The sequence below is a fragment of the Eleutherodactylus coqui genome, chromosome 10, assembly GCF_035609145.1.
Source record: "Eleutherodactylus coqui strain aEleCoq1 chromosome 10, aEleCoq1.hap1, whole genome shotgun sequence".
Lineage (NCBI taxonomy): Eukaryota > Metazoa > Chordata > Amphibia > Anura > Eleutherodactylidae > Eleutherodactylus > Eleutherodactylus coqui.
Genome location: NC_089846.1, coordinates 37,654,452 through 37,798,630, shown reverse-complemented (window position 1 = coordinate 37,798,630; position 144,179 = coordinate 37,654,452). Strand labels below are relative to the sequence as shown.

The 144,179-nt window shown below is 44.4% G+C and overlaps 2 protein-coding genes across 3 annotated transcripts; one reads left to right on the top strand and one right to left on the bottom strand.

Annotated features, from left to right (window-relative positions):
• Positions 1–4,150: 4,150 nt before the first annotated feature.
• On the top strand, positions 4,151–15,999 carry PDCL (phosducin like). 2 transcript variants are annotated; one of them, XM_066580829.1, is made up of 4 exons: positions 4,151–4,243; positions 6,761–6,921; positions 13,086–13,267; positions 15,277–15,999. In XM_066580829.1, exons 2-4 carry the CDS (start codon positions 6,768–6,770, stop codon positions 15,823–15,825), a joined length of 885 nt encoding a protein of 294 aa, XP_066436926.1. In that variant the 5' UTR covers positions 4,151–4,243; positions 6,761–6,767; the 3' UTR covers positions 15,826–15,999. The 2 variants fall into 2 exon arrangements, with proteins under 2 accessions (XP_066436926.1, XP_066436928.1); XM_066580831.1 differs by having other exon boundaries at positions 4,185–4,247.
• Positions 16,000–33,460: 17,461 nt separating this feature from the next.
• Positions 33,461–106,739, bottom strand: PTGS1 (prostaglandin-endoperoxide synthase 1). The gene is made up of 11 exons (XM_066580828.1): positions 106,634–106,739; positions 106,485–106,553; positions 79,182–79,298; positions 73,099–73,239; positions 70,976–71,119; positions 58,100–58,281; positions 52,960–53,043; positions 50,879–51,125; positions 49,414–49,700; positions 46,576–46,723; positions 33,461–33,935 (listed from the first exon to the last, which is right to left on the bottom strand). Exons 1-11 carry the CDS (start codon positions 106,638–106,640, stop codon positions 33,580–33,582), a joined length of 1,782 nt encoding a protein of 593 aa, XP_066436925.1. The 5' UTR covers positions 106,641–106,739; the 3' UTR covers positions 33,461–33,579.
• Between the last annotated feature and the right edge of the window lie 37,440 nt (positions 106,740–144,179).

The window sequence follows — 144,179 nt, the reverse complement described above, 5'->3', positions numbered from 1 at the left end:
TTGAGCATACAGACATAAGATTAGGGCCACAATGGGAATGTTTCTGAACATAGGAGAAACAGGGGGATCCATTTTGGGGTGCAAATCCTCACTTTCAAAATTGACACATTTGCAAAAATATGAAATTTTATTTTTTCTCCTGAAAAAAAATTTGGGGTCAAAATACTCATGACACCCCTCAGTGAATATATTAAGGGGTGTATTTTTTAAAATGGGGTCATTTGTGGGGGTGTCTATTATTCTGACACCTATGAGCCTGTGCAATCTTGGCTTGGTGCAGGAAAACAAAATGTTCCTCAAAATTTTAATAACTAATGTTAAATTTGTACATCTCCCAAATTGTTAAAAAAAAACTAACGTTTTTCAAATGTGATTCCAGAATAAAGTAAACAGATAGAAATATATATTGTATTAAAAATATGTACAGTATGTTTGCACATATTTGAGGTATTGCAGTTGAAAATGTAAAAAATCACAGTTTTTTCAAAATTTTCTGAATTTTGGCGCTTTTAATAAATATACACATATTCTATTGGTCTATTTTTACCACCTAAATGAAGTACAACATGTGGCAAAAAAAACAATGTCAGAATCACTTGGATATGCAAAACCTTTACAGAGTTATTGTATGTTAAAGTGATACTTGTCAGATTTCCAAAATTTGGCTTGGTCATTTTAAGGGTGGCTTCACACGAGGGTGTGCATATGCGCGCACAAAAACACACGTCTATTATAACCAATGCATTCCCTATGGTGTGTTCACATGTCTGTGTTTTACAGGCATGTGCCTCTAAAGATAGGACATGCGTACACCATAGGGAATGCACACATTGCCTTCAATGGAGCCGCGACTGCTGCCGGCAGCTCCATTAAAGGCATTGGTCTACCGGCAACCCTTAAAGGAGATGTCTCGAGGAAGCAGTGATTTTTTTTTTTTGCCCAATCCCCCTAATTAAACATACATTACTAATTACCCCTGTAAATGACTTTCCTAGCTGGTTTGTACTTACCGTTCCAGCGTTTCAGCAACTTATAAAAGTTTCCCCAAGATGGCCGCCGGCTCTTTCCCCGTCGCTCGCTGCAGCCCGACGTGCGCGCTCCCGAGACGCTGCCAGCTGTGTCTCCATGGCAACCGGACGCCCTGCAGCCGCCGACCAGACGCCGCGCAGCCGCCGACCAGACGCCCAGCAGCCGCCGACCAGTCACCCACCGCCAGGCAGCAGGTAACCAGCGCTAGCCCCCGGCTCCCCAGCGCTACGCTCCCGGCTCCCCAGCGCTAGACCCTCAGCCCAGGTGAAGGCCCCGGAGCCCAGCGCTGGGCTCCGGGGCCTTCACCTGTCAGTGAACATCACCCCCGACCCATCACTTACCCCCCTGGCCCAGCGCTAGTTCCCCCCGGCCTAGCGACAGCCCCCCCATCGCAGCGACAGCCCCCCCCGGCCTAGCAACAGCCCCCCCCATCGCAGCGACAGCCCCCCCCCCCGGCCTAGCGACAGCCCCCCCATCGCAGCGACAGCCCCCCCCGGCCTAGCGACAGCCCCCCCATCGCAGCGACAGCCCCCCCGGCCTAGCGACAGCCCCCCCATCGCAGCGGCAGCCCCCCCCCCGGCGCATCACAGCGACAGCGGCGACAGCCCCCCCCGGCGCAGCGGCAGCCCCCCCCCCCGGCCCATCACTTACCTGGACGGCAGGACAGCTGGACGGCAGGACAGCTGGGCGGCTTCTCCGGACGGCAGCTCCAGTTTCTGCACCTTCCTCTAACAGAGGAAGGTACAGAATGGCCGCTCCAGCGCGCTCCCGAGCAGTGACAGCTCGTCTGCGCATGCGCAGAAGAGCTGTAGCGGGGAGCACACTGAAGCGGCTCGTGCTGAAAGGAGAAGACCGGACTGCGCAAGCGCGTCTAAAAAAGCAAGCTGCCAGCGAATTTAGACGGAACCATGGAGACGAGGACGCTAGCAACGGAGCAGGTAAGTGAATAACTTCTGTATGGCTCATATTTAATGCACGATGTATATTACAAAGTGCATTAATATGGCCATACGGAAGTGTATACCCCCACTTGGTTTCGCGAGACCACCCCTTTAATTGTTTTTCAGGGAAGAGCTTTAACTATAAGCCCTTCCCTGAAAAACAAGGCAAACTATTGTAAAAAAAGAACAAAAAACACATACTAACCTTTCTTCAGCTGTCGGGGCTCAGCCGCGTCCTCTCTGCGCTGTCCCCGACTCTGCAATGCAGTTCTTTGAGCAGCGGGGAATTAAAATCCCTGCCTGCAGAAAGAGCTGTTTCTGATTGGCTGAGGCGCTGAGCCAATCACAGGCAGCTCTCGCCTGTCATTTATTCATTCATTCATTCACCGAGAGTTGACTGTGATTGGCTGAGCGCCTGGCCAGGAGCTAGTGCACTGAGCTCCCGCCCCCACTTCGCCCCTCACCACTGTTTGCAATGGGAGGGGCGGAAATTAGCTCCGCCCCCGCCCCTCCCATTGCATGCAGTGGCGAAGAGGGGAGGGAGGGCAGGAGCTCAGTGCACTAGCTGCTGGCCAGGCCCACCTTCTCCCCTTGCAGAGAGGGACAGCATATATCGGCCGGGCGTGAAAACCTGACTGATATACGCCCGTCTGAATAATCACATGAACTCAGAAAAAAATTCCATGACAAAAAACAAAAATCCATGACACATCAGAAAATTCCATGACATTTCCAGGTATTCCATGATGTGTACGAACCCTTCATGAGAAGATCAGGGAGGAGAAGGTGGGGTAAGAAGGGGGAGGAATAGGTAAGTACTGATTTATTTTTCTAATAATAAAACCCCTTTCACCCCTTCCCGCCCCAAGACGTGAGGGTACGTCATGGCAGGGTGGTACTTCCCGCAAAATGACGGACCCTTACGTCATAGGTCACACTCCCTCTGTGAAGTTGCCGGGCTCTCGCGATATAATCGCAGAGAGCCCGGCCTGTCGCCATGGCAACAGGATGCCAGATACTGGCGTGCTGTGTTGCCAGAGCCTGTGATCGCTGTATAAGCGATAAGGCATGGCAGGGCAGTAGTACTGCCATGCCTTATCACAGCGATCATCAGTACAGTGTTGTAAGTCCCTCAGAGGGACACAAGTTGTGTAAAAAAAAGAAAAGAAAAATGTAAAAAAACAATGTTAAAAAAAACCCTGTTTTTGTGCTTTTTCTAATAGCATAAAAAAAGGTTAAAAAAAATTTAAAATGCCACATATTTGGTATTGACGCCTCCGTAATGACATGTACAAAAAGTTGATCATGCTTTTTATTTTGTACGGCAAAAAAGCGTTAAAAAAAGCTAAAAAACTAAGGCAAATGCTAATTTTTAGCATTTTGCCTCCTAAAAAATTCAATAAAAGTGATCGAAACGGCCGTATATTCGCCAAAATGGTACCAATAAAAACTACAGCTTGTCTCGCAAATAATAAGCCCTCATAGAGCTCCGTACATAGAAAAATAAAAAAGTTACAGGACTTTGAATGCAGCGATTTAGAAAAAAAAAGATTTCCAAAAATGGGTTTTTATTGCAAAAAAGTGGAGTAACCTCACAGTGAGGTGAGATTAGTGAGATCTCCACCTATCAGCGCGTTATTCCACGATTTAAATGCAATAAAAATGAAACCTCCTGATAAAAGTTTTAAAAACTTTTTTTTTTCGTTTTTATTTCATTTGATGCCACTCAGAAATCGTTTGACGTTTTCCAATACATTCTATAGGCCATGAAATGGTATTACTGACGAGTACAATATTACTGTAAAAACAATAAATATAAAGAAAAGCTTTTATTTGTTTGTTTTTTTTCTTTATTTAAGAAAAGCGAGGGCAGATAAAATGAAAACGAAAAAGAGGTTCATTTAGTTCTTTCAGGAGGTTAAACCTCCTCGGCCAAACCACGTGACACTCGTCCCTCTCCTTCCACCTCGTAGGCATATTAGCTTTTTCCTTATTCAGCAATTCCAGCAATCTGATTGGTTGTTCGGTGACTGAGCCAAACCCAAACAACCAATCAGGTTGCTGGAACTGCTGACTAGGGCAGAAGTCTTGTGGAAAAAGTTAACATAAGCCCGCAACGCTGAGACAGAATGATCACGTGACCGTTCGCTGGCGCGTGACTTCTACGTCATGCCTAAAGCACCGCCTCGCCCGGTTCCGTCACGTGACCTCCTGTAGTTTCCGCTCTTCTTCTCAGCTAGTTCCGGTGGTCGGTGGACGGAGTTCGTGATAACGTAGGTAGAGAGTGATGTGTGTACTGCCATATTATACAGCCCTTCACTCTTCGGGGGATACGGCATTATATACCGTGTTTACCTCCGGAGTAACCCTTTAGTGACCGAGCTCATCATTGCAATCCCATTTATTTGGTGACAATCCTAGTAATTTCTACGTTGTTGGTGTCACATTTTGCGCACACTGCGAAGGTTCTGCGACGGTGACGTATAATCCGCCGTAATCCGTATCTCCTGCGATTATATCACCAGCGCTGTACAGTAGATATACGGCTCGGCCTGTGTGTGCGATGCTGGCCACACGAACGGCTCTGTGTGTTATGGTGAGGCCTTGGCGGCGACACATATTGCGCAGTCAGTGATCGCAGAATATCCGGGATACTGCAGAGCCGAACTGGCAGCGATTGCGGGAAGCGACAACCCTGATGGATCTTTTACGATTCTCAAGTCGCGGCAGTTTGTGCGTCGCAGCGTGATTACCCGCGCTTTCCTTTGGTTCCAGTTTTTCTGTTAATTTTTTTGGGCTGCGCCATGAGTTTCCGTGCGGCATCATAAACCCATCCGTTCTGTGCGATTATGCGACACGCAGAATTCACGCGTCGGGAAAAAACTATTATTTTTAATGGGTTAATTTTACGTTTTCACAAACGCGAAATGTAAAAATCTGCAGCGCGTCCTATTTTTTTGGGTGAGAATCGCCCATTTTGTGCTATCGGTTTATGAAAATAAGGACCTTGCGCTCGTATGCCGTGCGGTTTGCCAGCGAGTGCGACGCGGTTTTGGTCGTTTTTTCCGTTTCACTATTGGAATGAAATGCAAATCTCTTTTTTTTTCCCCCCTGTGCGTGAAAAATGCAAATACTGCGGTACAAATCGCGTGCGTTTTAACGCGGAATTGCATCACAGAGGCGTGAAAGTCACAAACAAGTGCGACGCAGGTCTGAACCGTTCCTTTAACCCTTCGGGGCTGTCCAAGGTAGCTGTGGTTTTTTTTTGTTTGTTTTTTTTTTTAAATCCAGTTTCCCCCAAACATAATAAATTACGCGGTCTCCCCTCCTCTTGGGACTCCACGCAAATGTTTTTTGCGTGCGCTGGTGAACAAACCCCATTGATTTCAGGGGGTCGGGTCACGTGCGTATTGTCAGTGTGCGTTTTTGGCCGCACAAAAAATATAGAACGTATTTGTTCCATCGTTCTGCGCATTTGCGCACCAACGGGCATCATAGAAGTCAACGGGGGATGAACTGATGCCCACGGAAAACGCAAGGAGATGCATAATTCTGCTGAAAAAAAGAACACCTCTGGAACGAATTGGCCATTTCAATCCGTGCGTCCGCTCTGCAGGCGACAAAGAACAGTAAAATACGCCGATACCCGTGCAAAAAAAAAACTTGTTGCAAAAAAGCGCTTATGCTCGTGTGAAGCCGGCCTAGCGCGTTCAGGCGTATGCTCACTGTGTATCAAGTTCGCCATTTTTGTGCGCATAATACGCCGTCCTAATAAAAAAAAAATTGCGGCGTCTCCTATCTTGGCGCACATTACTCGTGCCAAGATAGTGTATGGTGATTGGCGGCTTGCAGCAACTACGCATGTCACTGTGTACGTGCTCGCGCGCATCTGATTACGGTCATGTGAGCCGGCTTACAGGCTGCAGCCATCTGTACGGGACGTCACAGGCTGCTGCAGCCAATCAGAGGTCAAGCGCTGCGATCTGTGATTCATAAACTGCCCTTGTAAGCCGTAAATGGACCCGTTGCGGCGCCGGCCGTGCGGGGGGGGGGGGGGGGGGGCGGGATATAGGATCAAGCCATTGCTTTCAGCGGGCTCCTTCACATGCGCGTATTTTGTGCGCACGTTTTTGGTCGTGCAAAAAAAGATAGAGCATTTTCTATTTTTCTGCGCATTTGCGAACGAGAGGTCAACGGGGAGTGCGCCAATGTGCGAACAATTGCGTAATTCTGCAGGGGAAAAAAAACACCCCTGGCACTAATTGGTCATTCGAATCTGCGTTTGTTTGCCACGCGAAAAAGTACAGCAAAATAATCCGATACGCGCCCAAAAAAGCCTCGTTCATAGCGTAAACGGGTTGCGCTAAAGCATGCGCAGCTGCACTTACGTCTGTGTGAACCGGGTCTAGGCTGACAAGTGCCTCCTAGTGTACAACTGCATGCGCCAGATCTAATGCTCTAACCTAATTCATGAGACTAGAGGTGATTTGTGTGTGCCCCCCCCCCCCCCCTCCAGTGCCAGCGTGGATGCCCGCGCTCTCATGACTCGGGCACTTTGCAGCTAATAGTAATAATGGATTTAGATATATGCCAGACCTTTGTATTTGAGGCAAAAAAACTAAATCTGAGCATCTGGCCGCTTGTCTTGTCTCTATGGTAATTTATCCCGGATTGGCAGACCCTAAGCCCTGGAGAGCAGCGCCCACATGTGCCCACCTTCTGCTGTCCTCTCATAATGATCTGCTGGTGACTCCAGGCTGCACACTGATCGGCCCTCTTCTCTATTCTAGTGACATAATGACCACCCTGGATGATAAGTTGCTGGGGGAGAAGTGTCAGTACTACTACAGCAGCAGCAGCGACGACGAGGACAGCGACCAGGAGCGGCGAATACGACAAAGCAATGCCGGAGAGTCCGACGGAGGGAAGGAAGGAAGTGCAACCAATACAGGTGACTACATGATTTAGCCAGTTACTGACTAGAGATGAGCGAGCATACTCACTAAGGACAATTACTCGAGCGAGCATTGTCCTTAGCGAGTACCTGCCCACTCGGAAGAAAAGGTTCGGCTGCCGGCGCGGGTGACAGGTGAGTTGCGGCAGTGAGCGGGGAGAGGGAGAGAGAGATCTCCCCTCCGTTCCTCCCTGCAGCTCCCCGCCCGCCGCCGGCAGCCGAATCTTTTCTTCCGAGCGGGCAGGTACTCGCTAAGGGCAATGCTCGCTCATCTCTATTACTGACTTGTTTCCTACATTGTTCAATATTATCATGCCATCGTTTTACATTCTGACTATCAAGAACTTTCTTGGGGGTTTGGGGCGGGGAATGCTGTGAACAAATATAACTAACATGGCCAAAATGACTAATTGCCCATAACCCACCTCACTAAAAACAGGATAGAAAGTGATCAAAAAGTCTTATGAATCACCGGAAAGTGTTAATAGTTTATTGTTGGCAAGTAACACAATACAAAGGGACTGAACCAAAGAGTAAATCAAATCAATATTCGGTGTGACCACCCTTTGCCTTCAAAATAGCATCAATTCTTCTTGCACACAGTTTTTGAAGCAACTCGGCAGGGAGGTTGTTCCAAACATCTTGGGGAACTAAGCACAGATCTTCTGTGGATGTTGGCTTGCTCAAATCCTTCATGTAATCCCAGACAGACTCTATGATGTCTTGAGCACCTGTCCCCATTTTTCTGCTCCTCCGTTCCTGTTTTCATGCGCAGTTGAGTTGCTTGACTCGGTTTCTGCATGGCTTTTTGGCTGAAATTCGTCCATGAAGACCACTTCTTCCTAGACCTCTCTGAACGGTAGATGAGTGTACCTGGCCCTGCTAGTTTTTGCCAGTTTTGAGCTGATGGCACTGCTGGATATTTTCCAGTTTCTATGGAAGCAAGCAAGATGTGTCTTTCATCTGCTTTGGAAAGTTTCCTCGGCCGGCCAGTGGATCTACGGTTTTCAGCGTTGCCCGTTTCTTTGTGCTTCTTTAAAAGAGCCTGAACAGCCCATCTTAAAACCTCAGTCTGCTTTGAAATCTTTGCCAAGGAAAGACCTTACTGATGCAGTATAACTATCTTATGTTTTGTTGCTGTGCTCAGTCTTGCCATGATGTGTGACCAGTGACATGAAACTGTCTTCCACAACCTCCCCACACCAGGCTATAGTCCTACATATTTTCCTGACTTTCTGTAAATATTGATTTGATTTAGATTTTAGGGAAGGGACTTATTCCACAGCACTTTCAGTTAATGTATTTATTACCCCCTAGCAAGCTGGGTACTCATTTTACCGACCTCAGAAGGATGGAAGAAGTCAACCTTGAGCCGGCTACCTGGACCCGCAACCTTCAGGTCGTGAGTGAGAGCTTAGGACTGCATTGTGCTGCCTTAACACTCTGCGCCACACAAGGCCCCCTAAAATAAACTACCGTATATACCGGCGTATAAGGCGACGGGGCGTATAAGACGACCCCCCAACTTTCACCTTATACGCCGGTAATACAGTGGAGAAAAAAAAAATCATGTCGCTCGCTCCTCGTCCCCGGCGCAGCATTGCTTTCTGAATGCGGGACTTTAAATCTCCGCCTCCAGAAAGCTAATACACACGCCGTCAGCCAGTTACAGCCATTCAATGACAGCATTGAATGGCTGTGATTGGCTAAAACACACGTGCGCCTTCAGCCAATCACAGCCATTCAATGCTGTCATTGAATGGCTGTAACTGGCTGACGGCGTGTGTATTAGCTTTCTGGAGGCGGGGATTTCAAGCCCCGCATTCAGAAAGCAATGCTGCGCCGGGGACGAGGAGCGAGCGACATCCTGCCGGAGCGCGACAGACCGCCGGGGGAGGTGAGTAATAATTTTTTTTTTTTACACTTTTTTTTTTTGTATTACCGGCGCATAAGACGACCCCCGACTTCAGAGCAGATTTTTCGGGGTTCAAAAGTCGTCTTATACGCCGGTATATACGGTATTAACACGTCTATTCCTGAAAGCATATTTTCCGCACCTGCCTAAAACGTTTGTACAGTAATGTAACTTTGGTATCGACTCAATGGAACTGATCCACAGAATTAATTTAACGTATTTATATTTGCCAAACTGTAAACAAATTGTTAAAAATGCGGAAATTGCAGATTTTGTTCATCTTGTCTTTAGAAAGAAAGGGAATAAAAATCAATCAACAAGTTAAATGTTCCCCAAAATGGGACGATTGAAGACTAGAGCTCATCCCGCAAAAAAACCAAGCCATCATAAGGCCGTTTGTCCACGGCCGCGACGGAATATCGCTAGCGATAGAAAAATCGATTTTAATTTTTACTTTTTTTTTTTCCGGAATCGCCCATTAGTTCCTATAGGAGGGAATACAAATCACAACACACTCTTATGTCAATATGCGTTTCATGCGAGTGCAATGTGATTAAAAAAAAAAATAATTACTATTAAAACGATGTGTGATGATTCACACGTGGGCAGTGATGCATTGTGGTTTTCCCGCAAAACACGTCACAATCGCAGGAAAAATCGCCAAGTTACAAGTGTGATATCGGTCCAAGTTTCTTAGACTAATTACACTCACCTGTATAAATATGGCCTAAACTTGATATCTCCGTAATCATGAGAATGTTATCACATTATGTATTCTGCAAACTGAACACCGTAAAAATAAAATACCAATGGCAGAATTTTTTTTCCGGTTCCCCTCTTCCCCCTCACCCCACCAAAAAATTATGTAATAAAAGTTATACAATAAATTAAATATACCCCCAAATGAGGCCATCAAGAAATGGAACTTGTCCTGCAAAAAACAAGCACTGGTTAACAAAAAACTTTTAAGTTCTAAAAAAAAAAAAAGTTATGTTTCTAGAAACATGACGATGAAAAAAACTGAAAAATGTGATTGGTCATTAACCCCTTCCCGCTCCAGGGCATAAGTTTACGTCCTGGCAGCGGGGTACTTCCCACAACACGGCTTGAACTTATGTCCTGGGGATAGCGTGAGATCATTTATGATCCCGCAGCGGGGGCCTGCTGTCAGTCATAGCCGGCATCCCGCTGCAACAGTGGGGGTGCATCGGAGATGCGCCCCCCGCTGTTAACCCCTTTCCTGCCGCGATCTATGTAGAACGCGGCATGGGAGGGTTTCACAGAGAGATCGCACTCCCTCTGTGGTACTGGCGTCCTGTATTGCCATAGCCTGTGATCGCTGTATAAGTGATAAGGCATGGCAGGGCAGTAGCCCTGCGATGCCTTATCACAGCGATCATCAGTGCTCTACTGTAAGTGCCCCAGAGGGACACAAATTGTGTGTAAAAAAAAAAAATAAATAAATAAAATTAAAAAAAAATAAAAATAAAAATATAAAAAAAGGGAAAAAAACTTTTTTTTATGCTTTTTCTCATATTAGCATAAAAAGAGGTAAAAAAAAAAATTAAAACCCCACAATACTGTACAATACTTTGCACATGCTTTTGACTGTACGCGGAAAAAGTGTTAAAAAACCGCGGCAAAATGCTAATTTTTAGCATTTTGCCTCCCTAAAAACGCAATAACAGTGATCAAAAAATCCGTATGTACCCCAAAATGGTACCAATAAAAACTACAGCTTGTCGTGCAAAAAATAAGCCCTCACAGAGCTCCGTACATCAAAAAATAAAAAGTTACAGGACTTTGAATGCAGCGATTTAGAAAAAAAATTTTCCAAAAAAGGGTTTTTATTGCAAAAAAGTGGAAAAACATAAAAAACAAAAAGTAAGAATTTTGGTATCGTTGTAACCGTACCGACCCGCAGAAAAAATGGATTGTGTCATTTATGCTGCATGATTAACCCCAAAAAATCTATGGCAGAATTGATGCGTTTTCTCTCCCTACGATCGTAAAAAAAATAATAACAGTTTTACAATATAGTCTATGTACCCAAAAGTGGCACCGATAAAAACGACAGCTCCCCACGCAAAAAACAAGCCCTTATACGGCCGCGTCGACGGAAAAATAAAAAAGTTACGGCTTTTGAAAAATGGAGAAGAAAATCCGCCAAAAATCGTTGCGTCCTTAAGCCCAAAATAGGCCGTGTCCTTAAAGGGGTTGTCCTGCGAAAGCAAGTGGGGGTATACACTTCTGTATGGCCATATTAATGCACTTTGTAATATACATCGTGCATTAAATATGGGCCATACAGAAGTTATTCACTTACCCCCTCCGGTGTTGGCGTCCCTGTCTCCATGGCGCCGACCGAAGCCTTCTTCTCCCTGCATTAGACGCGCTTGCGCAGTCTGCCCTCTTCTGTCCAGCTCCGGCGTGCTCCTGTGCAGCGCGAGCACGCCGGAGCGGCCCCTTCAGCGCAAGCGCGTCTAATCCAGGCAGAAGGCGGCTTTGGTCGGCGCCATGGAGACGGGGACGCCAACACCAGAGGGGGTAAGTGTATAACTTCTGTATGGCCAATATTTAATGCACGATGTATATTACAAAGTGCATTAATATGGCCATACAGAAGTGCTTAACCCCACTTGCTTTCGCAGGACAACCCCTTTAAGGGGTTAAGGCCTAAAATGGGTCGGTCATTAAATGGTTAATCTTTTTCCACAAACCGTGTAGAATGCTATAAGATGGCATATTCCTATGTAGTATTACTGAACGCCTTCACTGCTCTGCATGCTGATGCTTCTGTGGTCTCTGGATGTGAATGATGACGTGGCATGGCGACACATGAGCACTACGGCCGCTCACTCATTGGGTAGGTGTAGCGTCAACACCAATGAGGTCACCCCTGTGGCTAATGACTTGGCCGCAGCGATCACCTTGTGACAACACATCATCGGAGGCCGGGCCACTGGTCTGCAAATGTAGCCGAAATACTCTCTTCTGTCACCAGCCTTAGGGCTCATGTCCACGGGCAATTCATCACCACGTGCCATGCAGTGAATGGAGTCTATGAAAGTAAATGCACTTCCAGAGAACCATTCCCATGTGCATATAGATATGCACGAAAATTAGATCTCGGCGTACCACGCAGTGTGAGCCCCATACTTTTGTATGGGCAGCACTATCCATATGCAACCCCTATGAAACAGAGTAGGGAATTAAAAAAAAAATAAAAAAACAGTCACACTGTGCACGACCACGTGTGTGAGATACGAGGGCATGCGCAGTACACTCCCTGCCATCCGTGGTGTCTGCCGGCATCACAAGCACCGGTGAACAGGAGCCCTTGGGGTATCTGTTGCGGAGCGTCCGTAGCAGATCCACAAAGCAAAAACGACATAATTTGGTGTGAAATTCACGCCGTCCTTTGAAGAGGTGGACTCCGCGCCAAAAATCTGCTGCGGATTTAAATTCTGCATAAAATGTCCATTTCAGCAGCCGTTTTTTTTTTTTTCTACAGCACGAGAATTATATTTTTAAAATCTCATTTACTTTTCTGTTACTGTAAATGCCGCGGATTTTTATAATTTATGGCTTTTTAAGATTGGAAAAGTTTCACTTCTTCATTGAGAAACAAGCATCCATGTAATCCCGATGATTTATCAGTAATCGGGGGGTGATAGGTAGAGATGAGCGAGTATACTCGCTAAGGCACATTACTCGAGCGAGTAGTGTCTTAGCCAAGTATCTCCCCGCTCGTCTCTAAAGATTCGGGGGTTGGCGGGGGAGAGCGGGGAGGAACGGAGGGGAGATCTCTCTCTCCCTCTCCCCCCTTCCCCGCTCCCTGCCGCAACTCACCTGTCACCCTCGCCGGCCCCCGAATCTTTAGAGACGAGCGGGGAGATACTCGGCTAAGGCACTACTCGCTCGAGTAATGTGCCTTAGCGAGTATACTCACTCACCTCTAATGATAGGGCATCTCACATGCAGCGGCGCTACCCACGGGGGGCTAGCTGGAACTGCGAGTTGCACAGCTTCATGGCCGGCACTCTGCTCCAAAGTAGGGAAGTATGCTGCAGGCCTAGTAGTAACATGAAACAGGTCAAGGACAGCCAACGCCGGCTCCTGTCTGCTATCGTCTGGCATCCTATAAATCACATCCAAAGCAGCACTGCTACGATTTCATCACAATGTGTCAAAATTTTGTGTTCCTTTCTCACAAAACTCCATTGTGATTTTATTTTTTTTAAAGGTCCAAAAGGCGTTATTAATGACTGGAGGCGTTACAAGCAGCTGGAGACTGAGCAAAGTGAGGAGCAGAAGAAGGAGCTGGAGCAGCTCGTGAAGAGGTTGTCGATGACGTGTAAATCTCACAATGAGGAGGAGAGGGATAAACAGAAGCAGAAAGAAATGGAAGAAAAGCTCCAAGGGAAGGTAACACCAGGGCTTGTGTTTTGCTTTAGTTACGGGACCTCCAAACAAGTGAGTATGAGCTACTGTCGGCCTGTGTGCACACGGTCCCCAACATGGCTCTGAGTGGGAATGTGCTTACTAGTTACTAGTCATTCCTTGTAAGCTCGCAGAAATGGAAACGACTACCAAGTAACTTCTCCCTCAGTGTAAACAGGAGTCGTTCAATCTTTGAGTGACTGCCTGTTTGTAGAGAATGGAGGCGGGTGGCAGGAAGAGATGTCTGGCGCTCTCCACCTCCATTCTCTGTGGGAAAGCACACAAGCAATAGTCGTCCGAACGACTATCAACTTTTCCCATACATATTTGATCCAGAAGATGGAAAACCAGAACCATTGGCCTAATTAAAATTAACTTGGAGCGGGATGGTGGTTTGGGAAATGATGATTCTTAATACCATAAGTCGTTCTAAATAAAAAATAAATCTTGCTATTTGTATAGCGCCTATTTATTCCACAGCGCTTTGAGGTAATTTTATTTATTAAATATGATGATGGGGTGCATCAGAAGAGGTCAAGGGGCACATGATGAGAACATTGTTCTTCCTCTTTACAATTCACTGGTCAGATCACACATAGTATAGAAGAGAGAAGGTTTCTACACAGTCATAGAAGAGGGTTCTTTACTGTAAGAGCAGTGAGACTATGGAACTCTCTGCCTGAGGACGTGGTGATGGCGAATTTGGTAAAAGATTACAAGAGGGGCCTGTAGGCCTTTCTTCAGTGTAATAATATGACATGTTATAGCCTCTGATTAGTTCAGAAGGGTCGGTTATCCGGGGATTATTCTAATTGCCAGACTTGGAGTCAGGAAGGCTTTTTTTTACCATTAAATGAGGATAATTGGCTTCTACCTCATTGTTTTTGTTTTTTTTGTCTTCCTTTCGATCAACATAGGGGGATAACTTGCTGAACTAGATGGACATAGGTCTTCATTTAGCCTAACACAGTGTTACTTTAACCCTTTGCTGTCCAATTTTGGATTCAGGGTTTCCTAGTGGTCTTTCGCTTTCTGCCTTTTTACAATGGCGCCATCTGCTGGCTAGAGCCACGACTGCAGTATGTGACATGCCGGAGAGGTCCCCAACACCAGAGCGGCCAGTAATATACAGTAAGAATACCCTGCCGGACGTCTTCCGATATCAGAGCTGTACAATTAGAATGTTGGAAGATGTCAGACAGTGGATTGGAAAGGGTTAAAGGGCTACACCGGTGACTTTTGTTTTTCATTCATTATGGAACAAGCCCCCCAATATAAATAAGTGAGCTAGTATTATCTTGGTTATTACTCCTTTCTATCTGAAACTCCTGGCCTCTCTCTCCTCAAATGGTCATGGGATCTCAATTCTGACCAGCTGAGATTTACTTGAGTTTGTGTTCAGTCTCTGGTCTGTTTCTCAGTTTGTGCGATGCTATTATACGGACCTACCTCAGAAACTGCTTAGAGAGGGGGCGGGCAGACACTTCTGTCACAGTTACAAATAATCAAATAGTTCCTATCTCACAGTTCTAATAGAGGAGATCACAGCTCATCCTCCTGACTGTATACTTATGGGTCTGTATCTTGTTTAGAAGAATATAGACAGTAATAATAATTAAGCTGTCCACCCAGCAGGCAGAAATGGTACAACTTCTAGCTAATGCTGTGGATCATGGATTAATATGAAAGTAAAACCAAAAATCTCAGCATCACAATGGTGCCTAATCGGCATCAGACAGGAGGCTGACCTGCATGGAAGTGGCTGTAATACACAGAGGAGACATCCAGAGCGTGACATGCAATTAAGTGATGGGGGCAGGAATGGAAAAATGTGTTTTTGATGGAGTAGTCCTTTATTTTTGCCTGTGGTGGCGCTGCAGGGGAATTGAACACTTGCTACCAAGTTCACCACAGATTGCAACTGATCGATGTATCACAGTTCATGTATTGGTCCTACAAGAATCTTACGGTTTCTGATGTTCTTTGTGTTTAAGATGACGATGCAAGAATACAACCAGCTGAACAGAGACGACGATGAAGACTTCTTAGAGCAATACAGAAAACAAAGAATTGAGGAGATGAAGAAGCAGCTCTGCAACTCTCAGGTGTACAAGCAAGTGTTTGACATCAGCAGCGGGCAGGAGTTCCTGGATACTGTAGATAAAGAACACAAGAGCATCCTGGTCATCATACTCATCTACGAGGACGAGATTCCGGGGGCAGAAGCCGCCACTGGCAGCATCATGTGCCTGGCATCCGAATACCCCGGGGTGAAGTTTTGCAGAGTAAAGAGTTCCCTTCTAAGAACCAGCAGTAAGTTCACAGAGAACGCCCTGCCGGCGCTGCTGGTCTACAAGTCGGGAGAGCTAATCGGCAACTTCGTTCGAATAACTGATCAACTTGGGGAAGATTTCTTCGCCGTCGACCTGGAAGCGTTTTTGCGCGAGTGCAGTTTGTTACCGGAAAAGGATCTTCTGCGCACTTCTATCTGTAATCCATCCATTCATTGCTATAGCGACGACAGCGACCTGGACATAGACTGAATGCTGCATACCAGCAAATACCTGCCCTCCCCTGACGGGTTGTATATAGATACAGCTTTGTTTATATGTTAATTTATAATAGTTTATACGATAAAAACAGCCAAAAATTGGTGTATTCTGTTTTAGCATAATCTTTCCGTTTATTTCTAGGTCAAATACATTATCCCAATTTCATCTGCTTGTCGTTTTCAGAATTTTGGCTAAATAAACTCAAGAAAAGTGGAAAATGTGCTGCAGGTTAAGGGGACATTCCAGGACAAATCGCCCAACTGGTAACGCCTGACCATTTTTGTTTATTTTACGAAACTTTGTGCATTTTTTCCATTACTAAAATATATATATATAAAAATCTCAATTTACCTTGGGTCACGAAATACAAGGTGGGGGGGCATTTTCTGAAGGCCGCGGAGAACCATAACTTTTAATAGGCATTTTTCTTAACACTTTAATAATTCCACTACAAGTTAACGCTTTCCAATCCAATTTCCCTGCCACCCGCACACTTCCCAGCTCTTTTTGGGTGGAAAAGTCAGTTGTGGATTCCTTAGAATTACTCTACACAAACGCATAAAAATAAACATGATGATGAGTTTTTATTAGCAATTTTTTTTTGAAAATTGGATGTGAGTTATGAGTGTTTCACATCAGGAAGATTATTTGTAATAATCCTGTAAATATAACTAAATTAATACAAAATACATTTATTTTATAAAACGATTAATGTCCAATTTATCTAATGTTATTTCTCTAATTCAGTGCCATATAAAAGCATCCTATAACTGCTTACAACGTGTATAGCGCATGTTTCTAACACTATGCAGAATAGAGCTCCGACATTGGAGCTCTGTTCTGCACAGTGTAATATACATATGCAGAACAGCCTCCAACATCAGAGCTCTGTCCTGCAGTGTTAGACTCATGTGTCAAATCTCGTCCAATATGGGAGCCATGCAGGGAAATCTCAATGCCGGATGAGGTCCAACACTGGATTGGAAAGGCTTAGGCCTCATGTTCAAATTCCACATGCGGAGGCTGCAGCGGAATCCGACCCTGCCTGAGGACCGTGCGCACCTGTCTGTGTCTTTTATTTTCTTCACTGCAGCTGTGTGCCGAAGGGCCGGCCGGCGTGTCACCGCACATGCATTGTGGAGTTTTGTTTTTTTTTCTTAAGCTCCTACTTTCCTGCTGAATCAGCAGCCCGTCGGACGGCTTCCATTGACTTCAATGGAAGCCGTCGGGTGCGAGAACCGCACTGAAATAAAGCATGCTGCGGATTTGTTTTCCGGACCAAAAGGTCTGCAAAACAAGTCAGCATGCTTTAATTCATGTGCAGACGCTATGCTTCCCTATGGGTGGCTTGATTTGCAGATCTTCCGCGTGGGTCACCCGCAAATCGGATCCCCCTGTGGACATTGGGCCTTAAAGTAAAATTGGAACATTTTTTTTCCCCACCCAATTCGTGATGTGAAGTCTACTCAGGTGTATTGGGTCACAATTTAGTAACAAACAAATGTGCAAAGTTTCGTAAAACATCAGAGCTGGTCGTTTGTTACTTTGGGCTGTTTGCCCCGGAGTCGCCCTAAGAGAGTATTCACACATCGCGAATTTGTTTCAGGGTTTCAAATGCAAACTGTGAATTTAACTTCCACAACAAAGTGCGGTATGACGTTAGTGAACGGGTGTTATCAGACCTCATTGCCTCGTGGCAGAAAAAAAATCTGCCTGCTTTCTAGTCCTGCTTTGGATCTTCGCATCCCTTGATGTTCTATATATCACGGAAATGCTGCGGATTTCATTCATTGCAGCGAGTGACATCCGTGGCTCAGTCCACATCCAAGTCGTATGAATTTGGTTGCAAATGTTTATTTCCATGATGTGCAAAGATACTCCGAGGCTTAGTGCTCTGTGGTGACAATGCGTGCGCAATTGTACATACGCCCAATGCGAAGCCACCCTCGGCCTAAAGAGATTCACCACTGAAGTTTATACACACGGCAAACCTCCATGTCTCTCCTTATGGTGCCACAATACATCTTTTACACAGGTGTATTTTCTCTGTACTTTTTACACACATGATATGGACAGCATCATTGATTTGCATTGGAGTATTGAGACGTATGATTTTAGGCTGACTGTCCACGGGCGATGATCCGCTGGCGATAAATTGCCTGCGGATCACGCTCTCTGTAAAGCTTTCCATAGGATTACTATGGAAGGCACAGCGCCATCGGCGACGAGCGGAGAATCATAGCGATTCTCCGCTCGCGGGATTTAAATCGCTACATGTTGTGATTGCTGCAATTCTCCGCGGTCAGCTATCTATTAGATAAGGCTCATCTCGGAGACCTGTCAGTGCTCCCCCCTCCATCGCTAGCAATATTCCGCCTCGGCCGTGGACAGGGGGCCTTAACACATGTCAAAAAAAAAAAATTGCAGCATCTCCTTTTTGTTTGTCTGTACCACAGACCAGAATTGTCCATTATAATCTATGGGATTGCAAAAAAACACAGCAAATACGTAGTTGCATGTGTATTCACTGCATTTTTAACGCAGGTTGCCAGGAGACTGTGGGGAAAATAAAGTGACAGTGATAGGTTTTGCATTGTTTTCCATGTGCGGAAAAAAAAGTGAATATGGATATAAAAACGGCACATATGCGCCAGAAACGCAGATGCGCACACAGTCAAAACATTGCGGTTCTTACTGACCATTATTGCATAATACTGTGACAATTAGCTTTATAGAGAAGACTCTCGTTTGGCTTATATACCTGATCATGTAGCAAGCACTGTTACAGGGGCCGGGCATTGACATAGGGTTTACTATCCAATAGGTGGCACTAGAGCGCCAGCTTTCTTTCTCCAAGATGAGCTTGTTCATACACCCTTGTTTCCAGGGAGCATTGCCTGGCCTATGAGACCTTCTATACCAACTTGGTGGTCTCCACTAAAAGATGCTTATGTAATAGTGGTCAGAATAGGATGGGTCATCAGTAGTATTTGTATGGAGAACCCCTTTAATGGTATGTTGGATCATGTAACAATTAAAGGGGTTGTCTCGCGAAAGCAAGTGGGGTTATACACTTCTGTATGGCCATATTAATGCACTTTGTAGTATACATCGTGCATTAAATATGAGCCATACAGAAGTTATACACTTACCTGCTCCGTTGCTAGCGTCCCCGTTGCCATGGTTCCGTCTAACTTCGGTGTCTTCTTGCTTTTTTAGACGCGCTTGCGCAGATGCATCTTCTCCCTTCGGCTGGTCTTGGAAGCATCGGCGTTTTGGCTCCGCCCCCTTGTACGCATCATCGCGTAGCTCCGCCCCATGACGTGTGCCGGTTCCAGCCTCCTGATTGGCTGGAATCGGCACATGACGGGGGCGGAGCTACGCGATGACGCGAAAAGGGGGCGGAGCCAAAACGCCGATGCTTCCAAGACCAGCCGAAGGGAGAAGATGCATCTGCGCAAGCGCGTCTAAAAAAGCAAGAAGACACCGAAGTTAGACGGAACCATGGCAACGGGGACGCCAGCAACGGAGCAGGTAAGTGAATAACTTCTGTATGGCTCATATTTAATGCACAATGTACATTACAAAGTGCATTAATATGGCCATACAGAAGTGTATAACCCCACTTGCTGCTGCGAGACAACCCCTTTAACACCCCTTTAAGGGTGAGTTGGCCCATCTGTACATTATCAAAAGGTCTAGTTAATATATAATCATTATGAACAAACTTTAGATATCATATATTCATTCACAGCAGTGAGGCTTCTGTTGTGTATATATAGATAAAATGCGGGGAGGGGGGGGGGGGTCTGTTAAGAATTGGGGTACGGTTATTGAATGACAGACTTCCAGCCTGGTAGGGACAACGGTTGGAGATGCCCTTTTCCGTCTGAACCCTTGATTCGGGTTACTGATATACAATTAGAAAAAAAAACAGTAAGCAAACTCTTTTTGAAATTACTGGAATTTCTACATTGATTACTGATAATGTTGGCTGGTTGCTACTCAAGTCATGAATTATAGACCTACACAATCCAACTGAACTAGTGAAGACGTCAGCAGCAGGTCCTTTATGTCCTGTAGGTCGTGAGGTGCGGCCTCCGTGGATCAGACTGGATTCCCACAAATGATCGATCAGATTGAGATTTGAGAAATTAGGAGACCAAGTCATCACCTTGAACTTTGTTCGTCATGTTCCTCCAACCATTCCTGGACAACATTTGCAGGGTGCATTGTCCTCTACTGTTACAGAGTAGCACTGCCATAAAGGAGTATACTCTGTCTGTACAGTGCTAGGTAGGTTCTTGTAAAAGCAGCATCCACATGAATGCCAGGACCTAGGGTTTCCTAGCAGAACATTGGCCCAAGTCTCGCTAGTCAACTGTCGTGTCTTTCTTTTATAGTCTAGCTTGGTGCCATCTTTCCCACGTAAGCAATGCCCATGTACCCTGCAGAGGAAACTGTGATTCATCCCACCAGGCCACCTTCCCGTTCAGGTTAGGCTATGTTCATGGTAAAGTTAAAACGAGTATCTGAAGTTACCGTTCCACAGATCCCATTGATTTCAGTGATCCTTTAACTAATGATTAAATGTTCATGTATTTCAGGAACTAAGGCCGCCTGCAGACGGCCGGGTCGGATACGGCTGCGAGAACTCTCGCAGCGGGACCTGACCCGAGCGTCTGCAGAGAGCAGAGTGACACTCACCTGCTCCCGTGGCCCCGGCTCTTTCATGAGCCGGCGGCCGGTGAGTAACATTTCTATGCGGGGCTCTGTGAGCCCCGCACAGAAATAGAGCATGCCGCAGTTTGTTTGCTGCGCGAGATTTCGCGCGGCCAAATTGCAGGCGTCTGCATAGGATTGCATTTAACGCAATCCTATGGCTGCTTCCAGGGGCGGAAATTCCGCGGCAGGATTTCCGCCTGTCTGCAGGCGGCCTAACTTGTTCTTTTGTGCCCTTAGCGTGTGACGAAGGCCTCATTCAGAAAGCCACAGCGCTGCCGTATTTTGACGTCTATAATACGATTGTAAGAACTGCGGCAAGTTAATCGAACTTATAGATCAACATAAGGTTCAGCTCAACTGTCGGGGGCTTAGCTCTTGTGGCCATGATATGAATGCTACTATCTGGCCAGATGACCGTCGTCTGAATAAGGCCGTAGCCCAAATTAGATCGTATTTGAAAAGTATTAGGCCGGCTTCACATGGGGGTAGTTATGAACGCAACATGCAAAGAATAGAACCCATTGAGTTCAGTGGGTTAGTTCACATTTACATATTTTGTATGTGTATTTCGATCATGTAAAAAAAATAAATATAACATGCTCTATTTCTCTGCATATTTGCACACCAAAGGTCACCATAGAAGTCAAAGGATTGGGTTGCGCAAGTGTACGCAATAAGCAATGAGATACATGAAACTGCATAATTCTGCTGAAAAAAAGCACTGGGCCTAATTAGCCATTTCAATGGAGACATCTTTGTATGGAAATGAACATGTCTTGTGAGTGCAAAAATAACAAAAAAAGCATTGTTCATTCCACAAAACACAGTGCTCACTCAGGTGCGCGCAAACATGCTCATGTGAAGCCGGCCTCAAACTGCCCATCCACATGAGATAAAAGGCGGCTGATTTTGCCGACTGTAATTTCAAAAATTGACAGGAACGATCCTTTGTGATTGTCTATAATTGGCTAACTTGTAAAACTTCATCCGTGGTTGAACACAACGGCATGTGAACCTTCGTAGAAAGTGACCCATCCCTCCGCCAGTCTATTCGCTGCTGTTGCTGCCAGGATAACTTGTACGAATCATCCCGCAGTCACATTGCCGCCAATCGTTATCTTAGGTTTATGGCCGGCTTTAGTCCCAAAAGAAAACTTTCCCAATAATTAATTACGTTTGTGTCAACAACGTGTCCCCGTTTTGCATCACAAGTCTAATTCACACACTGTAGTAATAGTGTTGGGTATTTGCATTCACCTGCTCTGCGTATCTGATGTTAAAGGAGATGTCCCGAGGCAGCAAGTGGGTCTATACACTTCTGTATGGCCATAATAATGCACTTTGTAATGTACATTGTGCATTAATTATGAGCCATACAGAAGTTATAAAAAGTTTTATACTTACCTGCTCCGTTGCTGGCGTCCTCGTCTCCATGGTGCCGACTAATTTTCGGCCTCCGATGGCCAAATTAGCCGCGCTTGCGCAGTCCGGGTCTTCTGTAGTCTTCTATGGAGCCGCTCGTGCCAGAGAGCGGCTCCGTGTAGCTCCGCCCCGTCACGTGCCGATTCCAGCCAATCAGGAGGCTGGAATCGGCAGTGGACCGCACAGAAGAGCTGCGGTCCACGAAGGCAGAGGATCCCGGCGGCCATCTTCAGCAGGTGAGTATGAAGACGCCGGACCGCCGGGATTCAGGTAAGCGCTGTGCGGGTGGGTTTTTTAACCCCTGCATCGGGGTTGTCTCGCGCCGAACGGGGGGGGGGTTTAAAAAAAAAAAAACCCGTTTCGGCGCGGGACATCTCCTTTAATCTAATGTTATCTGAAAATTATAAGGCCGGCATGCAAATTCTAACACACCGTGCTTTGCATATCGATGAGTGCCTCATATCTCTGTACAAGGTGTGACCCGCAATGGGACATAAGAAAATGCATTAAGTGTGAAACCACCGCCCCAGAATATGCTGACCAGGCAGGAGAATCCATCTGCACCTCCAGTTGTCGATCCAGGGATTATTCTGACTGCCATTATGGAGTCGGGAAGGAATTTTTTCACCCAGAATGAGAGTAAATTGGCCTCTGGCTACTGTGTTTTTTTTTCCCCCTTCTTCTGGATCAACGGGTGAGGGTGTGGGAGGGGAGAGGGATTTTGATGTGGAGTTTCCAGCAGAATGAAGCCATTTTCAAATCTGCACCAAAATCTACATTTTTCTTTCCTGCACAATAGACCATTCCGCCGTGTCTTGTAGAATATTGTGGCACGGAGACTCAAAAAATGCAAGAAAAACAGAATACCTTAACTATACAAACCAAAATGGGTTTAGTATATTTGATAACTTTCGCTTAACCTACAGCTAATATCTGGCCGAGGTGTTTGCAGTGCAATCGCCTTGTTTTGTATTGAGATGGACATGACAGCAGCTCTTATTAGCATGTTCGCTCCCAGTCGATTGTGGATTAGGCTACCTGCATAGATCGGATTTGCATTGCGGATTCCATGGTTGGCGTCCGCAGCGTGGTTCTGCAGCAAATACAGTTTATAGCGTGCTATGTAAAATCACTTCTTCCTGCACTTTTGTGGAAACGAATTGCGATTTCCGCAAGCGGAGGAAAAAAGTCGCGGCATGCTCTCTTATTGTCCGGTGTCCGCATGGACTATTGAAGACAATGGAAGGTGTCTGACCCGCGGCCTGTCGCAATTAACACTGCAGACAGGTTGCAGATTCCATGTCATCACCTCGTGACGGCACAGGGGGAAAAAAAAAGATTTTGGAGGGAAAAAAAAAAAACGTACTGTTTTGGTCCATAGGCGAGTTGATGGGTCCATCCACAGTACAGATGAAGAAGAAAGAAGACAGGTACGCGCGGTTGCTGGCTGGGCATAGGGACGGATTCCGCTGCGGGCTCCTCCATGCAGAATCCGACCCGTTCTTGTGCAGGCGGCCTTAAACTGGTCGATTGAACAGGTGAACATGATGCACATGGTAATCATTTTCTGTGTGTTGATTACTATTACCTGCCACTGTGTTTGCTAGACTATAGCTGCTGTTCTCTTTGCAGCCAGCAGGTGGTGCTAGTGAGGCTGATAAGCTGTGCAATACTGACACTATATTTGTGTATTTTCATGTACCATAATATTTTGCATTAGGCTGCCAAAAACGTATTCTCTACGGTGGCTCAGTGGTTAATACTGTTGCCCTACTGCTGTCGCACGTCTGTAGTTGTAACATTTAAAACCAGGACCCAACAGGCCGCATTCTTATCTGCTTTAGGCCCCTGCTATAATATCCATTGGAGACCCGAATAGCAAAAATACTGGAAATGCTAGACCTGAGCAATGCCAGATGGACTTCTGGACTATAGTGGAGTCCGTTTAGGTGGACTGCCTCAAATTTTTCTATTTCATCTAGGAGTTTGTGCTGAATCTGAACAGATAGGAATTTCAAGTTTGTACGACACCAGGAAGTTAGAGAAGTAGTGGCGAGTCAGTCACTGAGTGCTTACACACACACACCCAAAATATATTATATTATATATATATATATATATATATATATATATATATAAATAATGTGTCGTACAAGCATGAGATTTGGCACGAGCATTCTTTAGGTCCAAAATAGGAAAAGTAAATGGGTCACAACTAGAGATGAGCGAGTATACTCGGTAAAGGCAATTGCTCAAGCGAGCATTGCCTTTGGCGAGTACCTGCCCGCTCGAGATGAAAGGTTCGGGTGCCGGCGCCGGGGAGCAGTGAGTAGCGGCTGTCAGCAGAAGGTAGCGGGGGGGAGAGAGGGAGAGAGAGATCTCCACTCCGTTCCTACCCGCTCTCCCCCGCAGCTCCCTGCCTGTCGCCGGCACCTGAACCTTTCATCTCGAGCGGGCAGGTACTCGCTAAGGGCAATGCTCGCTCGAGCAATTGCCTTTAGCGAGTATACTTGCTCATCTCTAGTCACAACTCAATTATTCAATGCTAATTGTGAAAGTAAGTGCACCCCTGTGTAACATAACTTCCCTGTATTGTACAAGCGTGAAATATGGCGCAAACATTCTTTAGGCCCCTATATAAGGATTGAGGGAGGGGTGGCACATTGTGCAGAGGGACATCGGTACATGCAACCTAAGGAGAATCTAACATCCCTCTATGTATCTACATATTTTATTCTTCTGTTCCTCTGAAGTAACCATGACCTCATAAAATTTTCTGCGTGAACAACGTGTAAACACCTGTATCAAATTAACCTCGGGCAAAGCCGGGTATATCAGCTAGTACAATATAATACACTGTAAGATTATATTAGTAATAATAATGTGATGTTAGTATATATAAGCCGTCAGTTCAATATCCACTGTTGTAGCCCCACCATCAGCATTGCAATTGGCAAATGTATAACCATACCAGCCACTAGGGGGCTGAAGGGAAAAAATTCCTCTAAGAACTCAGCCACATGGTAAGTGTGGTGAAGGTGGCGGTCAAACTCACATCAAACACCTGTCCTATATAAAATCTGCCTGCACATTGACATCATTTGTATTTCCTAATTCTCATTCGTAATACGAACAAGAATAGGACATACAATGAGTTTGTTCCCGCAGACCGATGGTCCGCCTGAAAAGACGGCGGTGTGCATAGCCCTATAGGTTATAATGGGTCTGTGATAAATACGCTAATGTACTGGAGCCCTAAGGCCTCGTTTACACAAGAGCATAAAAGACGCTGAAGTTACCCGCACAAAAAAACGTGGGTAACTGCGCAAAAATAGAATGGACGTTTTTCCACTAGGTAGCTTCACGTAAAAATCCATCCATGCACACGAGGGAATTTGTGCGGCTAAAAGCATAGCAGTGCGCAACGCAAGAAACGGATGCTACGCCGAAAGGGGTTTTCCTTCATCGCTGGGGACTTGCTTCAGCTTAGCAGGGATGAAGGGTTTCCCAGCAGCTGAGCTGGAGGAATTTCCCTGCAGAGGAGAGAGAGAGTGTGAGATGGAGTCCCTGGGGAACCCCCTTCAGGGCCAGACATTCCCTTCATCACAGCATGATAGCAGCATTCCCCTGCAGGGGAGAATAAGGGCTTCACACCAGCAGCAGGAAGAGAAGGAATTCCCCTGCAGGGGACAACAAGGGGATCCCCAAGAGCAGGGAGCGGGACTACAGGGCTTCCCTGAGAGCAGGGGCACACACTCCCTCTCTTCTTGCTCTGGGAGAACCCCTTTAGCCCCGCCCTGCTCTCCCTACTCTCAGGGATGCTCGCCGCAGCAGGGATACCACTCTAGGCCTTGTGGATAAGACGAGGTGGGACTTTTTTTGCTGCTTTACAAATCTTGTAAAAGAACCACTAAACCAGAGCTTTTCAAACTGGGATACTAGAGAAAGTTTTAATAGAAGTGATGTATTCCACCCAGACACTTCGATGTTTGCCCCAATCTCAGTTTTTAGCAGCATAATTGACTAATTATTTTTGCTTATTTTAAAGGGGTTGTATTAGAATTTACTTTTATCACCTATCCATGAAATGAAGTGGGAGCAGTGAGGTCTACCACTTCCAAAAACAGGACCCATGTCCCCTTATCATTGCTTCTCTCAACTACCGTGAGGTCACATTGAATGGAGTGATGATCGCACATCTATGGCCACTGTTCCATTTATTTCAATTGAGCTGACTGAACTAGTCAAGCGCTTGTACTCGGGTAACTCCAGCAGTCCCATTGAAAATGAATGGAGTTCCACCACACACGTCTGTGGCCATCACCCCAATCTCCTACAGCAAACCTGCAGTAACGACGGGGAAATCAGGGTTTGTGGGGGTGTCAGCAGTGAGAGCCCCATCGATCAAACTTTTATCCTATGGATAAGTGATACAACTTAATTTTGGTACTTGCCCTTTCATGTTCTACTGGGTCTAGAGAAAAAGAGGATACTCGGAGATAATCTTTTAGAAGAAAGGTCAGTCTTCATAAACGTGGGCCATTGTGGTTGTAGGCGGTTGAAACACAGAAGAGTGCCACCATGCTTGCAGCTTTGTAGCCAATCAGATGAGTAGGTTTGCCTATTTGTCATGTAATTGACAAAGGAGAGGTTTACAGAAAAAGTCCTGGCACATATACAAATATATCCCTTAGGGCCCTGTAGACACAGGAGAGTCCCTGTTTGGCATCCTCCAGCCAAGTACACAGTGGCTGACCTTTTTTTCTAAACTGCAGAGACCTGTAGTCTTCTCCAGAGCCATATGACCAGAGACTTGAAAGTCAACTACAGTGCAGTCTCAATGGAATAGATATCACCGACCTGGCAACTTAAAGGGGTGGTCTCGCGAAATCAAGTGGGTCTATACACTTCTGTATGGCCATATTAATGCACTTTGTAATATACATCGTGCATTAAATATGAGCCATACAGAAGTTATTCACTTACCTGCTCCGTTGCTAGCGTCCCCGTCGCCATGGTTCCGTCTAATTTCGGTGTCTTCTTGCCTTTTTAGACGCGCTTGCGCAGATCCGTCTTCTCCCTTCTTCTCCCTTCGGCTCCGCTCGGCAGCATCAGCATTTTGGCTCCGCCCCCTTGTACGCATCATCGCGTAGCTCCGCCCCATGATGTGTGCCGGTTCCAGCCTCCTGATTGGCTGGAATCGGCACGTGACGGGGGCGGAGCTACGCGATGATGCGTACAAGGGGCGGAGCCAAAATGCCGATGCTGCCGAGCGGAGCCGAAGGGAGAAGAAGGGAGAAGACGGATCTGCGCAAGCGCGTCTAAAAAGGCAAGAAGACACCGAAATTAGACGGAACCATGGCGACGGGGACGCTAGCAACGGAGCAGGTAAGTGAATAACTTCTGTATGGCTCATATTTAATGCACGATGTATATTACAAAGTGCATTAATATGGCCATACAGAAGTGTATAACCCCACTTGCTGCCGCGAGACAACCCCTTTAATATGAAGTCAGATCCCTATACCTGCTCTATGCCGTCTCTACAGAAAGTTCTTCTCAGTATCAGTGGATGAAGCTTAACGTATATGGGTAGGATAGCTAGACTACATGTGGTGGCTGAAGGCCACAGAATAGACTTAGTATGTAATAGAGGCTAATCTTCAGGAATTATTGAAGTTCAGTATAACATATGAATTTTTCCATTGGGTTGTCAATCATGTGGTCCAACAAGTGTGCTGCCAGAAAATACCTGCTAAACTCTAGATCAAACTAGAGAAACATTATCTTAGTGCATTGACTTGGTTTGCATAATTGGAAGCGGCTTATTACACATCCATGAAAAGGGCTCTTATAGTCACTGGAAAAGGGAAGCTTTTCTCATTTGTAAGAATGCAAAGGCCTCGTTACCTCAACATTAACATTGCCGTTAAATGACTGACATTCTATATTAAGATTTCTCAACTCCAGTCCTCAAGTAACCCCAACAGGTCGGGTGCTCAGGATTTCCTTAGTATTGCACAGGTGATGGTAATTTCAGGATTGGAGAAACGGTGTACTTTAGGATATTGACTCTTGCAATATTTCACACAGGTATAAAGCATTACAGGCAACGTATTACACACGGGCTGGAATTATGCTGCAGGACGCAGCCAAATCCGCAGATTCAACACCAAAATCTGCAGGCCTAACTGCGGCTTTTGATGCAGAATTGGAGGAAGTTTTAAGCCAACTTTCGATTCTGCAGGTAGACTTCGGACTTTGGTGGGGAATTTACTGCAGCCCATCCACCTTGATATACGAGGAGCTGAGAGACTCTGACAAGAACAAACTATTATCACTAGACCACTGTTCAGGCATCTCTAGAACAGCAGGTCTTGTTCTTGGTATGCTGAGATTAGTACCCATCAAAAGTGGTCAGAAGAAAGACAATCGGTGATTCAGTGACAAGATCAAAGGCTTCCAACGTTCATTGATGTGTATGGGAGAAGGGCCAGCCTGTCCTGTCCAATCCCACAGAAGAGCTACTGTAACACATTCTTCATGAAGATTTCATCCCCGAGTGCTGGATTTAGGGTTTCATACCAGTTGCCTAATGAGAATGCCCATTCTGATACCGGTCCACCACCAAAAGCATCTACAATGCGCACATGAGCAACAGCACTGGACCATGAAGAATGGAAGAACATGGTCTGGTCAGGTCAGCCGAATGGTTTAGTTCACATCATATGGCACATTCTTTCTATAGTTCACATCATATGGCACATTCTTTCTATAGTTCACATCATATGGCACATTCTTTCTATAGTTCAGGATGAGGATAGGGGCATTGTAGTTAGCACTAGTGCCTTCTGTTTAAATCTGACCAAGAACAACATCTGCATGGAGCTTGTATGTAGTCCTGTGGGTTTTTTCTTCCTATGCATCTTTATATGTTCATACATTTGACGAGGAGGAGGTAGCAGCATGATGGCTCAGTGGTTAGTGTCCTAGCGCTGCAAGGCAATAGTGCCAAGTTTCAAGTACTTCTCTGGCCCCTAAACCAGGGGTGCCCAACTCCAGTCCTCAGGGACCACCAACAGGTCATGTTTTCAGGATATCCTATAGAGAGAACACCTGTGGCAATGTCTGAGGCGTCGACAATAATTACATCACCTGTGCAATACTGAGAAAATCCTGAAAACATGACCTGTTGGCGGTCCCTGAGGACTGGAGTTGGGGAACACTGCCCTAAACCACCAGACTTTTAACACAAGCATCTGTGGGATCACCTCAATCATTGTGTTCACCCTATGGACCCTCCCCCACACACCATCCAGCAACTGTGGGATGCTCTGCAGTCAGCATGACTCCAGCTACCTGAGACAACCTACAGGCACCTTACCGAGTCCCTGCCAACCAGTCTAGTTGCTGTTCGGCAGTTAAAGCCCATTTAGACACAGTATCGCTCAAAAGCCATCTTTGGAGCGATAATCGCTGTGTCTATACTCCTGCCCATCGTGCACTATTCGTTCATCTCTGACTTCAAGCCAGCCTGAAGTCAGCGATGAGCCTTATCAGCGCCGCACGCCGAGTTCTCAGCAGGATAGCGCTGATAGCAGCTGAGCGAATACTATCCCGCTCAGAGTTCTCAGCGGGATACCGCTTACAGCTCTGAAAGCAAAGCAGCAATTTGCAGATAACAGCGCTCCTGCAGTCATCTGCATACAGCAGGAGCCTTCCTTTGCACGCTAATGAACTCTTAAGTAGCTAAATTAGTTACTTAAGAGTTTTTGCAAAGTTATCGCTCAAAGCGGTCACTCAAACTGCCGTTTGAGCAATCATCTTTCAGTTTAAATGGGCCCTTACTCTAGATATAATCTGGTAGTTGTAGTAATGCAACGCAACTCTGTAGTAGCATAATAGCAAGGACTAACAGAAGAAAATTCTCAAGGTGGACTCACAGGCTAAGAGGTTTGTTCATTCTTTTCTAGGACTCCAATATTGATCAACCTATCCTTAGACAAGCATTGTTTGGTGTGAAGTGGTCATACAATGGATGTATACAGTGGATATAAAATCTACACATCCCGGTTAAAATGCCAGGTTTTTGACAAGTTAAATAATGACAAAAATGAATCATTTCAGATTTCTACTTTCATTGTGACCCGTTATCTGTACAATTACATTAAAAAACAAGCTGAAATTATTTAGGTGGAAAAAAAATAATGTGGTTGCAGAAGTGTTCACACCCTCTTATATTTGTGGATTTGGTTGGGTTCAGAATTGGCCAATCACATTTAAACTCATGTTAAATAGTAGCCAGTACTCCGCTGCCATTATTTACAGGGATTCTGATTTACCCCATATAAAGTTCAGCTCCTCTAGGAGGATTTTCCTGACATTTTCTTAGTTGCATTTTCAAGGGTTCTGCTTATTGGGAGGCATCAGGCAGGGGAAGGGGAACAAAACATTTCCAAGACATTACATATACCATGGGACACAGTGAAAATGTGCCAAATGTTTAACTCCCTTCTTCATGATCAACAGTGGCTTCATTAAGAACTGGACAGCCCTCAAAAATTGATGAAAAGAACAAAAGAAAAATTGGCCTGGGAGGCCTACAGCAACAATAAAAGAGCTGCAGGAATTTCTGGCAATTGCTGCCAAAATGATGAGGGAGAACGTGTTATGGTCTGATGAGACCAAGGGGGAACTTTTTGGCCATAATTCAAAAAGGTATGTTTGGTACACAGCTAACACTGCGCATCACCAAAATAACACCATACCTGCAGTGAGGGAAGATGGTGGAAGCAACATTATGCTTTGGGGCTGTTTTTCTGCTGCTGGATCTGCGGCTTTAGTCAAGGTGGAAGCAGTACCAACTATCAGGCCATTTTGGCACAAAACTATCAGGCCTCGGCTAAAAAGCTGAAGATGAAGAGGAATTTCACCTTTCGGCACGACAACAACCCAAAGCAGACCTCCAAATCACCAAAAGAATGGCTTCACCAGAAGATGATCAAAGTTTTGAAATGGCCCAGCCAGAGTCCAGACCTGAAGAGGACAGTACACGAGATGTCCTTGCAATCTTTGACAGATTTGGAGCGTATTTGCAAAGAAGAGTCAGCAAAGTTAAGACGTGCCATGCTGACAGCCCCCCACCTGAAAGATACTGAATGCTGTCATAAAGTCAAAGAGTATCATGGGCAGCAGAAATGCAGTCCTAAGCTCTTACTCACGACCTGAAGGTTGCAAGATCAATCCCCATATGGTCCAGGTAGCCGACTCAAGGCTAATTCAGCCTTCCATCCTTCCGAGGTCGGTAAAAATGAGTACCCAGCTTGGTGGGGATGGGGTGGTGGGGGTAATAAATAAATTACCTTAAAGCTCTGCAGAATAAGTTGGTGCTATACAAATAAGATTTATTTATATCAACAAAGTAGGAGTAAGTGCGTGCAATATTTTTTTCCACCCTAAAAGATTTGTTTGTTTTTAATGGAATGGTACAGGTAACGGGGTCACATTCATGGTGAATGATTCATCTTCGTTGGATTTTTTTTTTTTTAATTGCATTTTAAACAGGAGTGTGTAGACTGTGTATAATTATTTAATACACTAGCTTAAAATCCCCTTTTAGTTAAAATCTGGGTTAACTAAAGCCCACAATATTAACCCCTTAGTGACGGCCCATTGCCTTTTTATGTCCTGGCTTTGTCTCCTAAATGGCTTAAAAAAAATAAAAAAATTTCAAATGTGCACCCAGAATAAAGTAAACAGATAGAAATATATATCTTAGCAAAAAAAACTGTACAGTATGTTTGCCTATATTTGAGATATTGCAGTTGAAAAGGTGAAAAAAATGACTCAAAATTTTCCCAATATTGGCACTTTTAATAAATATACACAAATTCTATCGGTTTATTTTTACCACCTAAATGAAGTACAACATGTGGCGAAGAAACAATGTCAGAATCACTTGAATATGCAAACACTTTACGGAGTTATTCTATGTTAAGGCGACACATGGGAGATTCCTAAAATTTGGCTTCACTCATCACTACGGGGTTAATACACCATCAGGCCAGCTTACTACTGACTAGAGATGAGCGAGTATACTCGCTAAGGCACATTACTCGAGCGAATAGTGCCTTAGCCGAGTATCTCCCCGCTCGTCTCTAAAGATTCGGGGGCCGGTGGCAGCCGGGGAGCCGCGGAGGGGAACTGGGAGGAACGGATGGGAGATCTCCCTCTCTCCCCCCCCCCCCCCCTCCCCGCCGCAACTCATCTGTCACCCACGCCGGCCCCCGAATCTTTAGAGACGAGCGGGAAGATACTCGGCTAAGGCACTACTCGCTCGAGTAATGTGCCTTAGCGAGTATACTCGCTCATCTCTATTACTGACCCAACTTGTTTTTTTATATATATGTATAAAATTTTCCCTCTGCTAAATACTCAATTCTTGGGGCTCACTTAGGTGTATGTTGTGCATATACGGTAATATGCAGTGCTAAAAGCCCATTGATTTCGATTGAGCCACTTACACTTGCGTTTTTTCCCATGTATGTGAAAAAACAAAGCATGTCCTATTTTAATACACACCAATGTAGACTATGGGGATTTAACATACACATGTACATGCGGTATTTGCTGTGTAGTGCGTATTTTACGCATGTGAAAGATACATGTGTAATATGCAGTGAGTGAGCCCGTACGAGGAGCCGACTCAGAGCTCAACAACAGACTGGGTCCACCAGAGCGAGTGATTGGCTCTCTGCTCTACCTATAGAGGGTGCTCCCAAGGAGAATTGTACTCCCCCTCTGATGTCTATAAACCCTGAAGGTCATCATGAGACCGCCATTTTAAAGGAGATGTCCCGCGCCGAAACGGGGTTTTTTTTTTTTTTAAACCCCCCCCCCCCCCCGTTTGGCGCGAGACAACCCGATGCAGGGGTTAAAAAAACCACCCGCACAGCGCTTACCTGAATCCCGGCGGTCCGGCGTCTTCATACTCACCTGCTGAAGATGGCCGCCGGGATCCTCTGTCTTCATGGACCGCAGGGCTTCTGTGCGGTCCATTGCCGATTCCAGCCTCCTGATTGGCTGGAATCGGCACGTGACGGGGCGGAGCTACACGGAGCTACACGGAGCCCCATAGAGAAGAGGAGAAGACCCGGACTGCGCAAGCGCGGCTAATTTGGCCATCGGAGGGCGAAAATTAGTCGGCACCATGGAGACGAGGACGCCAGCAACGGAGCAGGTAAGTATAAAACTTTTTATAACTTCTGTATGGCTCATAATTAATGCACAATGTATATTACAAAGTGCATTATTATGGCCATGCAGAAGTGTATAGACCCACTTGCTGCCTCGGGACAACCCCTTTAACATCTCCAACCTTCATGAAAGACAACTGTGTCAGTAGGTAGAAAAAAAAGTCTTGAAATAGTAACAAACTGGGTTTGATACAATTTAAAATATGACAAGAAGTGCAGTGGAATAATCTTAAGATACTTTGTATTTGAGACAACTTCATAAAGTGGCAAGAATGAACTTTATATTGTTAAATTCCTGAAATGTACAAAAAATTCCTAGCCCCTTTTCACAACACAACACTTACTAAAGCTCATCAGTGGTCTTTGTTCCCTCAGATATAGAACTTTCTTCAGCCTTCGGCACATGAAAGGCGACAAACGGGCACTTCTTGATATTGAGACACACTAGCTTCTCAATGGAAGCAGTCTTTACAATATTGAATCCCGTTTCTCCACCAAATGTGCTGGGTTTCCAGTATTCGGGAGAACATATAGGATTCCCCATAAGTCCTTTGAGTGAAAACGGTGCTCCTATTTCTATCATACTTTCTCCAAATATAGCATTTTGATGAGTTTTTTCCAAGAGCATGCCGGGGTAAAATTCCAGGGCATCTATATCGCCATACAAAGATTCAAGTTGGGATGACATTTCTGTTTCTCCTATGGGAAATAAAAAAAATAGAAAAATTAATAGTTTGAAGTTTTCTTCAGGTCTCAGAGGGTCTGCTTTTGACATTTTCATGAAATAAAAGGCAATCTGTGGCAGATTGTTTCCGGTTACCCCAGAATCGAATCCTGCAGAGGACAGACATAGAAAGTTGACAGTATTCCAAAGAGAATCCACCCATTTTACTTACAAAACATTAGGCCGATGCATTTTAAATGAAACGAAGCAACTTTGTGAATAGTCAGAATTCAATGCCTACAGCTCTGACGTATCTCCCTAGTTACAGACTACAAACCAGTGTAGTCAGATCCTGCAGTCACACCCTTTTCTATTTATGCCCCAATTCATAAACCTTACATTTGAAAAGTAAAGTGGACTGGAATGCCTTTTTTTTTTTTTTTTTAAAAGACCATTTTCAAAAGTTGCTTTATTTTAGGTGTATTAGAATCACAGTTTGCCCTATAAACCTGTATACAGAAGTACGTTATTATATAGATGAATGAAAATGAATAGCAATCCTTTAAGCCACCTTGAGATTGTGAGACGCAGGAATATGAACCCTATTGTCGCAGCTTGTCAGTCGCAACAGTGTCGTGGAATAGTGGCCTCGACGCAAGCCAAGACCTATCACCTTGTTATGCAGGGCAAGGGTTAATGCTCCATGGGCTGAGACTGCTGGGTGCTGTCTCTTTGCTGCATGCTGGATAAGTCATGCCTGGGAGAAGGTTGCAGGTGTGGTTCTCTAATTGCTGTGCTAGTCTTCAGGTGTGGAGTAGCTTTATGTTCTCACCCCTCCTTGTGCTCCGTGCTGCTTATTCAGCTCTATAGAGGAGTATTGGAGTTTGGAGATCCTCTGTGTTGGATGTACTGCTATGTCCAGCTAAGTTGCTACGATTTACTTTTCAGTTATATTTCTGTTTTCATTTCTGTTTTGCTTTGCTGTTCAGTTAGTCTCTCCAGGGGTCTATCTAGGGACAGTCAGGGCCCAGGAAGACGACCATGGGGCCGCCTCTATTGAGGCAATTACTCTGCTTCAAGGCAGGGACCCTCTCCCCCCCCCCCCCCCCCTGCTACGTTAGGGCCAGGCTTCTTTCTCACTGGAGTGGCGCTACTGTTCAGCATAGTGTGGTGCGCACTGTTCTACATTGCATGGTATGTCCCACTGCAGTGCTTGTGAACGTCACCCTGCGTCCGTGCTGAGCGTGGTGCTTGTGTGCCACACGAACGGGACACCTATTCTTTTGAATGGAGTCATATACATAAGCAAATTTTTCCCATATCATGGCGTGGGAAAAAATAATTGCTCCATGTCCTATCATTGGGCATTCCATTGTACGGCATGCGAGGTACACAGGAGAGTGATGCAAGGTTTCCCAATGAAAGCCACGTCGGAGGATTGCTACTTCCCCAAAGTAATGCAAGGCATTTAATACAAAAACGCCTCACATCCGCAGGGAGAAATAAAAATCGCATATGCATGAGCACGATATCGCACTCGCCCGTGTGAAATTAGCCTCAATGACACAAAAATATTTTAAAAAATATATTTCCATTACTGTATGGGATGTATTTTTTTTTTTTTTCAACGGGTCTAGTGGGAAATATGACTTAAACAACGCTTCTACATAAAACAAGGCTTCATACAACGATGTCTGTTAAAAATAAAAGCAACGATTACCGAAATGCAGACAAGCCAAGATAAACAATTTAGACTCAAAAATGGTTGTCATTAAGGTGTTAAAGGCATACCAATACTTCACTCACCAGCTTGCGTTTTCAGACTAATGCGAAACGTTTATAAATCGCAAAAACACAACTCATCACTTCTGTGGCGTAGCGATTCTCTGCGTGCCTGTCAGGCGAGTTAGAGCAGGGGTCCCCAACTCCAGTCCTCAGGGACCCCAACAGGTCATGTTTTCAGAATATCCTATGGTAAGAACACCTGTGGCAATGTCTGAGGCACCGACAATAATTACATCACCTGTGCAACACTGAGGAAATCCTGAAAACATGACCTGTTGGGGGTCCCTGAGGACTGGAGTTGGGGAACCCTGCATTAGAGGATTGGAAAGCATTTCCCATTGTTTTCAATTGGAAACCTCGCATCACACTCGTGTGCACATCGCATGCAATGTCCTTTACTGTCCCATTGACAACAATGGGCAATGCGGTCCGAGGAACGTGAAAACATAAAACATGCCACAAATCAAAAAAGAATGGGGTTTCTATTTATGCAAGATTTCACAATGCACAAATCTCGCGGAGTTTCTCAGCCATGGGAAACCAGCCTTACTCTTACAATTGCACCCAGTTTCATGCCCAAGTTCTGATTTTCAGGTGGTCTTCCAAATTTTTCTGCTGTTCTGCTGTATGCAATCCACTTTCATAAGGGGGCCAATGAAGCAAGCTTAGCATTCTGCCAGTAGTTCACTGTCCTACACCTCCTTGCCCTCACTCCCCATGCTGCATTGCATGGTTTTTGGTCCAACAGGAGGATTGCCCAAGAGGATTCAGGCATACAGTGACATTCTTACCAAATGGATTGAAAACCCACTATAATGTGTGTAGACAGACAGACACATGCTGTAAGAGCAGGATAGGCAGAGATTGTTGAGATAGCACGGTGTCTGCAGATCTGTCAGCCTGCAGCCTCTGAAGACAGCTCCTCCACATGTTGCTAAGAAAATGTCCCTGTGTCTTTGTTACTACAGAAGCTCTGTACCCAACAATAGTGGCTTGCAGAAAAGCTGGAAGAGAGACCCCTAGTGGCAGCCACTTCAAACATGTTTTACAGTGATAAATCAAAAATATTAATGCAAGTATATTACACAGACAAACACAAGCAGGTAGTTGTCAGGACATCAATATTAAAGGGGGACTAACTTTTCAATGCATAGGATAAATCACTAACCTTTTTATATTAAAAAAAACAGATAGTAACACATTTTCAATTTTTCTAATTGTAGAATTTTTTTTCATTCTGTTGTCTATATATGACTGGGGTGGCCATCTTTCCTGAGATACATTTAACAGCATTTAGAGATTTGCTTTACAGCAGCTTCATAGGCCATTCACACAATGGACAGTAGGGGACCAATTGACTTGTATGGAAGCCTGTTCTAGACATGCTCCGTGATCTGTGCAGGGGTCATTGTGCAGGAAGGCAGAGTCGATAGTCACAGCTTATATCTATTGTGAATGGTGGATCCTCTATTATCTACATATAGGTATCATCTCTGTGTAATACGGCCTGTGAGGTTAGTGAGATGACTGCTGCAAAGCTTCCTCTACAGATCAGGAAGTGACAGCCTTGTATTGGGGCCCTTTTACATGGACGAAATCAGTCAAATTCGTACTATCCAACAATTTTCTTTTTTTGCACAAAAGGTTACCAGTTCAATCATTGGCCATGTTTACACTGACCAATAATTATTCACTTGTTGGTTCCAATCTGATGTATAAATAGTTCATTTTCTGATGACATATACCATTTCTAGTTATGGAGTGTGCCTTTAAAATTTCATCATCATACATCAATGTGAAAATATGGTTACCCATAATGCCCTTAAGGCAACCTGGCAGCTCCTCACAGCAGCCTAAACATAAAAAACAAAAACACACCCGCTCATTGTAACTTACCCTAACAGCCCTATAACTTAGTTTTTGGTGCTGTGGGGGACATGACTGGTTCCCTTTAACACCAATGACTTTGACGTTTTGTGGTCTCCCTTATAACCTTCCATAGTTTAAGCCTTTGGCTTAAAGAAGGAGGTGAATCAATCTTCAGGAAACATAATGTTCTCTTTCTAAAATATCACCTATGACCAAACAAGTTATAATTAACGGTTTGCCACTCAGTTTCTTTTTATATCCTAAACTTGTCTTGAACTTTATATAACCACTTTAGTCTGACTAAAGACACAAACAAAAAGGTCAGAAAGTGCAAAATGGTAAAACAGAATCTGTATACTATACCCTTACAGATCAAGGTTACAGGCCAGATTTTGCTTCGTCAATAAGTGTAATGGCTAGAGATGAGTGAGTATACTCGCTAAGGCACATTACTCGAGCGAGTAGTGCCTTAGCCGAGTATCTCCCCGCTCGCCTCTAAAGATGCGGGGTCAGGGAACAACGGGGGAGAGCAGGGAGGAACGGAGGGGAGATCTCTCTCTCTCTCCCTCTCTCCCCGCCGCAACTCACCTGTCACCTGCGCCGGTCTCCGTATTTTTAGAGACTAGCGGGGAGATACTCGGCTAAGGCACTACTCGCTCGAGTAATGTGCCTTAGCGAGTATACTCGCTCATCTCTAGTAATGGCCATTTTGTATCTGTTACATTTAACCCCTTTGTGACTGGCCTGTTAAGCACTTTCTACAAGACAATAACCAACCAAACTTTCTTTTTTCAAATTTTTGAATGGCACCACTTTGGGGTACATGAGTGTTAAAAAAAAATCTTTTAATTTTTTTGTGAATCAGTTTTTTGGGTTTTCTGTTGGGTGTTCACCATGCAGTAAAACACATTGTCGGTATCGTCATAATTGTGCTGATCCAAAGTTTATATAGTTAAATTAAATAGTTTCTCTGTTGCCGCACTGCAAGGCCAAAAATATAGATTTTCTTTTCACTCACCGCTGTAGGACGTTTTTGCAGGACAACCTGTGGGTTTTTATCGGTAACTTTAGGATACAGCAGTTTTTTTGTCCCTCTTACCTCCCAAAAAGCTGAATAGTCATGCATTCTAAGAATGGTTCGTTTTTTTCTGCACTTTCTGTGCCACAAGTGACACATTTATAGTTTAACATTTACTACTATTACACAAAAACTTAAAAAAAAAATTACATATGCCTCATTGCACTCCAAGACCTATAAATTTATTTTTTTACATGTTAAGGGTTAAACACCAGGGATCCGTGGTTTCTTCGGGCCCCGGTTTTAGCAGAGCACTCGCTCTCAGTGGCATGGGAGACAAACGCCGGGTTTCTAATGGATGTCCATGACTGGTTTTAGCCAAATCATTTTTGCTTTGAGTCTCCTGTAGGCGTCTTTCAGACAAGCATATTTAAGCTCTGCATTCGCTAAATGTTTTGCGGACTGTAATATGGAGCTAATGTACATCTTTATGTATTCACATGGCCATATTTTTCATGGACTTTTTTAAAAATGCAGCATGACCCTTTAACCACCCCCCCTCCCCTTGTTTTCTGCCTCCTCCTTGCCATTACTTTCTATTGGACAAATACGAATCAGTATTTGTCTAGTAGAAAATAAAATTTACGGAGGCAAAAACATATTAAATAAGTTCTGAAACACTGATGACATATGTCATCTTTAACACATCCGTAATTCGAATACATATAAGCACCCCTGCACACTGGTGAAAGCGATATCAGGCCATGATTAACAGCCTGATATCACTCTCACAAAGCTTCTAAAAACCCCTGGAAGCGAGGAGTTTTCATGTGAAAACAGCCTTGCATCACTGCAGAGAATCCCTGAAAGCAATGGGAGAACATCGCGATCTCCTGCCACTACTGTCCGTGTTCAGTGATGAGGGGACTCCCCACGGGGATGAAAGAATCCCCTGCTGCAGCTGTCACAGTAGAGGATTGCAATATTATCCCTTTGTTTTCAACGGGGCTGGCGCTGCTGCCACCGACCCCACTGAGAACAAGGTGAAACCCCTGGATGCGATAGCCTCACATCCCTGAGGGCCTGAAGGAATCCCCTGCTGCAGCAATTACAGCTGCGGAAGGGGGATCGTGATCTTCTCCCATTGCTTTGAGATTTCGCAAGAGGAAAGCAGACGCTGAAATTTTTTCTTTCATGCAGCATCACAGGAGTAAAAGCATCGCAAATGAGAATGAAACCATTGACATTCATTGGTTTCATAATCGCACGTTTTTACTCACTCACAGCCCGAGAAAAATTGCCAATTTTCTTGCCAGTGGGAAGGAGCCCTTATGGACTTGTTACAATACGCTTGTCTAAAACCGGGCTTACACGGGTTGGACTATCAGAATTTCTAGTTATTATCAGGTGCAGGATAGTTGAACTGTATTATTGTTCATAGGCATGGAATGGCGTTTTGAGCTTTAAGATGGGGGTGACAAATATAAACTTCTTGTGAGGTCACTTTCATGTGACGATATTTTAGGGAGCAGTTATAAGCCAAAACCAGGACTGGGACTGTTCCATTCCCGACTTTGGCTTTCAAATAGGCTGCTTTCACATCTGCGTTAGTAATCAGTTCAGGGTTTCCATCTCTCTGCTCAGTTAGGTTTGTTTTTTAAAAAATTTTTTTCTTTTTAAACGGACGCCTTTCAGTTTGCCTTATGTTTTTCAAAACCCTAATGAAATCAAAAAAATATTCATCCAGTTCAGCCTGTTTCCAACCCCCCCCCCCCCCCCCCCCTCCCGCTCTTCCTAATGGTGTGGGAAGGGGAAATAAAACTGATTTTTTTTCTGTTTTATTTCAGCTTTTCTCCTCCAAAAACAAAAGCAGAGAGACAGAAACCTTGAGCTGACTCTAATGCAGGCATGAAAGCCACCATACGGATACAAATTGTAAAGTCACATTCATTCAGTATTTTGTATCATGTGCTCTGGAAGATTAAATACTACTAAGTCTTTTGTAAGGTGTCAACTCCCAGAAAGTTTTTGCATATTATAAGAAAAACAGCATTTCCATTTATTTGCATATTACAAAACATACGGTCTCACAAATAGAGCCTTTATTTGGGAACCGCCATGAAATGTACTCCTAGTATAAACCAATATAAAAAAAAATATAGATCTTCATTCTCTCTTAGAAATGCATAAAGAAAAATAGGATATAGCAAACACAAGGTATCTTTCTCAGTTGACAAAGGGGAAACAAGAGTATTTACAACCCAATAGTTAAAAAGTTGAGCCAAAACTCCTTCCTTTCTCTATTCTGGTCAGAGCACATGATCAGCACACTTCATTGAACCTTAAACCTGTTTTTTGTGAATTATTCACTCAAAAGGAAAACTTCCAGAAGTGTATAAGACGTTGTGGCAAATCTAATTTCTATGCGCCACTATCAGTGCTTAAATTTACAGGAGCAGCGTCCCAGTGGGGCACGCCAATGTGGAGGAGACCACGGGTAAACAAGATGATGTCACCGGTGGCTCTGCAATCTCTCCCTGCAATGGCGGCGGAGGCCTGGCTCGGTCATGCACAGTGGCAAAAAGGGTTACTATGGTTAGCAATTATCAATGGTGGTTTGTCAAGTGACCCCAGTACCTCTTCCTTAAGGAACTCAAAGGGTTAATGAAAAAATAATTGACATGAGTCCTAGTAGCTTTGATTTGCAAACTGGAGGTACTTAGTTTACTTCAGCTTTTGTAACATTCGAGAAAACAACAGGTACAGTTAGTCAATGAGCAGAGGTTTTGCTTTGTATTTAAATAACATTGCTCCAAGTTCAGTTTAGTACAACAACAAGTTAAATTTCAATGCTCTCTCTCTTTTTGCATTGAAAGGTTACTCAGTAGAATTCCCACAGTCCTAGTTATCTAGGGGTTGCTTCTAGCAGAGGATTATGCAGTTGATGAAGTTAGATTATAGATGGGCTTCTTTCACTTTCCCTTTCTTTACTTTTAACAGGGGTTCATCAGAGGCATAACCTGAAGCTCCTGGGCCCCAACTATAATGCTTTATTCATAGTACTGGGCTCCCTATATTTGGGAAGAGAGGCCTTATGGGCCCCCTATGGCTCCTGGGCCCGGGTGCAATCGCATTTCCTGCATCCCCTATAGTTACTCCAGTGGGGCTCATGTAACTCACTGTTAGGAAGATAGATCCCAAACTTTCACCTCCACATTGCACTTGAATCGCGAAGCTTGTAGATGATAGATTCCTCCTCCGGACAACGTTAATCCTCTCCACACTTTGGTGCACCTCCTCTCATGTCCTACTCCGACAACAAACTCCTCACTACTCCCTCTAACTTTTCACTTCCGGTCTTCCCTCCTGCACTCTCTCTCTAAACTCCTTCCAACATCCTGCCTTGCCCTGCTCACCTTCCCACTCTGGGCTCTCATCCTTCCCCCTCTACCAATCAGGGATAAAATGATAAGCAGCCAATCGATAGCCAGCTGTTGCCAAGTAGTTAGCTTAAGCTTGTGAAGAAAGGGGAAAAACAGGGTCTTTCAGATGTATGGCACCCTCTATGCCTCCTAGGAGCACATAGCTAGGTGTTACAGGACTGATGATTGTGTGGCTACCCTGGAGGACCCCCCGGCCACTACACAGGCCTATAGTCAAAGACTACAGCTTATTCCTGACAATTGCCGTTCCTGTCTGCTTATTCCTGACAGTTTCCACAAAGCCACTGTGAAATCATATCACCACCAATGTTCACATCATAACTGCTTTGTGTATACAAGTGGACATTGGAAAAAGCTAGACATGAATTGCACATGAGAGTAGATGTAGCATAGTTACGTAGTATGCAAGGCTGAAAAAAAAAAATATCCATCCAGTTCAGCCTGTTTACACCACCCCACCCCCACTTGCTGATCCAGAGGAAGGCAAAAAAAGAAAAAATGAGGCAGAAGCCAAGGTGGGGTAAAAAAAAAATTCTCCCTGACTCCATAATGGCAGTCAGAATAATCCCTGGATCAGCATTTGAAAGTTCCTACTTGACTCCAGGACCGATAAGCGGGAGATACCCGGATCAAGAACCCTTCTGGTTATTTATTGTCTATATCCTGTAATGTCGTAGCGCTCCAAAAAGACACTTAGTCCCCTCTTAAACCCATCTATCGATTTTGCCATCACCACATCCCTCAGGCAGAGAGTTCCACAGTCTCAGTGCGCTTACAGTAAAGAACCCCCTTCTGTGTTGGTGATGGAACCTTCTTTCCTCTCAACGTAGAGGATGCCCTCTTGTTATCGACGCAGGCCTTGGTATAAACAGGTCATGGGAGAGATCCTTGTATTGTCCCCTAATGTATTTATACATACTTATTTGGTCGCCCCTTAACAGTCTTTTTTTTTCCAGAGTGAATAATCCCAATTTTGATAGCCTCTCTGGGTATTCCAGGCCTCCCATTCCATTTATTAATTTTTGCTGGTCTTTGAACCCCCACAAGCACCGCAATGTCTTTCTTGAGCACTGGACCAGAACTGTGCGCAGTGTTCCATGTGAGGCCTGACAAGTGCCTTATATAGTGGATGGATAATGTTCTCGTCCTTCACCCCTATACCTCTCTTTTAATGCACCCCAAGACTTTATTTTCCTTTGCAGCATCTGACTGGCATTGATTACTCCAGTTGAGTCTACAACCAATTATGGTAGTACCCGCAGGTTTTTTCTCTAAAATCACTTTTCGCTAAAGGTACCCCATTTAGTGTGACCTTAAAAAAGGTAATTTTCCAATTTTACAGCAATTTATATACTTCTCTTGAAAATGGTGAAATTAGTCTTATTTCGCTACCAACAGCTTTTGAACCCAGGCAATGGTGTCATGATCACCTAATTCCCCTAGTAATCCAGATCCAGTTGTATACAGTTGGTGGTGTGCAAGATTACAAAGAGCGTTTTGCACTCACAGCCACGCAACACTGCTTCCCAGCCCCTTCTTGGAAACTGCTCAGTGTGCAGGCCTCTTCCCGCTTGTCGCACACTGCAGTTGTTAACCAGCAATTTGCACCAGTGTAAGCTCCTCCATACTGCTGTTTACCTGTCCCTATGCTGAGGGATGCGGGGTCTATACCTGCCCTTGTATTTGTATCAGTATACCAGTAAGTATGGCCGCATTCTGATTTTTTTAAATTCCTATGTCTATTTCTGTGATGTTTTTTCCGACTAATAGGGACTCTTGACCCCATCCTAGTGATCAACGAGTGTACCAATGATCAAAGATTTGTCACCTATCCCAATATAATAAACGTTAATAGGTAGACTGGAGAGCAAAAACGGAATGGAAATCTTCTCATTGCCATATAAAAATGAAAAAAAATAAATAAATAAAAAAATCATACACCTTGCCTAGTTTTCTGCAGCTCTTAGGCCTCCTTCCCACGAACGGATTTACGCCGCGTAAATCCGCGGCAAAAATCCGCTGCGTTGCACCATGCTATTAGGTTCTATTGAACCTAATAGCACAATGCTCACGATGCGTAATTCCACCGCGGAATTACGCACCGCGATTTCTCCCGTCCTCACCCGCAGCATGCTCTATTTGCTGCGGGTGAGGACGGGCTGTACGCGCTGACGGCTTCCATTGCAGTCAATGGAAGCCGTCCGTTCACGCTATCTCCCGCTGCAACCAGCGGAAGATAGCGTGAAAAAACGCTTCCCCGCCTACCGCCGCGCGTCATATGACGTGGTCGGCGCGTCATATGACGCGGCCGGCGCGTCACATGACACGGCCGGCCGCGTCAAGTGACGCGGTGGGCGTGTCACATGACGCGACGGCGGTGGGCGGGGAAGCGTCTTCACGCGATCTTCCGCTGGTAAGTATGGGGTCTCTGGGGGGCGCCGTGACGGGCTTCACTGCGGAATATTACGCGGCGGAGCCCGTCACGCTCGTGGGAAGGAGGCCTTATGCTGATGCTGCCAAGTTCCCCACTACACTCTCTTGACTCCGGCAATGTCATCCCTTCACAGGGACGTGTGACCACTGCAGCTAGTTACCAGCTGAAGTCAGAAGAAGTGTAGCGGGGGACTGGGAAGGGAAGCTGCAAGGGATGTGGAGAGGCAAATAGGACTTATTTATTAAATGGAGTGCTGAAAACATTTTACCTTAATTTTGCTCACCAGGCTACCCCTTTAACCCCTTGAGTGGCACGCCCGGAAATTTTCCGGGACGAGCTCCACTGCTCATAGCAACATAGCCCGGAAGATTTCCGGGCTATGTATCACTATGGGAGCTGCAGAGCACAATGCCACAAGCTGTGACACTGTGCTCTGCCTGCACAGACCCACAGAGAACAAAGCAAGGGCTTTGAAAAACCAGCAGAAGATATTGCCGATATGCCGGCAATCTCCTGCTTTGTTTATAGGTTGCCATAGAGACCATCGGCTTGTCAGAAGCAAGCCGATGGTCTCTGTGGCAGGGAGAGCTGGTTGTTAGCTGTCAGAGGACAGCTAGGTTCTAGCTCTTACAGCAGAGATCAGAGAAAACCTCCGATCTCTGCTGTGTTAACCCTTTACATGCTGCAGTCTATGTGACTGCAGCATGTAAAGGGCTGTCACCATCGGACCCCCGGAATGTGATCAGGGGGTCCTTATGGGTCCCTGTGGAAGTCCCCTAAAGGGACAAAAGAAAAAAAAAATTTAAAAAAAAAAGGAAAAAAAATTAAAAAAAATTATAAAAACACTTGTCTCCCTTTACTTTGTAAAAAAATCAAAAATATAATCACACATGTGGTATCCATGCGTCGTAATGACCCAGAGAAGGCAGTTAATACATTTAACCCCTTAATGACATGGCCCCTTTTTTTCTTTTTTCCCCATTTCTTTTTTTCCTCCCCCCTGTTTAAAAAATCACAACTTGTCCCGCAAAAAACAAGCCCTTATATGGCCATGTCAATGGAAAAATGAAAAAGTTATGGCTCTTGAGACGCAACTGCAAAATTAGTTGAAATTTAATGATTAGACCATTTTAAAAAACCTGCCCTGGTGGGCACGACAGGGTGGTAGGAAACCCGCCACTCAAGGGGTTAATGGGACAACACTTTAAGCTTGTTAAATTATATGTATGAAGAATATTAAAGCTTTAAAGGTGTATTCCCAAAATAGGATAAGTGATAAAAGTCTTGGTGGGTTAAGAAAAATATAAGGCGTAGTATTTGACTGACTGACTGACTGACTGACTGACTCTCACACACACACACACACACACACACACACACACACACACACACACACACACCTTCTGACCCAGTCATTACTCTTAGTATATGCCAGGCTTGCTTCAGAGAAAACTTCCTTGAGTGATACTACAAATAGAGCTTAGGGGTACACTACCAAGTCGCAGCCAAAGTCGTTGTGACCCTCTGCGTCACAGAACCAGCTATCACCATTGCTCAGAGTGCAGAAGATGCTATTAATAAAGTTTGGTTTGTCAAGTATGTTGGCTCAGAATGTGGTCTAGACCAATCTGACCTATCCCCTTCCCCCTTCATGTTCCTTACCTCGTAGATGTAAATCCCTGGGGCAGAGTTTGGCCGGACCTATCATGGAGGTACTGCAGAACAGAGGTGAGCCATCATCCTGACTGCTGTCCCTTCTAATCGACCCTTCACCACCGGCCCATTCTCATACTACCCTTCAGCTGCTTCATTCATTTCAGCGCAGCTGATAAAAATGGTTGAGTGCTTGTACTCTGCCATCTCCACCAGTCCTATTGAAAATGAATGGAGCCGCACCACACATCCATTCAATCTCCTCCTTACTGAGGGGGAGGGTCGGTGCATTGAGCTACCAATGAGAACAGGGAAATGGACCCCACTTCACTGAATGGGTGTGTGTCCCAGCATTGAGACTCCCACAGATCAGACTCATCACCTATCCTTTCGATAGGTAATAAAGTTTATTTGGTACAACCACTTTAATGTGGGCATCATGTATACAAAAACTTCATAGAGAAGAAAATTACCTGTAAAATCCTGGAAAGAAGTATATGCTTTCAAGCCAAATTGCTTACGATACTGATTGAAAGATTGCAATCTCAGCTTACGGGATTCTTCAATAACTCCTACAGCTATTTCCACGAGTCTTGGGTGCAGATTCTTTCCACCACCAATCTACAAAAAAAAAAAGTGATATATTGATAGTACACACCGTTGCTGAACAAAACTTGTAGAACTGGAGCCCATACTTAAGACTATTACTAAAATATGTCAAGTCTAACTGCTCTCGATAAATCACATCACAAACATGAAAAATATAGGCAAGTTATTGCCCCAACCCTAAAACTAACCTTCAGCACACATTGCCTTATAGTACATAAACAGCAGCTTGCATGAAAGGGATTTTCCCACCAATAACTTATTCCCTATCCTATTCATAAGGAAAAAGTATCTGATTGGAATGAGGGGGACCAACCACTGGGAACCCACCGTCAATCATGAGAACAGGGTTTAAGTGTCCCCGAACAACTAGAGCTCTGGTTACACTACTGCTCTGTTCACTTCTACGGGACCGCTGGAGATAGCCGAGCACTTGTAAGTCCGCTTTCTCCAGTAGTCTCATTGAAACCGAGTAGTGGTGCTCAAGTGTGACCACTTCATTTAGAGACACGTGAATAGTTGGGTCCCCAATGGTCAATACCCGCATTCCAACCATACATATCTCCTATTCTGTGGGTAGGGGATAAGTTCTTTCAAGGGACAACCCTTTACGTGAAGCCCCCGAAAATTCTAATCTGACATAACGAGAAATTTATTTTGTACACAGTTCTAACTAGAGAGTCACAGAGGATTGGGAGGCTGTGTCTTGGAGACTTTATACACATTCACTTGAAGATAGAAGATGGCAGAATCAATTCAGCAGCCATGAGAGTTAAGTGAATTGAGCAGATTCCTCTCCTGGATAGTCAGTACCATCATTTTTATAGACCTGCTCATTTCTCACCATAAACTACTTTTCAGAAGTATAAGGAAGTTCATATATAATGACCTCCACTGGAGAATTATGGTGACAACACTAGAAAGCCTACATCGGTGGCCAATATTAGTGGACAAAATTACGGGACACCATATCTGCACTTGTTTGAGACTTCTCCCACCACTTTTAAAACTTTTCAAGAGTGGCAAGTAGTAGACAGTTTGTCTGTGTGCTGTCAGAGTCTGTTAATGACTGTACAAGGACAGTACACTGACCCCTTACAACCAATGGAGCCATGCACTCATTCACAGTGTCCGGTGGTCAATCCAAAAAAAAAAAAAATTGACATATGCATTGCATACAACTAAAACATGGACTTGCACATGGTTCGTTTCTCACGAGCAAAGAAGGGGGAAAAAAAAGTGGTGCACACTGTAGAAACCTACACCTAACATTAAGGAAAACTCAAAATACACCAAGTTAAGAGATAAGCAACAGTTGTAGACTGGTGTTTCATATGTCAATCGTAAGCTGAAATGCATAGAGTGACAATACCAAATTTATCAATATTACCCCTTAACTCCAGTGTGTGCCATTTATAGAGGCACCATATTCCCTTATGGAACTAAACCATTTCATAGAAAGAATATCCCCAAGGCGGCATTCAAACACATCACGAGTTCTCCTGAACACTTCTGGCAAAATTCTCCCGCCAACGAAGAGATTCTAAAAATATATGTTCAGACAGAGGAATCAGGCATGGATTTTTTAGCATAGGTTCCACCTCTAAAATAACCACTGCCGACATCTACAGCTGAGCCCCAGATTCCTGCCATAGCTATGCAAATAATTGGCCATGGATTTGCATGCAAATGTAGTTTTTTTTTCTCAATGGGCAAATCCGCTTGCAGAATTTCCAATACAGTTACAGCACAGAAAAAGCACCAAGAATTAATGCGTCATACCCCAAGATTGTATAACATTTCCTCCCACTTTGAGATCATACTGGTAGACAATTTAACTTCCTGTAAAAATGTATCCAAGTGCTGAGAAACTTGATATTACGAAACAATTTCTGCAGCGCTGTCGAATATGTAGGGGCTATATAAGCAACTGGAAATGTATCACTTTGTTACTACAATTGAACTATTTTGACGACACTGTCCCTTTAAATTATAATTTAAACTGCCTACTGTTGCATTGAAAACCATTCATTACATATATGTGTCATTGGGTTGTTATTTATATACAGACGTCATTGAACTTGCTGCCAGAGACAACCGGTAACATGTAGGGATCTATTTCTGTACAAAGCCTTCTCCACCCAAGCAGCTTCCATAATATAAATAGAATGGTAGGTATATGTTCTCGCTAGAAAGGGTATAAGACAACAACTCCTACTATAGGAGATGAATTCTAGATACATGTGACTGTTCGAGAAGGTGGAGGAACTGAGGCTTTAATACCCCCCTGTGATTGTAGCATTAATTAATGCAGAGGGGGCCTATTGAATTGCAAGTTGCTATAAGCTTTATGTTGCAGAGTGTACCACCGATTCCATAAAATGGTGATATATTGTACAAGTTGCAGTGTGGTGGAAGGTTTAGATTATAAGCAATGGAACGAAACTGAAAGGGAGAAGACAGACATAGTATAGATATTAAAAAACAACTTTCTGGCTGTGAGGGTGATCAATGAGTGGAACAGGTTGCCACGGGAGGTGGAGAGTTCTCCTTCAAAGGAAGTTTTCAAACAGAGGCTGGACAAACATCTGTCTGGGATGATTTAGTGATCCTGCACTGAGCAGGGGGTTGGAGCCGATGACCCTGGAGATCCATTCCAACTCTACCATTCTAGGTTTAGAATAAACATAGACGTTGCATTTTACCTTTCCTGCTATCTGGTTTGTGAAGGACTCCACCAGAGCTTCCACCCCATAATCCGTGAGCATAGAAGTGTTGTAGATAAAGCTGCTGTAGTTGTAGAGCTGTCCTAGAATGTTGAACTGGTCAGGCATGAGAGGATGCCAATGATATAACTGGTTAAACTCTACAGCAATACGGTTACGGTACTGGAACTGGGATGAAAAGAGTAATTCCGGATCAAACTTCAACTTTAAGTAATATCCGCTGAGGTGTTGAACATAGTCTTCTACCACAATCTTTATGGTCTCTCCTAGAAAGAAAAAAAATAAATTAGAATTAAAGCACCAAGGTCTGTAGAACTACTGTATGTGGTCAAGCATCATTTCCCGCAGTTCTTTACGGATATACTATTAGTGAATTAGAAAGCAAAAAGTGGACAGAGCCCTATTGGAGGGATACAAAATATAAATAAGCGAAAGAGATGGGTGCTGCCAGCCTAGTAACGCTGGTCAACTGATACATCATAAGAGTCAATGAGCAACAGAAAGAAATGATGATAAAGGCTAGGGCTGTGGTACAACCCAATGGCATGGAGATAAGCCAGAATGGAAATTTCAGTGATATGGCATCAATGAACAATTTATTTAGAACCAGCAGATAACACATATGCTCTTCAGATAGCTGGACAATATATTTGACCGAGTTAGTTCATCATAATCCAAAATGTCCAAATTAATCATAAACTGGGGTGGCCAGCAGGAGGCAGTGCTGGCGTAGCCGAGAATGGCCCCTTCCTCTCCTAGTGCTCTCCGAGCAGATACTGTTCAGGACTCCTGTGTGAGGGAGTAGGACGGGAGTGTTAATGTGCACACAGCTCAGAGAAACAGGGAGCACAAAAGCCTGCACTACTATATATGGTCACAGGGGGCTCTATTACTACCATGGTTCCAACCAAGAAGCTGGGGGGGGGGGGGGTGTCAAGCTGAGGTCTTGCACCCAGGCCTCAAGCCTGTAGCTACACCCCAATGTAAAGTTCTCAGGCACATGGCTATGGTGCACATGCATAATACGGGGTGCAGGCGGCAGTGTTTACATGTTAATGTCAACCAGTAGGGACTTTACCATGTGGGGTTCATGCAAATATCTAGCTTGTATGCATGAAGCATTTGGAAGTCCGGTATACCATTTAAAGAGATTAAAAAATTGCATGATTGCCTTCTTTCACAAACACTGCCACACCGCTTCACAGGTTAAGTCTGGTATTGCAGTTCAGCTACATTGAAGTGATTCATATAACCTATGTACATGTGTGGCAGTTTGTGGGGAAAAAAAACAGCCATGTTATTACTGATGCAAGGAAAACCTTAATAACTTTGATCTGCAGGATGGAGGAAGTCATACTTCTGTGGGACCAATATACAATAATGATACTATCTAGAACCTTGAGAAAATCATCTTACAGTTGTACAATACTCAGCAGTTACTTACCTATGAGAATAAGTCGGGCAGTTTGAAATAACTGTTCATCATCCCAAACCGGATGCTCCTTTCTTAAGACATCACACACCCGATTGTGTTCGCGAAGCCAGATGGTGGCATACATCATCAGTCCAGGGAGGAGACCAAAAACCTCCTGTCCCATGGCAAACCTTTTGTCCTTGGGGATATTCTCTGGGTAGACCATGTGAATTGGAGCCTCAACCACTGTTGGTGGATACATATCGCCATTTATTATCTGAAGAAAAACATTTGTTATCTCTACATTAGATTGAAACTGGCAACAAACCCCCTATAAAATATTAACACTGCAATAAGTATTTATTAGGCAAGCGATGGCATGACTGAGCACCGTAGCTCAGGGCTCCACGGGGGTAAAACACATAGTGCATTTTAATATGATCTCATGCGAGATTGCAGTGCAAACTCATATTTGATATGCTATCAGCAGTACTCCGAAAGAGGAGAGCAATCATTGGAGTTTGTGTTCTCATGGTACTATGGATGCAAAGCACCACCACATACAATGTCTTACAATCCTGTTACATGGGATATTGCAGTGAGTTTTGCCAGGCATCTATATTTGCAATAAATCAACATGAAGTTAATAAAACCCGTGCTTTGGCATTCTATAAGGTTGCATGATTTTCACTCTTTAGTCCTTTTTTGCCTCAACCCTTTCCAATCCACTGTCTGATGTCTATTGAAGGCTGTACACAACTCTAATGTCAGAAGACGTCCAGCAGGGTATTCTTACTGTATGTTACTGGCCCCTCAGTTGTTGGGGTCCTCTCCAGTATGTTCCATACCGCAGTACTGGCTCTAGCCAGCAGACGGCGCCATTGTATAATGGCAGAAAGAGAAAGCCCCCTAGGAAACCCTGAATCCAAAATTGGATTGCAAAGGGTTAATACCAGTTCTGCAGTCATTCGGCCGAAGAGCTTTTAATTAGCAGGAGACCGCACAATGTTTTCTTCTCATTTGCTCTGTCAGGCCTCTTTCACACGGGCGACAGCGATATTGGTACTACACAATCGTGGTGATATCGTAGCGGTGTTCCCCACGATTTTGTAGAGTCAGTGATGCATTTTTTGTGAAAAATCGTGTATCGCTTTGCTGTTGCCAGCGTTTAAAATCGTACAAAAAACTTGCACAATTTTAATCGCAAGAAGGTTAAGCCCTACCCCCTCTAAAATAAGTGCTACCCTGAAAAAAAAAAAAAGGGGGGGGGGGGGGGGGAATACATCCCTAGCAGGCTTGGTCTGGGTCCTCCTGCTGCTCTCCGGAGCTCCACTGGGTGTCCTGCAGTCCTCATTCACCCACAGAAGATCACTTCCTAGTTGCGGAATTCTAAAATACCACCTCCAGGAAGCGATGGCTCTTATTGGTTCATCCAGCACTACTCAGCCATTTAATGCAGCGCTGAATGAACCAATGTGAGGGCTGTGATTGGTTCATCCAGCTCTGCATTGATTGATTCTTCAAACTCTGCTCAGCCAATCAGGTTGTGGAGGCGGGATTTATAAATTGGCTGAGCCGCGGCATTGGTTGGCCAATTCATAAATCCCACCTCCACAATATAATTGGCTGAGCAGAGTTTAAAGAACAAAATCACGTTGTGGAGGCGGGATTTATGAATTGGCTGAACCACGGCATTGATTTGCCAATTCATAAATCCCACCTCCACAACATGACTGGTTCTTCAAACTCTGCTCAGCCAATCAATGCAGAGCTGGGTGAACCAAATCACAGCCTTCACATTGGTTCATCCAGCGCTACTCAGCCATTCAATGCAGCACTCTATGGACAAATGCAAAGGCTGTGATTGGTTCATCCAGCTCTCATACACATAATACATGTTTTTAATGTATATTTTACTTATGGTTGACTGTTTGTAACCAGCATCTATCGCCATGCACACTTGCTTAGAGCAAGGATATAAAAAAATATATATATAATATAAATAATCAGAAAATCAAACTCAAACTCTTAAGTTAAAAACTTTTCCATAGCGATTGGCCAGCAGCTCATAACATATCCTCCATAAACAAGTATAATGTTATTACACGGACCTGATGCTTTAATTTGCCGTCCTTGAAGAGTCGCAGAGCATATTGGCGCTCCAGATTATCTCCATATACATGGCTGAGGTCAACCTAGAATAGATTGACAAGCATTTCATCATACTAATGCAATCAATTAGCAGGAAAACATCACTCTACCACCAAGTCTGATGGAGCATAATGTGAACAGTTAATGAGGATGGAACAGACAAATAGATCAAGTTAATAGATCTAGCGTGTCAGGGCAGAATATCTCTACAGAAGAGTGATCACATAAATAACAGATGAACTTTCAGCATCACTGACTACAAAATATTTATCTCTAAACCGTGAAATGTGTGTGGCCTACAAAATACGGTCTACTAAATCCAGAACATCTTGATTTTACATTTTAGCAATACACAGCAGTCTATTGTAGAGGTTACAGTAATACAGAGTGTTGCACCAGCCAACTCAGCTTCACCATCATTACCCCCTTCACCAGTTGTTTCTCCCACCTCCAGAAGACGACTCCCTGGACTACTGCCTGTTCTAAGAAGATCCACCAGGTCTACTCATGGACAACTGCCCTTGCGATTACAAGACTAATTTTGTTGCACCAGAAACCTTTATTAATCCTATGGATTCTACAACCTGCTTAATTTATTACCCAGTTTTGAAGTAACTAAGTGTTGTGCCCTGAGAGACTTCCCAGTGTGTTCTCCAAGTTTAGTAACATTCAAGATATACACCTCAAGAGACTACTTGACGAGTTCTACCAGTTTATGATGGTTGTTTATTGTTTGATGCTCATCCTTTACTTTAACCTTTCTCACAGACGCATTATGGACTCCATGTTTTCCTCTGCTCACTTATAATGGACTCATACCTATCCTGGTGGTAAGGTAGCCACCTTTAGAAAAGGTTTGCCAAGAAGAAAAACTACTGTTTTATGGCATGCCAGGTTATACATGCATATGTGGACTTTTGCACAGGACTCTAAAGTAATGTTTTGTGACTGTTGCCTAACAAATGAATTCCTGTCCTAACAGGTTGCCCTCTGTACAGTAAATATCCTGAAATGTCATTTTTTACTGCATTTATATTTATGAATATTCTGTTTGTCTGTGGGGAGAAGAGCTATGTAGGTGCCCCATAGCTAGCTGGGACTTAAGATTCTATATTTTCCCAATGCAACTCCTACGAACTTGCAAGTACACTGAAAAAAAAGATAATGTGCTGTCACACATAGCATAACCTTTCCGCTCCTCGCAGTTCAGTACAGCAGAGCGCGGCTGTGTTTTTTATATAGGGGGGAACTGTAGTGGCCCAGAGGGTCCTCCAGAATACTCACACTAACATTTGGTCCTGTCACACCTGTCTCTGCACTTACCTTAGGCATAGAAGGTGCAGTGCATCAGAGAACCACCTGTTTTTCCCTTTCCTAAATTAAGAGCTTAGTGCTGGCAATAGCTGGTTGCCTATTGGCTATATGTCATGTGGGAGAGTCCAGAACGGGAAAACACTAACATGAGTCCCTATGTAGAGGGGATGGAGAGTAAAGAAATTGCGGGAAGGAGGAGTTCAGTAGTTGGTAGCAGTCAGAACAGAAGAGTCTGCTGCGAGTTGTGGTTGGAGAAAGAGGTATGTTAGCAGTCAAGGCCATGTGTGCAGTGATTCAGCAGTCCAGCAAGAGTAGCGAGGCAGGCCCCTTTCCACTCCCTTGTTTTTCCAGCAGTGAGCAGAAAAAGAGTTGGAGGTCATCGTCCCACCTAACAGTGAGTTAAACTACCTACTGAATTCAAAGCCAGGATTAGTTCAGTGGCCATTACAACTCTCATTCCACTCCTGCATACTACACTTCCAGTAAGCCCTTCAGCTAGTAACAAGTGGGGGAAGATTATTAGTGAGGGACCTCTAGAACTAGAGAGTGAGAGAAAGCGTTGAAGACAAGTGTGAAGCAAATTGTAAATCTACTGTTTTTATCGTGTCAATTAGCTGCATCATTGTTGGCTCTGCTACACCTCTAACGCTGCACGTTCAACTGTTATTACAACAAGCTTCAGTAAAACTGCATGCTCCCAGTTTACGAATACAAGCTACTGGACTCATCTCAAGTTATTCTGCCATCATTAGACTTGCAAGTTCAGGTTGGAGTATTGGCGTCACCCGTGACAAAACAATGATTTATTTCAAACGTATCCTCATTTTATTTGTGCCACTGTGTGATAGCTAAGCAGAGCACCTTTACTGCCACTGTCGGGAGGGATTACAGAGCCACCCATCACAACCATCTTATTATCCCTGTGGTCTCCCCCACTTTGGCGCGCTCAGCTCGGCTGTTGCAGTTGTGCTGTGTGCCCAACCACCAGAGCTCTCATAGAAAACCAGACAGGTACGCAGCGTTCACAAATAAACGGTAAAAAGTCCAACAGCCAGACTAAATGCAGTAGATAAAAGATGTGGTGACACGCTCCCTCCACAGATAACGTTTGCAACATTAAACCTTTTTGGATTTCATAATTGTGTCATTTCCTTATGACCCTTTAAGCTCTATCTGTGGAGGTGGCGCAACCCCTAATCTCTTATCTAATTTTTACAGTTTATTTGTTGAAAATTTTGCTTTTTAGGCAACGTCAAAGAGTAAAAATCCACAGCGCTCATGACAAACATTTGTGATGAATAATTTAAAGTACTGAAATAAATAACCAGACCACTGGGTCTGTGCCAGGAAATAAATTTCCTAGACCATCATCGAGAAGTCCAGATTTGACCATTCTATGCAACTTTTTAAATTTAACAGGGGTGTCCAGGTTTGAAAAAAACATGACTTTCTTCAAAAAACAGCACCATGGGTTCTAATTCTGAACAACCCCTTTAAGTTCTAGCTTTCATAGAAAATGCCTAAATCCAGTCCATTCTTGCTGTTGCAGGGGAAAAAATAACTTAGCTCATGTAATTAAAATGCAGACAGACATCACACATGTAATACAAAGGGATATAAAAGTGGAGAACACCAGACTCTTCAAAAAGAAAAACCCCTCCAAGCTGTCATACTAGAAACCAGCTTGATATGGATGGATTTGTATGGGCTTAACAAGAATAATGATGCGCCCTTGTTACACAGGATGTATTTTATCTGTAAGCAAACACCACCTCCGTTTTTGTTTGCATAGATAGATTCATCCTCTCCCTTTACACACCTTGAATGGACTTTCGACAAGCCAGTTGAGGGCCAGTAAGTAGAATCAATAGGAAACAACATTTAAGGTACTTTTACACGGGGTGATCGTGTGAATAATCGCTGGATAGTCATCCTGTGTACAAGGAGCCGCCTACAGGGCACCAATTGACAACTTGTTCATTTGTCAAAGAAGTTTGTTTACACGGAACAATTGCCTAAGGCCAATTTACATGCAACGATTATCGCTCAAAAATCGTTCAAACAGCTGAAAGTGAGCGATAATCGTTACTTGTGAAAGCGAAAGTATCGCTCACTTGTCATTAGCGGTTGTTTGAGCTGACTTTTCTGTCACTTTAAACGACCTCGTTAGCACTTGGTGGCTTCTCGTGATGTGTGAAAGCTTCCCGCACAGAAGCGCTGAGCGAGAAACAGACGAGAAGCCAGCGAGTGGCCGACAGGACTTTGAATGCCCTGCATGAGGTTAGCGGTTACGTCAGCACTCATGCAGTCTTTGAAACGACCATCGGCCTGTGTAAAACGGCCTTTAGTTTTTAGGTGAGCTGAACAGGAGTTGCACATTGAGCGACTGCCTGTTTACCGTGACTAGAAGTAGGCGGCCAGAAGAGATCTCCGGCTGCTTCGCCTCTGTTCACAGAACGACTATCGCTCCTTTGTAGAAGCATACTAGCTGGAACGGCTTACCCTGTGCGAGACCTTTACAAAGTAATAATCCAGGTCCACTTGTAAATAGTTCTGGTGGCCAAGAGACAAGTTACCTTTCTAGAACCGGATATCATTTTAGCTTTTTTGTTTTATTTACATAGTAGCATAGAATGTAAGGCCGAAAAAAGACATAGGCTGAACTGCATGGACATATCACCCCCTCCCTCCCCAATGTTGATCCAGAGGAAGGCAAAATAAACCCCAATGAGATGGAAGCCAATTTTCCCCTATTTAAAAAAGGGAAAAATTTCGGAGGGTACCCCTATACCCCTACTATAATCCTTTAACAAGCGAGATTCTCGCACAAACTATTTACAAGTGGAGCAAGGTTATTGAGGAACTTGTTGGTTTTGAACCCCCCTACTAAGTTAGTGTTTCTATTGATTCTACTTCTGTGATCAGTGCCACCACTGAAGTGTTGGGATAGGTTTGTATTTTCTCACTTTTCTTGCCATACACAGCTCTAGACATGTTCAGTGGAGGCCTATCCTGGAATGCCAGCTGACGGACATTACGGTCATGGTATATGCTTGATGGGAAAGGTAAGTTTACAGAGAATGTTTGGAAAGAATCAGGTGGAATGAGGGAGGAAGCACAAGAGAAGTCTTCTATGCAAGAGTGAGAGGAAGTAATTTGAGTCAGAGAGGATAGGTTTGGACTGGCCAACAGGGGAACAGGTAAATCCCCCGGAGGGCCTTCAGCAAGGGTGGGCCTTAATCTCTTCCTCCCACCCCCTCATATTAGCTAAGCACTCGGCACGTATTGGATGAATGTAAGTCTACCAATTCCTGCCTGTAGCTTTCTCCATATACTTCAGTTTCTATATGGAGAATGAGGCAACGAGGAATTTTTGAACAGGGCTCAAGAGGTATTTGAATGTAGGTATACAGGGCCCCCCAGAATAAACTTTACTGGTGGGCCCAGTACACTCCTTATTGCCTTTAACTAGGATGCTCTGTTGGTACTTTGATAACACAAGAGTTTATTCCTTTGTGCATCTTGGGTTTCTGAAATCAAATTGTGAATCCATGCCCGCGAGCTAGGCATTCCCAACTTATCTGATGAAATACAAGTAGAGTGTGCCAGACGTAACTTGTAATTGCTGCTGGCAGATAATACCACACCCTTAAAATCAAGATGTTACTGGACTGGGATGCTCCAGGAACTAAGCAGTGTCAAGACTCCTCATTAAGGTCTATGAATCTTCTTCTCATCTTTCAGCAGGTATTGTACATGGAATGCCAAATCAGTTACATAACTTACCCCATGACCCAATCCTTTAGTGAAACCTCGGCCCATCCTCCCATAAGTCTTGAAAAACTGATGAGTGAAGTGTTGAGCAAAGAAGGCAAACATTAAATTCGTATTCTGAGGGTCAGGAATGAACTTCTCCCTTTTTAGAAAGGTCTCGACCAGCAATGTGGCATCAGGCAGTTGGAGTTTTCCTGAATACAAGAAGGTAAAATAGTGAGAATAGAGTAGTCCTATTGTGCCTGTATTGGGGTATGTTCACATATGGCAGATAAGCTGCGCAATTTACGCAGCAAAATTGAAAGTGTAGTATAGCAGCAAAGTGAATGGACATTTGAGAAGTCCCATTCACATGTGGCTGAAAAATAAATAAATTGACCTACGGCGCACATTTTAACCTGTAGAAACAAAAAGATCTGTATTTTTACACCATGTTAAAAATAAATAAATAAAAATGACCCACCGCCGACGCCAATCTAAAATGTTGCCATATCCACCCATGATATGTAGTCTGAAACTATATATCAAAAACATCAGAAAATAAAAGGCGAACCTATTCCTATACTTTATTTTAATGTAAATAGAGAATTTTTAAAAACACTTTTTTTACAAAAAATTTGCTCACACTACCCAATTAACCCTTTAGTGACGAAGCCTGTGTGTGCTTTAGTGACAGCCAAATTTTGGAAATCTGTCATGTGTCACTTAAACATAGAATAACTCCGTAAAGGTTTTGCATATCCAAGTGATTCTGACATTGTTTTTTCACCACATATTGTATTTCACTTGGGTGGTAAAAATAGACCAATAGAATTTATGTATATTTATTAAAAGTGCCAAAATTGGGAACATTTTGAAAAAAATTATCATTTTTACACTTCCAATTGCAATATCTCAAATATGTGCAAACATACTCTACAAAATTCTGCTAAGATATATATTTCCATCTGTTTACTTTCTTCTGGGGGCACATTTAAAAACTCATTTTATATATATATTTATTTTTGGTTTTAACTTGGGTACAGAAAAGAAAAAAGGGGAGAGCGGGATGTACAGCAATAAAATACAATGAGGTTTGTTCACGTATACAATTGAGCTTTGTAAGGGAGTTACACATAATAGGAGAAGTAAGAAGATAGGGGAGTAAAAGGTAGATATGAATGGGGAGAGTGGAGGGGAAAAAAGGATCGGTTTTCTAGTAGCTTGCTTTATGATCCAAATTATAAGTCGTACTAAGGCATAGAATAGGTTTGTTAATGCGAAGGGCTGGTTGGCTAATATATTTCTAAGTAGGCGGTTGTTTGTTCCCGTGAGAGACCCACTTATTCCAGATTCTGGAGTACTTATCTGGCTCTCCTTGTAGACGTCTCGTTTTTTCAAAACCATTTATTAGATTAACCTCATTCAACCATTCATGGATGTTGGGGGGGTCTACCTCTTTCCAATGTCTCGGAATTAGCATATTCGCTGCATCTAGTAGAAGAGGGAGCAGTGGGTCTCTTTTTCCTGACGCCGTCCGGGGGAGTATATTTAGGAGGAGCATCTTGGGTGTGAGTCTTACTTCATAACCCAGAATTGATTTTAAAGGGGTTGTCCCGCGAAAGCAAGTGGGGTTATACACTTCTGTAGGGCCATATTAATGCACTTTGTAATGTACATCGTGCATTAAATATGAGCCATACAGAAGTTATTCACTTACCTGTTCCGTTGCTAGCGTCCCCGTCGCCATGGTGCCATCTAATTTCAGTCTCTAATCTCCCGATTGGACGCGCTTGCGCAGTCCGGTCTTCTCCCTGGTGAATGGGGCCGCTCGTGCCGGAGAGCTGGTCCTCGTAGCTCCGCCCCGTCACGTGTGCCGATTCCAGCCAATCAGGAGGCTGGAATCGGCAATGGACCGCACAGAGCCCACGGTGCACCATGGGAGAAGACCCGCGGTGCATCGTGGGTGAAGATCCCGGCGGCCATCTTAGTAAGGTAAGGAAGAAGTCGCCGCAGCGCGGGGATTCGGGTAAGTACTAAACGTTTTTTTTGTTTTTTTTTTAACACATGCATTGGGTTTGTCTCGCGCCGAACGGGGGGCCTATTGAAAAAAAAAAAACCTGTTTCGGCGCGGGACAACCCCTTTAATGTCTTTTGTATTTCCTGCCAAAACGTGGTTAACACTGGGCATGAAAACAAAATGTGTGAGAGAGATCCCTCTGCTTTAGAGCATCTCCAGCAGGTCGGGGGTATTTTGGATCTATTCTATGGAGTAGCTCTGGGGTTTTGTACCACCTGGAAATTATTTTGTAGTTCAGCTCTTGGTATTTTGTTGAAACCGAGCTTGAGGCCTCAGTCACAAGGGCGCATCGGCACCCGTACACCGGCGCCGATGCGCCCGTGTGACTGACACCAGCAGACGGCCGTACCTGAAGACGGCCGTCTCTCTGCAGCGCTGGAGGAAAGAACATGTGACCGGCTCCATTGCCGGTCATGTGTTCTTTCCTCCGGCGCTGCAGAGAGATGGCCGTCTTTAGGTACGTCCGTCTCCTTCCTGCAGTCACACGGGCGCATCGGCACCGATGCGCCTGTGTGACTGAGGCCTGAGTGTGAGTTACTTAAAATGTCCAGGATTTCCTCTTGGGAGAATGTAGTGCCAAGATCTTTTTCCCAACTGGAGATCTAAGAGGGGTTTTCCTTATTATGGATGAGTGTTGTAGATTTTTGAGGTGATCCCCTTGAAGGGGCGAAATGTCCTGAGAAGTTTATGAGAAAGTAGGTTATGATTAGTGCTCAGAATGTCTGGTTGAAAGAGGGATAATGTGTCCCTGACGGAAAACTCATTTTTTTAACCATTTAGGAGACGTACAAATTTAACATTAATTATTAACATTTTAAGGAACACTTTGTCTTCCTACACCAAGCCAAGATTGCAAAGGCTCATAGGTGTCAGAATGATAGATACCCCCACGAATGACCCAATTTAAAAAACTACACCACTTAATATATTCGCTGGGGGGGGGGGGGGGGGGGGAGGTCATGAGTATTTTTACCCAACAGTTTTTTTTCAGGAATTAATGCAATGTAGAGGAGGAAAAATAAAACTCCATATTTTTGCAAATGCATCATTTTATAGCCAGGTGTACACCCCAAAATGGATACCAGTTTGTCCTGTGTTCAGAAACATAGCCATTGTGGCCCTAATATTACGTCCGTATGCACAATAATGCCCAAACCGAAAGGAGCAGTCGGTGGCTTTTAGAACAGAAATTTTGCTTGATGGCGATTTAGGCCCCATTGCCCACTTGTAGAGCCCTTGCGCGGCAAAAACGACAGAACCCCCACAAATGACCCCATTTTGAAAACTAGACCCCTTAATGAATTCCTCTAGGGGTGTACTGTGTGTTTTTACTAAGCAAAGCAGTAGGATAAAAATTGGGATTTTTCATTCTTTTGCAAATGGTGTCCTTTTAAAAACTTTTTTTTTTCCGTACAGCACACATATGAATGATGACTTACACCCCAAAATGGATGACTGTTCTGTGTTCAGAAACCTACCCATTGTGGCCTTAATCTACTTATAGGAGACATGGATAGGCCTGTAATGGGAACAGCCATTGGATTTCAGGGCACAACTGAATAAATTCCAGGCCACATTGTTAATTTGTGCAGAAAAAAAAAAAAAGACTCCCTAAAAATAACCCCCCCCCCCCCCTTCACCCCTTTTTTGGCGTTCCCTAGATCTTAGATAAAAGTAATAATACAAACTGTGTGGTATGTATGAAGACAGGGGTAATTACGGAGGCCCGGTTGAGATGGCCACATGGGGGAATAAAACTGGGTATCTCTCCTCTTCCCAAGTTTTTTGAGGGGGTATTTCTTGACCCCAGTGGCCGGGATGGGGTATAAAAAAAAAGTGGCACTCTGTGAGGCTTCGTAAGCTTGCTGAGGTACGGCGGTCTCACACAGAAGGCGCTCTACAAGCTGCTTCTGGAACGGCAGGAAGGCGAGCGTTCCCGGGTGCTTCTTGTAAATTACGTATTACAGGTAGCGGTCTGAATAACGCCAGGTTCACACGGCCGTATGTAGAATCTGCTTGCGGAGGCCGTCCGCGGATCCAAGCTGTGAGCTTGGCCGTACATGTAATGTACTGCGTATAACGGTGTACTCACACAGGCGGTCATGCGCAGTTCAGCTTTTTTTGTTTGTATTTCCTGTGCCATTGCTTAGTGATGACGCGGATACCGGCAGCCCGTACACAATCTAGTAGCATATGCGCTGTGGGTAGATCTGTGACCATAGAACACAATGGGCTCTATGCTGCAGATATCCACGGTAAAATAGAACAGGCTGCGTTCTGTTTTCTGCGAGTGGATTACGTAATTCCAACTCGCTAATGTGAGCGGAATTGTGTAACCAATGCATTTGACTGATCCGCGTATTACCGCGGATCAGACGCATGCGGAATCCATAATTCCTATCCGGTCGTATGAGACTGGCCTAGTGGTAGATCGCTACCTTTTGATCACGTGACTGGGGACCGCTCACCAAGGCCACCAGTCATTGCTCCTTGCTCTCAGCAACCGTTAGTAGCCGAGAGCAAGGAGATTCTAAATTTCCCAGGTCCTTCCGGCTCCTGCAAATGTGCCTGGCATTTTGCTGGCTGGTGCATGCGCAGAATCCGAGTGATGTCAGTGGAGGAGGATCATGTCAGAGTTTAAATACGAGGCTTCTGGTAAAAAGTTTCATTTCCTCTCACCGATCGCATCGGTGAGGGGAGATGAAACTTCAGCTTTTTTTAACTTTTAAGTGATCGCCATTATCCACGGGATAACTGGGACCATGTGACTGGAGACTGCTCACCACAGCCCCCTGTGACATCTTCAGGCTCTTTGCTACCTTTGGTAGCCAGTAGCAGGGAGATTTTAAATTTCCTGGGCAATCCTCGACTTTTGCGCATGCGTCCGCCATTTTGCTGACGGGCGCATGCGCAGAACCCGGGGTAAGGTCTTCAGATAAAGATCCCATTGGGGGACAAATCCGGGGACCTTAGTTATGTATTTTCATCTCCCCTTACAGATATGTTCCGTAAGAGGAGATAGAACTTAGCTTTTTAAACTTTTTATTCTTTTTTTTAACTTTACACGATCAGTGTTATCCAGTGAATAATGGTGATCATGTGACCAGGAACCGCATACAGCGGTCCCCGTTCACATCTCCCTGCACTCGGCTATCTTTGACAGCCGGGTGCAGGCAGATTTTAAATTTGCCAGGCTTCTGCGTATGTGCACCACATTAGCGCATGTGCAGAAGCTCCCGTCAGGTCCGATCACCAGGGGACAACATGGAGAATTGGGGGTGAGCATTTTCAGCTGCCTCCATAGATCCGATCCATGAGGGCAGCTGGAACTAACTTTTTTTTTGTTAGTTATATAACGGGGATCACAGGCCCGGTGACATCTCCTGCCTCCCAGCTACCTTCAGGAAGTTTCAAATTTCCCAGGGCCCCGAGCCTTTTGCGCATGTGTCTTACGTAATGACGCCTGGCGCGCATGCGCAGAAGACAGCATCAGGTTCTGGAGGACCAGATTACCGTGGGAGATAGCGGAGGACCTGGGTGACTACTCTCAGCTGCCCTGATGGTTCCGATCCATCAGGGCAGCTGAATCTTTAACTTTATTGAACTTTTTATTGACTTTAATGCGATTGGCGCCATCTACCACCAACAGCAATATGTCCTCTGTAGAATATCTGTCCCTATTGACAACAGACCACATGGTATATAGGCACATAAACATGATGCAGCTTCTCGGTCCTGTACTCAACTGTAAAATGGTCACTAGTTACATCTTGCCTATTTTATATATGGCTAGGTCATGTGATGCAGGCATCCAATGACATTGCTGCCCTTGCAGCATCCAAGGAGCGGGCCCTGTTGCGTAAATGTTCCTAAATCAGCAGCGGATTACCCAGCTTAAATAAAGTAAGTGCAAACAGAAAGTACTTTTTCAACAAGAACCGGTAACGTGCAGTCTTGTTCTTTTACCTAAACTTCTCTTCTTCCAGATAACAATGAAAACAACTTGTATGTAGTAACTTTAACAGGGATAGCTGATTTGTAGGCTTACATCTCTTGCCTCTTTTCTCGCTCTCGTGCAGTTCGGGTTTCCCAAGGCACACGTATCCACAGTCACAGTTATCTGATGAATCTCTCGCTCTTGGATGAAACTCTCTCAACTGGACGGACTCCAAAACACTTTCATACTTGTGGCCATGATCAAGTGGTTACTCACTGCTCTCACATAACTTGCAGTTTCCACATAGGAACATCCAAAACTTGCGCTCACACCCATGCGTCCACAGCATGTCCCGGGTTCCAAAACCCCCGAAAGGGCAAGCTTCTTATAAGGAGAGATTCTGACCTGGCTGAGCTCCACCCGGAGCAACAGCCCATCTCTCCTCCATCTCCATCACTCAACCTGCTCTCTTTCCACTCAACTCCTCCTGACACCTGACCCACAACTCACGTGCGAACAGACAAATTGATACATCTTCCAGACATCACCCCTAACACACCTGGAGGTGTTAATACATATAACACTAACTCATACAACACTCATGACAATGACACGAGACATACATAGAACATGCATTCTAACGTGCCGGAGCGGACCCCAAACTCTGGGCCAATACTCCCTTATTAAAGATATATATATTTAATGCCATGAAGGCACCCGGGCTGCCGATTGGCTGCACGCTGACCTCTGCAGCAGGCATTATGGGAAATTTGTTTTTTTGCCGGTTTTCACCCAAAAGCAATTTAGACCTACCCAATTCGATTTTGCTAAAAATCGGGGCGATTTTAATCACCTGGCTAATCAAGATGAACAAAAATATTAAAAAGCTGATCTAAGACCTGATAAATCTGAACATTTATATGAAGCATTAATGTGACTAGCTTAAATTGCAATAAACTTACTGGATCTTTGACCCCACACCCAACTTTTTGCAAGCATCTGCAGGGCGAGAGCCATTATCTTCCTTTTGAACTCAGAATATTCTGGAACAGTCCATAATTCTGTCAGGGATCCAATGGCATCAGTTACAAGGCTGCAATGACATGCAGGCAAGCCTTGTGCTTATTGTGATTTAGTATTGGTCGACTGCAGTTAATACTTTTACAAGCATTAGTTATGTTAATTTAGTGAAAGAAATCACGTAATGCAGGTGCCAACATACCCTGCAGCGAGCCCAGAATATGCATTCAGGTAGAGCAATTTAATGATCATGAGCATGAGTGGATTACATAAATCCTTACCATTCAGGCACTGACAAGTATCACTACAGGCAGGAGAGTTTGTTCAGCAATGCTATAACAGAGGTAAAAGGTAAAGTCCCCTGGTGCAAGCACCGAGTCATGACTGACTCCTAGAGTGAGGTCTTCTTGGCAGACTACTTTTGCAGGGTAGTTTGCCATTGCCTTTTCTAGTCATATTTTACCCCCCAGCAAGCTGGGTACTCATTGCACCGACCTTGGAAGGACGGAAGGCTGAGTCAACCTTGAGTCGGCTACCTGAACCAAGCAGGGATTGAACCCGCAACCTTCAGGTCATGAGCGAGAGCTGGAGGCCCATCAACTGGCCCATCCAGGCCCGCATGGAGCTTGTATGTTCTCCCTATGGTTTTTCTTCCTGTTCTCTTCAAGAGGAGAAAGGAGGAAGAGGGAACCAGATCAAATCTGATCAAGGTCAATTTCTGCATGGAGTTTGTATATTCTTTTTTTCTTGTTACTCTTTCTCCTCCCCAAAGAAGCAATCAGCATGGTGGCTCAGTGGTTAACACTATTGTCTTGCAGCGACTGAGTCATAGGTTTAAATTTGACCAAAGACAACATTTGCGTAGAGTTTTCCTGATTGAATGCAGAGGTTTTCTTGCAGTGCTGGGGTTCCAAGTTCAAATCTGACCAAAAGACAACAGTGCCATTCACTGAGCCACATTCATTGAAGAGGAACCACCATTGTCATTTCAGGACTCTTAAAATCCCATAAAACAAGTACAGAACACTTTCTATGAATTTCCAGTTTGGTTAAACCAAGTCAGACTATACAGAACTTTTTGACAGAATTCGGCAAAGGGGCAGAACTGAACTTTTTGAAATGTTTGCTCTTTTTCAGTCAATAATCCTTTACTGATCTTGTACTGGTCCAGATCTTCAAGCCTGTATTCTAGTATAGTTGGATGACCCAGGGGCATAACTATGGAGGATGCAGGGGATGTGGTTGCACCCAGGCCCAGGAGCTTTAGGGGGCCCATAAGACCTCTCTTCTCCATATAGGGAGCCCAGTACTATGAGTAAAGCATTATAGTTGGGGACCCTGTTACAAATTTTGCATCGGGGCCCGGGAGCTTAAAGTTACGCCTCTGGGATGACCATTAATTAAAAGTAATCACTGAGAAAGATAATGTGTTGGGGCAGATTAATCAAAATGCAACAGTTTTTCTGGCGAAAACTTCTTCCATTGTTTGCTCCACATGTGTGAAACTGACTTTTTTTTTACCAGTATGTAAAAGTCAGTGGCTCACTTGTTCTAAAGCATCATTAGAGACCAGGAAAGATCTAGGATTTTATTTTGGGAGCTTTTAGTACTTACCTGTAAAAGCAATGCCTGCAGAATTTCTGCTACATTTACAATACAAGTCATGGTGTGGAGGGAAAAAAAAAGACACTGAAATTGAGGTGGAGAAGACTTTAAATTTGCAGTATGTCAAGTTAAGTGGAAAGTTTTCAGCACCGATATCACCACTTCAAAATTAGGAGAAATCTCACGGATTTTGGTGCAAATTTTGACTCAGGAGGCTGATTAGCAGAGAAGGGTCCACGCAGTCATTAAGCCCCATCTCCATACAACCATTATAGAAGGAGAAAAATTAAACAAATGGTTTTAGATACTGTTCAGTATTATGACCCAGCCCCCTCCAAATACCAGCTCTCCCTCCATTATCATCTGCACACCCAATATCACTTCCCTGCCTCTAGTAACTCACTGTCCCATGTCCTCTCCAGAGATCAATGCTAGTATCACCACTACTCCACCTCCATCCATATTATCTAACTTCCCACGTACCATAGCTCCAAGTATAATAACCCCCATGCAGTATATCTCCCTCCCCACATTAATAGGACACATTTACAAATTCTGTCTAAAAGTTACTAGACTGTACAAATTAGGACAGTCTTAAAGTGCACCAGATTCATCACAGCAACTGTTGCCGGATGGGAAATCTACTGGATCTTAAAACTGTGTAGTCTAAAGATTATACCAGCTAGCTTATACCAAAAATTGCACTAAAATTTGAGCTATTTGCATCATTTTTTTGGCACAAATTATGCAATGTCCCCTTTTCACAAAGCCACTCCCTTTTTCACACTAGTAAAAAAAATTTAAAGTGCCCGAAAGTTTCACACAGGAAATGTGGAGCAAACAATGGAAGGAGTTTTATGGTGCAGAATTTCACCAGAAAAACTGTTGCTGTTACGGCACTCTGCCCCCCCCCCCCTCCCGAGCACCAGGTGGGGTGCCCTGATCTTCCCGCACCCCACTGTCCCTGCCTACTTGCCTCGGCCCTGGCTAACCCCAGGCGGGCAACTGGGCGGCGGTCCCTGCTCTGGCTAGGGACCTGGCGACTACCTAGATGGAAACTCACTAACGGGGGACAGAGTGCCGACAGAAGAGGCAGGTGGAACCAACCAACAGAACTTACAAGTACAAGCAGGGCTGGAGATGGAGCTCACAGGCAAACTGACAGGACACTGAATAGCAACCAGTGCTGACTGAGACAGACCAGACTAGAGGCTAACAGAAACAGACTGAGCAAAGGATAGGAAGAAGGAGCTGACAGACAACTAGGGACTGGCTGAGGTAAACTGCAGACAGACTGACTAGATGAAAGCAGAACCAATAACTGGCAGTGAGCTCAATTCACTGCCAGTCTTTTAACCACAAGGTTCCGCCCAGGGGCGGAGAGTGGGAGGAGGCAACTCCACCCACTGCTGTATAAGAAGAACGGAGGAGTGCGGGCGGCACCCTACGGGCGGACACACCCACGCCACCGCCCACCAGCCCCCCAAAGCCGCTGGGATAACCCCGACACAGGGCTCCAGGCGCCGGAGCCGACGCCGGAGCGACGCGCACCGACCGCGGGACCCCGTGCCGCGCTGCATGGTAACAGTTGCATTGTGACTACTTAATCTGCCCAATCCGTCATCTGCATTTCCACCCAGTATATTATTTCCCCAACCCCCATATAAAGTAGATCACCATCGCCCTATTCACTTCCCCTGCCATAGAAGGCACCCACTGGCTGACCCCCATACCTCTGCATAGTCTTGCTATAGTACTGTGCAATCCACATTGTTGCAAAGCTGCTGCTACATGCCTCCAGCGGAGTAACTAGCTGCACTCCATGTCAGGACTAGTTCGTCATTAGAAGCGTGCCTATACCCTGCAAGATGCATGCAGTGGCTTGGCCAACCAACAGGAGAGAAACAGCAAGGAAGGCAAGTATGATAGCAGAGACATAACTTGAAGCTTCTGGGCCCCAATGCAAAATCTGTAACAGGGCCCCCAACTATAATGCTTTATTCATAGTACTGGGCTCTCTATATGGAGAAGAGGCCTTATGGGCCCACTAAGGCTCCTGGGCCCGGGTGCAACCGCATCCCCTATAGTTACACCCCTGGCAGTGGTATCCCTGGATTCAGCTCCTAGGAGCCCATAACTTCAGTTTATGGGGCTCATTGACAGATTCCCTTTAACCTTTAATTTCTTACTTCTGCAAACCGCTGCCTCACAAAATATTGTTGAGTAATTGAACATCTAGATTTTTCTTCACCAAGCACACAACATGCAAGTCATGGGGCAAGGCAGAGCACAAGTATCTGCAGATTCCTGGGCGGCTCAACATCAACAAACTGACATGATAACCAAGATAATAAATGGTTGGGTAGAAACCTCACATCCAGAATGAACTTCACATTTTTCTCTAATTGCATCATGCCTGGATAGTCAGGAAATGTTCTCCACACAACATGCAGGAAATGTATGACAGAAGAGAACTGTAAGATGTAGAAGCTCCAGTGGATGTGCTTCTGTCTGGACGACGTTAGACACAGCCATAACCAATATAGAAGTCTAGAACTAGAACTCTTGTATCAGACATAAGCTTCCAGCAACAGAACAATGCAGAAACTTTCCACCTCTGAAGAAAGAACATGCACCGGTGGAAATCCTGCATTATGTCTCTGTAGCCAGGGGCGTAACTAAAGACTCAGGGGCCTGGGTGCAAAAAGTTCAGCTATTACCAATAGAACATATATGGGACCACCTGGGGCAGCAACTTCCACAGCCTACGAGTTTACACGATCTAGAGGCTCAGTTACAGCAATGTGGAGAATACTATACTGAACCGTTGTGCCTTCATGCCCGCCCATATCACATCTTGTAGCGAAGCTAGAGCCACCATGGCCACCAGTAACAATAGTTACCCCCACAGTGACCCCAGTTATAACTCGCTCAGTAGCAATATTAACCCAACAGTAGCCCCAGTAGTTCTGGTAACCCCCTCACTAGCCCCAGTAGTTCTGGTAACCCCCTCACTAGCCCCAGTAGTTCTGGTAACCCCCTCACTAGCCCCAGTAGTTCTGGTAACCCCCTCACTAGCCCCAGTAGTTCTGGTAACCCCCTCACTAGCCCCAGTAGTTCTGGTAACCCCCTCACTAGCCCCAGTAGTTCTAGTAACCCCCTCACTAGCCCCAGTAGTTCTAGTAACCCCCTCACTAGCCCCAGTAGTTCTAGTAACCCCCTCACTAGCCCCAGTAGTTCTAGTAACCCCCTCACTAGCCCCAGTAGTTCTAGTAACCCCCTCACTAGCCCCAGTAGTTCTAGTAACCCCCTCACTAGCCCCAGTAGTTCTAGTAACCCCCTCACTAGCCCCAGTAGTTCTAGTAACCCCCTCACTAGCCCCAGTAGTTCTAGTAACCCCCTCACTAGCCCCAGTAGTTCTAGTAACCCCCTCACTAGCCCCAGTAGTTCTAGTAACCCCCTCACTAGCCCCAGTAGTTCTAGTAACCCCCTCACTAGCCCCAGTAGTTCTAGTAACCCCCTCACTAGCCCCAGTAGTTCTAGTAACCCCCTCACTAGCCCCAGTAGTTCTAGTAACCCCCTCACTAGCCCCAGTAGTTCTAGTAACCCCCTCACTAGCCCCAGTAGTTCTAGTAACCCCCTCACTAGCCCCAGTAGTTCTAGTAACCCCCTCACTAGCCCCAGTAGTTCTAGTAACCCCCTCACTAGCCCCAGTAGTTCTAGTAACCCCCTCACTAGCCCCAGTAGTTCTAGTAACCCCCTCACTAGCCCCAGTAGTTCTAGTAACCCCCTCACTAGCTCCAGTAGTTCTAGTAACCCCCTCACTAGCTCCAGTAGTTCTAGTAACCCCCTCACTAGCCCCAGTAGTTAAAAAAAAAATCTGCAATCAGAAAATAAACAGGTTGGAAAAGTTTATCGGGTTTTAAATTAAAAAGAAAAAAAAAAGGTAGTGGTATAGTCCCATTAAATGACATAGGGCGATTCCCAAAAGTGAAAGCCAGTCTCACAAAACCAGCCAGCTCATCGAGCTTTAACATCAGCTATGCTCATACAGACATGTATATTCGCTTTCTAGATTTCTCTACTTTTAGGTCAATTATTTAACCCCCGTGACGTGACTCTTGTGTCCTGTGCATTTTTCAACTTTTAAAGTCCAAAGAACCACAATAAACCAATATAAAAAAAGGCATAGCAGATACACATACAATAAAACATGTCTTGTATATAAAGATGGCATGCATTGTAGAAAGGTTTATTCACATCTTACCTTTCGTGCCCATTGGTGTAGGGCAGTTGTCTGGCACGGATGGCAGCACTCTTGTGAAATAGCTGACATTGGAATAGGCTTCCCAGCTGAGGTAGCTATACGCTGAATTATACGTTGGAGGACTTGGTATCAAAGTAGCTCGCACTGAAATTTTATACAAAGATGTATTTTCATTATTGCTAAACTTGCACTTTTAATGAGCAGGTTTTCCAAAAGAACAAAGTGCAGTCCATGCACCAAGTCTACAGCTGCACACAGTATATTGTAGGGGTGTCTGGAGTGGTCACCTGCACTACTTGGGCAACATTAGCAACAACTACGATCATTTTCATTTCAAGTTACAAATTCCTACCATTACGAATACGACTTTCTACCAGTGACACACTTACCAGTGTAACCATGGCCTTAATTATTCTCTTCAGACATTGGGGCTTATTATTCAAAATAGGAGTGCTTTCTGGTGAAAGTTACACAGGAAAATGCAGCACATTTATAAGCTTTTACTCTTTCAGGGCTTGGTCAGACAAGCGTGTATTACACACTGCAACAGCAGCGTGTAAAACCACGCTTCTATAGCAACCAATAGGATGCTATGGAAGCGCTCACATGGACCCTTTTAAGAAGCGCAGAATCTGCTCTCCTATCAAAGAAAGGACAGCAAGTGCCGACTCGCCTGTCAGCTCCATGGTGCACGCTGTCCAGAGTGCTTATCATAGGCTTCTATGGGAGCCGTGGAAGCATGCAGCCCGCACTAAAGACATGTGAACGGGCTGCTCTGCGGAGCAGCCCTGCATGTCAGCAGCATGCTTTACACGTTTCTTAGCAGCGTGTAAAACACGCTCGTCTGACTGAGCCCTCAGAAGTAAAACAAAAAGTTGTAAAAAGTTAGCAGAAATGGGTATTTGCACAAAAAGTTGTGACTTTAGCTCTCTGCATTTGCTCTGCCACTTTTTCAAAAGTGTAGAAACAAGGAGAAAAGCTAAACCCCTGATTTCTATACTGCTTACTACAGAGCTTGGATACCCTGGATCTCTTCCCCCTGCTGCTCTCCTGATCTTACCGAGATCCTATACCATAGGGACTATAAGGCTGAAGTGGACCCTTTGTTGTGGAGTTCTGTCTACTGATGGGCTCCATACCAAACTAGTAAGTCCACTCTTATCTGGATTGTTTCTTTATACATTTATTGCTATTCTTTCTCTATATCTGGACTGTGGATACCTCATTCTGTTCTATTATACTTTTTCAAAAGTAAGTAGGCCTTTCAGGAGGGGGCATGGTAGCTCCAGAACAACAGATTTATGTATAATTTACTCAAGAAGCTGGCATAAGTTATACCAGAAATGTACGCTAGGTCGGACCTGTCGAACATTTCTTAGAAGGAACATGATCTGTTGGGATGTGATGAATACATGAAGATGCATGAGCCTAGGGAAATCATACGAAGCTAGTTGTCGGAAATGCCAAGCTTAGTAAATTTCCGCTTGTCTTACATGCCTGCACCTCATCCATCATGTGTTTTTAGACCCTTTTGTTTCAGACAAGTTGGTGAACTGTTAAAGTGGTGTGGTCTGACTTGCACCAAAAATTGTGCCAAATTTCTGCGAATTGTGCTAAAAATTTGGTGCAATGTTTGTTCTACACCAAGCCAACTAAATTGTCTAGTCTAAGTTTAGACCACCAGTCTTAAAAATTTGACAGATTTATCATTCAGCAGAACCTTTATGATAAAAGTGACGCATTTTAAAGACAGCCTAACCTTTAGACAGTATTAGTAAATAAGCCACATCCCACTGGCGTAACTATAAGGGATGCAGGGGGTGCGGTTGCACCCGGGCCCAGAAGCCTTGGGGAGCCCATAAGGCCTCTCTTCTTCATATAGGGAGCCCAGTACTATGAATAAAGCATTATAGATAGGGGGCCCCTGTTACAGGTTTTGCATTGGGGCCCGGGAGCTTCAAGTTATGCCTCTGCGTTAAGGAGTTAAGAGAAGTTGGGGGGCCCCCTGAGATAAACTTTTGCACGCGGGACCATGAGCCTTTAGCTACACCCCTGCCCCATCACTATCCCGTGGAGAAGGTTTGTCAGAAATTTATGGTAGACAATGAGGAGTAAGATCTTACCTGTTAAAACAAGCCTAACAATTGTATCACGGATAAAGCTGTTATTTATTATATCCCAAACCCATTTATAGTGGGTCAGCATGTAGTAGGTGAAGGAAGGGCTTGGACGCACAAATTCACGGATTCTTGTCCATAATTCAGCTGCAAGTAAAATTAAATACCGTAAGTGGTATTCTATTAACAGAGATAAATATGCATATATCAGTCACATCCAATTACAGTAACAGACAGATCGTTTAACACTTGTGCACTGTTATGCAGATCTAAAGTATGTATAACTGTCTACATTAAAAAAAAACAACAAGGTTCTTGGCGCACAAATTGATCAAAATCACGTGAGCCCATCCGCCACATCAAGACAAACCTCAAGGTCTCTTTCACACAGGCGACGCGATATCGCGGCGGTCTGTCCAATATCTGTGCATTTTCTCACGGCAATATTGCGATTTTGCGTCACTACAAAGTCACGAGACTTTTGTAGCACTATTTTGCCGGGGTGGAGGGGGGCTTGAAACATAAGTCCTACCCCAAAAATAAGCCCTTTCTGCATAAAGAAAAATACAAAAAGAATACATCACCTCTCAGGCACTGTCAGCTCCCCACGTGTCTCTCCTAAAGCTCAGGCAGACTTGTTTGAAGTCTTCAGTCATCGATTCCTGGATTAGAGATTCAAGGTCCTTGCCTATGGAAACACTGTCTGTGATTGGTTTTCGACCGCTGTGGCTCAGCCAATCACAGCCAGCGCTTGATAAACCAATCACAGCCATTCAATGCAATATCAATAGCTGTGATTGGTTCCTGGAGCACTGGCTCCGATTGATTGGATTAGCCCCGGCACTCGAGAACCAGAGGCAGCACTTCCTGGAAACGAGGATTTTCAAATTCCCGACTAGGAAGAGTTGCTTGAAGATAAGCGTCGGGAACCTGCAGAGGAGATGCGGTGGAGTATTTTTTTATTTTTTTTGTTAATGGCAGCTAGGGCGTATTTTAAGGACAAGCAGTAGGATTTCCTACTCTAAAAAAGTTTTATCGCACAAAAACCGCATTTTCGTGCAATGCGACACATAGAAAGGGTCCATAGGGAAACATTGCTACACAACATCACAAGTCACAGGCAACTCTAGCAACCCACAATTGTTTTTTCTCGCAATGTTGCATGCTACAAAATATCGTCAATAGGAAAGCATGGGCTTCACATACATTCGATTTATCGCACTGTTACATCACTAAAAAAATTGTGCGATTTTAACACCCATGTGAAACCGACCTGATGGATAATTAGCTCTACAGACATCTCTTTGGGCTGAAAAGCCTCCACATGAATGGGAAAGTGGATAACTGGCTATACATTGTCACTGGACCACCTGCGGCAGATGGGAAAGTGAAGTGCTTGAGTGCAGATTTCCCATCTGTCACAGGTGGTTCAATGATTGTATATAGACAGCTATCCAGCTTTCCTATTCATGTGGAGGCTTTTAAGCCTAAAGAGGTCTATAAAGCTAGATATCCATTCATTAAGATTTGCATTAACGTGGCAGATGGGCCCACAAGATTTTGATCAAATTGTGTACTAACCACCCCGCATTTTTATGCTGTTAGTATAATGAAAAAAAACCCAAAACGTTTAGTACCATGTTAGCCAGTAGAGCAAAATGTGACTGTTCCCAGCAAGAGAAACCAAGTAATCTTGTAGATATGATACCTTGTAGTGTATAACAAAAATACATGGTGTTAGTGAAAGCTTCCGAACCAACACAGGGTTCTTCTTCAGGCCTAAGTGAAAAATAGGCATGCATATTTATACACACATACTTATGAGTCACAAAGCCATAGAAGAATTTGGGAATATAAAATTTATAACAACTTTTGACACTTTGCATAGTAGATTAAATTCTTCATGAGGATTCATGCGTGAAGGGGAGGTATGAGACATCTATAGCACAGATAATACTGCTGGCCTGGTGGCTACCCCCCTCCCCCCAACAGTAATTCAGGGACCATAAAATTTTCACTCCCTTATCAGTGTCTAGTTAAACAGGTTTATGTCTCTGTTGCAGTATTCTTTTAAGTGCAAACCAATCACATCCATGTCTATGCCTTGTCTTAAGTATGGGTGTATAAATGTGTATGCCTTTTTAGATCTATTTAATTTAAGCCTGAAGAAGAGCCCTGCGTTGGTTTGAAAGCTCGCATTAACATCATGTATTTTTGTTAGTCATTAAAAGGTATTATATCTACAAGTGCTGAAGTGTGTGCCTCTTACTGTATTTTGTTGCAGCTACAGCTTATTGTGCACTTTCACACTTAACCCTTTCCAATCCACTGTCTGACATCTGAAGACATTGTGATTTAAGGCTGTACAGCTCAGATGTTGGAAGACATCCGTCAGGGTTCCCTTACTGTATATTGTCAGCCTCTCTGCTGTCAGAGCCTATCCAACGTGTCACCTCATGCAGTACTGGCTTTAGCCAGCATATAGCGTCGTTGTATAACGGCAGAAAAAGAGTAAGCCCCCTAGGAAAACCAGGATACAAATTGGATTGGAAAGGGTTAATTTGCTGATGTGCATGTGCAGACTTGTTTTTTCTATGCAGTCCCTTCCCATTCTTTATTTTACTGAGGGGTGGATCTAAGACTTAAAGATTGGGGGGGGGGGGGGGGGTCACCCACACTGGTGTTCTGGCAAGCAGTAAATAAGGAAAGAAAGTAAAGTGATCTATGAAGAAGCTCTAAGCTATCAAGTCATTGAAGTGTCAGACACTCAGATCGCGTTACTCCTGATAGCTAAAGCGGTTTTCTCACAGTTGTCATTTATCACCTATCCACAGGATGTACGATAGCTGGGCTCCCGCCGCTTGTTGCGTGTGCCTGCTAACAGATACCAGGAAGGAAGTACACAGCGAGTTCATGAACAGTTAGAAGAAAATGAAACAGGGGAGTCTAGATCTGCCATGTCCTGCCACAATACTAGAATTAGGAACATCAAATGCAAAGATCTTAAAACTAAATTATACATGAACTTGATCATATGTGGGGCGCGCTTTTGCATCATCCACCGAGAAATATATCCTTCATCTACTAATTTTACATGTTAGCTGAATGTGTAACACCTATAAAAGCACAGAATGAGTCATATGAGCAACAGAGAACATTCATAGGTAGAAATTATTTTTTTCGTTTTAATATAAATAATAAAACAAAAAAAAATAATTTCTACCTATGAATGTTCTCTGTTGCTCATGACTCATTCTGTGTGATATATATATATATATATATATATATATATATATATATATTTATTTATTTATTTATTTATTTTTAACAGTCAGCACCATTTCCACCATTTGGTCCCACAATGATAGTTGCCCTGTCTGGGACATTGCAAATTTTGTAAGTTACTACAATATTAACAAGTTTTCATTTGAAAAACTATTACAGAGTAGTAAATAAAGTCAGGGCCCTGATCATCAATTCCATTTTCAAATGGTGACAAGAATTGTCTTGTTGCCATTTACAACAAGCCCTGCTATCGCTTTTTCCGTATCTGTTAATTTAAAGACATTTTCCTAGGACTTGGAAATTGCTTCACAACCAGACTGTACTTCCAGGTTGCTGCTGACGAGGACAAGTGACTACTGTAGCAGTCACATTCCATAGCCAATGACTGGCTGCAGCAGTCACATGTCCTAGTCCGCAAATACAATTTTAAGTCATGGAAAACTCCCTCTCAAGTTTTATTATGTAATATTAAAATATATTATATTTAAATAAAAAATATAAAAGTTATTATATATTTTATTACATTATATATAATAAAATTATATATTATACTACTACTAATTTATAAATATTAATAAAATATATATTATATTTTAATAATAGTAATCCCATTCCTCTTTAGCAGGGGAAGCTCTTATTTTTTATCTATTTTTTACATGGAACAATTCTTCAATTTATCGTTGAATCGTGCAAAACTGAACGGTAAGCGTTTGTCATTCGTTCACAGGCAGGGTTTATGATGATTGACTCATGTAAACAGGGATAGTTGTTTATGAACTGCTTGTTTACTGTGAATGAGACTGGTCACTTGGAAGCGATCACTGATGCACTATAAGCGTTCCACAGTCTACCCATATAAAAAGCACCCCAACATACTATTTAATTTCCACTGTGTAGTGAGCAGAACATGGCAGCTGCTAGATCCTACTTAGCAATGGGTAATAACACCCATTTCATCTTTGAGGCAGGTATACAAGGTGTATCTGATGAGCCAGTGCCATGTGGGTTATTGCACAGGTGTATTGGGCATAAAATAGGTGTGCCCCCCTATGGCCACTGAATAACCCCTTATCAATTTAATAGTGCAACACCCACATTGTTATATGGACCCTTATTGTTAATCAGTATACTGATGTGTATATCAGGAAGAGTGTTAGTACATAAGTTGGCCGAACAAATGGTAACATACATAGTAGATACCGGATGTAAAAAGGAAAATAAGCAAGACCTACAGATATGGGAGAAAAAGCCATGTATAGGTAGGGTTGCCAACTTCATCACAAAAAAAGCCAAGGTAAAGTGTTATACTTTAGGATGGGTTAGGGGCATGACTTATCACAGTGTAAGATTTCACCTCAGTTATTCTAGTTGCTGCAACCAATTGTGCCCCCCTTCCTCAGTGGCACTAATAGCCACAGTGCCTTTAGTAGTAACAGTGCCCCCAATAGTGGCTCCAGTAGTAATAGGCCCCCTCCCATCCTGAACCTTAAACTGGGCAGTAACTACAGGTCAAGCATTTCACTCATGTGGTGTTGCTGTAATCAGAGACAATGGCCCAGGTAACAGAGCAAAAGATAAACACTTAGCCGGTAATTTTTTTTTTTTACCAGCCATTGGTATCCCAAGGCTGGTAAAGATCAGGCATCTGAATGTTGACACCGGTCACCCCATGTGGGACACTGGCTCTGAACCTTGAAGACCTTGGTTTAAAGACAGATGGTAGTGTCTACCACTCATCACACCACCATACAATCGGAATCGGGGACAATAGCTGTCCTGTCCTGCCATTTGCCATGAGCTTCCTGCTTCTACAAGTATATAGTACATACCAAATACACACTGCATCCCCATTACCATGCATCAATCGAGCTGTACAACTTGGCACAGTTAATAGATTTCAGGACGTGAAGTGGTGTATAGTTGTAGTAATTTCAAATTGCATTGTTTAAAACGGCATTGGTTATTAGTATGGTTTGCCACCATGTACACCGATTTAGATGTCCATATGGCCAGCTATGCAAAAGATCTACCAGGTTTGGGAAAAGAATGGAAGTTCAGGATGTGCTGCTGCGTAGGATAAGAGGTTGGCAACAAGTGGTAGTTGATCATTATGGAATCCTTTATTGCTAAAGCAGACTGGTGTGACCCGAGATTGAGAATTCCAGAATCTGTTCTATCTCAGGTCACACAAAACAGTCTGCTTTAGTAATAAAGGATTCAGTAATTATCAGCTACCACTCCTTGCAGACCGCTTATCCTGCGCAGCAGCACATCCTGAACTCCCATTCTTTTCCCAAACCTGGGAGTTTTATTGCACAACTAGCAGTACGGCTATCTAAGCCACCCGTATACATAGTGTGGATCTGTACTACCAACCAATGCCCTTTTAAAGCAATTGCCAATATACACAACTTCATGTCATGCAAATTACGAACTGCGTCGAGCTGTATAGTTCTGTGCATGTTATGAGAGTTTATTCAAGATGGAGAGATCAAGTGAAACATATTTGACGAGAGATGTTTTAATATTCTACGCTCAAAAATTCACTGCATGAAACCTTTAACTTTTTTTTTTTTTTAATTCCTCAGGAAGATTCAAAAATGCACAAAATTTTATCAAGACGAAAACTGGCAAGACCGATGCATTGTATCTGGAAAGGAAGGTTCGCCTTCTGAAGTCACGTACTCTACTCCATAGTTATTTTAACTGCGCGATATCCAAAGCTGCAGGATCTCTCAAGAGCTTCGGTTTCATTCCAGGAAACAAGTGTTAGATATGATTAGCACATTTGTTTCAGAACTTACGGATTGTACAGTTTTTCCCATAATACCCGGTTCGCGTGCAGTCACATTCATAGTCGTCCGGGTCATACCTCACGCAGATACCTTTGTGCTGGCATGGGAAGTAGCAGCATGGATTCACTAGAATTAAAATGAAGGGACATTTAAAAAATGAGGCGTCACAGGGCTAAAATGGTTTACTGTCTAATATCAACAGTCTACACGATAACCACCACAATAGCGCCAAGGTGCCATCCATATAGCGCCATGCTATAGGCACCATGGAAAAAGCTTACTAAGCCTGGCATTTCCAACTCCAATCTTCCTATAGTTTTCCCTGGCACACCAAACACAAAGAGGCACATATGTCTTCACGCATTCGATGCATCTCAGCGAGTCTATGTAGTTCAAACCTGGTGTACATTTCTGGTATTATTTGTACTAGTTTCTGGTGTAAGTTATACAAAAACCTGTCGATCCGGGATAGCCACAAGCCACTTTTTTGAGTAGCAAGGTTTAACAAAGATAAAGTTGCAAATTTTTGCACAAATTGCTAATTATGCAAAATAATTAGCAACTTTTTTTTTTTACTTAATAAGCTTTATCATAGAATGGTAGAGTTGGAAGGGACCTCCAGGGGTATCAGTCCAACCCCCTGCTAAGTGCAGGATTCATTAAATCATTCCAGACAGATATTTGTCCAGCCTTTGTTTGAACACTTCCATTGAAGGAGAACTCACCACCTCCCATGGCAACCTGTTCCACTCATTGATCACCCTCACTGTCAAAGTTTTTTTCTAATATCTAATTTGTGCCTCCTCCCTTTCAGTTTCATACCATCGTATTTCATAGGAGAGAAAACATTGTATGGCAACACATGGAGGACTTTATTCAAGTCATCCATGTGTTGCTATACAATGTTGTATTCCCTCCTATGCTATAACACACACACACACACACACACACACACACACACACACACACACACACCTAAAGACTTCCGTAGGTGCATCATTGCAGATTTATACATTAAACCATTAAAATGTTTTGATTGGTGGGAAATCCACTTTAACAGCTGGGCATGGCATGAAAACAACAAAATAGGCAATTCTTAACTCTCTTCAGCCTCATTAGGAAACAGCTGAGTGGATCCAGCTGTCAGTATGTACATCCGGCGGACGGCAGGTGTCCGCAGCAGCAAGAGGATGCAGCATCACCACCTGTTCACTTGGCATCAGCACTCACATTCTGGGTGTCATGATGCAGGGGTTCGGGATGGTGACCTGCGGCCTCCGATTGCTTGCAGCAGTTACTTAACTTTTGCTAGACATACATACCAGGAGCCGAAGCCACTCAGCTGTTTCTACAGAGGGGCTGAAGTGATGTAAGGTTTGTCTCTTGCTACTTTATACCATGCCCAGCTGTTAAATCTTAAGTTGGAAAAGCCTTTAAAAAGGGTACCCATAACACAAAGGGGAAAGTTGGCTGCACTAGCTGATTTTGTTGGGTTTAGCCAAGTCTCTAATGGATATGGGGGTGTCTCACCTCTCCTATAATAGGGAATGTTAAGAGGAGATATACTGCAGCTAGAAGTGCCTGGCAGCGGCTTAGTCCTCTCCACCACTGGACCACTCGGCCTCACTTACAAGCAGGGCAGGACTTTTACACAGCCCAAATACACGGTCTTTGATTGAATGTGGCTAAAAGCATACCAGTGTTGGAGAGACAGTCTTTGTAATTGCACCGCTACTATTAAGTTACTTTACTAAAAACGGTTGACCGGTTCCCCTTGAGGGACCAAGCCCTTACTATTGGGCACCACAATATTATTCACACTTGTAATGTCTTTGTATTAAAGTCTCAGACTGCGTGTGGATGAATGTTGGTTAGTACTAGAGATGAGCGAGTATACTCGCTAAAGGCAATTGCTCGAGCGAGCATTGCCCTTAGCGAGTACCTGCCCGCTCGAGACCAAAGGTTCGGGTGCGGCGGCGGGCTGGGAGCTGCGGGGGAAAGCGGGACGGAACGGAGGGGAGATCTCTCTCTCTCTTCCCCTCCCCCCCCCCCCCCCCCCCCCCCCCCCCCCGCTGCCTCCTGCTGACTGCCGCTACTCACTGCTCCCCCGCACCGGCACCCAAACCTTTGGTCTCGAGCGGGCAGGTACTCGCTAAAGGCAATGCTCGCTCGAGCAATTGCCTTTAGCGAGTATACTTGCTCATCTCTAGTTAGTACTGTACCTTACTTTTATATTATTCCTTATGAGTTTGAGCTTTCTGATTCCAACATGTCACAGAATAGCAGCTACTTTTCTAGTTGTTTTTGTACTATTACACTCAATACAGTTAGAATGTATCACTTTTATGCAAGACTGCAGGAGAGAAAAAGTTTGTTTTTCAATGTCGTTACTATTTACTTTTGTTTATCCCCTCCCTGTGGATTGTTATATTGGAGACAGGCGCTTCCTTTATGGCCGCTGCAATGCATGGGGCTTAATAGTGAGAAAGAAAAAGGATCCATATACTAATACAATTTCCAGGAAGAGTGCAGCCCCTTCCACAGAGACTTGATTGTTAGAGAAACGGTTTGCATAGCCATGTCTATATAGTGTAGAATATCCCCTGCCCGGTATAGGCTTCCAGAACGAAAAATAATGAATTTACAGTTGTCATCTTGTGTTTCCACTACAGTTTCCAATTATAATGAATACATACAAGGAAAGAAGCTGGCTGAGGGTCTGGATACATCGGTAAGGTATTAAAATCAAATAGTTCAATATAAGTAAAAACATCACAAAGCTGCAAAAAACACTAAAAACTGTCAAAGAAGGGCCCCGCGGCATGTAAATCTACTACCACACTCAGGGGTATACCTAGCCTGTTGACTGAGGCGAATGGCAAAGATGTGGTGCAGATCAACAGCAAAATCTACATGTAACACGCGGGGTACTTGAGCCTTCCTTCAATAGTTCAGTTTTCAGCAATAAATTCTCCTTTTGCTTTGATATTGTAATCACTTATATCAACTTTACAATAAATTTCATTTAATTCCAAATACTCCTTTTTGCTAGTTTTTCGTTTTTTTCACGAGTGTTTTTTTACACACATGTGAATCAACCTGCAGCAAATAGAGACTCTTGTGATCAGTGACTGACACCAGATACCTCAAGCTGTGGTTGTCTTCTGAAGGACCCCAGTAGCCCGGCATAGTGTAAGAGCCCAAGTCAACTCAGGAATCCTCTGGCAGTGTTTAGGCCAGTCTTACCTTGCCGGTGTGGTAGCTTTATTCAGTTACTGTATGCAATATTTCTAGGTATGATGAGCACATTGTCTCTATAGGTTCAAGGGTCTGTTTCGGGGGGGGGGGGGGGGGGGGATACTGCTCCATTGTGGCCCAGGTGTTTTCATGTCTTTAGAGCCCCTATTGTATATTTAGCACATAGATTTGGCAGTTATCCTCAAAATTCCCAACATTAGAAGGTGCATAACTGTCCAACTGTTCATTAATTATGTAATTTGTTGTAGAAATGACCATAACCGTGACAACCAATTACAGCCAAGCCATTCTAAAAAACCACCCCTTTATCCAGACCAGTTCAACTCCACTAATTCCTATGTAAAATGGCCATCATCCTTACCAAGACCACTCCTCTGGAAGACCATTTTCAATCCAATTTTAGGTGATCTGCAAGTCGTTTCTCAGTATCACAGCTATTGAGAATGTGGTTGGCAGATAGTAATCAGAATGACCCGTCAGAACTAGCTGGCCCATTGAGTGCGAGCATATGGTTAATAATGACCGACCTTGTAACACATGCAAATCTGTAAAAATGATTCAGCCCATTTGTACCAACTCAGATTAAAACTTGCACGGAATAAAGTGGATTTAGGTCACGTTCCTGGCATTCACATTGCACTAAACATCACTGCAGAGAGCAACAGGAAAAGAATATGGCGTCAGAAAATACCATCCCTATTATTTACCCATAACTGCCAATAAGTCCTTCATCAACTGGATGACTTTTCCAGAAGTTCACACCAGATTACAGCACAGCATTAAAAACAGAATAGTAAGTGCCACGAAGTGTTGCTCTGCAGTACACGGCCCAAAAGTCTGAAATTAGAGTATCATGTTTTGATACATATAGATTATACAGGATTTGCAATAAGGATTGCCAATATATGGACTTCTGGCTTCATGCCACCATGAGAGTTTATGATTCCGCTATGTGCACATAAGAGGCCAACCCCGACCAACTCCACATCCATGTCACTAGCATCTGTGGCCATTATGAAGACTCTTCGTTCAGATTAGACAGCATGGCAGGAACATTTAGTATAATGGGTGGAAGCCAGATTACGGATGAACAGCAGCACTAGGCACTACATTTTAGGGATATTATCAGTTTTTGCAAGTATTCTCATTGGTCCATGTTCATATTGTGATGTACAAGTCTAAACTCACTAAGGCCTGTCTCACATTTGCGGATTCCACAATCGTAAGATCCGCGGTAATACGCTGTTTAATCAAATGCATAACAGTTCCGCTCACATTGCTGGGTCGGAATTGCATCATCCGCTTGTGGAAAATAGAACGCAGCATGTTCTATTTTAACACAAATATCTGCAAAAGAGCCTATTGTGCTCTGTGGCTGCAGATATACCGGCAGCCCATATGCAATTACATTGTGTATGGGCTGTGGGTACCCGCACCATCGCTAAGCGACCGCGCAGGAAACAAAAAAAGGTGTACTGTGCATGACTGCCTGCATGAGTACATAGTCACACGCATATGACTAGGATATCAGCAAGCGGATTCTGCATATGGCCCAGATTACTGTTGTGTTCACATGTAGCCGATTTGGTGCAGATCTGCATCAGATTTCACCTTTTAAATGAGGGAAGGCTGCTGCAGATTTGCACCAAAATCCACACCAAATTAGCAACATGTGAATGCAACCGAAAATGTTAAGTCTTCATTCATTTTGAATCTCTCAGTGGTCTTAGGGCTTTATTTTCACTGCCATAGGCACAACTACACTCACCGACATGGGGCGTAGTTTCGCCTGAACGAGGCGAATCCCTTACCCTTCGGCGGCAGTTCAAACTCCTCACCAGAGCGCAAGAGTTTGAACATTACCGCGGGAAGACAGGTGCCTCCCGATCTTCCCCGCACGTAGTTTAACTACATGCAGGAAAAATAGGGCAGGTCCTATCTTTTTCCAGCCGTGACTTGTATGACGTGGTGGAAACAAAACCACTAAAATCCCATAGAGATCAGTGGTTTTGTTATGTCCCGCTATACTGCCGTGATCACAGCCGTATAAGGGGACAAAGCCACGCTTGTCTTAATCCGCCCTTAGATCTGGGGCCTAAAAGACTGCAGTTGAGTAATTGAGCAGGCTCTCCGTACCATCCATATAACTTTTGGCACTACTCTGGGTTTACCCTCTAGGGTCTCTTCACATGGGTGAGTTTAATGTCCGAGTTTGTAACTGCAAGAACTTGAACAGAATTCCAACCCATTAAAATGAATGCAGTCGTTCACACATACGATTTCTAATTTCACAGACCAATGGTCCATGTTCAGAAAGAGAAGAGGAAAAAAAAAAAAAGTAAAATGCAAATTTCAGGATGTCCTGTTTTGGGGTATTTTCACCAAAGTCACCTATTTAAGTCAATGGGTTTACAAAGAAGGCCAAAAACTAAAAACAAAATGCACTCCCATGGCATGAGTGTGTGCTCCATTGTTTTTATGCACCAACTGACCCCAGTGGGAGTTTTAAATTACGTCAATTGGGCTACCTTCCTTTGATGTGCATGAAAAACAGAGTGCTCGCATATTAAATACAAGAACTAGCACTCTGAACCTAGAATGGAATGTTGTATATGTTCTCCCCCTATATTATTGAGGAACATATTAGCTAGTCAAGTCTTTTTTTAATTACCTTTCCTATAAAATCGAAACTACTGAACAAAAAAAAAAAAAAAAAGCAAAAAGTTTTTCACTACCCAAAAATTCCTGTTCTAGGCTTACACTCCTCTCTTCCGCACCACTGCTCGGTCCTCCGCTCCTTGCTAGTTTACAGCCCGCAGTCTTGCCTGGTTTACGGGCTAGCAACAAGCTCTGTCATTGCTTGCGGCGCCTGTGACATCCCGTAAACCGGCTGGGGCAGCCTGTAAACATTACACCAGAAGGGAGACCTGGAGCAGCGGCGCGGGAGAAGTGAGTAAATGTCTATTTGTTGTGTTACTGCATGATAAATAGATTTTACACAGGAGCTACAACTTGAGCAATCCCTTTAAATGGCTTGTTCATACAGGTTGGAAATGCTGCGGATTTTACACAGTGGAATTAGCTGCAGAAAATTAGTATCTATAGTAGAAACATTGTGGACAGAATTGTATGAAATCCAATCCACCCTGCAGAAGAAAAAAGTCAGCATAACTTGACTTGTGCTGTGAATTTTAAAATCCACAGCTTATCAATTCATCCCGTGAATTTGACCCCTTCAGATGGAATTTTTTTAGAAATTCAGCGGACTAGCCACAATGGAAACTCCACAGCAAATGCACAACATGTGAAGAAAAAAAAAAAAATTATATATATTTTTTTTAAAATCTTAAATCACACTTTATTGAATTTTTGGACGCCATGTTTTGGTCCATGTTTTGCATCTCTGGCACTTGTTTGAAGTCCTCTGGCATTGCTTCCTGGCCAGGAGTTTGAAAAACCTCTCCTCCAGAAAGCGCTACAATGATTAGTTCTCGACCGCTGGCTCAGCCAACCAGAGGCATTCAGAGCTAATCAAAGGCATTCATCGAGCACAGGCTAAGCCAACCAGAGTGAGTGCTCGATGAACCAATCACAGCCATTCAATGAATGGCTGCGATTGGCTGAGCCAGCGCTCAAGCACCAATCAGGGGCAGCACTTCCTGGAGGCAGGATTTTTCAAACTACTGATCAGGAAGCAATGCCGGAGGACTTCAAACACGTGCCAGAGATGCAGAGGAGACTTGCGTTGGAGATGGACAGCGCCTCTTAGGGGAGGTTTGGTTTTTTTTCATGCAGTTGGGAATTTTAGGGGAAACAGTAGGATTTCCTACTGTAGAAGTTGCATTGCACCGCACAAAAAACGCGTTTTCGTGCTGTGCAACACAAAACAAGGCTCCATAGGGATACATGGGCTACAAAACAGCAAATCGCATCTGTATAGAGCATACCGCGATTTTGAATTCTGCCAATGTAGTGGGCTACAAAACATCGCTCATGTGAAAGAACCCCCTGGAAAGCATGAGCTTCACATACATGTGACTTGTAGAACTGTCACATCACGAGAAAAATCGCCCGTGTAAAACCAGCCTCAAGGGAACTTTAAGATGTCGCGTACTATCCTAGCGATCTAACCATTACTTATGTAGTGCATACTAAGCCTGCAACAGCCCGTTAGAATCTGCCAGAGGCAGGGTCTAATAGGTCGAGTTCCATATCAGACATGGAGGCCCTTGTTAAGTTTCCAGCGGTCATGGGAACCCATTAATACTTTGTAATCACATTATGGGTCATCAATGGATGACATAAGGATTCCTCTGTCATCTGTTTAAATACTGTAGTTGCTATTGGATTGTGGAATGGAAGGGGTTAAACTGCTAGGATCTGAGGCATCTCTACATATGGCAGTTAGAGCAGGAGCCTGGCTGTCAGTCAGCTAAGCAACCACCTTAAAAAGATGTATGTACAGGTTAAAAGCCCATTAAAGAGGTCAGTAAAAAGGCATATTGGACTACACTAAGGGGTTAAACATCTGCAGAGTCATCTGAACTGTCATGGGGATTTACTTCCAGCTGTATCCCAGGACTGGAAGAACACTGTTTTGGCTACTTTATATTTATGGCAATTGTAATCTTTTCTTGATCTCTTTAGTGGAGAGAAGACAGACATTGGTTTATAAGTAGACAGATTATTGTGTTTCCTGGATGCACAATTAAGACAAAATTAATTTTTTGGCAAATGCTTAGAATTTCAGAAGACTGGGACCGCTGCCTAGCATAGTGCAAGTACATCAGACTTACTGCGGTGATGTGCAACAGAGGGGATATTTGGCATTTTGCATTTCAGAATGGAAAGTAATGCTAACCTAACCGATAGGAAATGCATGCCAAGGTCTGCGCAATATTTAGATGAGCTCCCTGGTTTGTAAACCAGACACTTTAGTAAAAGGTCTGGTATTACAAGAAAATGCGCTAGACTCAAGTGGGTCACTGACAAAAATTAACTCTTTGATAAGACAGAAGGAAATTCAGTAAATTATGGGAATCGGTAGGTTTTGCATACTAAGAGTTACCTTTTAACAATGAAACAAAACATAGGAGAAGCTCTAACAAACCAACTACAAAGGGGAGTAATGATATAGTGTACACTATGGGGTATTCCCATCAGCAATTAACGAAATATCCGTAAGATACTCCATAAGCATCTGATAGGGTAGTTATAGCCAGCCACGGTTAGTTGACATGTGCAGGACTTTATACAAGTCATGGAGGATACAGAAAGAGCTTCTATATTGAGAATTTATGATATAACCACAGGACATGATAGAAGTGCTTGATAGATGGGGCACCATTCTTGTCTTATTACCCATTCAACAACTTAAAACCAGCCATGAGTAGAGATGAGCAAGCATACTCGCTAAGGCAAACTACTCAAGCGAGTAGTGCCTTATGACAGTACCTGCCTGCTCGTCTCTAAAGATTCGGGTGCCGGCGGGGAGTGGCGGGGGGGGAGCGAGGAGGAGCATCTCTCTCTCACTCCCGCTCCTCCCTGCTCACCGCCCCAACTCACCTGTCACCCGCGCCGGCAGCCGAATCTTTAGAGACGAGCGGGCAGGTACTCGAATAAGGCACTACTCGCTCGAGTAACATAGTAACATAGTTCGTTAGGCCGAATGAAGACCATGTCCATCTAGTCCAGCCTGTCTATCCTCCTGTGTTGATCCAGAGGAAGGCAAAAAAAAACCAAGAGCACAAGCCAATTAGCCCTTTTGGGGAAAAAGTTCCTTCCTGACTCCCTAATGGCAATCAGACTGATCCCTGGATCAACCCCTAATAGTTCCTACCTGCCTGTATACCCGGATTAACAATTAACCTAAGATTTATATCCTTCCTCTCCAGAAAGACATCAGTAGTTTGCCTTAGCGAGTATGCTCACTCATCTCTAGCCATAAGGCTTGTTAACCCTGTCAAGACCCAAATCACCGATGGGAACCACTAAATGTAAAACTTTGCTTTAAAAGCTAAGTTTTACATTTAGTGGTTCCCAGCGGTGATTTGATTCATTGGTACATTGGGAACTTTTCTGCCTCGGTGACAAACTGTCAAGAACCATCACTTAAAGGGATAAAACATTGCTGAATGTGCATAAAAATTTGCAGAATATTTATAAAATTACTCACTTGTTGATAACTGCTGAATTTCTGCAGTTATCAACAAGAGAGGAATTTATACATGTTCTGCAATTCTTAATTTTTTTTGTTAGAGGTGTTATGGTTGATCCCATATGTTGTAAGTTTACATGAAGAATAGTGGATGACACACACTACAAATGTAGTGGACCAGTTAATAAAGGATAAGTACTTTTAGTATTGTGCTACCTTGCACTCAATATGCCCCCAAGTAATACCAAATCTTTCCTCACTGTCATCTCAGGACAATCAGTCTATAAGCAGTAATACTGTAGACTGATATTTAATGGTTTAGTTATGTAATACTTTCTGGATAAATTCACATGTGGCAGATTTGTGGAACGGATTGCGACTGTTCCATTCATCTGAATGGGGCTTGCAGATGTCAGAGTTTACTGTCAAAACGATCCCAAACAGAACTGATTTTCAGTTGCAGAAGTGTATCCAGCAAACCTGCCGTGTGAATTCTCCCTTTCAGCGGCTGGCTCCTATGAACAGTCTACAGATGTGCTCACATGTCGCTGATTTGCAGAAGATGTCACTCTTTCAATTGAATTCAAATAGAGGTGAAATCTGAAGCAACATCTTACAAAATCTGCAGCAAAGTAGGAGGAAGAGAAAAAATGGTGGGGAAGGTAATTGTATCTTACTTCACTAATCTGGAGCAAAATCAGCGATGTGTGAATGCACCCTTCAAGCATTCTCAAAGAAGATATACCACATTAGTAAAATGCTTTTTATACATTGCATAATATTAACCAAGGACCAAGCACCGTAAATTTACAGCACTTGGTCCTAGAGTTTAATCCCAGGGGGATAGTAAAAATACAAGACGTGATTAAAGCATCTGTTTCTGCAATGTAGCTGGTCAGGTCCTCGGCTGTTAGTGACAGCCAAGGACCTGGAGGAGAAGGCAGAAGCGGTTTTTAATTGCTTTTGTCTTCTCTCTTACAGGCTACATAGCACTTAATGAGCATTATGTAGTGAAGAGAGAAAGTGGAAGGGTTACTTCTGCTTTTCGACACAGCGATCACGTGACTGCCAGGAGCCCCCTTCCACCAGGCGCGCAACTATAGGGGAGGCAGTTGCTTCCGGGCTCAGGACCCTTAGGGTGCCCATAAGGCCTCTTCTCCATATAGGGTGCCTAGAAGTATGAATAAACCATTATAGTTGGGGGCCCTGTTACAGGTTTTGTATTGGGGCCCAGAATCTTCAAGTTACGTCTCTGGTTTACACCAAAATAAAAATTACAATTTCGCTTTTTACCCGTAATTAGGCTAAAAAAATGGAAAAGAAATTCAGTGAAATATATATAAAAAAAATTGTCATGTCACGGGGGAAAAAAAGTTTATAAAATAATTGATAGCTGAAGAAAAAAAAAAAAAGGGCATTAGAACCATCATATGGTTAAAATCCATAAAAAAGTGTCTGGTCCTTTTGGACTGATACACCCTAGTCCTTAAAGGGTTAAGTACCAGTACTGCACACGAGGAAAAATGGTTTAACATACTCTACAGAGGTAAATAATAGAAGCCTTATTTGAGCCAATGCAGATTAGTGGACGTTTTAAATCAAATTCTATAGGATATGGATGGAATCTATTAATCTATTCTTCCCGATTCCTTTTTCCAGCTTGGAATCTCATCCTCGGATTTCTGCCATCCCTGTAATACAGCTGTCCTGTTAACGGGTTGTTTCTGACGGCAGCTGTGGTGGATTAGTCTCCTGGAACAAGAATGGTTTGTTTGACCATACATTTTCCCTGGAGCTACTGCACGGGGAATCTAGTATTACACGCTGCTGATTTAAGTAACCGCAATACAAGAAAAAGGTGTGTGATGTAAAACCAGCTCCTAAAACCATAACAAGTGTATTTATTTATTGAAGCACTAAGCAACCAAAGAACAGAAACACCAAGCACAGAGGTGCATACAAAGGAGTACACACCCGGATTAGTGCAACTTCCTATGTTCCCCAAACCCCACTATATCAAAAATAGACAGATACATACAAAATGCATTATACAATGATATAGATATATTACAATGTGGCAAGAGGGTTTACTCGCTTGTGGCTCGCTGACCTCAACATCAGGAAACAGGACCACATGTGTAGAAGCAGCTCCAGAAACTCGTGTTTCTTTAAATCTGGCGCCTGCCACTTTTATTCCACAGCACACAGGTATATCATACACTGCATACAAAGTCCATAATTCAGGGTTGACAAACCAACAGGGCCACCGTCACTACCCCGCCCATGGGGTCTGGAGTGTATCCTCCTCCGTCAGACCTGTGACGGTCCCAGAATTGGTTCGGACCTCAGGCTAGCAGCCCTTTAGCTATACAGAGCTGTAACTTCCCCCTGAGTGTAACAGGAACTGAAACACATTCTGTCTAAAGCAGATGACTGAACAACTAATGAGAATTGGTCAGTTTCGGTCATCCATTTTAAAGCAGGCATAAAAATAATCATTGGTTCATTTGCCTACACTAATAAAGATTTTGCTACTGGGAGTAAAGCATGTTATTTACATGAAATAGAGTGCGCCGAATCTGAAGTCACAATTTGCCCAACACGTCTTGATCTTACGTTATAGGCCAACTACAGTTTGGCAACAGCTTGGTAATTAGTCCATGTTCTGATGCATGGCAACATTATAATTGCTGCCCAGTTACTTGCATAATGCCTTCCAGAGCCTCGTGTGCAACCCATCCTGGCAGCAGCGGGTTCCTGCAGCATCCGGGCCCATCTGGGCATGTCGGTAAGCTGATGTCAGCAGTTGTTAGGCCTATAGAATGCGAGATGGGCCAAGCGCAAGCTTCTAGTTGACAATACTGCTTTCTTATATATTCTGAACTTGTAAGCAACAGGTTAGCAGTGGATCAGCAACGCGGCTGCCGAATGTCACTTAAAATTGATTTCTTACTCTCTAATCTGGATCCTTTCCCTACAAATTTGGATGACATGAGTGATGAACATGGGGCAAGATTCCACCAAGATATTAAAACCATGGAAAGAAGATAGCAAGGCCACTTCAACCCCAACATGATGGCGACTACTGCTGGTTTCTGCAGCGGTCAACAACAGACTCACAAGTGCTAACGCACTTTAGAACCGTGTATGTGCATTGTGTAATGACTCAAGTCAACTTTTTATTTACACGTTTGGTAATGTGAAAAGTTCTTGTGATCTGACAGTTTTGAAGCACAATCTAGTTATGTACTGATAAACATAAAAATGACTTTCTCGTATTTGTCTGAATAGCCAATGATGCTGTATATAACTTCAGAACCCGACGTCTTAGGTAAAATCCGACTACAGATTTGGACTCTACACACTCTGTTTATCATAGGACACATGAAAAAGCCAAATAGACATTTTGTTTCTGTGATCCAGTGTTATCATTGGTTTTTACAGCTGGTTTTAGACAGTGAATGAGAGACTGAATGATTCTCGTTTCAACAAGCCAACAATATATCTGCCTGTCTAAACAGAGCGCACGAAACAATGAGCTGGATCGTTCACTCACTCGTTTAAACAATAGAAAATAGTTGCAGCTGCACTACCAGGTTCACCACATCAGTGGGAGATTTCTGAATGTTGCAAAGCTTCACCAGAGAGGGAAGCAGACTCCAATGATTCCAATCAATCCATGTATTTGCGATAAGTAGTCAGTGAGCAGCAACACGAGCGTCTTCAGTAAAAGTGCATCCAACTGATGCTTCTTTATTTACTCCATGACACACAGACAACGTTTCAACCCACGCAGGGGTCTTTCTGCGTGGGTTGAAACGTTGTCTGTGTCATGGAGTAAATAAAGAAGCATCAGTTGGATGCACTTTTACTGAAGACGCTCGTGTTGCTGCTCACTGACTACTTATCGCATATACATCGTTTAAACAATAATCAGCTTGTCTAAAAAGGGCCCTAAGCTCCACCATTACCACACATGAAGTTTGCGTCCTACTTGAAGTAATATGCTTGCAATACCCTGAAATTAGGTTATTACTTTGAATAGGACACCAACTTTACTTTACAACCCCTCCCCATTATTTTCTTGGGCTAGTGGTAATGATGCCTTTCTGATGGATTGTTTGGGTTGATCATCTAATTCATACATATATTCATTGTAGGACACAAATTTCCATATATATATTTATTGTAATATTTACTTCATTGTTTAGTACATCTCTATGTATCTGTCTATTTTGCTATAGTGGGATTTAGGGAATGTAGGAAGTTGCACTTATCAGGGTGTGTACCTCCAAGTAGTGTCTGCATTTTTGTGTCTTTGTGTTTATTTTGTGGTTGTTTAGTGCTTCCATAAATAAACCCAAGGAATACCAAAGATACCTTTGTTGCGGTATGGTTTTTACAGACTGGGCTTCTAGCACACCCTCTTTTCCTTGTCTGATGGGTATGTTGTAAGAACACTGGCTTGGTCACACACCTTGTACAAGAGTGGTGACCGCAACTTATTATACAGCAACTTAAATGAATGGCTGACCATGGAATACATGGATAGGAGCGTCCAAAGAGGGAACCAGGTCTCAGCAGGTCTCTGCTCTGATGGCCTAATAGGGTTGTGGAAAAGGTATTTTAAGGTTGACCAAAGACTACATTACATGACTTTAAATCCTCCAGATCAGCCCATTTCATAGACCTAAGATAACATGAAAAAGGTAAAAAAAGTCGGGGGAAGGAAATTACCCCAATTAAAGTAACAAACTACTGAAAGAGCAAAAAAGCCCCACTAATATCCCAGCCTTCCACTCAGAGCAAAAAAGTGAACAAGATTTGACTGAATCGAAACGCGTCCTTCTTTGTTTCATGAGTACCTTTCAATAAAGCAGTTGAAATATATACTATATATACTAGTATGTCCACATTCCTCCAACTTTGTATTCTTCCGAAGCTCCACTAACTATTTGTATCATATTAAAATATAAACTGACATGTCTTCCAAATTCAGCGCTTGCTAAATAGGGCACCTTTAGGCAGGGTTCACACGGGGCGTATTTTCGTCGGAAATCTCGCGGTTTGGCCGCAGCAAAAACACCAGATTTCCGCCGGGAGAACCGCCGCGGTTTAAGCCGCGGCGGCTTTGAAGCGGTCCGGCCGCATGCTTTTCCGTTGCGGCCGGCACTCCCATAGAGGAGAGCACGGCCGTAACATAAATAAACAAAAAACCGACTGTAAACAGACAAGCTGCCGGTTTCACCCGGATTTACTGCAGCGGATTAGCCGTCCCGTGTGGACGAGATTTCTGAGAGGCATGCCTCTGATTGGCTCAGCGCTGAGCCAATCAGGGGGCAGGTCTGACTCACACTACCTTCCGGCTGCCGGCAGAAGGTGAGTATACAATTTTTTTTTATTTTAACACATTTTAGGATGGATTGCAGGGAAGGGCTTATATATTTAACCCCTCACTGACAATTCATCCCGGGCTCGCCCGCAGCGCATTGCTTTCAATGGAGACGGCTGTATTGCCGTCTCCATTGAATGCAATGCGCTGGACAGCACTGGCCCGTTTCTAATGAAACGCGGCTAGGAGCAGATTTTCGGGCGATTTGCGGGCGACTTGCGCGCACCGGTCACGCGATTTGCGGATGCGCATCCGTCATGCGATCCGCAAATCGCGCGAAAAATCGCCCGTCTGACTAAGGCCTAAAGCTAACATTTTTACTGCTTCATGACCACCATGAAAATGAAACCCCTCCCAGAAGTTATGTAATTGCCTTCGACCCACCCCTCTGAATTCTTAACCCATTTAGATTTTTTTTTGAAGGCGCATGATTAAAAAATACTGGCCAAATGGCACAGAATTTGAAAAGCATCAGTTTTTAACATTTTTCTGGAGCCATTTAAATTTGGATGAGGTATAAAATGTATGAATGGTTTGTTTGATTATCCCATTAGGGGCAGGCTGGCTCTCTAGTGGGGCTTTTTGCCCTTTTAGCCGTTTTGAGCTTTGTTGCATTTCCGTGAGCACTTCCAGTTCAGATTCATGCCTCTGTACAGCGTCCGCAGGATGTACATACTCGGTAGCTACACCATCAAATCATGATCCAACCCCCCAGCTACTAGTCCTGACACCCAAAATCAGCCAAACCGCATCTTACTGCATATAACTGTACCCAGAGGTTTTGGCAGCCGCTTATTTCTGGCGAAAGTAGGGTCAGGGAAAGTCTAACTTGTCTGATCCGCACTTCCACCAGCATCCTCCATAGACCTTAGAATGTCAACACAATGTCTGTTGGCAGCTTTTAGTGGATTTCCTTTAGGGAAGGTATGGGATTTCATATTAAATAGATCACTTGCTGATATTTATATCAGTGGGATTATTGCAGGATCACACGTGAAAATTGTTGCTCACATTTGAAAATCTGCAAATTGCAACCAATTTGCCCAGCATGCAAAAGGTTGAAAATCTGCAGCATTTTCACACCATTTAGCGCTTTAAGTGTTCACCTTGTGAGAACATCCCTTATGGCTAGTTTCAGTCAAACATATCACAGGCGCTTTTATGTGCCGAAAATACGGGTAAGTATCCTAGCCCGATGACAGGTCTACTGACCCAAACTCACAGCATCATAGATTTCTGCATTCAGGCCAAGACAGTTGTCCCTGTTATGGGCGCATACATACGCTGGTCTGAAAGTGGTGGAAGGCGTCCCCCAACATCGTGGCTTCAATTCTTAATTGTAATTTTTTCAAATAATGCAGTCCTAAGCTCTTGCTCATGACCTGAAGGTTGCGGGTTCAATCCCTGAATGGTTCACGTAGCCAGCTCAAGGTTGACTCAGCCTTCCATCCTTCCGAGGTCGGTAAAATAAGTATCCAGCTTACTGGGGGGGGGGGGGGGGGGTGATAAATAAATTTCCTGAAAACGCTGTGGAATAAGTTGGCGCTATACAAATAACAAGTCCCTTCCCCCTACCCTACTCCATTATATGCTTGTTGAATCATAGCATTTCTGCTGCACACCAAGATAATGGAGCTCATAATACACCTATGTATTCATTTTAATAAACTAGAGAATATGATAATGTAGCCCTTATTAGTCTTGAGGGAACCAAACAGAGCCCCGTTTCAGGTCGGCTTTTGCCTTCAGCAATGTTCTACCCGAAACAGGATTCTACTGGCTTGGCTCGCTCAACACTAGTCCTGAACACTGCCTTCAAAGCCTTGTAGAACACTTTTTGGTATACAGGGCTTTGCCGCCTCCTAGACAGCGCTCTACACCAGTTTTTGGTGAACTTCTGGTTTGGTTTGAACTAATCTGGAATGAACTGAACCTTTTTCAAAACGTTCAGCGAACCGACCGAATCAAACATTTGAAAACTTCGCTCATCACTATTTAGCACCGATCATCTAATTTTTCTGGTTTAATGTCAATTTTTTGTATACAGTTTGCAAAAACTAACCCAATATTACATACAGTGAAACCTCGCCAAAAGACCTCTTCTTTGCGACCACCATCTCCATCTAGACCAGATTTTCGATTCCCCAGCTTCTGTGTATATTGGCCTTTTTTTGGCAAGAATCACCCCACTAAGGTCATTGTTCACTTCAATTTTGGGTGGTTATGTCAACAAGGTCTTTACTGTAGAACAAAAACAGATGTTTTTTCTGGTCAGGTCAAGGGGAAGGTTTTAGGATGGGGACAGCAGATTTCCAGTCAAATAGTACCATACTGTGCCAAATATACATTCCTAGTATATTGCACAATCCTAACAGACCAATATCACCCTCTGTCCTAATTGGTGCCATCATATATTATACTGTACACACACGTCCCTTATGTATATAGGTGTTCCTGAGGATAGAGAATGTTAAGTATCTGTTTTACTATTTCCCATCGCCCTCACATGAACTCCTCCTTGAGTAGTCTGGTCCCAGCTTGTAAAACATTTACTCAACACATTGTTGACAGTCTTACATTGACATTTGTGGTTTCCTTATTGAAGCTGAGGTATTGGAGGTCTTACACTTGTGCTAAAAGCTAGAGAAGTGTAATATAAGGCATTCCTACTGCTCCCTTGAAAGCCATAAATAAATATATCTTTTTATTGGAGCCATATAACAATTTTCAAGAAGTAACAGATGGAGGGTTAGTAGGCAGAAGATACTAATCTGCTGGCAGTTAATTATATTGCCCCTCAGAGAAACGGTTTTCCATAACCTGGAGCAGATGTGAGAAAGTAGAGACAGCAGGGTAGTCAATTTATTTGTATGGTCAATAATCCCATTGAAGAACACTACAGTCAGCTCCTCTCTAGCCAGAGAACCAATATTTCACAAATGTTAAGAAACCTTGACTTTAAAGGGGTTGTCTAGTTGTAAACTACGGATGGCCCATTCTAAGGATTGGCCGCCAAAAATAGATAGGCAGGGGTCTGTCACCTCGGACACTTCCAATCAGCTGTTTTCTGGGCTGATGCATTTGTGCAGGAAGCAGACAGCTCCATTCTTAGTGCAGTTGTCAGACTAGGTATTGCAGGCAATTAAGTGAATGGGAACTTCTCCTGCAGCATCAAGCTTGGCCATTGCAATGACAACAGTATTGTCTTCTTCCTGCAGAAATTAGGTCAGTGCATGAGCACACAGGCCTGGAAAAACAGTTATTTGGCAGGGCCCTGAGTGTTGGACTCCTCGTACTGATGTACTAAGGATAGGCCATTAATAGTTTACAAAATGGACAATCCCTTTAAAAGCAAAATTATTCTGCATTGTCTCAGCGTCCAGACTTCACACTGCCGCCAGACTGCTACTGTAGCCTGGGTGAGTAGAATGCCTGTTATGTGACCTGCTGGCCATGCAGCAACCTAACATGAGGTTGCGGGTCAGATCTGGCTCGTGGGCTTTGTATTTCACGTATGGCCTAGGCCATCAATGTAAAAAAAATCTAAATTATAGCCACTTATGAGAGATTCTGCCCTCAGAACTCATTTCCAATGCAGGAAAAGGCATCTAAAACAAAGGCTACATCTATATACATACCAGGAATCCCAAAAGCTGTGCCAGGCAGTTTTGACGGAGTTTATTGAGCCAAGCACAGGAGTTGATACAGATCAACCCAGCATGTCAACAGCATCCAGACACCCTGGGTGATTGTGTTAGGTGACCAAGGTGCCCAGGACAGGACAAACAAATCAGAGGCAGAGAACTTATGAAAACTAGTGGTTTACTGAACATTTAGCAGCAGGTTACTGCCAATTTTACCAGAACTATCACAGTACTTGCAAAATCCAAAGTATCTCCAATTGGTGTCCCACAAGCCCGGGGAGCTGTTTTGTAGCTCTACCAGCAACTTAATCAGTCATTTTTGGTGATTCCAGCTTCTCTTGTTTCATTAGGCTGTATTTCTTCACAATAATGCTTGTACCTTATCGAAGCTCGGGGTTCGCCGAGTTCAATCCAGCATTCTTCATACACAGGACGAGTCTCGTTTGCCTGAGCTGGTGAAGTCATCACCAACTCATCCACGCTTGGGCAACCTGTTTAGACTGTATGATTCTCAATGAGACTCTTGCAGTACTTGCTCACTAGCCATTCAGTGTTTCACATTCCTATATGTGTGATAGAGACTGGTAGGCCTTCAGCCATTTTGGCAGTATGTGTTAGTCTTTAGACCTATATTCAGCATTCATTATGTACCTGCTGTATAAACCCATTCAAGTCTGTGGCCTTCTGAAAATACGCATTTAGAAAGGCAACTGGCTATGATGTAAATAACCCCCTTCCTTTCTTCTCCCCACCTGTCCCTGTGGTTTAGAATTAGCATGAGGATACCAAAGTGTGTGACCATTTACTTGTTAATGAAGTCTAAGGAAAATCATTCACCTAGGAGCTAGTATCTCACACACTCCGGCTCCAAAATTCAAATTAGGGAAAAATCTTTTAATAAAGGATTACTGGTCATGTGAAGGTATTAGCCCAATATGAATTATATTTTCAGAATCAGGTAGGTGAGCTGACTAAAACGCATCTACACTCATTGAGTTGCGGGCCCCGCAACACCCCCAAATGGCATATCCGCATTCCTGGTAATAATTTATGTGTCACGTTTGATATCACTGAGTAGATGAATCAAGAAAGGAAATATACCATATACTCCTGATCAGAGGATCTCCTGCGGGGATATGGCAGAAATGGAGAATTATGGTTTTTCACAAGTACGTATGCATTTACCCCATCCTTCTCTGAATGACTTCAGAGGGGGCAGGGGGAGGGGTGTTCTGGAAAAACTTTAAAAACTAGGGCCTCAGGGAGACCCATTTGTCAGACCTTCAAAGATACACCACAGTGTAATGACTTTCCCATTTGCTTCCAGTGGCTCTGCACAATCAGAACCTTTGGCCAAACATCCCAAATCTGGTATCTTTCTTGTATTTCCTCCTTGTTTTATTTTAGATCCTGTCTGTTGTGTATACCTCTAAGCCTTATCTCCACTGTATATAATATATAAATAAATTTACCGTTTATTATATTTAAGAGGCCAAAAAGTGAGCTCAGAAATTGCAGGCCGGTAAGTCTGACACCTATTGTGGGTAAAATGTTTGTAGGGTTTCTAAGAGATGCTATCCTGGAGTACCTCAAGGAAAATAGTTGTATAACTCCGTACCAGCATGAGTTTATGAGAGATTACTACCATCAAACCAACCTGATCAGCTTCTTCGAGGAGGTAAGTTCTAGACTGGACCATAGAGAGTCACTGGATCTTGTGTATCTGGACTGATCCAAAGCGTTTAATACTGTGCCACATAAAAGGTTGTTCTACAAGATGAGAATGCTTGGTCTGGGTGAGAATGTGTGTAAGGGGGTAACTGGTCAGTGATAGAAAGCAGACAGGAATTATAAACGGTACATACTCTGATTGGGTCACCATTACTAGTGGTACCACAGGGGGCAACTTTGGGACCCATTTTTAATATATCTATTAACCTCAAATAGGGATTGTACAGTAAATTTGCAGATGATACAAAACTATGCAAAGTAATGAAAACGAGAGGACGCAAAGAGATTGGAAGAGGATCTGGATACGTTGGAGGCAGAAAAGTAGTAACTGATGTTTAGCTGAAGTTATGCACACGGGCAGAGGAAATACATGTCACCATTACACACTAAATGGGAAACCACTGGGCAAAATTGACATGGAAAAGGACTTGGGGATTTTAGGTAACTGAAAGCTTAACTGGAGCAATCAATGTCAGGTAGCAAATAGGATCATTGGGCGCATCAAAAGAGGTCCAAGGACACATGACAACAGTTCTTCCTTTTTACAAGTCACCGTTTTTGTGTATATTGTGTACAGTTTTGAGGACTAGTATTCAAGAAGAACATATTAGAGCTTGAACGTGTTCAAAGGCGGCAATTAAAGTAATAAATGGAAGGGGGCGGACTGTAATAACCAGAGAGGTTATCAAAATATTTTTTTCCTAAGCTAGAGGGCTGAGGGGCGACCTAATAACTATGAAGAAATATATCAGGGGACAATACAAAGATCTCTCCCATCATCTACTTATACTGAGGACTATGACTGTAACAAGACGGCGCCCTCTATGTCTAGAGGAAAGAAGGTTTTTACACCAACATAAAAGATGGTTCTTTACTGTAAGAGCAGTGTGACTATGGAACTATCGGCCTGAGGACGTGGTGATGAAGAACTCCATAAAGGAGTACAAGAGGGGCCTGGACACCTTTCTGGAGTGTAATTATATTACATGTTATATGACTGATTACTTCAGAAGGGTCAGGGGATCCAGGGATTATTCTGACTGCCAGATTGGAGTCAGAAAGGAAGTTTGTTTTCCCCCAAAATGAGGAAGATTGGCTTCTAACGCATTAGAGTTTTTTGCCTTGTTCTGGATCAACATTGGTAGGCAATAGGCTGAACTGTATAGACGTATGTCTTTTTTATCAGCCTTACATACTATGAGACCATGTATGGTCAGGCCAAAAGTGCATCATACCCTCTGTAATACAATGATAAAGACCATAATTGTTAAGGTTACCCCCAGCTCATTTGAGGTCCTCATATATAAGTATGGATTCCTTTATTATTTTATAGCATGAGCTACCATTGACTTTTTTTCTAATACTTGAACAACCCCTTTAAGCAGAGGAGGAGAGTGAGATATTACCTGCAGTTCTCTGCAATCCCTCCAATCCGAGGTCCCATTTTTAGCCATCCAAGACAGCTGACAGTCTTCAGACTATCTAATTCCCACAGTGCATTGGTAGTGTTACAAATGCACTGTACCTGCTTCAATTGGCCAAAGCTGCTCACCTGACCAGCATGTAGCAGGATACCATCACAGACCCCTTAAATTGTGGGGCAAATTGGTTCTATAAGGGAAAAAAAAAGTTAACGTTATAGAGCACCAGTGCCACCTTGTGGTAGCAATTATAATTGCATCATTGCATTTGTACTGTAGTATGTTTAACGTTGAACTGTGATTGGCCCGTAAAGGATATGCGGAGGTGCGGTGTCTGGGGCAGCTACATGAGCTGGGGGGAGCTGGCTGCACACGACTAGGTTGGATTCCGCATGCAGGATCCCGCAATGGAATCTGGCTGTGACCCTGGCCAGCGACCCCCCTGTCGCAGTACAGAGTTTTATTTTTAATATTTGTATTTCCTATGACCGCAACCCATCCACAATGTTAATTGACTTCAATGGAGACCGTCCGCCAAAAGTCCGCAGCAAAATAGAGCATGTTGCGATTTTTCCTCCGCTCGCGGAATACGTAATTTGTGAATGAGTGTGAAGAAAAAAGCTAAAAGTATATAACTTTCAATGCCTGTGATTTGCCGTGGATCCTCCACACGGACGCCAGCCACGGATTCTGCAATAGGATTCAGATTGTGTGAGGCCGGCCCAAGGATGTATCCACAAGGGTGTCACTCGTGAGATCCGTCCGATGGCGATATGGATGGAATTCATGCACGTTAGCACGTTTCAATGCAATTATTCACACAAGTGATGCTGTAAAATTGAAAGATCACTGTACATGCCATTTTTGGAATCACCCATTATTTCATATGGCCAAAAAAAAAAGAAAAAACCTTCGCACTCCCACGCAAGTGCAATGCGATTTTTGCCATTGAAAACTATTGGAAGGACTGGCAACATTTCACACGCTGATTGATCGGGGGGCAGAAGAGAAGAACTGCAGATAATATATCAATCACCCACTTACCTGCTCCCTGCCATCACAATCCAGTACTGCAGCCTTGCTGTACTCCCAGTGTTTGCTGTGACAGATGAGGACATTGGATCAGGTGACCGCTGCAGCATCACCACTCATTCTATTTGCATCAGTACTCACATCCTGAGCGCCATGTTGTTGGAGTTCAGGAACCTCACGCTGCAGAGGCCATCTGACTTTCGGGGATATTGGTCCCAACGCACACCGTGGCTGCATCACTGAATCGTGTTGGCAGAGAACAGGCAAGTACTGCTCCTCTTATTTTAGCACAGGGGGCGCTAAAATGAGCATGTTGTCGAGTAACAAGACAACCCCTTTAAAAGGGAACCAATCATCAGGTATGAGCACCTTAAACTAAGTTATGGCGCTCATAGCGCAAGTTCCCTGGCATCCGGGAAGACATTTCTTCATGGATTGTTCAGTCGGGCCACCAGCTGCACACACTACCATTGAATCCTATGGCAGTGCATGTACACGGCATGCAGGCAATAATTGGGGTTGCCTTTCAGGGGTGACAGCACAGGATTACGGAGCCAGGTAAGTATAAAAATACCTCCCTGGACTCCAGGGAACTGGCCGTATGAGCACCATAACTTAGTTTATAGGGCTCACAACTGGCAACAGGTTCCCTTTATCCACAATGTACTACAATGCTGTAAAGTCTGTTCTCACAATGCGCCATTTGTGTTAACAAGTGCTGCCTCTCTAGATTGATCTTTATGGACATATGGTTAAAATGGTTTATAACCTTGTCCTTATAGTATCTAAATGGGGCTGGGAGGGGGGCGGTAGGGCAATGCATATAATTTGACTACTTTAACTGGAAAGAACCCTCTATTGATGTCCAAATCACCTTTCTGCTACACCATGGGATTTCCTATGTACAGTTTTGGAATGTGTCAGTTCTTACTACTAACCGCATATACAGGTTTATAACATCTACTCTAAAGGCCACAGTCACATCCATACGGAGCCTCTGGCACAAACCACCAGGAACTCCTGGACAGAAGCCAGACGGACCCAATTATAATCAGTGGGATCTGTTCAGCACCACTTGATTCAGTCATAAGTGATCTGTTTTGGCAGAGATCCCATTATCCTGCTCCCATAACTGAAGAAGGTAAATGGAATCCCGAACGTAAACCTGAAAGTGTCCTGAGTAGAGATGAGCGAGTATACTCGCTAAGAGTAATTGCTCGAGCGAGCATTGCCCTTAGCGAGTAGCTGCCCGCTCGAGACAAAAGGTTCGGGTGCCAGCGCGGGGGAGCCGTGAGTAGCAACAGTCAGCAGGGGAGAGTGGGGGGGGGGGGGGGGGGGGAGAGAGGGAGAGAGAGATCTCCCCTCCGTTCCTCCCCGCACTCCTCCGCAGCTCCCTGCCCGCCGCCGGCACCCGAACCTTTTGTCTCGAGCGGGCAGGTACTCGCTAAGGGCAATGATCGCTCGAGCAATTGCCCTTAGCGAGTATGCTTGCTCATCACTAGTCCTGAGGCATGTTTTTTTCCAAGTTACATAGACTTGATGTTCTAGACTCTCATTGCAGCAATGGCTATGTGCATTAGACTAAGGTTGGCCAATCCTGCCGATTGTGATGCTAGGCCAACATTTGTTGGGTAGCTATTGGGATTGGGGGAAGGAATAGAATCGGCATGTTGAACTATCAGGTTTGCATTAGTCCGGACATGTCAGAGTCACAACACTTCCCTCATTCAATGAAACTGAGACATTACTCTCCTGTAGTGAGGGGTGGGCGCTCCTGTGACATGGAGGACATGACATGCAGTAACCTTCGGACTATGGTATGTGGCGATTCGCATTCCTGTGACCGATTCATGACAAACACAATAATTACACAAATATTTTTGGAATCCGTTTACAAGCCCCGGAGGGAAACCTGAACACCAACAGGACAGAAGCCAGATAATTTATTGGAATTGCATCACCTAAGGCCAAAAGATCCCATAACTCATATTACCAGAGAGCCATAATTTATAGATCCTCACAACATCATTTATTAGCTGCTGTACTAGGTCTTATGCGTTTGCATGGAAATATAAAATCTATATCCATCTATGGAATCCATGCTGTGACCATACAAACACAAGACTAAGGGCCCTCTTACACGGGACAACTGTTGAGGGCAGATGCCCAACAGTCGTCCCAGCAATAATTAATCCTGTGCTTTTACGCAGGAGGATCATCAGTCAATGGAGGCGAAGTGGACTGGAGAATGTTCTGGCCCTACTCCATTCACAGTAAATAAAGGAGATCATCATTCAGTTTTTATACCTGCGTAAACTAAATGGCTAACGATAAGCAAACAAATTCTCATTCGCCATTCATTGGATGCAGGCATTTACACTGAATGATCATTCAGGTTAACTGCACAAATCAGCTTAACCAGGAGAAGCAGAGACTGTACACACTGACTGCAGATCAGAGAGCATCTAACAGCATGCAATGTGAGCCTGTGAAGACAGCCCCTCCACAACAGCTAAGAAGAAGAAGTCCAAATGCCCCAGTTACTAGAGAAGCTGAATGCCTAACAGCAGGCAGTGGACTGCAGAGAGGTTGCACTTCAATCTTTATTTTCAGTAGCAAAACAAAATGAAAAAAACAAAAGAAAATATTACAAGATTAATGAGACACAAAAGTACAAGTTGTGTGAAAAGTTAGTGTCCTTCTTAAAGGGGTTGTCTCGCGGCAGCAAGTGGGGTTATACACTTCTGTATGGCCATATTAATGCACTTTGTAATATACATCGTGCATTAAATATGAGCCATACAGAAGTTATTCACTTACCTGCTCCGTTGCTAGCGTCCCCGTTGCCATGGTTCCGTCTAACTTCGGTGTCTTCTTGCTTTTTTAGACGCGCTTGCGCAGATGCATCTTCTCCCTTCGGCTGGTCTTGGAAGCATCGGCGTTTTGGCTCCGCCCCTTGTACGCATCATCGCGTAGCTCCGCCCCATGACGTGTGCCGGTTCCAGCCTCCTGATTGGCTGGAATCGGCACATGACGGGGGCGGAGCTACGCGATGACGCGAAAAGGGGGCGGAGCCAAAACGCCGATGCTTCCAAGACCAGCCGAAGGGAGAAGATGCATCTGCGCAAGCGCGTCTAAAAAAGCAAGAAGACACCGAAGTTAGACGGAACCATGGCAACGGGGACGCTAGCAACGGAGCAGGTAAGTGAATAACTTCTGTATGGCTCATATTTAATGCACGATGTATATTACAAAGTGCATTAATATGGCCATACAGAAGTGTATAACCCCACTTGCTGCCGCGAGACAACCCCTTTAAGTCTTGAATGATGAAAAGTTCAAAGGTTTTCCAAAATAAGGTAGTTAGGAAAAGCATCTTAGGCTGGGTTCACACTTGCCGTATTCCCGTCGGAAATCTCACGGTTTGGCCGCAGCAAAAAACGCGAGATTTCCGCCGAGAGAACCGCCGTGGTTTAAGCCGCGGCGGCTTTGAAGCGGCCCGGCCGCTTGCTTTTCCGTTGGGGCCGGCGCTCCCATAGAGGAGAGCGCGGCCGCGACGAAAATAAACAAAAAAGAAAAGGTAAATAGACATGCTGCTTCTTTTGAAACCGCGGCTGCGGCGGCCGCAGCCGTGGTTTCAGCCTGACTTACTGCAGTGGATAAGCCGTCCCGTGTGGACGAGGTTTCTGAGAAATCTCGTCCACATGGCTGGCTAATCCCAAGATTAGCCGCCGCGGGCTGTTTTGCCGCGGCAAAACCGCGGCAAATCCGCCCTGTGTGAACCCAGCCTTACAATTCAGTATTATGGATCTGTATATACGCGCTTTGGGGGGGGGGGGGGATGTATCAGTTTGTTTTAGTTTTAATTCCATATATGTGCTCCAAAGACAGAGCAAAGAGACAGAATTGTAACTGAAGTCCCAACGCAGATGTGAATTGAGCCATTGCCAAACATTTGTGTTCTAAATGTCATTCTAGTTCTTCAAAAACACAAAGAATAGGAGAGAGTAAAGATCACACAGGTGGCCGCAGAAATACACCCCTTTCCGTACCTCTACAGTTTAATACGTGTTCAAGGTTAACTATATATATATATTATATATATATATAAAAATACAGTATCTACACATAATAAACCTTGCTTTACACGGTGTATATGCAGAGACGTTCTACCTGCATGTACATGTAATATGTCCACAGACTATTATCCAGCGATTTTCCTACTTGAAAAACATAGTTGACTCGGCAGATCACAAAAAGTGAGTGAAATGGGGGGGGGATTAAAAAGAAAAGACATCGGTTTCAAAAGTTTCCACTTAAACCACTTAACGGGAAACATTATAGTAAGTCCTTATAACTGAAATGTAACAAGGCAAGACAAACCATGATATTATGTAACACACTAAAAAGGGGGGGAAAGTTACTAAGGACTTTCACGTTTTATTGCAGCAGCGGGCAAGTTACAACACTTCTTTGTTACGGAATGATCTGTGCAGTTGTCAGTTCCTGCTATCTATAATAGCGCCAAAGTATTCCTCAGCATTGTAGGGACTATGCACTCATCACTCCCTGACGCTAGTAGAGCTCACAGTCTAATTTCCATCTCTCAAGCACTCGCCTACTCTAGAGCCAATTAACCCTTTGGAGGAAACCAGAAAGAAAAAACTTTTTACTAACCTGTGTTGGAGGTTTGGAATGAAGAGGAAACATTCAGAATGATTACTAAGAGCAGAAACAAGTATCCTCCTGGAATACAGAAAGAGTCCACATGAAGCAGATAGATACGTGTATCCAGAATAATCAATAGGGACACTGGAGAGACTTACCAGCCATCTCCACAGTTATGTTATATCCTTCATAAAGAGCAACCACTGTGCAACACCTCACACTTGTAGCTGCAGACGAGATCTAACCACTCCTCCGCTGGCTTCCAGACCTTCCTCCTGAAGCAAGTAGGACTGGCAAAACTAGCCTGGAAGAGAGAATGCTTTCATACATTCAGTTCCTGCAAGACACAATAATATATGTTTGATACACCAAGGCGGCATGCACACAGCGGAGATGGATTCTGTATGCCGTCCCTGGCAGCAGCGTCTGCGCGTACCTGCTGGCTTGAATCCTCATGTGTAATTTTTTAATTTCTGCTTTTCCAGCTTCATCGCCAAGCAATGACACGGAATCTGCCACCTTTTCCACAATGTCGTTTGCCTAAGGGCCGCGGTTCGGACGGCTTCCATTGACTTCCATTGCGAAATCCACGCAAAAATGGAGCCCACTCCGGATTCCGCAATTCAAATCCACCTGTGTGCATTCTCCCTAATATAGGTTTTTTTAATGTTGTCATTAATTTACTACCGTGTTTCCCCAAAAATAAGACAGTGTCTTATATTAATTTTTGTTCAAAAAGGTTTAACTTTTTTACATGTATAGCTGCCTGGACACTATTTAAATTGACTTTTTAAATTAACTGTTAGCAGGGGTTAATTTTGGAGAGGAATCCTCAAAAAGCCTGAAAAATCATTTTGCATCCTCAAAAATTCTGGAAAATCATGCTATGTCTTATTTTCAGGGAAACAGGGTATTATAGCGCTGTAACAAATGCAATTTTTTTAAGAAGCAAAAACCAGTAGTGGATTCCTACAAGTGGAGGAGCGGGATCCGTCTTTTATGCTTTCGCTCCTTTTATGATCCGCGCCTGATTTTGGTTTCAAAAACTGCACAGGTGGCGGCTCTCTCTGGTCAGGGACTTTGATGATATGTTGCTGTTGGAAATTTGGTTCTATCTGACTCATTTTTTGGAATCTACAACCAAAAAAGTCTTACTCCCCTTTCACGCAGGCATGATTAACGCCGCGTGCGTATCTCTCGTGCGTGAACTCTCATCAAGTATGCAATGACATGTGTACTGACAATCCCCATACACTATCTTGGCTACGCAGAGAATAGAACGGATTGATTTCAATGGGTTCACATTTCTTTATTTTGTGCACCAAAGGTTGACTTGGAGTCTAAGGGCTTATTCAGACGACCGTATATCGGCCGTGTATTCACGCCGGCTGATATACGGCATCCCTCTCTGCACGGGGAGGAGGCTGGAAGAGCCGGAAGCAGTGCACTGAGCTCCCGCCCCCTCTCCACCTCCTCTCCGCCCCTCGACACTACTTGCAATGGGAGGGGTGGGGCGGGGCGGAGCCTCTGCCCCGCCTCCTCTCATTGAAAATAGTGCAGAGGGGCGGAGAGTGGGTGGGAGCTCAGTGCACTGCTCCAGGCTCTTCCAGCCTTCTCCCCCTGCAGAGAGGGATGTCGTATATCGGCCGGCGTGAATACCCGGCCGATATACGTTCGTCTGAATAAGCCCTAAGTAAAAAAAACCCTGTGTGCATACAACCAATCAAATGAATGGGTTCTATTTCTGTCCGATTTTTGCACTGATTTTTCAGTCCCAAAATCGTCCAGAAAAATTGTCTTTGTGCAAGTAGCCTAAGATCTCACTCACATGGGCGTATGTGGCCCACATATCTTTCACATATGTAATATGCAGCGCTGAAAGACTATTTATTTCGGTTGTGCCACTCACACCAGTGTTGTTTTTTATGCGCATATTACATGCGTGAAAAAAAAGGGCAGCATGCGAGGTTTCCCACAAAACACCTCGCGGGGAAATCACACGTTCCTGAGCGTGATATCAGGCAGAGTTTCACGGCCTGATATCGCGCTCGCCCTGGTGAAATTGGCCTTATTCTTCTATCACACACTATTTTTTGCGGCAAATTTTTGAGCTTGTAAAAAATATGGGATTCATGTTTTCCCACACATTTTAACTTGCTTTTAAGCCTTTTTTTAATCCTTTAGATAAAGTTATGGGAAACAGCTCAACATAAATAACGCACCTTCAGGACTCAGTCGGACGGGCGTTTTAACGTGCGATTATTCGAGATCACACTGCGCATGTAAAAAAAAACAAAACCACGTGACTGTGTCCATTGCCACCCATATGTTCTATCTTTTGTACGTGCAAATTTTATGCGCATGTAAAATTCGGACATGTGACCGCTGCCATTGAAAAGCATTGGTTCTATATAGTGCGATCTTTTTTACACGCGAATGACACCAAAAGCGAGGCAAAATGCCACGAGAAAAAAAGCTGTGTTTCTTCAGGAAGAAAAATACATATCAGTATAAAGAAAACGCCCCCAAAAATTGTAAAATAATGCCATAACTAACGAGAGGCAAAACATATAATTCAGGATTATAGGCACATTTGGCTTTGAACCCGCAAATAAAGATACATTGTATCGGTTGGATGGACGTCGGTCACGGCTTCATTTTTTAATGCAAAAATCCAACCATAATTGTGATAACTGATAAGCCGGTAAGAACTTCCGCTGGGAGCGTTCTGCTGGGACGTGGACTGATGGAGCACATGATCCAGGATCTTGGACGTCTTTTCCTGGGGAAAGCGGGAAACCATCTTTAGGGTGACTACCCACTACAGTTTTTTTCACAGCGAAATTCACAGCGTTTTCTTTTTCTGCAGGGGTCTATGGGCTATGGGACTTATAAAGCTAAAATATTGATTGCGCAAAATCGCGATTTCGTAGTAAATCGCTATTTTAACATTACAAGTCCCATAGACCCCTGCAGAAAAACAAAACGCTGTGAATTTTGCAGTGAAAAAAAAACTGTAGTGGGTAGTCACCCTTACTGTGTAACTTGAAGGGGTTGTCCCGCGACAGCAAGTAGGGTTATGCACTTCTGTATGGCCATATTAATGCACTTTGTAATATACATCGTGCATTAAATATGAGCCATACAGAAGTTATTCACTTACCCACTCCGTTGCTAGCGTCCCCGTCTCCATGGTGCCGTCTAATTTCAGCGTCTATTTGCTAATTAGACGCGCTTGCGCAGAAGGGTCTTCTCCCTTCTGGTCGGTCCGGGCACGAGCGGCGTTCTGGCTCTGCCCCCTTCTACACGTCATCGCGTAGCTCCGCCCCATCATGTGTGCCGATTCCAGCCAATCAGGAGGCTGGAATCAGCAATGGACCGCACAGAGCCCACGGTGCACCATGGGAGAAGACCCGCGGTGCATCGTGGGTGAAGATCCCGGCGGCCATCTTGGAGGAAAAGAAGAAAGAAGTTGCAGAGAGGGGATTCGGGTAAGTAAATTTTTTTTAAAAATTTCAACACATCCCTTGGGTTTGTCCTGCGCTGAACGGGGGGCCTATGCAAAAAAAAAAAACCTGTTTCGGCGGGGGACAACCCCTTTAATTCCCGAGAAGGAAATTACAGTGACAGTTTTCGGCCTCTTGTTCAAAAAGAGGAACCCTTACATGTTTTATAAAGAAATGAAGTGTGTTCAATAGTAAACCACGTCATCCTGAACTCATCCTGTCTTCCCTTATGTCTGCATCAGTGGCGTCAGGCTTTCGGAAGAGACCCACAGTCACCGGCAGTGATCTTGGGAGAGAATGGTGGCTTGATCCACCTGTTAGCTCCCGGTCTCATGAATGTGCACTGGGCTGCTCTGCCATCTTGATTTGTGTCCTTTCTATTCTGGCCACGGGTTTGGAGATGGGACACTTACCTACTCCCGCTGTGCGCATGCTTTATTCTGGGGCATGCATCCTCCCTTTGGAGCATCTCCTGGCTACCTGCACTTCTGAGGCCATGTGGGTCAAAGAGCCTGCTGAGACCAAGCGATCCTCACACAATAGATCACTGCATACTCCAGCCTGATATCTCCACATTTACAAGTGTAGAGACTCTGAATCCTTGGAAATCATAATTCTAATTGACGCTCTGTATACTTCCAGTGGGTATAGCCGCATTACAGCTTGTATACCGAAGTACTTTTCAGCCTCTTAAAGGGCCAAAACACCTCTTTCAATATCCCATCCAAAACTAGAAAACACAAAACAGGATCAATGGGACCTATACAACAATCCTCCATTATGGACCAGCTCAAAGAAATTGATAGAGAGGACTTCTGAAATGTTGCTGGTGGCAAGACGCCACTTGTCCCAGCTTCTGCAACTGAGCCCACAGAATCAGACTTGTCACTGAAGCAGGTGTTTGACCAACTCCTTTCATCTATTCAATTATCTACTGGTGCACTCAAAGTCAAAATTTATGAGGTCATGGTGGACATTAGTCACCTAAGATAAGATTTACACAACCTGCAAGACCGTGTCACACACATGGAGGACTGGATATCTACCCTAGATGACCTAACAGCTCCAATCTCAGCTATTGTACAAGATCTCACTTACAAGGCTGAGAATTAGCAGCAAAAGGCAGATGACCTGGAGAACACTCCAGGAGAAATAAACTCCAAATTGCGGGCATGTCCAAGAGAGGAGAGGAACAGAGACCAGGGAAATGGCTTTGTGACCTTGTCGGGACTTAAATCCAAGACCTCCTGCACTCCAGGCAGTGGTTCTACCTATTGAACCATCAGCCCTTTAGCTCCACCCTGTTCCTGATTGGACATGCTATAAAAGCCTGGCCTTGCCACTCCCTCAGTGTCAGATTATTGTGTTCTTTGCTTTGATCAAGCGGCAACTCCTAAACCTGCTCCCCTCCTGCAAACGTGACTACCCAGTAACGAGTCCTGAGTGGTGAAAAGAGAGACTGCGGGGTTTAGCCACAAACACCCCTTACCCTTTCAGTCAATCCATATTGAGTACCCAGCCAAGGACTGAAGCCACACCAGAACCAATGCAGGTTGATGTAATCCACAAACCTCTCTCCACTACTGAAAAAGATAGGTTCCTTTACTGTAAAAACTTGGGCCATTATGCCTTAAACTATCCAAATAACCCCCAAAGGACTCCACCCCTAGCCAATGTCAAGACCACGACCAACCTAGCCATCACGAAACAAGAGGATACCACCAAACACACCTTTGCAACAGTAATTCAAGACGGTGTGAAAACCCTTCCCCCACTCCATCACTTTGTCCTTCTAATAGAGATCTTAACAGGTAATCAGAAGACCAGTGCTCAGTGATGTTGAATTAAGCAGGGGGAGGACTGTTCATGGACTTGCTCTTGACAAAAACATTGCCACTAGGCTTAAGTCCATACTGATTCATATGTAAACAGTGGATGAGTCACCCTTGTCCTTGGGACCTGTCACACAGGAGACAATTGAACTAGGGCTGCGCATGAAACTTGACCATCAAGAAACGATCAGCTTCCAGATCATCTTGTCCCCTAAATTTCCAGTGATTCTCGGGATCCCCTGGTTCTCTACCCATAATCCCTCTATCAACTGGGAAACAAGGACCATCGCCTTCTCTTCAGATTACTGTAGAGAGAACTGCCAGATGGCACCATCTGCCCCTAAACCAGTGCAAGACCTCAAGGACTTTGAGAAATTACCAGTTCACTACCAGATGTTCAGGGATGTCTGCAGCAAATAGAAAGCCGAGCAGCTGCCACCTCATTGGCCATATGACTGTCTTATTGAGCTGCTCCCTGGATCTTCTATTCCATTTGGGCGTATCTACAACCTCATAGAACCAGAGTAGGGTCTTTTCAGGAACATTTGGATGAAAATCTAAAGAAGGGCTTCATCCGGCCCGCTTCCTCCCTGGCGGGAGCACCCATTTTCTTCATTAAAAAGAAGGACTCTACTCTTCAACTTTGCATTGACTACTGGGAAATAAAGCAAGATTACTGTTAAGAATAGTAGTTATCCTTTCCTGTTAATCCAACAACTGCTGGAGAGGCTTCCGGCAGTCAAGGCCTTTACTAAACTAAACCTCAGAGGAGCATATAATTTGGTACAGATCCGTCCCATGAATGGAAGATAGCTTCTAAAACAAGATATGGACACTTTGAATCTCTAGTGATGCAATTTGGTCTCATCGAGACCTGTTGGATCAATTTGTAGTGGCATATCTCGATGACATCTTCTCTGACAATTTAGAGGAACATCGCAGACACATTCGTGTGGTCTTGGAATGACTCCAAAAGAATAACCTCTACATTAAGCTAGAAAAGTGTGAATTTGAACAGACCAAAATGCAATTCCTGAGATACATTATCTCCCCAGGCGGCCTAAGTATGGATCCCAGCAAGAGGTTCGTTTTAGAGGGGTGTTTAGTCTGAGTGTGTTAGCTGATCGGAGTGAGCGGGCTGGGTGGTGTACGGACAGGAGGGAGGCAATGTATGGTGCGGCGGCGCCATGCAACGCTTTGTGGGTGAGGTTGGGGAGTTTAAATTTAGTTCTGCAGTGGATGGGCAGCCAATGCAGTGACTGGCATAGTGCAGAGGCATCTCAGTAACGGCTGGATAGAAAAATGAGCCTAGCTGCCGCATTTAGTATGGATCGGAGTGGAGCGAGTCTAGTGCGGGGGAGGCAGATGAATAGCGAGTTGCAGTAGTCGAGTTGGGAATGAATGAGGGCGACCACGAGTGTCTTTAGCGTGTCCGTGGTGAGGAACAGCCGTATTTTAGCAATATTTCTGAGGTGCATGTGGCATGTTCGGGTCAGAGATTGGATATGGGGGGGGGGTAAAGGAGAGGTCAGAGTCCGGTGTGACCCCAAGGCAGCGGGCATGCTGTCTGGGGGTTATGATGGTGCCAGACACTGGAATGGAAATGTTGAGGGGAGGTCAGTTGGAAGGCGGAAAGACGAGAGGGTCAGTTTTAGAGAGGTTAAGTTTGAGAAAAAGAGAGGATATAGTATTAGAGACAGCGGACAGACAGTCAATGATATTTTGGAGGAACGGTTCAGAGATCTCACAGGAAGAGGTGTATAGTTGGGTGTCGTCAGCGTAGAGATGGTATTGCAGGCCGAATATGTGGATGGTTTGTCCAATTGGAGCCATATAGATAGAGAAGAGAAGGGGACCAAGGACCGAGCCCTGGGGTACCCCAACAGCAAGAGGAAGTGGAGAGGGGATAGAGCCAGCAAAGGAGACACTGAAAGAGTGGTCAGAGAGATAGGAGGAGAACCAGGAGAGAGCTGTGTCCTTTAGACCAATAGAGCGGAGCATAGCAAGAAGGAGGTCATGGTTGACAGTGTCAAATGCAGCAGAGAGGTTAAGGAGGATTAGTAGGGAGTTATCACCTCTCGACTTTGCCGTCATCAGGTCATTTGATACTTTTGTGAGGGCAGTTTCGGTCAACTGGAGGGGGTCGAGGAGTGAGTTGTCAGAGAGAAAGCATGTGAGGCATGAGTGAACCAGGCATTCTAGTAATTTGGAGATGAAGGGGAGGTTTAAGACGGGTCGTAGTTAGCGGCATCGGTCGGGTCAAGGGTTGTTTTTTTAAGCAGAGGGGATATGATAGGGTGTTTAAATGAGGAAGGGAAAGTGACAGAGGTTAGGGAGAGGTTGCAGATTGTGGTGAGGTGAGTAATGAGAGCTGGGGAAAGGGACCAGAGGAGGTGAGAGGGGAGAGGGTCGCTAGTGCAGGTGGTGGGGCAGCAGAAAGCAAACAGAAAGCAGCCTAGAGACTTTTTCCTCTGTTGTTGGTTCTAACATAGAAAGTGAGTAGGTGCTAAATGCAGTGCTGAGTAGACTATGATCGGGGCTAGCCCTGCAGTTTTTGGAGATTTCTTTTCGGATGTTGTTGATTTTTTCTTTGAAATAGGCAGCTAGTTCTTCAGCAGTCAGATCCATCATAGGAGCCTGTTCTTTGGGGCTGAGGAGGGAGTGGAAGGTGTCGAAGAGTCATTGCGGGTTGTGGGATAGTGAGGAGACAAGGGAGGTGAAATAAACTTGTTTGACATGGTGAAGGGCTAGGTTATAAGTTTTAAGGATGGAATTGCAGTGGAGAAAGTCTGCTGGTAGCTTTGATTTTCTCCACAGCTGCTCGGTGCACCTAGAGCACCGCCGGATAAGCGCGTTTAGGACGTGAGCCAAGGTTGCCGTGGTTTGTGGTTGACGACTCAGGTCACATGTGGTGCCGCTTCATCCAGGGCATGGCTGAGGGTGGTGTGGTAATGTTCGGCTGACAGACATCGCCAAGCAGCCCCCACCCTCCAAGTGGGTGACAAGGTGTGGTTATCCACCAAAAACTTAATGTGTTAGGTACCCTCTCCCAAGCTTCAGCAAAGATTTATGGGACCCTTTCCAATCCCCACAAGGATCAGCCAGGTGGCTTCCCATTTGAAGCTCCCGCACAGCCTAAATATCCATCCTGTCTTTCATGTATCCCTGCTCAAACCATCCCAGGACAACACCTTTTTGGGAAGAAACCAGCCACCTCCTCCACTAGTGAAGGTCCAAGAGGAGGCGTTCAAGGTAGTTATAATTCAGACTCAAGACTCCATAGAGGGAGATTGCAATACCTGATGAAGCGGAAGGAGTATAGTCCAGAAGCGATCTTGTGGGAGCCAGCCAACAATGTCCATATGCCCAGGCTCACAGACGGATTCCATTGCAGGTACCCAAGAAAGCAGGCCCTAGAATGTCCAGAAACCTTCCTAGAAGGAGGCAGCTACTGTCAAGACTTGAACCAAGGCTCTACCTGCTGAGCTATCAGCCCTTTGGACAGCTCCATCGCATTACCTCAGTCCTGTTCTCTTTTCCGGCAATCCAGTCCCCGTCTTAGCTCCACCCTGTTCCTGATTTGACATGCTATACAAGCCTAGCCTTGTCACTCCCTCAATGCGAGATTATTGTGCTCTTTGCCTTGATCAAGCGGCACGTCCGAAACCTGCTGCCCTCCTGCAAACATGTCTATCTGATAATGACTCCTGGCTTCCATCTGACTATGTTTCCTGCCCCAATTCAAACTCTGGGCGTTGCAACTGTTGTATTGTATGACCTTTCCTGCTCAGTGAGTTACCAATGTCGAACACATCAGTTTCTTTGCCTCTCCAGTAGAGGCAAAGGAATGGATCTTGATTAAATGTCATGCTGAGAACATCTGATGTCTACTTGGATGGCCTCCTTAATTTATATGGCCTTTATGTAAGTGCCACACTCATCACGTGGACATTGTTAAAGAAAAGTTGTAGTTAATTAATAGTTGAGAAGATCTTGCAGTTTGAGACTTTATTTTGTGTTTACTTTGAAATGAGCCCTGCCACTTATAATTATCTTCCCTCTTATTATTCCCTTTTATGTAGCACTCCAGGGCTATTAGAGTCAAATAGGGGAAGTTAGTACTTCCATAAAAGATTATATGGGACATAATTACCCAACAGTCGGTTATGCCTAAAGATTGTTTAACATTTTTCACTTTTGTACAACATGCGTAGCTTAGTTTTATATGGACTTTCTTTTTTTCTCCTTCGAGTTACCTAGCTGCATATTCTTTAGCTGATTGTGACCATGGCTTTATATGTTTTTGTATATGGCATATAACTATGCTTCATAGTTCATTTGTATTACCTGAACTGTTTCCTGCCACTAAACTTATACCTATTCTTAGTATTCGCCTCTGTGTACTGTGTTACTACATTAGGGATTTGGGTCTGCATGTTACTGGAGAGATAGCTGAAGACCTAGTTCTTTGGATATATATATTTCAAAAAATGGCTGGAGTGACCTTTATGTCATGGAGTGTTCAGGGGATGGGCTCCCCCTAAAAAGAGTTACATGGTTTTCTCACAAGTTTGATCATGAAGGTTCCATATTCTCTGTTTACAAGAAACACACCTTATTTTGGCAACTACTTAATTATTGCTGAAACCATGGATACAATGGTCCTGTCATATGTGCTGTACTTCATATTCCAGGGTATTGTCACTTTAAATCTGAAATTCCCTTAGATGGTAGCAAAACAGATCTGAGCTCACCCAGAGGTAAGATTTATATTCACAAAATCTAAGATAAATAATAGACCATGTTTCCCCTGAAAATAAGATCTACCCCAAAAATAAGCAAAAAAAGTCAATAGGAATGCATTGCGTGTGTGAAAAAGGCATAAAAACGCAATTGCTACATTTTTACAGCACTTTTCTGGGTCAGCCGAGTCACTTACCCAACAGGCTTGGTCTGGTTCATTCGCACTGCTTTTCAGAGCCCCGACGCAGTTCCCACAGTCCCTGGCTGCCCACACAGGATCACTTTCTGGTTACAGGATTAATAAATTCTGCCTCCACAAAGCGATGGCTGTGATTGTTTCTTCAAGCGCCGCGATCAGGCAATCAGTGCAGCGCTCAAAGAACCAATCACAGCCAATTCATAAATCCCACCCCCTCAACGCAATGGCTGTGATTGCTTCTTCGAGCGCCATGGATCAGCCAATCATAGAAGCTCTAGAATTACCAATTACAGACATTGCTTCGTGGAGGTGGGATTTATGAATCCTGGAACCAGGAAGTGATCTTCTGTGGACAGCCAAGGACTTCGGAAACCGTGTTGGGCTCTGGAAAACAGCGAGAATGACCTGGACCAAGCCTGCTGGGTAAGTAAAATAGGACATTTCCCAAAAATAAGTCCTAGCACCTCTTTTGGGAAAAAATTAATATAAAACCCTGTCTTATTTTCAGGGAAACACAATACCATGCGTACTTCCCTCTTTTTACAACCCACCACCTGCATCTGTAGCTTTTATTGCAGGGGGGATTTCCTTTGCTACCTCCTACCCTGAAGCTGCCATGTGTATGGGAAATATGGTTTGACCTATGGTGTCATACAACCCACAGACGGGCCTTAAACTGCATTGATTATATTTTTGGTTCCCCATCATTATTCTGTAGTGTATCTGCAATTATGTATTTACCAAGGGGGGTTTCAGATCATTCTCCAACTTGCATGTAACTAATTTCATCTACTCCATGATCCTCCAGGAGGTGGAGAGTACACCCCTCTTCTGGGGACTTCTAATCGCATCCTAGATCAACTCCAGATATTTATGGAGGCCCATATCCTGACACTCTCCTTGTCTGGGACACCCTTACATGCTATCTACAAGGGTATCTGATGTCTTTCATTTCTTTTATTAAGAAAGCTATGGCTAAGCTAAAGGAGGAGGTATAGGTACAATGTATCGATTTGGAAAGAGCCTAAATTGATGACCCCCACAGACAATAATAGGAACCGCTGGTTAATGGTTGGAAGAGAATACTAGCAGATCCTTAAATAGAAGGCACAACATCACCTTTTCTTCTGCAAACAATCATTCTTTGAGATGGGTAACCAATCCAGTAAATTATTGGCACATATGTTAGCTTAAAACAAGAGTTTTATGGCCTGTATGCTCCAAACTGTGCCTGGTGACGATACAACTCAAAAAAGGTAGTTAGGCTGTCTACCTGGGTCTAAGGTTACACATCCTTCTAGGCCTTCTCATGGACGCTATTTGGCTAAGCCTCTGAAGATCACATACAAGAAATAGAGACTTAATTGCTTTTACAGTATGCTGTTCTAAATGTCATGAGACAATTAATGCCAAATGTTTTTTCTCTCCCCACCAGGGGGATCGCAACAATTTGTCTTTTAAAATATTGTAATACATGACAAAATTATATGCATGGTATAGACTTAGGGGAGAAGTATATGTAAGGGTCGCATAGCCCATTGAGATTTGAGGGTTCAGCCCCTACTCAAACGAATTGTTCCTTAACCAAGGATCCTCATTTTAGGCAAATTGTCCTCACCCATCTATCCACCTGTCCCGTACTTATGTAGGAGATGCCAAGGACAGCTGTCTTTAAGGTAGGGGTAGTTGTAGTGTCCCATAAATGGGTCCTACAAAACACTTTGCATTATATGTAGGCATTAAAATTTATCCCAGGCAAGCAGAGATTAACTGGGGGTTAACCTGCCGTGCAACTAAACTATTAATAGTCTGCCCGGCAACCATTTATTTCTTATTGGTTGGCGGCAGACTTAGCTCTTATTTAATAAAAATCAACCAAGAAATAAATAATAATCACTCAATCACTGCCACAGAGAGGACAATTAGCTTCTGTGGCAGATATAAGGGAGCTGCTCAAAAGCAGCAGCTGCCTCATCTACAAAGTAGCGTTAAGGCCCATTTACATAAGCCGATGATCGCTAAAAAATAGCTAAAAGGCGATTGTTTTAGCGATAATCATTGTGCGCCCATCGTGCACTGCTATCTGATCGTTAAAATCATTCCAACCTAAAAAACATGTTTCAGCCTTATCAGCAGTTCTCCATGGGAAGTGCTGATAGCATTGTTTCCCCCTAGAGAACAAAGGATCTGAATGCAGATAAGAGCCCTCCGGCTATTAACTGCATTCAGCTAAAGGCTTCATTTGCACACTTAATTGCTCTTAAGTAGCTGAGTAGCTACTTAATAGTTTTTGCAAAATGATCACTCAAATCTGTTGTTTGAGCGATCTTTGAGCGATCATCGGCTCGTGTAAATGGGCCTTTATGAACAGTATTTAGAGTCTCTGTGACCCTACAACTGCCATTTTAGGTTTGAAAAATGCAACTGCCATTTTGTGTGCCACTTGAATTTGTCTGTCTGTGATTGTTTAACAAAATGTCGAGTCCAGTGATAATGAGCAGACTACTCCACTACTGCTTCACCTCACGTGATGCTACTCACCATGCCTTAGTACTAGAGATGAGTAAACATGCTCGTTTAGAGCAATTACTCGAACGAGCATTGCTTTTTTCAAGTAACTGCCCAACCAGGCAAAAAGATTCAGGGGGCGGCGTGGTGGAGCAGTGGGGTAGCAGGGGGAGCTCTCTCTTCTCCCCCCCCCCCCCCCCCCCCCGGTATAGCGGCAAATTACACAAGCTCGTGAGTTTAAACATCGCATGAAGGCTGTGTTTCGCTTGTGTCCCATCACCAATGAGCAGAAGTTGCAAATGCTGGCGGGCCAATTGGAGGGAGCTGCAGCTGCTGACGTTTAAAAGGCTGCAGGGCATATTTGAGATCAGAACATCTTCTGGAGTGAAGAAGCAATTCTTTAATAAGAAGCAAAAGATAGATGGATCCTTGAGAGAATATTCCCTGTCATTATAAGAGGTCATGAAGGCAGTTCGAAGAGAAGCAGCCGCAGTGGATAAGATGCTCCGAGAACAATTTATTGAAGGGGCAGCAGCAGAGAATCTGAGAAGACACCTAAAGATGTTGTCTGTTCAGAACACAGACACATCCTTCCTTGACTTCAAGGAATTGGCCATATAACTTTTAAGACAAGAAAATCAGCGTAATACTGAGTAGTCATCTAAAGTACTATCCAGTGGTGCAAATCTCACTTCTACATGCAGATGTTCTTCCCCCTTCCAGTGTAGAAGTTCTACAAGCCACACAGAATTCAAGGAGGTCAAATAAGGAACCTAACATCCCCAGTGGTCAGAGTTGCAGGTTGGCGATGACAATACTTTTACCCAAAAGGTTGAGGGAGTAATACGAGTGGCTCAAAAATTCCATAACACCTTCAGCAAGCATCCGCTAGACTTTTGAAGAGCCAAAGATGTATGCCACATCAGCCAAACAGTTGATAAAAGAAATGAAGCTAAAGGCTAAAGTGATCCAAGAGAGTCATAGCCCATGGGACTCACCTTTAGTGCTAGTAAAAAAAAGGACAAAAGCATCAGGTTCTATGTAGAATATCGGAAGCTTAATAATATTACACATGGATGCTTACCCATTGCTCAGAAGAGTCTTTGATGGCCTTAGGCTCTGCTGCGTACTTCTCTACCCCGGACTTAACAAGTGGATACTGGCAAGTGCCAATGGCCCAGGAAGCTGAAGAGAAAATGGCCTTTATGACCCAATTAGGACTATTCGAATTCAGTAGCAAGCCCTTCGGACTCTGCAATGCTCCTGGCACGTTCCAGCGCCTACTGGAAAGTTGCTTTGAGCAGAAAGACAGTACTTATTTCTTTGGATGACATCATTATCTACTCCAAGACATATGAAGAGCACCTAGAACATCAAAGTGAAGTGTTTGAAATCCTCATCAAACATGGACTAAAGATTAAACTATCCAAATGCCACCTTCTAAAAACCCAAGCGCGCTATTTAGGCCATGCAGTCAGTTCAGAAGGCGTTAGTCCTGACCCTGAAAAGACAGATGCTGTAAAAAATTGGCCAATGTCCAAAACAATAAGGAATATAAGAAGCTTTCTCAAATGTGTAGGATAATACAGACCAGGGGCGTAACTAAAGGCTCAGGGGCCCAAGTACAATAGTTCAGCTTAGGACCCCCCTCCATCTGTACTAGTACCCATACCTAAATCACACTGCATAAAGCTGCAAAATGAATTTATCTACATGATCTTGACCCTTTCTAAACATGATTAATTTGTTGGACAACATGAAAATTAGTTTGTTGCCCCTTAGGCCGTTCTCACACATGCACTTTTTACTGTGACTACCGTGGGGTTTTGAACGCCATGGTAATCACAGTAAAGCGCTCCCACTGACCTTGAACCACAATTAAAAAACCACAATTAAAAAACTGTATGCGGTATTCAAAAACCAGAAACGTTTTTTTAAAAACTACAAAGGCTATTAAAAACTGCATGTGTTTTTGATATGTTTTTTAATTGTGTGTAAAGTGTGCAATTATATACACAGGAGATACCCAGGTTATACCAGCATGGTCCATATCACTATGTACAGGAAGATGTATAACATACCAGCTGTACATATAGTTATATATAGGAGATACCCAGGTTATACCAGCACGCTCCATGTCAGTAAATATAGTACACGGTCAATATCTCCTGTATATAGTGATATTGACCATGCTGGTGTAAGGCTAGTTTCACATCTGTGTCGGAACCACTAGACAAACATTACGTCACAGATCCGCTCAGAATACCGGAAGAAAAAGTGCTGCATGCAGCGCTATATCCAAAAGCTGGGCAGCTGGACGGAAGCCTAATGGACCCCATTATAGTCATTGGAGTCCACCCAGCGCTATTTGGTTCCGACCAGAGACAGGGTCGTTCGGCCGCGTGGATTCCTCTTTCCTGCTCCTGGTAAGGAGCAGAAAAGCAGAATTCCCAATATGGGTGTGAAGCCACCCTAAGGGCTCATGCCCATGGCCGTATGTGAAAAATGCTGCAAATCTCCTTGGAGTGTTTTACCCATCTCCAGCCATGCGCACTGCCAGCAGAGAGCTGACAGAGACTGCGTATGGCACTGCGCATGCCCATGAATCACATGCTCATGCACATGTGCAGTGTAATTTTTTTAAAATCTGTTTAGAGTAGGCATGCGTATGAAAACATTGCCCATACACAATTTATTACGTATTGACAGCATATCATACGCAGCCTATATAAGGGTATAGGGCACACACTGCGTATGTACGCAGAAAAATAAAGTATGCTGGAATTTATGTCTCTCGTGTATCTACACGCAGTGTCTGGTGTGCATGGATCAATGAAAATCCAATGACTTTCATTGACTCCATTCACTGCGTATCATGCGGCTGTGGAACGCACATGTGATATGCAGTGAAAACATGGTCATGTGTATGAGCCCTTACCTGGGTATCTCCTGTATATAATTATATATGTACAGCTGGTATATATAATACATATGTATATAATGATTTATCAGGGTATACCAGCATAGTCTATATCACTACATACAGTGGATGTACAGCTTATACCAGTAGCGCATATATAACTATATAAAGGAGATATCCAGGTTACATCTCCCATGTATATAGTGATATGGAGCATGCTGGTATAACCTGGATATCTTCTCTATATAATTATATGTACAGCTGGTATAGGTTATACCAGCTATACATATATGATTACATGTGGTACATACCTCATTGCACCATATGTACTCGTCCTCCGGTCTTCTTCTACATTCCCTGACACTGTCAGTGGCAAAACCTGCCGGACCAATCACGTGACCGGCAGTACATTCATAGACTGCAGTTGTGACCAATCACAACTGCAGTCTTGCAGTGGGAGGAGCACATGCCTGGGGAGTCTGCAGCCTGTAATTGGCTACTGCCTCCCCCGGTAACAGCCCTTCCCTCACCGAGTGCTGGCCCGCAAGCTCCAGTGCGTGTGGTACATCAGCCTCCCATCCTCTTTTCTCCTCCTCCCGCAACCACACCAATCATGCCAGGGGCCCGGTTGCGATTGCAAGCCCTGACAGTACGCCTAGTACCTGTATATTTATGTGTTTTAGGTGACTGCTGCTATACAAAATACGAATAATAACATCATTGTAGGGTTGTGGATTTGACATGTGGCTAATTAACCCCATAATGCTACAGGACATACAGTTACGTCCTGCAGCTTCGGGGTATGTATGAAGGGAGAACGCGAGGTGATCTTGCTGCATACATCGCGGCTGCCGGCTGTTTCTTACAGCTGGCACCAGCCCGCGACTGCTCCAATAAACCGCACCGCTTATTGAATCTATTAACTCTTTAAATGCCACCGTCAATTCTGACAGCGGCATTTAAATCCCCCGACCGATGTTCTAGGATCCTGTACGGTCCCCCTGCTATGAGATCGCAGGTTGCTGTGTGGGTGTCATGGCAACCAGGGGCCTTCTGAAAGCATATCTTGGGGCTTGATAGATTGCCTGTCACATTGCGGTATAATGTAATGCTATGGCATTACATCATACTGCAGGAGCAATCAAAGCATTGCATGTTCTTGTTCCCTCTGAGAACTAAAAAAAAAAAGTATAAATAAAGTTTAAAAAAGTTTTCTTAATTATTCAAAAAAATAAAAAGTAATAAAAGTGTTAGAAAAATGTTTTTTTCCATATTTATAATGAAAGAATCCAAATAAAACAAAAGTACATATTTGGAATCGCTGCATCTGTAAAATTCTGGTCTATCAAATTAATGCATTATTTACCCCGTATAGTGAACATCACAGAGAAAAAAAGAAAGCCAGAATTGAGCTTTTTTGGTCACCCCACCTCCAAGAAAAAAATGTAATAAAAAGCGATCAAAAAGTTGTGTGTACTCCAGAATGGTATCAATGGAAACTACAGAACTTCCTGCACAAAATGAGCTGTCGCAAAACTATGTCGATAGAAAAATAAAAAAGTTACTGCAGTTTTTAGAAATGCTGTCTTTTTAACATGTGTTTCTGAGTGTAAAAGAAGTGTTTGCAAAAGAAGCCTGGCCACTCTTACAAAGGCGCTTGAAAAACCACAGCGGTTACTGCACTTTCGGCTGCGTTGACATGTGTTTTTAAGCCTTTCCAATCCACTGTCTGACGTCTAAAGACATTATGACTTAAGGCTGTAAAGCTCTGATGTTGGAAGACGTCCGTCAGGGTTCTCTTACTGTATATTGCCAGCCTCACTGCTGTCAGAGCCTATCCAACGTGTCACTTCATGCAATACTGGCTTTAGCCAGCAGATAGCTCTATTGTATAACAGCAGAAAAAGAGTAAGCTCACTAGGAAAACCGGGATACAAATTGGATTGGAAAGGGTTAACAGCGTTTCAGTGCGTTGTCAGCTGCGTCTTCAAAAACTGAAAAAACGCAATCAAAAACGCTGCTGAAAATGCGGTAACCACATTCATTTCAATAGGCAAAGCATCGCGTTTTAAAATGCAGAAACGCATGAATATAGAACAGACAATGCTTGAAAAACGCTTGTCTGAGAAGCCCCATTGGAATCAATTGTGGTGATTGACAGCATTTAGCGCTGCGCTGAAAACACAACATTAAACGCAGAGAAAAGCGCCTGTGTGAGAGTGACCTAGGCAGTCAGACTATGACAAGTCCTGGGAACATCACCATACCTTGCTTGAATCGCAGTTGTGAACCCCAGAATTAGACAACCTCTTCTCTGTGCCTTCCCAGTACATAGCTGCAATGTGAGCAGAGCAGAGCATGCAGACGCTGTACAGGATGATGACATCATCATCCAGCTCCTCTCTGTTGCATGCCCAGCCTCAGCCTCCTCCCCTCCGGCTTCCTCTCCTCGCACAATCACACTGCTGGCTGCAACAATCACGCGACCAGAAGTGCCACCGACCGGATGGTTATAATTATGCAATTTGTATATGGCGGTGCGCATGGGCCTGGACACAATTGTGACCACTGACAGTACACCTATGCTACAAATGGTTCATCCTTAATTTTGCCAGAATTCAAGAATTGATTAGGGGATTCTTCAAAAAAAAATTAAATGAGCCATCTACATTAATTGGGAGCAAGAGCAAACTCATCTTCCTCAAGGGCAAAATCATCTCCCGTCCAATATTGGGATATCCAGATTATTGCCCACATTCTTCTACAAGGACATGCTGTATCAGTAAACTGCAGATATGCAACCAAATGCTCAATGTGCAACAACCAAAACAAAATAAATGGGAAGCTTTTCCCTGACTACGTGGTGACATGGGAGATAGCCCTGCCTAGCACGGCAGACTGATCACTCCGATAGGTGCAGGCCTGCACTCGTTCTTGGGCCCTTAGTAACCCTATGCGAACCAGGACGAAACCAAACCAAAGAACAAACAAACTCAAACAAGGGAAAATACATAGCAGGTTTTAGCTTTCAGATGCTGTAGCAGCACACTGGGTCGTCCAAGCAGGTACTGAGCAGTCCAGGAGTTCTCACTGCCAAGAAAGACAGGGTGCAACTGAGAATATACAGCAATTCCCTTCAGTCTCCAGCCAGGATAAATAACCAACTAATTACCCACAAATGCGACCACGGCAAATCACACCCACTGGGCCAGAAGATGAAAAATACCTCTAAAACCAGTACCATACTAGTTTATTCAGCAGCGATTCCAGCACCGCTGCAACAGTAACTCCCCTTCCAGAAGGGGCCCCAGAACCCTTAGGACCCGGTCGCCTGAGGTTTTTAATCAGTTGATCTACCTGGACGTCTGCTGCCGATACACGTGTCCTCTCCTCAGGACCATAGCCATGCCAATGCACTAAATACTGTAGAGATCTCGTAACTAGACGAAAGTTCACTATGCAGCTAACTTCAAAATGAACCTCTCCATCAACCACAACCGGGGCCGGCGGAGATGAACCATTGCCTGAGTCTACAAAATTTTTTAACAGGGATTAATGGAATACATTACTGATTCTCATAGAACTTAGAATCTCCAAGCAAAAAGACACCGGGTTAATTTTTTCAATGATTTTGAACGGACCAATAAAACGTAGACCTAACTTGAAAGACTGTTGTTTGATTTTTATGTTCCTAGTTGACAACCAAACCAAGTCCACCACCAAGAAGTTAATCCCCTCATTGCATCTGTTATCATCCCCCTACTTAAAATTTGTAACCGTCCTCTGCAGATTCTTCTGAAATTCTTCCCACACTGTCTCAGTGTTAGAGGAGAACTCCTTATCCTCAGGCACCTCCGATACTTCCTTAGAAAAGAGACTCAAACATGGATGGAACCCATAATTACAAAAGAAAGATGACGTCCCCGTGGAATCCAGCGGTCTATTATTAAGTGCAAATTCAGCTAGAGGCAAGAGCTCTGACCAATCCTCCTGTCCTTGTCAGACATAACACCACAAGTATTGTTCCAGACTCTGGTTATATCTCTCCGTTTGTCCATTAGTCTGCGGATGATAGGAAAACAAGAGCTCAATACCCAGGCGAGAGCAAACAAAACGTCAGAATTTGGACACAAACTGGACCCCACGATCTGAGACTATATTAGCTGGTAACCAGTGTAATCTCACAATATGAGTGATGAACAATTTGGACAACATTTTAACATTGGGAAGATGAGGGAGAGTCACAAAATGGCACAGCTTGCTAAACTGATCTATCACAACCCAGATGACCGTATTACCCTCTGAGAGAGGCAAGTCTGTAATGAAGTTCATCGACAAATGAGTCCAAGGTTTCCCGGGTATTGGCAAAGGCAACAACCTCCCAGCAGGCGAATTACAAGGCGATTTAGTCTTCGCACAAACCTCACAGGATGAGACAAAGCTGAATACATCTTATTGCAAAGACAGCCACCAAAACCCTCTTGTGAGTAACTTACGGTTATTATTAATTCCCAGGTGACCAGCCGACACAGAACTGTTTATTTCAGATAGCACTTGCAACCTCAAATGGACAGGAACAAACAGCTTTCCAACCGGCAAACCTGCTGGAGCCAAGTCCTGTGCACTGTGGACCCCTTCCCCTCCAACTCTAGGGAAACTACAGACACCACAACCACTTCAGAAATAATGGACGCGGGAGGTTCGTCGGAAATCACAGGAACAAAACTCCTGAAAAGAGCATCGGCTTTAACATTTTTACTGCCAGGACGATAAGTAACCAGAAAGTCTAAGCGCAGAAAAACTAATGACCACTGTGCCTGTCTCGGGTCAAGTCTCTTAGCTGATTCCAGGTAGATCAGGTTTTTGTGATCCGTAAAAGCCGTCACCTTATGCTGAGCCCCTTCCAACAGGTGTCACCACTCCTCAAACGCCAACTTAATCATCGACAGTTCTCTGTCATCAATGTCATAATTGTGTTCGGCAGAAGAAAATTTGCGTGCAAAAAAAGCACAAGGGTGAAGATTTTGCTATGTACTTGTTCCTTGGGAAAGCACCGTACCTACCCCAACTTCCGAGGCATCCACCTCCACCACAAATGGTCTGGACGAGTCCAGCTGTACCAAAACTGGAGCCGTCACAAAACATCTTTTCAAAGGCTGAAAGGATTGTAGTGCCACTGGTGACCATTTGGAAGGGAAACAGCCCTTCCTAGTCATATCCGTCAACGGTTTAACCAAAATCCTGTGATAAACTTCCAATAATAATTAGTGAACCCCTGAAACCTTTGAAGCACCTTTACATTCTCAGGTAACACCCAGTCCTATACTGCCCCGACTTTCTCCGGGTTCATCCTGAAATCTCTCGGGGTAATGATGTGTCCTACAGATGTGATCTCCTGAATGGACAAAACACATTTTTCCCTTTTTGCAAACAAATTGTTATCACGTAAAGCCTAAGGACCTGACGAACATGGGCAATGTGTGTCTCAAAAGCTGACGAAAAGATTAAAATATCGTCAGGATAGATTCAAAAAGGAGCACTCTAATGACCTTCGAACCTTACTGGTGTCCCTCCACACACAGGAGCTAAGAATAAAAGGGTCCCGAGTGATATCCTTCGGGCTGAGATATCTGCTACACGCCAACGAATATTAACGATTCTTGACCAGAGAATGCTGTCGTACAGAGACAGGGTCCGCAGGGAGGCTTACAACACGGGAGACAAATGCGGTCGCTGGCTGGCCCGAACCCTACATCCTAGAAGACCCCAAAACACACGTCCCCAAGATCTGCAAAGTGCAGCGTGGACCTTCTCACTCCACCCGGGACATACTGAAGTAATTCCGCCTCTACTATGATAGACTGTACAATATAAAGGGAAAGGCCCCAGGGGTTGGGGGGGTGGCGTCTTATATTGAGGAGTTTGGAACGGGCCCATTGGAGCTGGAGGAGTCTGGGGCCTTGGAAGGAGACTTTGACCAGGGTAAGGTCCTTGAAATTATAAAAGATCTAAAGACGGGCAAGAGCCCCAGATCTGATGGGTTCTTGGCACGATTCTACAAATTATTCAGGGAGGAACTCTCCCCACTGCTATCGCAGCTGTTCAATGAGGTCTCACAGGGGGGTCCCTTCCCGCCTCATGCCCTCCAGGCGCACATTGTAGTGATCCCAAAACCGGGGTAGGAGTCCTCCTCTTGTGCGAACTATAGACCAATTTCGCTGATTAACATCGATGTTAAGATGTTCGCCAAACTTCTTGCCAACAGGCTGAGCCGGCACATCCTGGGCCTCATTCACAGAGAGCAGGTGGGGTTTGTCCCCGGGAGGGAGGCCAGGGATAACACCATTAGGTCCATCTCCATGATTTCCCAGGCTAGAGAGAGAAATCGACCTCTATGCTTGCTTGCAGTCGACGCTGAAATGGCGTTTGATAGGGTCAGGTGGATTTTTCTGGAAGGAGCCCTACAGAAAATACGGCTGGGACAGAAGATGAGAGAGAGGATTATGGCCCTATATAACAACACAGCCAGAATCAGGGTTAATGGGTCCTTGTCGGATCCTATACGAATCTGCAATGGTACCCGGCAGGGGTGCCTCCTCTCACCTATGCTATATGCCTTGTCAATGGAGTCCCTGGCCAACGCCATAAGAAAGAATGAGTCAGAGAGAGAGGTGGTGGAGGGCCCCTCAGAACATAAGATTGCCCTCTTCGCTGATGATCTCCTCCTGCTCCTGTCCGGGTGGGGTTGCTGGTTCCGATGAGGGAATTTGAGTACTATGGGCGGGGGAGCAATTTTAAAGTCAACCTACAAAAATCTGAAATTTTGAATGTAACACCCCCACAAAAAGAAGTAACAGAGATGTCGGAAGCATTTCGGAAGCATTTCCTTTTATGTGGAGATCTACCTCCATCAGATACCTGGGGGTGCAGCTCCCTACGGATCCTGCCCAGATATTTCAGCTAAACTTCCAGCCCTTTTTGGCTGGAATCTCAGGGAGGATTTGGGCAGATGGAGCCCTCTTTATGTGTGATGGACCGGCAGATTCAATGTAGTCAAAATGGACTCCCTACTGAAGTTTCTATACCTGTGTCAGACTCTACCGGTGCACCTGGGCTGGCAATATCCGCTCAGTATTAATTTTGTGTAGAGGGGACGCAGACCCCGTCTCAAATACAGTCTTCTCACGTGTACCAAAGATGAAGGGGGCCTGGGGCTCCCAGACTTCTCGCTCTACTACAAAGCTTGTCATGCAAGCTTCATCCTCACCATGAAACAGACACAAGAGTAGCTCAGGGGGCCCCTTGGATCCCAAGACGATTCTTGAGAGTGTGTTCAGCCCCCTCGCCTTTTATGCTGTGTGCGTTGCGGTTGTGAGCGCTGGGCCTGATATCTCTACCGGGCCCGCTTACTCCGCTGGTGGCTAGCTCGGAGTTTCAGGCTGCGATGCATAACAGTACTGCCTTGACCCTCCCTAATTCCCCAATCCCTAGACTAAGAGATGTTGCAACCCACTCAGGAGTAAAACTACTGGGAGACACTTATGGAGGGACTACGGTACCCCCGGGGACTTGGTTAAGGTATTTTCAGGTAAGGGGGTTTGCAGAGTCCCTGGCACCTGGGGGATGCGCAGGTCTCCCACTCACACCATTCAAGGCTATGTGCATGTCGTCATCTTCAGTCGAGCATGGGATCTCAGTGATATATAAAATATTGCTAACCGGTGCGGTGATGGACACGCCTCCTGGTTATACAGAGGCCTGGGAGAAGGAGATGAGAAGACCTTTCCCTGGAACCGAGTGGCGAAAAGCCTTCCTCCTGTTCCATAAGAGTACTATGTTTGGTAGACCTTAGGAGCAGAATTTTAGGATCCTTTCTCGCTGGTACAGGACACAGTCGAGGCTGCACCAAATGGATGCTCGGGTCTCCCCCTTGTGCTGGAGGTGTCAGAGTAGTTCAGGAACAATGCTACATATATGGTGGGATACCCCCACAGTTAGAGATTTATGGCACAATGTGGAACAATTATATAACATTATATTATTGACCAGCGAAGCGGTGTCAATAACAGCTGAGATGGCCCTTCTCCTGATGCTTCCTGGATCCGTTGCCAGGATCAAGTCAGAGCTATTGTGGCTGTGCATCTTAGCTGCGAGGATATTGGTCCCTGGCCTGTGGCGCTCCACCTCTCTTCCTACGAGGATCATTTGGACGCAAAAGTTTTACATGCTAATGAGGTATGAGGAGGAGGGGGTGGTAGATGAGAGGGAGCGAGACAGGATTTACAATATTTGGAGACCATGGATCTCCATGAGGGCATCGGATGCTTTTAAGAGATGGTTGGAGATAGGCCTGATAGGCCCTTAGGCTGGATCGGGGGAGTCATGGGGCCACAGGTCCTGGACAAAATGGGACAAATATGAAGAAGGGAGTCATATCCTTATTGAGCGGGATCACAGAAAAGAGTGGGGCCCTTCCTCCTTCACCCTTTTTTTTCTTTCTCTTCCCCCAACCCCTCCAATACCCCATTTTTGGGATGCCTCAGTGGTAGGCTCCCTGAAGTTTGTTTGTTTTAATATTGTTAATTATTATCTGCAACACCCAGCTACAGTGTTTTGTTCTTGAATTTGTGGTGTCTTCAGGTCCCAGCTGGGACTCAAGCATTTTTATCATTTGTTGTGAAGATATAAGCGTTTAATAAAAACTGATTAAACCCAAAATATCGTCAAGGCATACTAAGACAAAACGGCCAATAAATTCGTAAAGGACCTCATTAATAAAAGACTGGAAAATTGCAGGAGCATTTGTTAAACCAAACCGCATCCCCGAATTCTCAAAATGCCCCTCTGAGGTGTTAAATTACGTTTTCCACTCATCCCCGTCCTTAATCCAAATTAAGTTATATGCCCCTCGTAGATCTAATTTGGAAAACCAGTTGACACCATTCAACTGAGCAAACAGATCTGGAATGAGAGGCAATGGGTACGGATTACGCTTTGTGATCATGTTTAGCTCTCTGAAATCCAGACAGGGCCGCACCCCCCCCCCCCCCCGAAAAAACTAAGAAAAACCCCGCTGCCAGTGGAGAATGTAAGGGCCGGATGTGTCTTTTCTTTAAACTATCCTGCATATAACCCTTAGTGCTCACAACAACTTGCATTTTTTTGACGCTGCGATATTGCTGCGTTTTTCTAATGCAATGTCAATGAGACTTTCTAATGTTAAAAACTAGAGATGAGCGAGCATGCTCATTTAAGGCTGGTGTTCGAGAGAGCATCAGTCTTTTCGAGTAACTGCTTACTCGTCTGAGCACCATGTGGGGACGGGGGCTGCGGGGAGCTGGGAAGAGAGATCTCTCTCACTCCCCCCCCTCCCCCCACATGATGCTCGGACGAGTAAGCAGTTACTCGAAAAGACCAATGCTCTCTCGATCATCAGCCTTAAACGAGCGTGCTCGCTCATCTCTATTAAAAACGCATCGCAAGTTGGTGCTTTGCAATTTTTGTGTGATGCATTTTTAATATTAAAAAGTCCCATTGACAATCGCATGAAAAAAAACGCACAAGAAAAACACAAATGTGCAGGAGCCCTAAAGAGACTGTCTCTCAGGAATGAGTACAATAGAACAGTCCCCCTTTCTGTGAGGCGGTAATTTGTCAACCCCTTCTTGAGAAAAGACATCAGAGAAATCAGAGAAATATTCCGGCAACTCCGCTTGCACAGAAGACACCTCTACCGAAATACAGCAATTTTTACAGTAGGGGCTCCACTTAGCAATGTCTCCCTTCTCACAATCTACCACAGGATTATGCAAGCGCAACCAAGGTAAACCCAAGACTATATGCGTCAGGAGAGAATCCATTACATACAGGGTGATAATTTCAGTGTGAAATAATCCAATCTTAACCCTTTCCAATCCAATTTGTATCCTGGTTTTCCTAGGGGGCTTACTCTTTTTCGGCTGTTATACAACAGCCCTATATGCTGGCTAAAGCCAGTACTGCATGAGGTGACATGTTGGATAGGCTCCGACAGCAGAGCGGCTGGCAATATACAGTAAGAGAACCCTGATGGATGTCTTTCAACATCGGAGCTGTACAGCCTTAAGTCATAATGTCTTCAGAGGTCAGACAGTGGATTGGAAAGGGTTAAGACAAAGATTCGGAATGCAGAACCTTATACACTTCTGAGACAATGGAGAGGCATCAATGGCAGAGACAGGGATTGGTGAATCCAGGGGTTTTACTTCTAACACACAATGTTTGACCATCTCTTGATGGATAAGATTGATACCTGCTTCACAATCCAAAAAAACGTGATTGGATCAATACCACCCTCAATGAATATTTCAGCGGGAAGAACCAGCCTGGAGAACAACATCCAAGCAACCCGTGGGCCGAGAGGGACCTCCCCTCTATACTCCAGGCCACCTATTTTTCCGAGTGTGACTTACGGCGAGGACAACTTTGCATAAAATGTCCAGTTTGATTACGGTAAAAACACCATCCTATGCTTTGTCCCCTCTTCCCACTACGGGCACTGCCCGCCACTGAAACCATCCGTAGGCATAAAAGCCAGGGTATAAGAAAGCTTCTCATGCCTCTCTGTAACCCGTCTACCTACTCTGATGGCTAATGACATTGCCTCATCAAGGCTTTGAGGCACTGGATACACAACCAATAGGTCCTTAATTTTATCCGCTAAGCCAGTAAAACTGGCTTCACAAAGCAGGGTTGTTCCAGTTAGTCTCAGTCACCCAGCAGGGAAACTCAGCGCAGAACACCTCAATAGGAGAATCTCTCTGACGTAAGCTTCTGAGCTTTCCCTCTGCCAGCGAGACTCTATCGGGGTCATCATAGATTAGTCCTAGCACATTAAAGAACCAATTCACAGAGGATAAAGCTTCAGAGGATGGAAGTAAGGAAAATGCTCATGCCTGTGGAGCTCCCTGCAACCAAAAAAATTATGATGCCCACCTTCTGTAGCTCGTCACCAGAGGACAGGGGGCGTGACCTAAAATATAGTTTGCAAGATTCCTTAAAATACCTTTGTTCATCTCCAGAGAATTGATCCGGAAGTTCGAGTTTAGGCTCTTTATAAGAAACCCCCAGGGTGGGTTGTTGCAGTTTCACCTCAGCAACCTCAAGTGCCAGCGCCCTCAGCTGGCTTGACAACACCTCAATAAAAAATAACCCATTGAGTAGGTACGGCTGTGTATTATGTTACGTCCGCCAATGACTTGCTGTATATTTCAAGATATTATACTCAAAGCTGTCATTTAAATATTGCCTCACTGCTCACCTTTATCAAATTTAAATATTGGTGTTCCTTACCTCTGTCAGTAGCGGGGAGAATCAACCTTATCAAAATGATGGTGCTCCCCAATTTCTGTATAGCTTAGAACACTTAGATACTATAGTTCTGGAAAAATTCTATATATATATAGTCAACTACTTGTTGTCCTCTTTTATGTGGGGGAAAGCACTGGCCAAACTATGGCTATAGACCCTACAGCATATTAACATATGGCGTGCCCGCCCCTTCCAGACTTCAAACTTTATTTCATGGCTAGCCAGCTATGATACCCGCGACATTGGCTCTCAGAAAGTCCTCTGCCTGACGCCGAACACCACTTAATGTATTCTCAGTTGGAGACATCTCTTTGGACGGTGTTAGAGATTTCTTATATCATTGCAATTACTACCTATTCATAGACTGGCTGCTGTATGGAAAACAGGTAAATGAGTAGCCGGGTAGAACACACCCCTCTTGAAACTCCCCTGTGGGGTAATAAAGGTCTCCCGCAGCTTCTAGGCTTACCTGATGAAAGATAATGGATTGGGTACAGAATCACCTCCCAGGTACATTTATACGTAAACAGGATTTTTGTCTCGTTTGAACATTTACAACAGCTATATCAGGCTCCTAGATCTGGCTTTTACCATTTTGTACAACTGAGACATGCGCTTAATGCCCAGTGTCCAGAATCGCATACATTCATCTCTTCATGTCCTCTGATAGGGGTCTTGTGTACTCAGGGACCTAAGGACATTATTTCTGTATTATACACATATCTTATTCAATCCAAGATCACACACACCGATTGTTGAAGATAGGTGGAAAGAACTGTACAATGGCATCTTATTTGAGATGAGCGAGCATGCTCGTTTAGAGCAATTACTTGAACGAGCATCGCTCTTTTCGAGTAACTGCTGTTACCATACAGTGCGGCATGGGGTCCCGCGGTCGGCGCACGTCGCTCCGGCGTCGGCTCCAGCAGCCTGGAGCCCTGTGTCGAGGTCATCCCAGCAGCTTGGGTTGGCCAGTGGGCGGCGGCGTGGGCGTGCCCGCCCGTAGGGTGCCGCCCGCACTCCTCTGTGCTTCTTATACAGCAGTGGGTGGAGTTGCCTCCTCCCACTCTCCGCCCCTGGGCGGAACCTTGTGGTTAAAAGACTGGCAGTGAACTGAGCTCATTGCCAGTTATTGGTTCTGCATGCACCTAGCCAGTCTGTTAGCATTGATGCTACTCCTCTTGCTTCGGGCTTGGTTCGATGGAGGACCCCAGTGTTACAACTCATGGTGGGGGGGTCGCCATTCGGAAGGTCTATCATTCCTGGTGATGGAGAAAATGTCGGTAGACATGGTACTAGGGATGCCGTGGCTGGCGTTGCACAACACCCAATTCGATTGGGCCACTGGGGAGCTAACCCAGTGGGGGCCGTCCTGCCATAGCCATCGCGCTCCCCCTCCCCCCTGCTCAGTCGAACAGAAGGGGTACCGGTCCTCTGGAAATCGCAAAAGGAGGGGTCGCACGGGGTGCCATAAGTCTTTGTCGAAACCTGTTGTCTCTTCGGTGATGCCCACCTCCGGTCCCCCGCCGCCCACCCTGGTCTGTGATGAAGTTGAACACAAGGCCCAGGAGGTCCTGGATTCTTGCCGGGGTCCAGGAACCGTACAATATTTGGGGGCCCGGAAGAGTTTTTTGGAGTATGATAGCTCAGATGACAGTGATTTTAAAGTTAGAGAAGGCAGCGTCATTGGTAGCGAGGATGGGTCAAAAGACAGTGGCGAATGGGTGGACATTGACTCGGAAGACGACCTGAAACATGACGATATGTCAACGGTTGGCCCTGAAGGAAATGGGGCAGCCACAGACTACCGAAGTCATGGACCTGAGGATCAGTCCATGGTGTCCGCTCAGGAGGGTCACATTCTCGGGTTGGTACAGCGTTTTCACAGCCTTTGCCTGGATAAGCCTGGTCGAGTTTCCGGGGGCCCGGAGGTCCCCCGTCAGAGGGGGGGTAATGTTACCATACAGTGCGGCATGGGGTCCCGCGGTCGGCGCGCGTCGCTCCGGCGTCGGCTCCAGCAGCCTGGAGCCCTGTGTCGAGGTCATCCCAGCAGCTTGGGTTGGCCAGTGGGCGGCGGCGTGGGCGTGCCCGCCCGTAGGGTGCCGCCCGCACTCCTCTGTGCTTCTTATACAGCAGTGGGTGGAGTTGCCTCCTCCCACTCTCCGCCCCTGGGCGGAACCTTGTGGTTAAAAGACTGGCAGTGAACTGAGCTCATTGCCAGTTATTGGTTCTGCAGGCACCTAGCCAGTCTGTCTGTGGGTCTCCTCAGTCAGTCCCTAGTTGTCGGTCAGCTCCCTCTGGTCCCCTGTTACTCAGTCTGTTTTAGTTGGTTCTGTTTGCCTCTAATCTAGTCTGGCCCAGTCAGCACTAGTTGCTATCCAGCACCCTGCCAGTTTGCCTGTGAGTTCCATCTCCAGCCTTGTCAGTTTTGTTGGTCTGATTCATCTGCCTCCTCTGTCGGCACTCTGTTCCCCCCATTAGGTAGGTTCCTGCTTGTCAGTCGCCAGGTCCCTAGCCAGGGCAGGGACCGCCGTCCAGTTGTCCGCCTGGGGTTAGCCAGGGCCGAGGCAAGTAGGCAGGGACAGTGGGGGTGCGGGAGATCAGGGCACCCCAACTGGCGCTCGGGGGGCAGAGTGCCGTAACAACTGCCTACTCGGGCAAAAAGATTCGGGGGGGCGGTGGGTTGGAGCGGGGTGAACAGGGGGGAGATCTTTCTCTCTCTCCCACACAACCCCCCGCCGCCCCCCGAATCAAGTTTGAGTAATTGCTCTAAACGAGCATGCTCGCTTATCTCTACGTCTTATACATCGGTATCGCCAATGATGAACGACAAACTCATACAGCTATATATACTACACCAATGCCATCGCACACCCACTAGGCTCTGCAAAATGGGTAGAAGCACTACCAAACAGTGCCAATGTTCGTTGCTAATATGGAATTGCCCCGCAATCCAAACCTTTTGTTCTGAAGTAACTAGTTTACTTAGTCAGACCCAAATCCCTAATGTAGTAACACACTACACAGAGGCGAATACTAAGATTAGGTATAAGTTTAGTGGCAGGAAACAGTTCAGAAAATACAAATGAACTATATGGCATAGTTATATGCAATATACAAAAATATATAAAGCCATGGTCACAATCAGCTGCAGGACATACAGCGAGGTAACCTGAAGAGGAAAAAAAAAACAATGCACTAATGGCGTGGGAATTTGGGGATACCTGTATAGTCCATACAAAACTTTAAGCATGACCGGCTGTTAGGTAATTACGTCCCATACTATCTTTTATAGAAGTGCTAACTTCCCCTATTTGACTCTAATAGCCCTGGAGTGCTACATAAAAGGGAATAAAAAGAAGGAAGATAATTATAAGTGGCAGGGCTCATTTCAAAGTGAACATGGAATAAAGTCTCAAACTGCAAGATCTTCTTCTCCATTAATTAAACACAACGTTTCTTTAACAATGTCCACGTGATGAGTGTGATACTTACACAGCCGGCTGATATACGCGACCATCTGATGCATTGGATACCAATGCATCAGTTCAGATGGCCGATTTTCGGGTGCGTAAAAACAGTCGGCCAGATAGATAGCGCATATGGTGCGAATTCCAGTTGGACGGTTTTATGCCGGCCAGAAAAGATAGTTCTGGGTCTATTTTTCGTCCGAAATACAGCAGCCCATCCCATAGAGTCCCATGGGAGCTGCCAAAAAAGGGAGGTGGGTGGGAGTTTAGCGGCGGCTCTGCTAAACTCCCTCCCTCTTCCCTCCCCTTCTCTGCCCCTTGTCGGCTGTTGACAAAGGGAGGGGGTGGGACAGGCCAGGAGATTAGCTCCCACCCCGTCCCACCCTCTCCCTTTGTCAACAGCAAGAAGCAGAGAGGGAGCGGGAAGGGGAGGGAGTTTACCAGAGCTAAACTCTCTCCCCCCGCCCGACGGTATCCCGGGCTTGACATATACTCGTCTCACCCGGGCCATCTTAATAGGCGTATAAAGGGGAGATGCAGCCATGACTTGGTCATGGCTGGCTCTTGTTCATGCTATTTTCGACCGAACGAAATTTGCAGTACCCGTGTGAAGGAGCCCAGAGGCCGTATAAATGAAGGAGGCCATCCAAGTAGGCATCAGATGTTCTCAATAAGACGTTAATTGAGATCCTTTCCACTGCCTCCACTGGAGAGGTGAACAACCTGCTGCGTTCAGCATCGATAACTCGCAGTCGAGCAGGATAAGCCATAGACTGCAACCGCTGCAGCTCCCTTAGTTTGCGCTAAACTCCAAAAACTCTGTTTTTGCATATCTGCCTAAAAGTCTTGGAAAATGAATAGAAATGAATTGTCGTATCAAAATTGACCATGTCAGAGAGCAGCCTGTAATGCAGTGTCACTCCACTAGAGTTAGGCGCGCCAGTAGTGGTCTCGGGGATGCACTCAAAGCAGGAGGTCTCATTGGAACACAATGGGCCCTTTCCACTATAAAAGCCTCCACTCTCTCCGGCATACCCACAACCTGAAGAATATTTCTCCTGTAGCGGTTCCACAGATTATCTGCCTTTTGCCACCAAGTCTTAGGCTGAGAATGGAGCTGCAAGGTCATCTAGGGTAGATATCATGTCCTCCGCGTGTGTGGCACGGTTTCACATGTTCTGTAAAGCCTGCTATAGGAGACAGGTCGCTCTGGCACGGAGTGGAGCAGAACTCATTGATGTCAATAGCTTCATACACATTTCCCAATTTTGCGTGCAAAGAAATAGAACCTGCTCTATTTTTGCACATATTCGCACCAAAGGTTCCCATAGAAGTCAATGGGGGTGTGCAAGGCGATGTTTGAAATACTGCGCAATTCCACTGAAAAAGTAACACATCTGGACCTCATCAGGCTAAATAGCCATTTTAATCTGGGCGTGTTTGTCTGCCATGCGCAAATGAACATGCCCTGCCCCTCCCTCTGCCCACCTTCAAAATTGCCTCTCCTTTAGTGAACCATCCGATGTGGTAAACAGGTGCATGTCTACAGTTTAGCTATTGTGAAATGTCAACTTTAGTGGCAGTTATTATATATTAACCCTGTTATGAGCCTCTGTATGTTTTCTGACAATATAGACACACCAACACATGGTTAATGCTGCTATTACATTGCTTTCATACAGTGCGCTTCCATTTAGTTTCCCACAATGTATGAAACCAGTAGTGCACATGCAAACAGTAGAACGGCCATATTGCACTACAGTGTCTGACACCTGTTAATGGCGCAGTGACAACTGTCCTACTCACTTGTAATCAAACATCTTTTGAAACACAGCACATGGTTTTCTTGAATAAAAGTACAAAAAGTATCATTTTTTATGGCTTTTTTGTGTTTGGACAAAGCAAAAACGAGGTCTTGGCTAATAATTTGGCAAAATAGTTAAATGGCCTAAAATGATGTTGTTTAAAAAAATTATAACTTGCATTCAATTGGCCAAATGGTTTTAAGCTCAGAAACCACATCAAGGGTGCTCGTTGTGTTTCGAGTTCCTCCTAATTAAACAGGTGGCAATAAATATCCAGCTGAACCAAAAAAAATGAAAGCACAGCCGGCTTAAATACAAAAAGTGGTGCTTGGAGAGACCAGTTCATTTTCTTCCTCGAACATCGTTCATCTGCCATGGAACTGCTCCCCAAGGACTCAGAAAGTAGTCCATGAAGATGTCTCTTACTCGGAGAGCAGATGCTGCGACACTAGAGGATGAATACAGAATCTCCTCCTCTGTATGGCCTGTTCTCCACTGTCCAAATTGGTGAGACAGCAACCAAAGCAAAAGAACATCCTCTTCATTAGAAGATATGTCTTCACCCTCAACAAGTCAAGGCTCGTCCTTTTCACTTTAATTGCACAAGCCTACAGTACTCAGAATGGCCACTTTAACACAGCTAACACCGCTGAGTATGTGACAGGCTTGGCTACCAGCCTGCTTCATAACCACCTGGCGCTATAGGGCCTACATGTACACCTACTTGCGCAAAGGGGTTAAAGGAGTATTCTCACAGGATATGACATAATGTCTGATAAGTACAGGGTCCCAATCTGGGCCCCTCATGTATAAGAACAAAGGGGGGATAGGCTACACCCCTTCACCAATTACCAGCTGCTGTACTCTACAGTTTAGTAGAGATATGGCCACACTTTCGGCTTGGCCGAAAACGCTTGGCTGTTTTTACTATTCAATTGAGCAGGTCATGTGTAAGCTCCGCCACCTCTGCATTGAATAATGAAGAATGCTGGAACTCTGGTAACAGGTATTTATTGATTATTCTGTGGAAATATGTGACCCTACACAGTGAAGCTGTCAAGGTTTTTGATTTACAATTGACTTACAACATGACATGCTAAGCATGAAATGCATTTTATACCATGTTTCCCTAAAAATAAGACAGTGTCTACTATTAATTTTCGCCCCCAAAGAGGCTAGGGGAATGTCTTATTTTACCTACCCAGCAGGCTTGGTCAAAATCCTTCTCTCTGTAGAGTCCGGCATGGTTCCTGCAGTCTTTGACCGCTCACATTGGATCACTGCCTGGCTATGGGATTCATGAATCCCGTCTCCTCGAAGCGATGGATGTGATTGGTACTTTAAGCTCTTCATTGATTAGCTGAGCAGCGCTTGAAGAACCAATCACATCCATCACTTCGTGGAGGCGGGATTTATTAATCCAGTAACCAGGAAGTGATCCTGTGTAGCCGACCAAGGACTGTGGGAACTGCAATAGGGTTCTGGAGAGCAGCAGGAGGACCTGGACCGAGCCTGTTAGGTAATGTATTCCTATTGTTTTTTTTATTGAACTGTAACTAGGGATTATTTTCAGGGTGGGGCTTATATTTCAAGCCTCCCCCAAAACTGTGCCAAAACAAGCTACTGCTTATTTTCAGGGTAGGTTTTTAATCTTCGGGGAAACATGGTAGGTTTTTTTCTAAGCCATCACTAAAGCTGTATTTCCAGTATATACAGCATTGTGAATACATATTATCTAGGTAAAATTCTCTTTAGTAACCTATTTCCTGTTTCAGTTTACAACTTTGCAGTTTACCAGTGCAGCATCTGAGGAGCGGGCCCTTAGCCTAGGAGACAGCGGTGTAGAATTTGGACCTTGTCATGGGGCTCTACCATCTCCTGTCCTGTGGGTAGCATAAGACCCGTCCAACGGTAACCCAATTCGTGGTTTGTCTTAACAGTCTGTTGTCACGCGTGATGCCACCGTTCCTTCCCCTGCAGTGAATCTGGATGATGAAATAAATGGTCCACACAGGGAACTTTTAAATAGCAAAGCCGGGGACAGTTGGCAGAGCTCCTTTACTTGTAGAAAACTATTTACAGTCCAATCACAAATATCAACTCACGCCAGCAGAAATAACGGTGCATAAATCACAAAGTGGTGCGACAGGGAGGAAATCACAGGTTGACAGAAGAATCTACAGTCCTAGTTGTCTGCAGGGCTCTGTTCCCAGTACAAACTCTTTTTACTCTCGCCAGCTCTCTACCGGTCGTCACTCGCATTCGGCAGGCACTCCACATTGTGATAGTGGTCCCACTCTCTCTCTCCATTCATCAATGGCTAAGGGCACCACTGGCATCACCTGGGTAAAGCAGGCCCAGGGAAGGCTGAGGATTCCTCTCAGCTTCTTTTATCTCGGACCACACAGGACTGAAGTTGTCTGTGTGGCTCACTTGCAGCTCAACCAATGCTCCTCACGCTTACAAGTCCAGAACCGAAGACAGAAGGCCGTTGCAGACACCTTACATTCACATATATAAAGCACGATCACATGACAAACAACAAGATACATTTCTCAGACATCTCACATACCAGACAGTTAACCCGTTCAGTGGTGAAGAAGTGCAATACACATCATATTCATGCAACATGAAAGACACTGACAATACAAAGCACGAGACAAATGCATGCACACATTATGGAGGTGCCCCATTAGCTTCAGGCGACTACACCAGAACTTTTAGAAAACCTCTTGGCTCAGCCACTTCTTTGTGAGTCATAAAATATAACTCTGCAATAAAAGTAGTTAGCGATTAAATTTATAAGTCAAATATCATACCCTGATCTTGGTACAGTTATTAGTGCGCTTATGTAGCGTGATTCATGAAGCACTAATAAGTTGCTTACATTCTTCACATTTTTTACATCTTCCATAAACAAAAGTCTGGCTGGGGACTCGTATCTAGTTGTTCTTTCGATATAACAGGCTAAATCAAGTTGGCCAGGTAGATCCTTGTCACTCCGGTTTCATACGAATAGATTCTTAGATTGAAATAAAAGTCATGAACTCTGTAACAATTTAGGACATAATGTATGGTGGCTCTGCAAATGACTTGTGTAACTCCGCACCCAGCTTTATTGCTTTTAGGAAGCTCCTAAAACCCACAATACCTGAATTTCCTGAAGGTAGGGGCCATGGGATATCATTTCAGGTACCAACTTTTCATGCAGTGTCACTTCAAATCTAAAATCTTTAAGTCATGTTTCCACAAAGTGATAGCCATGTGGTTGAGAACTGCAGTATTATTTACTTAGGACGGACTGGGCATTTGAGAATTGTCCAAGGACTCATATGACAAATATCACATGACAAATACTGGCGCTGGGGATACTACAATATTTCTGCTACAGACGTCTTCAATCACAATTTAGACTGGCATTAACTAAGATTTTGGCACTCTGATATCTCCCATGGAATGTAACAAAATAACCCGTAGCATTGTCTAAAGGATGTCACTAGAGATGAGTGAGTATACTCGCTAAGGCACATTACTCGTCAAGTAGTGCCTTAGCCGAGTATCCTCCCGCTCGTCTCTAAAGATTCGGGGGCCGGCGGTGGGCGGGGAGCGGCGGGGGAGAGCGGGGAGGAACAGGGGGGGGAATCTCTCTCCCTCTTTCACCCCGGCTCCCCCCTGCTCACCGACGCAACTCACCTGTCACCCGCGGGGGCAGCTGAATCTTTAGAGATGAGCGGTAGGATACTCGGCTAAGGCACCACTCACTCGAGTAGTAAGCTGTAGCGAGTATAATCTCTCATCTCTAGATGTCACATTGCTCCCCAACATGTGGATCCTCTAAGCTACAGTCAATTTAATGCTGGCTAAATTGGAAGAGTCTAAGGAATCTCTTCGTTCTTCACCCTTTATCCCTGCTAGGAGGTAAGGTAAAGACAATACATTGTGAATGTATTAAGGTGATCTGTTCACTTGTCATTGATGGGTTAAAACAAGTTTAAGTCTGAAACTCTTAAAGCAGCACAGACCTGACTAAGCTATTCTTGGTAGTGGGGATGTTTGAGCATTCCCTAGAGACTATATTTACTCATTGTATCTCGTTCCTGTACTTTAATCAGTGTAAGTGATGTAAGCAACGCATCAGATAATTTATTTATTCGTGATAAGGCCGATTTACACAGGACGAGTGTTGGGCAAATGATGCCCGACACTCGTCCCTGTCTCTCCGCGGTCCCGTGCTCCTGCACGGGAGCTAGCAGATCAGGCTGGTTCATGGAGCGGCCAGCAGGGGGGTGGGTAGTGCAGGAGATTTCTCTCCTCTCGCTCCCTCGCCCCCCTCCATTCACATAACACAGCCGCCGTTAACCACTGAACGGCGGCTGTTTAAACTGCATGATAAGCGATAAGCTTCATCGATGATCGTTTATGCAGCATGAAAGATCAGTGATGAAGCTTATCGCTCATCATGCAGTTTAAACAGCCACCATTCAGTAGTGAACGGCGGCTGTGTTATGTGAATGCAGGGGGGCGGGCGAGTGAGAGGAGAGAAATCTCCTGCATTGCCCCGCCCCCCTACTGGCTGCTCCGTGAACCAGCCTGCTCTGCTAGTTCCGGTGCAGGAGTGTTGTTTGCCCGACACTTGTCCTCTGTAAATGGGCCTTTAGACTATTATAGGATTTGCTACTTTTTAATATAATAAGTAGTAACTTAGGGTGTTGGTCCTCTGTGACTAGATACTATATTTTCTTTTGTTCTGCTTTACATGATAAATAAGGCTCAATAGGCTAGGCTCATCAGAAAGAGCACAGTGGTGACTTCACACAGTTGATGTCTCTTGTTCTTTTTTCGATGATTATCGTTTATTTATTTGGACACATTACAGAACTCAGATCCCAGTAGCCTTATTGCCAATTCTAAATTTAAAGGAGAACTCCAACAGGGAGGAATTTATGCTAATTCTGGTTTAAGTAGGCCTTGCAGACAAAAGAGTACTCAGAAAAAATGGATACCAATAGCAAAATTTTAAATTAGACTCCCAATTCTGGTGTTGGAACTTTCTACCCCGGACTTGACTTGAGCCAGTGCCATAAGGCCCATTTACACAGAGCGATGATCGCTCAAAAATCGCTCAAACGACAGTTTGAGTGACAGCTTTGAGGGATCACTTTGCATAAACTATTAAGTAGCTACTCAGCTACTTAATAGCTTATTAGCGTGCAAATGAAGCCTTTAGCTGAATGCAGTTAATAGCCGGAGGGCTCTTATCTGCTTTCAGCTCCTTGGTTCTCCGACGGAAAACAATGCTATCAGCACTATCTGCGAAGAACTCAGCATGCGATCCTGATAAGACCACACAATGATTTTTAGGCTGGCTTGAA

Bases quoted from the DNA above. Each gene is read 5' to 3' on its own strand.
- PDCL (XM_066580829.1), top strand. From the start codon at position 6,768: ATGACCACCCTGGATGATAAGTTGCTGGGGGAGAAGTGTCAGTACTAC. The intron at 6,922-13,085 runs GTGACTACATGA...TTTTTTTTAAAG, and splicing joins AGGAAGTGCAACCAATACAG to GTCCAAAAGGCGTTATTAAT. The intron at 13,268-15,276 runs GTAACACCAGGG...TTTGTGTTTAAG, and splicing joins AAGAAAAGCTCCAAGGGAAG to ATGACGATGCAAGAATACAA.
- PTGS1 (XM_066580828.1), bottom strand. The intron at 53,044-58,099 runs GTAAGTTATGTA...AATCTATTCTAG, and splicing joins CTAAAGGATTGGGTCATGGG to GTTGACCTCAGCCATGTATA. The intron at 46,724-49,413 runs GTAAAATGCAAC...TTTTTTTTGTAG, and splicing joins CAAACCAGATAGCAGGAAAG to ATTGGTGGTGGAAAGAATCT.